At 43.8% G+C, this 133,392-nt stretch overlaps 1 protein-coding gene and 1 long non-coding RNA gene across 6 annotated transcripts; one reads left to right on the top strand and one right to left on the bottom strand.

The window, feature by feature from the left end:
• Positions 1–36,376: 36,376 nt before the first annotated feature.
• On the bottom strand, positions 36,377–76,380 carry SLC16A1 (solute carrier family 16 member 1). Of its 3 annotated transcripts, XM_082227664.1 has the most exons (6): positions 76,252–76,317; positions 75,145–75,263; positions 51,980–52,237; positions 43,042–43,185; positions 41,079–41,945; positions 36,377–40,390 (listed from the first exon to the last, which is right to left on the bottom strand). In XM_082227664.1, exons 3-6 carry the CDS (start codon positions 52,194–52,196, stop codon positions 40,113–40,115), a joined length of 1,506 nt encoding a protein of 501 aa, XP_082083790.1. In that variant the 5' UTR covers positions 52,197–52,237; positions 75,145–75,263; positions 76,252–76,317; the 3' UTR covers positions 36,377–40,112. The 3 variants fall into 3 exon arrangements, with proteins under 3 accessions (XP_082083790.1, XP_082083788.1, XP_082083789.1); XM_082227662.1 differs by lacking the exon at positions 75,145–75,263 and having other exon boundaries at positions 76,252–76,380; XM_082227663.1 differs by lacking the exon at positions 75,145–75,263 and having other exon boundaries at positions 76,229–76,345.
• Positions 76,381–76,418: 38 nt separating this feature from the next.
• Positions 76,419–118,402, top strand: LOC309535024. Of its 3 annotated transcripts, XR_014220976.1 has the most exons (4): positions 76,493–76,621; positions 79,344–79,442; positions 115,307–115,431; positions 117,976–118,402. It is a non-coding gene; the product is annotated as an uncharacterized lncRNA (long non-coding RNA). The 3 variants fall into 3 exon arrangements; XR_014220975.1 differs by lacking the exons at positions 115,307–115,431; positions 117,976–118,402 and adding an exon at positions 83,424–83,585 and having other exon boundaries at positions 76,419–76,530; positions 79,340–79,442; XR_014220977.1 differs by lacking the exons at positions 115,307–115,431; positions 117,976–118,402 and adding an exon at positions 83,424–83,585.
• The last annotated feature ends 14,990 nt before the right edge of the window (positions 118,403–133,392 follow it).

The raw sequence follows: 133,392 nt of genomic DNA on the forward strand, positions 1-133,392 counted from the left end.
GGATCCTCTGTTCGCGGCTGCAGGATCCCAGCACCATCTGTAAGGCACTGGAGGCTGCCGGCAAACCGCTATGTACAGCACATGTGCAGTGTTGCTACATACAGCACATGCGGCGTACGTAGCAACGCCCCGCCCCAGGTGTCATGACGCCTTCGTTCACCCCTGTCTAGTCCAACCCCCTGCAATGCGGGAATCACAAGTAAAGCATCCCTGACAGATGACTATCCAACCTCTGTTTAAATGCCCCCAATGAAGGAAAGTCCACCATCTTCCATGGGAGTCCATTCTACTATTGAACAGCTCTCACTTATGGAGTAATAAGGCTATCAATAGTTACTAGCCGCTGGAGGGAATGGCAGTTTTTCAGGTTACCTGGTCCAGAGTTGCTTGGGGCTCTAAAGTAGCAGGATCTTAAAACTGGTTTGGTGGCAGCCAGTCTCGATCCCTTAGCACTGGTGTGATATGTGCCTGACAAGAAGCACCACTCAAAATCATAATCATAATCATCATCACTGGAACTGATTGCCCCTAAATCTGGCCATGACTGTAGCGTCATAAGAAAAGCAAGTGATGCCTGTGACCTCCCCTGCAAAGCAAAGTCTGCTCAGAGGAAGCTCACCAGCCTAGTTCTTTTTCCCCCTCAAAAGGGAACTTCCACAATTGGCTTCAGCTGCCTGTGACAACGTTAACTACCTTGTCTCAGAGAGTGCAATGTGCACTCACAAATCATTACAAATAATTATTGAGGCTGATATTCCAGTCTGATATCCCATAATTAAGCATAATGATTTCATGGGGCTTTGGCTGACCAAGAACTAGGCATTTGGAGATAATGGCTTTCCTTGCCTTTTATTCAAAGTGTATTAACTTCCTTCACTGCCTGAAAGGCAGTTATTAACACAAGTGCATTTTATAATTGGGTTTGTTCTGACTTGCATGCTATTCATTAAATACTTACAGTCAAACCTGATAAGATCCCATTTCTTGGACAGAGAAGAACTATGTTCTTCACTAATGGGCAATCTTATCCCTTTTGACATGACCTTTTGTCACTGAACCATCACCACCATTTTAACATCTAGATAACGTTCGTAATTGGGTTACGAAATAGATATGCCACACCAAAAGAGGTCACCAATGAAGCAAGTGCATATAAAGGATAGGAGGGAAAAAAGAGATAACGATTTAAGGCAGGGCCCCTGGGTCAACTTGGGCCCACTAAGAGTTCTAATTTGACCTGCCAGGCCATTCCTGGCAAACCACATCCATCTGTCCCACACCTGATGTCATATGTGACATCAGGTGTGGGAAAGGGGCAGGTGTGGCTTTAAAGGAGCAATCAGGTGATTTAAGTAAGCTCCTGGATATTTCTTTGCTGGAGCAAGGCATGTTCCCACCACCCTTCAGCTCAGGGGATGGGTGGTAGGACACGCCTTCCTCCAGGATTAGGAAGAGGTTTGCATTAAAACTCCTGCTAAAATGGAAGAAAAATCTGCAGGCCCCCTAGTAATGTTAAGTACAAACCCCATGTTTGACGTATAAATTACTCAGTTTGTGGGGCACAGCAAAACGTGGGGTTTTCCCTGCAAAACGCTGCAAAAAGATCAGCAAAACTGTGGGACAGGTTTGCAGAGGATCCCAAATTTTGGGGTTCGTAGTTAATGGGCCCCTGAGGAGAGTCCTAGGGTATAAATAAGGAGGCTTGGAAGGCTGTATTTAGCCTGTGAAGCTGAGGTCTCCCACCGCTGCTCTACAGGGAATGGGACCACTCCTTCCTTGAGAGCAAGCTTGCAAGCACAAGAGTACAAATAGAAAACTGCAGGTGGGAAAAGGCTACCAACATTTCTGCAAATGATGCTGGGATTTTTTGAGCAACGTTGCTGGCATTCAAGTGTAAAAACAAAATCAGTTTTAAGGTGCAGCAGGAGTGGTTTGTCCTATGGGCTGGGGCTGCAGGAACAGCCTCTTGGCCGGAGCATCACTGCCACTTCCTGTGAGGTGGAGGGGCAAGGGGTTGGCAAAATGGGAGTTGTGTGGGTGCACTAGTGGGAGTGCCAGATACAGTCTGTACAGTCCCCCCCTCACCCCCCCTGAGTAGCAGTGCCATCACTCCTGGAAGATTATTGCTGAGGCTCTGCTTTGCTGGGTAAGCAGCAGAGGCCGCAAGTTTTATCTGCATTAGTCTTCATTGAAAGGGACATGAGAACATGAGAAATGCCTGCTGGAGCATCTTAGTGGCTCCTTTAGTCCAGCATCCTAGTCTCACAGTGGCCAACCAGATTCCCGCAGGAAGCCTGAAAGCAGGACTTGAGCTCAAGAACCCTACGCCCAGCAACTTCCGTCCTACAGCAGACGCAAATCTTTGCAGTGACATCAAGTGTCATAAAAGCTGCTGGGGCAGAAAACGGCAGCAGCTAAATCTCATAGATGACAAGCTTCCTCATGTTGACTTTGGCTCAGAAATAAGCCAAACAACTAGATGCTCTGCTTATTTTCAAGGCAAAGCCAATTTCTATACAAACCCTACAAATCCAATACATTATCCCATCCAGCAATACTGCAATGTCAATAGTCCTTGGGAAACTACATTTCCCAAGAGCCACTGCAGTATTTTGACCTGGCATGCCGAAACTTAGCATGCTAGGGACTAGAGAGGGAAGGGAACAGATTGCATGAATTGTTCAGTTGCTTCTGATCTAGCAATTTTTATTTTTAAAAATGTCTATTGCAAGGGTAGCAAACAAGATGGTGTCCTGCAGGGGGCATTAGACTCCTGTCAGCCCCAGCCAGCAGGATCCATGGTTAGGGAAAGTGTGAGTTATACTCCAAAAATACCTTGAGGGCACCACATTGGCCACTGGTGGTTTTGTTGCCTCGTTTCTTTCTCAGAATATCTCACACTCTGAGCATCTTTCCTCTGCCTTTTTTCAAATGAGCAGTCGCAGAAATATTGTTGACTTTTCAACTCAACTAAGCAGTGTGGGGAGGGAATAGTGCTGTACCACCTTGTAGGTCATATCTAAGTAAAATGGAATTATTCGGGAAGGCCGTGTTCATTTCACAGTAATACCAGCTTTATTAGCTTTCTGAATTATTTAGCATAAGCCCCCCTTTTAAAATATTGAACCATTAAAAATGCTCATTGTTAAGTTCCTAGAGATATAAGAAACCAGCAATCCTGTGACCTCTTACACCCGTTATGTTCTTTCCAACCCTGTGTGACGTATCTTCCGAAACATAATCTTGGGCCGGTATGGTTCGGGGACTTTCTTCATCCATTTTTAAAGTTGATTTCAAAGGCCCATTTGCAGAGCGACGGCAACCGAGTTAAGTCTGTGCTGCAGCTTCTCATCACAGGATGTCTCTGAGAAATTGCACCACTTACTGACCTTTGTGCAGCGTGCCTTTGCTTTGAGCTGCAACAAGCTCAATAAAGAACTTCCTAAATATTTTATAAAGCCTTGCAATTGTTTCATTAGATCCTGTGTACAATTTGGCCGGGACATAATGTTCAAAAGGATATGCTGCTGCCTGCTGGGAAACTCCGCGGAGATTTTTATTTTATTTTTTAACTTCTTGTTTGATGCTTTGCAATTGTCTCTGGTGCATTAATGCTCAACAACAGAACAAAATCCTGTTTGCTTAAGCAGCCCATTCTAGTGCTGATCTACCTGCGTTAATTGCCTGTCTTCGGAGTTGTGGGGCGGGCATGACTTGCCAATACTTTTTCAAACAAAGATGCTGTACCTTCAACAGGTGTGTGGCAAGCCAAAACAACTGCTGTAGATTTTCTTGAAATGGAAATGCAATGTTGAAGAAGCTACTGAATTGATTTATGACATCATTGAGTTGTTAAAGATGCATACCTTCTTGGGTGGGAGCAGAGGCGCTGACTTGAGCCTCAACCCATCGGTGCCAACAGTGCATGTGAAATGTGACGTCATGGCCATATACACCACCTTGAGCTACTTGCCTCAGGTGTCAAAATGCTCTTGGACCAGCTTTGGGTATGAGTAAACACAGGTGATTGGCAGCGCAGTCTCGTACATGTGTACTCAGAAGGAAGTCCCAGTGCTTTCAACTTTCACTCCCTGGTTTGTAATTGTTATTTAACAAGGAGATAGAGAGAGCCAGTGTGGTGTAGTGGTTAAGAGTGGCAGACTCTTAATCTGGTGAACCGGGTTCGCGTCTCCGCTCCTCCACATGCAGCTGCTGGGTGACCTTGGGCCAGTCACACTTCTCTGAAGTCTCTCATCCTCACTCACCTTACAGAGTGTTTGTTGTGGGGGAGGAAGGGAAAGGAGAATGTTAGCTGCTTTGAGTAGTGATAAAGCGGGATATCAAATCCAAACTCTTCTCTACTCTTCTTAGTCCATACAGGATTGTAGCCCGAGTCTTGGATTCTTTAGGCAGACCACAGAATCAGGGCAGAGTCTCATCAAGCACCTAGTGTGCTCCAACACATGGCTGTCATATTTCATACAGCCTGGGGCCACCCTTTGTACAGGCCTCCCAAACGCAGGTCGATTTCAAAAGTGTGGTTTGTTATTTTGACATGAATTGAGCATTAATGAACTCTCAGATCAGCTGCACCCATAAATTTTCAGGGAAATCTTTCACATCTTCCACCCAATCCATTTTTCTTTCCCAATCTCATAAATATCAGCACTCAGGGCAGAGAGCATTCATAAACAAGCAAGAAACCCCCTGGGATCATTCTCATCATTCTCACCTCCAACTTCTACACTGTACAATTAGCCGAGATCCAGCCTTTTACTCAAGGCCAGGAGGCAAATGAAAGAATCTGTCCATTGGGACGTTTTTTCCATAGTTGGGTATGGGGAAAGAAATACTACTGGTGAAGAAGGACCTCATGTACTCCATCTGCCCACAATTACCGTATTTTTTGCACCATAACACTCACTTTTTTCCTCCTAAAAAGTAAGGGGAAATGTATGTGCGTGTTATGGAGGGAATGCCTACAGGTGGCATGCCTACAGATTTTCCTCCTCTAAAAACTACATGCGTGTTATGGTCGAGTGCGTGTTATAGAGCGAAAAATACGGTAAATCACTGTCCAAGTTTTTGTTTTACCTTTGATATATGCCTTTTCTAACATTGTCCTAGCATGAGGGGGAGGGACAAGCTAGAGGTGTTTTTAATTCCATCGCTATCAGGCATTCTCCCCCCCCCCAGGGGTGGAGGAAGGGGGGTGCGGTGGGTGCGGACCACCCTGGGTGTCACCACTGGGGGGTGACAAAATGCTGGGCGGCACTCACCGTGGGACCTGCAGCGTGCCCAAGCCACCCACTTCTCCAGCTCCGTGCTGCCCAAACAGTCCGCTTGCTGCCTCCCCCCAGCTGTAGGGCGGCTGAGTGGGAGGAAGCAGGCAGGCATGCAGACTTCGGAGGCCCTGCAGTGCGCCACAGCCCTATGGGTGGCTCGCCCCACCTAAGTGGCTTCCTCCACCACTGCCCCCCCTTTACTTTCAAATGCTGGTGTGTGTGTGTGTACCTACAGGACTGCCTCTCCTGGTATGCCCCACGGAGGACCTTAAGGTCCATAAATAGCAACACTCTAGAGGTCCCGGGCCCTAAGGAAGTCAGATTAGCCTCAACCAGGGCCAGGGCCTTTTCAACACTGGCTCCAGCCTGATGAAACACTCTGTCTTATGGGACCAGGGCCCTGCAGGATCTGATTTCTTTCTGCAGGGCCTGTAAGACAGAGTTGTTCCACCTGGCCTTTGGCTTGGAATCAACTTGATCCCCTTCCCCTCTTTTCTTTCTCCTTCTATGATGGAACTCCTATTTGGGGACTTCCCTGGCTTTTTTCTGGCCCACGTAGGACCAGTCTGGATAGTTGGCCTTGGTGAAGATTTGATGTTTTCATCCCCCAAAAGTTTTTTATTTGAGTTTCTACTGAAATGAGGCTGCATTTTAATGTTGTATTTCAATCTTGTTTTTAAGTTGTATTTTAATCAATTATTGTTTTTATACCTGGTGTTAGTCACCCTGAGCCCAGTCTTGGCTGGCTAGGGTGGGGTATAAATAAAACATTATTATTATTATTATTATTATTATTATTATTATTATTATTATTAAATGCAGAATGCAAGGAGAAGAGGCTTATTCCTGCCTTTCCTAAATGCAGTGCTGATGAAGACTGTCCATTTGCACTGCAATGAGTCTTAGGAAAATAAAACCCCTTGGTGCCTGTGTAGGGAGGCTGCCTAAGGTTAACTAGCTGGGTGGGGCACTTCGTTGGGACTGTGACTAAAGACAGAAGCATTAAATTCCCCCTCTCTAGGTGCTGCCGTTCTGATGCAAATGGAGGGGGCTGTTCTCCACCTGTAATTAAAGAAGACAAAAGAAAAACCATGCTTCCCCGTTGTGCATTTAGCATAACAGTGTCGTTTGACCCTGAGATGCTACAGTTGCCCCTTGATATAGATCTGCCTCCTCCCTGCTCAAGCTGAGAATTAATCCATCCATAGCGGAGGCCTTCCATCTCCTCACAGTGTCTAATGGTGCCATTTCCAGCAGCATTACAGGGCAATTTCTGCAAATCCCTGCGAGAGAATTTGCAGGAATCGGCAAATAACATCTGTCACCGCTCACTGCACAGCATCCAGCAGAATCACAGGTATTTTTTAATATCTCTATCACTCAGGACCCCACGCTTTGCAAATAAAACAAATGAGAGCAAACCCCAGCAGCTGGAATCCCTCCTGCTGCCAGATACACTTTAAATAAAGAGATTTGGAGCCACTTGATCCTGGCTTATCTCCTCCTGAAAGAAGGGATTTAACAGCCAGCTTCCTCGCTGACATCTTCTTCTCCATTTTTCAATTGAAAGCTACTTCTCTACACAAAAGTCTCATCCCAGCAGCAGCCCCCTCCTCCCCTGCTAGGCAGTCAACAGCTGGCCCAGGGTCATCTCCAGCCCTTGTTTATTAAATGTCTACCTCCCGGGTACAAGAAAACTCAGGGCGGCTTATAACAGAGTGGTAAACTATTCCATAATATATAACATAATTCCAAGGCTCTCTGCTATGTAGTTTGCTATGTGAAAAAGCATACAGGACTTCAGCTGAAATCACAACTATTTTAAAATGTATGTATGTATTCATTCGTAAGATTTCTACTCCTTTCTAGGGGTTTAACCTCTGCTCAAGGTGGCTTACATAAAGTAAAAGTCACAACCATAACAAAACATATTAATAAAGTACAATTTAATATAAAAAGACTGCCATGAGTGACAGATAAAAGAGAAGAGAGTTCTCAAACTTTTATCTAATGTGGCATAGCAAAAGCCTGCCAGTATAGAAAAGTCTTCACTGACCAATGAAAAATGGCAAGAGAGAGAGAACCATCTGAGCCTGGAAGGACAAGGTGTTCCATTATCGGCTTTGTGGATTTTTTCCTGTCCAGTATACAGTGGTACCTCAGGTTAAGTACTTACCGTATTTTTTTGCACCATAACACTCACTTTTTTCCTCCTAGAAAGTAAGGGGAAAGTCTGTGCGTGTTATGGAGCGAATGCCTGCGGGTGGGGGGGGGATCTGCTGCAGTCGTGAGCAGAGGATCCATGGTTCCCCTTCCTTCCCTCCTCCGTGGTTACAAAGCATGGATCCACATGGATCCTCAGGATTTTTGCTACTCCAAACTCACTGTCAGATCACATGTCTGTGGCCACAGCATGAACCACAAAAATCATATATCCACTATTTCGTTTAGAATATTTTTTTCTTGTTTTCCTCCTCTAAAAACTATGTGCGTGTTATGGTCTGGTGCGTGTTATAGAGCGAAAAATACGGTAATTCATTCCGGAGGTCCGTACTTAACCTGAAACTGTTCTTAACCTGAAGCACCACTTTAGCTAATGGGGCTTCCTGCTGCCACCGTGCCGCCAGAGCACGATTTCTGTTCTCATCCTGAAGCAAAGTTCTTAACCTGAAGCACTATTTCTGGGTGAGCGGAATCTGTAACCTGAAGCGTATGTAACCCGAGGTACCACTGTACAAGGAAAATGTACAGCCAGAAAACTATCTGGATGAAATGATGGACTTGGGTGTGAATCCTGAAGCTTGGCAAGATTCTGTGGGTGTTTGGTCTGCAGGTCTGGGTCTGGGAAGTCAGTCAGTGTGTGGTGTCTAACGCACCATGATCCAGTGTGAGTATAGTCTCACCCACTTCTCTTGTGGTCATCCAATGAAGCTGGATTCATGACAAGTAAAAGAAAGTACTTCTTCACATAGTTAAACTATGGAACTTGCTCCCACAGGAGGAGTGATGGCCACCAACTTGGGTGGCTTTCAAAGAGGATTAGACAAATCCATGGAGGATAAGGTGACGAGTGGCTTGATACAATATGCTTCTGAATCCCAGTTGCTGAAAACCACAGGAGGGGAGAGTGATGTTGCATTCAGGTCCTGCTCAGGGGCTTCCCATAGGCAACTGATGGCCACTTTGAAAACAGGATGCTGGACTACATGCCAGATCCAGCAGGCTCTTTTTATGTTCTTAGGTGTAATATTTGCCTGTTGAGTTCAGCAAAAGGTTTGTCAATTATAGTTTCCAGCTCAGTTCCTCCCTCCAAAAAAAGTAACTAACACGGACAAGTCCATCAATAATTGAATACATGCAGCACACACACCTACGTGTGTGTGTGTGTGTGTGTGTGTGTGTGCGCGCGCGCGCGTGTGTGTGTGTGTGTGTGTGCGTGTGTGTGTGTGTGTGTAAGCTGCCTCCATATATCACTAGAAACACAAGGCACTTCTAGACCATCCTTATTTTGCAGGTGAGATTTAATTGCATACCAGCAAATTTAGGTCACAGAATTAAAGTGGATTTTGCTCCCTTGAGGAGCATACCTGCTTTCAAAACAAATCACACTTTCAAACAACTCAAAGTCTTTGGAGTAAGAAAAGTGTCAGGAAAATGAGAAGTTGTGAGATAGCAATTGCTTGGCATAACTTTGCGTAACCTCCCTCAGCCTGAGGGCTGGATTCAAACATGGCTGACCGTCCAACGGCCACATTCCAATGCAGTTGGGGCCAAAGATGAAAGGCGACAGGGCCAAAGACTAAAAGGAAATAAGAAATGATTTTTTCCCCAGTAGAATAAATTAAAATAAAGAAAAACAATGCTCTCTAGGGAAACCATACCTTCTCCAATCCCCTCTGAACATTTACCTTTCCCCTCCATTTTGCCTCACTCCCTGCTGCTGTGATTAAAAGCCGATCACTTTTTCCCACACAGCAAGCTCACCTGATTCATCAGTGATCCTCAGCACCTGCTGTGAACTTTGTGCAAGCTAATCGAGATGAAAGCTCGATAAAAAAGGTCATTTGGAAGTGACCAGAATCATTAGCTGAATGATCAGCCACAGTCACTGGTGCATCTGAATGTACTCATCTAGCTGCCAATCCAGAGCTCTGAAGGCTATGCTTCTCTGGGCGCCTCTACCAAGTGCCATGTGACAGGGAAAGGGAATTTCAGCGCTGACATCTGGTTACAGAATGCCCTCTCCTTCTCAGGCTCACCTAGGGCCCAACCTTAAACTTTTAATGTGGACGTGTGTTTTAATCTGCTTTTAGTTTATCACTGATTATATATATATTTATAAATGTTTGTCTTTAACTGGTTTTACTGATAGTATTGCTATGAGGCTTTTTTTGTGGGGGGAGGGAGTAGGCTATATGCAGAAACCTTCCTAACCCCTGGATCCAGCAAATCAAAATGGTTAGGAAAAGGTATGCTGCACATGCCCAGAAGCACTGGAGCATTTAGCCTTTTAATAATACTGTCTCAAATTAAGGTCTACCTGAGCATTAAATGGAGAGATGGAAAACCCATTGCCCCCCATATGTTGCTGTCATTGCTGAGCATGGGCCATCTTGGCTATGGCTGGTGGCAGGCGAATTAACATCTGGAGGACCTCAAGTCCTGTATCCTTGTTTTAATGCATTAAAATGAAGTGAAATATTCATATGCATTCCAGTCACAAATCCACCATCAGTGGTTACACACATACACACACACACACACACACACACACACACACACACAAGGAGAAACTTCTAAAAAGCCAGCTCCAAAAATCTGTGCCCTTTCTCTCCTATCCACTTCTTCAGCATCTCTGGGATGTGGCTTAAGTTCTAAGATTCTTCATTCACCCTTCCCAGAATGCACTGTTGTTCTTGTTAAATAAACAGCATGAGAGTCGCTCATCCATATGCTGCCAGTGCTAATCCTAACTCTCCAAGGAATCACGCTGGATTACATTCAGGGAAGGTCAAGACCTGCACTATTCCTCTGCCTGCAGCAGGAAACCCTGTCCAAGCTGCAGGTCACATTTAGTGCTGGGGAACTGGAAGAGCAATAAACAGGTAAGTGTGGCACACCTTGCCAAATATGTTTCTGCGGTATTGTTTTTGGTTTTTCAACCAACTGCAATCAGCTCGGTTTCAAACCTGATTCAGCAAGAATTATCAGCAACAAAACAAAACATAATATCTAGGTGGCTAGGTGGTTCTCCAAAGGAACTGAAACCAATATGACCATTATTGAGGAAGAAGGAAATGTACCTGGATTGTTTGCAGGGCCTATTACATGATACATTTTAGTAGCAAGCTGGCCACAATGCTGTATTATCTCTCATTATATTCTCAGGTATCTCAATTGCAACATGGTGCAAATGTAGCGTTTGAAATCACATTAAGCTTGCCTGAGATTTTACACACACTTTGCCAAGAGTATACAGGCACCTTCTATACTAGTAGCAAAGTGGTCTTAGGTGGACCAAGGGGTTAGTTCTAGAGCAGAGGTAGACAACCTAAGGGCCGTGGGCCGGATGCGGCCCAGTCGCCTTCTCAATCCAGCCTGCGGGCGGTCCAGGAATCAGCATGTTTTTACATGAGTAGAATGTGTCCTTTTATTTAAAATGCATCTCTGGGTTATTTGTGGAGCATAGGAATTTGTTCATAAATTTTTTTCAAAATATAGCCCGGCCCACCGCATAGTCTGAGGGGTGGTGGACCGGCCCACAGCTGAAAAAGGTTGCGGACCCCTGTTCTAGAGTCTCATTTTACTCTCATGGGTTCCACATTGGGGAAGGCCCACACCTGCTGGCCCTGGCCCTGCCATCACATTCCCACAAGCCCCTCTCACTGAGAGACACTGGGATGGGAGGTCTGAAAGGAGAAGGTTTCTCTATGTGCATATGTCCCTTCTTCCTCCCAGGGGATTCAGAACCCTGATCATGCAGGAGAACCTGTAGGGAGAACCTGTCCTAGATGAATTGAGCAGAATCTCCTCTCCAAACCTTCTCCCAAAGTGTAGATGGGGTCAGGGCGGCACAGTAGTGTTATGGAGCCGGTAGGCATGGCCTCACTCTGCCCTTCATGCAGCTAATTTTGTGAGGGGATAACATTCCAAAAGAAGGGCTGGCACCATTATGAAGCATGCACAGGCAGATGCCAGGGCTCCAGTGCCCTGGGAGGACTCCCCTGCCCCTGGCTGCCCCCTTGCTTATTAAAGAAAAAAATGAAATAATTTTGTATTTTTGAAAAAGAAATCAGCACTCTGGCATCAAGATTTGCCCCCAATGTCCTGGAGGTTGCATTATTTGAAGCTACGGTTGGGTAAAAGATCTCTGCAAGCACAAACACATGACAGCCACCATACTTCTGCAAAGGCAACCTTCTCTCTGCCACTCCTCCCCCCCCCCAAAAAAAAAACCCCACACAAATGCTCCAGAAAAACCATTTCTGTGGCATTGGGAGCAAGGCCAAGCTAGTGGCCAGAGGTCACTTGTTAATGGTGTGGGCAAACATGTTAATTGCACATCTTTCTCTTATCAAACGTTACTTGGGAGATATGTGAGAAGCAAGGGGAAATGAGCAGGGGCACCACATCCCCTGTGATGTATAGTAAAGTTGAAAGCGTTGGATCTGTAACTAACTCCTCTGTTGCCATTCTGCCTAACAGTAGGGCAGGCCCTGCTCCATCCCCATCACAGAGAACACTGTCTCAGGTGGGACTTACGTGGCATCTTCTGCCAGCCATCTTCACATGAGTGAGTTTAACATCCTTAAACCTCCTCCAAATTCCAGCACCAGTGTCAAAATCATTCATATTCCTGGGGGAAGGCATACACATCCCTTTTCTCTCCTCTGAAAGATTAGAGAAATTTCTCTCAGCTAGCAATTGAGGCAGCAACGTTTTTCAGAGTATCTTGTGGGGCTTATTATTAGTGAATTCTGCTCAAATATTAACTAATAACTCTCTTCAGAGAGACAGTAACTTCCCCAAATGCTGCTTGGGGCAATATTCATTTTCCCCGCAGACAAGGAGAAGAAGAGCCACTATCACACCTAGGCAGACGGGCGGTAGGAAAAATCTGGCATTTCAAAGAAATGGATTCATCATACTATAGATATAAAAGAGATGAAAATGTCCATTCTGTTTTGGTCCATTTGGGAGCCGTGTGCATATTTTACAGGAATGGGGTTAATGACATTTAAGGGATGGCAATAATCCAGAAAATGAGCTAGAGAAGAGGCTGTATTATTTAGAAACTTCTTTTTTTTTTTACACTTGATCAGACTGTCTAATTACACCAGGTTTCAACCTCCCCTGCTTGAGACTGTGCATGACAAAGAAACAGATTCTGTACAGGTCTAGGAAATGCAGAGAATATTTACAGGAAGGGTCGATATCAGGGACCCTCCAAATGCGGTTGGACTCTGACTCCTATGGCCAGTGGTCTGGGCTTATGGGAGTTGTACCTGAATAACATATGAAAGACCACAGATTGCCACAGGATTTTATTGCTTTGCCTCTGACAGGATATTCATTGGAAAGTACCCAAAGGAATGCTGTTCCTAAATAGTGCTTTAGAAACCTCACACCAGCCTACGGGCCGGAAGGCATCTGCAGCCGAACCTAAGATTTGATATCTGAGCTGACAAAACTAAGGATGTGCCAATCCATTCCAGTGCTGCCCTGTGTTAGGAGGATGTAAATAGTACCTGGTGTTGTTGAGAATAACACATTCCGCCTCCAGTTTGGCCGTTTTAACATGATGTGCTACAGGCTTTAATGCATTCATCCTCACAACCTCCCTGCCGCTTGGATGTGTTGAGGCAAATAAAGGGCTTAGCCTTTAGGACTCCTGTGGGAAGGGAATAATAAGCAGTCCATTTGCTGTGGCCTCAGCAGCTCCGCTACCTCCTCCTGCCATGCAGATGAAGACAATGAAGACATCAGAAAGGTGACACTCAGTGGTGTGAGACTTGACTCTTCATTACTGACTCATCAAGCTGTGGGATCGATTCCATTTTCCCACAGTTTATTGTAAATTCAAAGCTTGGTTAGCTTTAGCATTTCATTTTCTAAAGGTTCCCTGCACTCCTAAGACAGACATCAAAGAGAGAGGGGTATTAGAGAGGTCAATGAAGCACTCGGAAATGGCAAGAGCACCTGTGGAAGTGGATCGCTCTGTTCATTAAGATGTATCACCATAAGCCTTTGCTCAAAGAAGACTTGCAAAGAAAAACAGCTGAGGAAGAAAGCGCAGGGGGATAGTTTGTGAAATAAGCTGAGAACTGCCGTAATCAGACATACTTATATGGCTGTCTTCTGAGGCCTGGCCTGGAAAGCAAGAGAATGCTATCAACTTCCCTGTACAGTGGTACCTCGGGTTAAGAATTAATTCATTCCGGAGGTCCGTTCTTAACCTGAAACTGTTCTTAACCCGAGGTACCACTTTAGCTAATGGGACCTCCTGCTGCCGCCATGCCACCACCATGTAATTTCTGTTCTCATCCTGAAGCAAAGTTCTTAACCTGAGGTACTTTTTCTGGGTTAGAGGAGTCTGTAACCTGAAGCGTCTGTAACCTGAAGCATCTGTAACCCATGTATATCATGGGTGGGGGACTCCTTTGCAGACTGGTGGGCCAGGGTGAAAGCAGGCAAAGCAACAAATTAAAATTCACCTTAGTACAGGAGACTATTTTCCACAGACTGATGCTCTACCCTCCATCCCAGCAGCCAAGAGGCATTATTAGACAATGACACTTTCCTGCCTGTCAAAACGCTCAAGGAAGCAGGGCTGCTAAGAGTGTGTGGCTGAGGAGGGGCTGTAGCCTTGGAGGAGCCCAGTGGCCAGATAGAGAGCCCTAGTGGCCACATTTGGACCCCAAGCCTGAGGTTACCCACCTCTGCTTTAAACTGCAGTCCAGCAAATGATGGAACTGGAAGCTTCTCCATATGTTATTAATTGTGTATTGCAGAAAGTGGCTTTGGCTATCAGCACAGTACTTTTCAAACTCAACATTTTTCAAACTGTAGAGCCAGTGCAATATAAGCAGTTAGAGCATGAGACTCGGACCTGGGAGACCAGGGTTCAAATCTCCACTTGGCCAAGAAGCTTACTGGGTGATCACATCACAGCATAACCTATCTGACAGGGTCGCTGTGCAGATAAAATTAGAGGTGCCATATGACCGGAATTTCCTGGACATGTCCAGGATTTAACCAGCGGAAATAGCATCCGGGTCTGGGATTTTGAGGTTGATTGCTTAAACAACTTTTGTGTCCTGAGGAGAGGGAGAACCATGTACAGCACTTTGAGCTCCTCAGCGAAACAGGTGATATATAAATTCAATAAATAAATGTAGCTGGGGACCATAGGCAGAGAATGGCCTGAAGAGTCCAGGGGTTGTTGTGTTTCTGAAGCTAAGCAGGCCTGGGCCTGACCAGAACTCACATGCCACTCTGAGCACCAACCACACATTATGTTAAATGCATCGCATGCACTTACATCTGTTTGTTTTAGAACCAATACAAAATTTCTTACTAGCTTAGCCCAAAACAGCTACAACTTGCATCCCTTTCTGAAAGTGAGTAAGGAGGTAGAGCTTTCCACCTCAGAGGTCATCACTGTAAAGGTCTAGATACCAGCAACTACAGTTCTAATTTTCATCAGTACTGGAATGTGAAGCAGTGGGTGTCAATCTCTAGGTGTAAAAATATCTGAGCGGCTTGTGGATCCCACCCTAAGTGACATTGAGAACAACCTACTATGAACTACAGTCCAAATGATGTTAAAGGAACACTGGCAAGGAATGCTGTTGTGCTCATGCCCTGGGCAATAGGTTGTCTACTCTTAGGGGAGAATCTTCTTGTGTTCTTCTAAGTCTGGTATATGTCCATTTTATACACAAACACATACAGTGGTACCTCAGGTTAAGTACTTAATTCGTTCCGGAGGTCCGTACTTAACCTGAAACTGTTCTTAACCTGAAGCACCACTTTAGCTAATGGGGCCTCCTGCTGCTGCCGCGCCGCTGCTGCACGATTTCTGTTCTCATCCTGAAGCAAAGTTCTTAACCCGAGGTACTATTTCTGGGTTAGTGGAGTTTGTAACCTGAAGCGTCTGTAACCTGAAGCGTATGTAACCTGAGGTACCACTGTAGATAATATGTAAAAATCATATCTGCTCCTGCTGATCAATATTGCTGTAAGTGATCATGAATGGCTAAGAAGTTTCACCTTCCCTTGTAACGTGTAGCTTCTATATATCGATTTTGGTTGCTTGCTTCCTTTAGCAGCTACATAGCTGGCAAGGAAAGGTCTTCTGCCACTCTTAAAGGTAAAGGAGCCCAGAGGGGAAGGTAGCAATCTTAGACATTGCTGCATTTTAAATCGTTTTTTGTGGGCTGCCTGTCTGTTCAAAGCCTATCACAACAGGATGCACTGAGAATGATATGGATCACTACTTCCTCATGCATATTCTTTCAGTACTGTGGGACATTAAGCCCATTCCTGCTATCAGTCACTGACTCTTGATTTCACATCTGGAACAAGCCTCATCATCGGCTGAAATCTGCCTCTCTGCTCAACTTCCGTAGGTGCGTCTTCTCAGAACAAGGTGAGCTGTTCCTTGGCTGCAGAATCCCTGTCTAAATGTTCAGCGTCAGGGCACAGCTGGGGGAAATGGCACATTAGCATAGAACTCATTTTATTTCTCTGGCTCCCTGTTGTGCTCTTGTCTGCAGCCATTAAGGATGAAGCAATCTCCTTGTTGCAGAGGCCTGCCACAGGAAAAAGGCTGCTGGTGCAAAGTTAGGCTCAGCATTTGACAGGTACAAGCTTCCAAAACCAGAGTTCTAGTGAAGGAATCACTCTTTGAAATGGGAGCACTGCTTTGGATATCAGTAAGAGACGCAAAGGGATGCAGGTGGCGCTGTGGGTTAAACCACAGAGCCTAGGACTTGCCGATCAGAAGGTTGGCGGTTCGAATCCCCGCGACGGGGTGAGCTCCCGTTGCTCGGTCCCAGCTCCTGCCAACCTAGCAGTTCAAAAGAACATCAAAGTGCAAGTAGATAAATAGGTACCGCTCTGGTGGGAAGGTAAACGGCATTTCTGTGCGCTGCTCTGGTTCGCCAGAAGCAGCTTAGTCATGCTGGCTACATGACCCGGAAACTGTACGCCGGCTCCCTCAGCCAGTAAAGCGAGATGAGCACCACAACCCCAGAGTCGTCCGTGACTGGACCTAATGGTCAGGGGTCCCTTTACCTTTAAGAGACACAAAGCTGTTTACACTGCATTTATTCATTTATTCATGTCCTAATTTGAGGTCCCCCAACTGCAAGGAAAAGTAGGTTTGGGGGTTCAGAAATCAGACAGGGTCGCTGGAGGAGTATATGGATAACCTGTCAGGAGTACAAGGCTAATTTGAGCCAACAACCCCAACCCCATCACACACACAAACAAAACTCACTGCAACCAACCAAATGCAACCAACCATTCCCTCCCCCCCTCTCCCCTCCCAATATCACAATGCCTACGATAGCAGTATCTCACACCAAATGTAACTTACCTGTAGAAAAGACTCTGTGAACTGAGAACAGAGACACTATTTGTACCTTTGTTATCCATGAAAATCTTTCAATAAAAATAAATCATACAAATAAATCAGACAGAGTGTGTGTGGGCAGGTTAGTGGGGAACCACATAATCTCACGTTCCTTTGTTCTCACAAACTCTGCTCTCAACTTTGAAGCTTGCACACCACCCTATTAAGGCAAGCTGACTGGGAGCTGTGATTGCCACCTTCTTCCTAACAAAGCCCCTCTGCCATGAGCACTCAGTAATTCAGCAGGTGCAGCTGCTTCTCGCTAAACATTTCATAGAATCATAGAGTTGGAAGAGACCACAAGGGCCATCGAGTCCAACCGCCATTTGTCACCTTCTTCTGGCATGGTTCCTGTACCTTTAACAGCTGCATGCTAGGAGGAAGTCCAACTGATGAAGCTTTCCCTATCACTGCATCTGAAGCTTCTGTTCTGTTCATACATACATCATTTTGTTTGTATGCCACCTTGCCAGCTTACGTGAAAAATACACAAGTGCAAGCACAACAAAAGCAGACATAAACAATAAATAACACATCAATAAGTACACAGTCAAACTGAAAGAATTTCCACATCAATCATAATAAGATCTAAAATAAAGATAGAAAAAAATAATATCAATACTAGCAGCAAACCCTCCCCTCTCAAAAAAACCCTAAACAATAGCCCAGCCCAAGAGTCTGTTCAGCAGCCTTAGCACCTTACCTTCCAAGGCCATGTAGAAAAACCTAAGGCACAGAAGCCAAGCCAGGACAAAAAATAAACAGACAATACTATTTCATGGTAGAATCTGGGGTATCCAAGGCAGATAAAAAGGAATCTCATTAACATGTGGAATATGTGGGTCATTTCTTGGATTTAACACATGGAACCGATTCCACTTTTTCTGGCAAGGTTTGTGCCAAATTTCATCACATGCAACATTGCATAAGGATGGTGTGCTTTCCCGACTCAATTTTTAACTCGGATGCAGTAGGTAAGGGCTTGGGACTCTAGCCAGGAGGGGGTGGGAAATAGGACCACAGAATGCTTAGGCGGTATTACTAAGGGCACTTCCACATGGCAATTAATTGTGGACTCAGCCAAGTTAACGATGGCCTCATCAAAATGCCATCTCATCTTATTTTCTCATTTAATCCAGATGTTTCCCCTTCAATCCAAATCCATGCTCAGCTTCGTTTGCGAAATATAGTTTTGTTTTCAATCTCATTTTTATCAAGCTTTTAGGAAATTTTATGGAATTGGTTTTATATGAACTACTTAGAGATTTTCCACATTATGTAAGCATTATAAACATTTGATAAATAAATGCACCATTTCCATGGAAAAATCTGATAAGGAAAAAATAAACTCTGGGGGAAATCCGGATTTAAAAATGAGGGGATGGCACAGGCCATGGGGGGAGGGGTGGACTTGCCTGCCTTTGCAGCACAAAGTCCGTAATAAATTGCCTTCTGTCTTGGAATGGTACACACTCTCTGTACATTACCAGGAGAGGAATATGTCGCATTCCAATCCAAAATGCGATGTGCAAAACTCTTAACATGGAAATAACCTGCACCTGCTGAACTTTGCTGTTACTTTGCAGTTTTGGCATGTTTCTGTCCCGCTGCACTAAGCCTTTTTGTGCAATGACATTAAAATCCCAGTAACATTTGTTAAACAGGGCACCTGGGGAGGGTTGGCAGCTTTCCTCTTCACCTGGCTCAGTGGCACGATACCCGCCAAGCTGCACCGTTCGCCAGAAGGTGAATGGATGCACTGAGCCAAGTGGTACTAGAGAAGGGAAATGGCTAATTGCCTGACAGGGACGAGATGAATATGAGATGCTGATCTTTAATTGCAAACAATTACATTTGCAAGAAACAAGCTCGCCCACATGCATGACGTGCAGCTTCTAATTAAACGTTAAACACATTCATTTCCCCCCTTCCTTTCTTCCGTTCCACCCCTCCCTTGATTTTCTGTAGAAAGTAATTAACTATCTTGTCTACAGGTAAACCATTAATTAATACTTTGCTCATTATGATCAAGATCAGATTGTTTTGATTTATTCGGTGCTACTTTTTTTCTTAATGCAATTACTCCCTGATCCTCGGGAAGGTACAGTGGCAGCTGATCTTTTATGCATGGGAAGCATCACCTTGGAAGTGCGCAGTGTTGGAAGCAGCGTTCCAGAGGCTCATCTTTGGACTGAAAATGCATCACTCTACAGCACAGCATTCATATAGTAAACAGTGAGGTGATAAGGGAATGAAATGAAGTTCAGAAAATTACATACATTCGTAATTATGTAATTAATGGGGTAAATCACAAAACAGCTATTGATAACATAAGTGTGTGTGTGTGTGTGTGTGTGTGTGTGTGTGTGTGTGTTTGCCTCTAGCTTTGCATGCAGAAGGTCCCTGGTTCAGTCTGTGGCATCTCCAGGTAGGGCTGTCAGAGACCCCTCCATGAAACGATGGGAAGCCTCTGCCAATGCCATAGCTGTCAACTTACAGATTTGAAAATAAGGGACCAGCAGCCAAAATAAGGGACCTGCAACCTCACCTGTTCCAGGCACTCCAGTCTTCCTGTCCTCCTGCAGTCTGGTCAAACTCATGCTGGGTAGCTTCGAGAACACTGTCCAACCAACTCTGTAACCAGAGGTTCAACTGAATAGAATATGAATCACATGCACCACAAGGCCTATGCAGCCTCAACTTAAGATGGCTCCCCGGCCTGGCTTTGCACTGCAAAGTTTGCAGCAGCACGTGCAACAAAATGGCGTCCAGCATTCAAAAACCGCCTCAGCTTGCATTAACTAGCCACACACAAGGCATGCAAGCTCCACCCCTCAGTCGTTCTTAGACTTCTCATTGGGTGAGCAACACAGCCAAGCAACACAGTTGGAGCCTCCCTCCTCCCTGGCCGGCAGGGAGGGAGGGAGAGGAGCTGTTTCCTTTGAAATTTAAGGGACATCATTTAAGGGACATCCATCAATAAGGGACAGCAGCGGGACATGGCGCTGGAATAAGGGACTGTCCCTTCAAATAAGGGACACTTGACAGCTATGGCCAATGCACTGTCTCAGTATAAAATAGTTTCCTATGCCTCCTCTCTTAGAAAGTCTCCCACTGCCTGACACAAGGAGGTTGAGGGAGTGAAATGGCTCAGGAGCCCAGTACCTCTCCAGGACCCTGCAATCATTATCTGAGGCTCTTCTTCATGAGTCTCCTCCACAAGAGGTCCAGTAGGTGGCAACACGAGAACAGGCCTTTTCTGCAGTGGCTCCCTAGGGAGACTCACCAGGTGCCTTTGTTACATATCTTTAGGCTCCAGGCAAAAGCATTCCTTTTTCATCAGGCCTTAGGCTTTTAATTAGTTATAACCTTGTTGTGTGGGTGCAATGTTTTACTCTAGTTCTTAATAGACTTATCTTTTGGGGTTTTTTTAAATGCTGGTTTTAATGTAAGCATGTGTTTGTTTTTTGCTTACAATATTATAAGGCACTTTGAGTTCCCAAGCAAAAAAAGTGACAAATGCATTATTAATTTTATTATTATCACTACTACTACTACTACTACTACTACTAAACGATTTTTAAAAAGGCATAGGAGCTGGTCCAGTCAAAAGATGACAACCATTTTTGTCTTCCAAACTCCTAAGTGCCTATCTTAGAAATAAACTCTCTTCTGAGATCTACATATTCTCACCGTATTAAAGCACATTGTTTGCAACTCATTTGTGCTGCAGAGAATTGTTCAAGCACCAGCAATAATGTGGTAGTTTGCAGGAAGCATTACAGTACAAGCTAAAGCAGAATAAACACACTACCAAGGCGCTGTTATTGTGTCAAGAGTGTGCTGCGGAATACACCTGCAATAAAACATCAATCTGGAGGGGCCCTATGACCATCTGAACCTTTATTTGACCTTTAGGTTGCTGAGAGATGTAATCAGACAAATTGCCACTAGAGGCTGCCCTAAACTGCAAAATCAAGCCAGGCCTCAGGCGAAACAAAAAGAATACCCTCTTACAACACTTGTCAGAAATATGAGTCTTGCAGTTCCTTCCATCTCAGTTCCTAGAAGTGTGCAGCCCAGGTTCTTTGCTAATGCTGTCTAAACAATGCAAGGCATTCCAGAAATGCATTTCTAGCTATATATATATTCTAGTGGGAGCAAACATTTGTTCCAAGTTAAAAAATGTCTAATTTGCACGTCCTCTCTCTCACACACACCTGGTCAGCACAACCTGCCACTGTTTGTGATATGCAGAGAAAGGGCCTCAAGCCTTTCTCACTTTCCACCCATCATTCCTGGGCAAAGAGGGAGGATATGACAGCCAGATAACTGAAACCTGGATTCTTCACATATTTACTAAGACCTTTCCCTTAGCTTAGAGGCAGAGAAACTCCATTTGTTGATCATCCTGAAAGTTATAGTTGCCCTGTTAGTCTGAATCCATTGAAACTGGATTTTCATCTGTGGCTAATCTTCAAAAGTGGGACTGAGACACCCACTTCTAAATTAGAAGCCTTAATAAATAACCATTTTCTCCCTGTTGCATGAAAGCACAAATATGTAAAAAAGAAAAAACTTTCGAATTATTTGGACTAAAAAAACCCAAGGATTTTAGCATGGAATAAAATATCCTCTATTGGTAATAGGTTGGCATCCTGAATGCCAGCCCTGCATTAAGGGAAGAATGTAAAACACTGGTTGTAGGAATGTCATTTAGGATCCCTCAGGCAAGATGTCCCCCATAGCCCCATCCCTTTCATGGCAATCCCTTCTTCAAGCCATTTAGTTTAGGATTGTTCTTTGAACAATATTCTATCATCATTTGGGGCACAGTGCACCTTGCTTCCTTGTGTTTCATTTGGCACACACTGTAGCCTATATATTATACACAAATTTGGTCAAACAGCTGTTTCTCCATGTAGGTGATTGGATTATATGACTTTCAGTTCTTCTCTAGCCATGCAGCAAAATCCTATGCATTTTCACATAGAAGTAAGCCCCTCTGAGTTCAGTAGGGTTTGCTCCCAGGTAAGTGTGCATGGGGTCACCACCTTAAATATCTGTGATTGAAGTAAAGCCATTAAAACAGCAAAGCTAAACACATATATTAGGAAATAAGCCCCACTGAACTCAGTGAGTGGAAGTCAACATTGCGTGATGTTGAATGTTCCATCTGTGCAAGCATATATGCTTTGCCAGAGAGAACAACCCTCCTCTCCACTTCCCCTGCACACGTGTTCTCTTGATGCCCCCAGAGCTAATTCTAGGAGACATGGGGTGGGGGGGGAGTGAGGGGAAAGCCCCATTGCACAAGTGGAAACCTCTATACAGGGCTTCTGCTGATGAGGAGGTGAATCCCAACCAGTAAGACTTGCTTCTAAGTAAATATGCATCGGATTGTGTAATATACTCCCTGCGTGAATATGGGAGTGGTGCAACATGACTAAGTCTGAGGTGATTTAATCTGAGGTCATTCCCTGTCTATAACAACCGAGAATTCAGGGGTTCTCTTTATGCAGTAGCATATAATATAAACCCACAGCAAAGACTCTTGATATTGGGGGTTGCTGTAACAACTTATTCCCTCCTAGGCTTGCTGATCAGAAGATTGGTAGTTTGAATCCCAGCAACGGGGTGAGCTCCCATTGCTCTGTCCCAGCGTCTGCCAACCTAGCACACCAGTGTGAGTAGATAAATAGGTACCGCTGCGGCAGGAAGGTAAACAGCGTTTCCGTGCCCTCTGGTTTCCATCACAGTGTTCTGATGCACCAGAAGCAGTTTTGTCATGCTGGCCACATGACCCGGAAAGCTGTCTGTGGACAAACGCCGGCTCCCTTGGCCTGAAAGCAAGATGAGCGCCGCAACCCCATAGTTGCCTTTGACTGGACTTAACCGTCCAGGGGTCCTTTACCTTTTTAAACTTTTTATTCCCTGAACTAGGTATCAATTAAAGCTGAGGCAAGATGGAAACAAACACTCAGAGGTATAAAGATTGACAGATTCACTATTAAAGGCACAGTACTTATTTTCTGTCAGAAACGCTGTTTCAGGTTTAACCAAGAACTTAAAAGAAAATAGAACTGTTTCTATTAAAACTGTCTGCTTCTAGGCTGGCTAGCTGCCTTTACTGTTCATGTAATAGCACCTCTAGCCCCTTTCTAGGTCCTTTTCCTCCATCTGAGGCAAGTAAACAGGTTCATCTTGCCTGACAAACCCCTAAGCGCACTTATCTACTTCCATAAAGGTAAAGGTAAAGGTACCCCTGCCCGAACGGGCCAGTCTTGACAGACTCTGGGGTTTGTGCGCCCATCTCACATCTATAGGCCGGGGGCCAGCGCTGTCCGGAGACACTTCCGGGTCACGTGGCCAGCGTGACAAAGCTGCATCTGGCGAGCCAGCGCAGCACACGGAACGCCGTTTACCTTCCCGCTGGTAAGCGGTACCTATTTATCTACTTGCACCCGGGGGTGCTTTCGAACTCTCGGTCTGTGACAGATTGTACTGCATGGCTTTTTTTCCAGGCCTTTGCAGGGATGAGTTATAAACCAGCCCTGTCCTTCAGGTTTTACTCATTCACCTCTTAACACCTCTTTCTTCCTAACTAACTCCTTCAACTAACCATTTTTGACACACAAATTTCAGGTCCAGATTTTTGTTGGAGTTTACAAAGCACCTAACAGCCTATGAGGAAAAAAATGGTGATCTTTCTGCTATTGGGAATAGCAGATCCCAAATGAACTTAAGATATTTTTGCTGAGGGTGAAGAAACCCCTTTTGATATGTAGCTTGCTGAATCCACTCTCTCCTTGTGGTTTGTGTGGATGGGCAAGCAGATATTAACATTTTCTAGACTGTTATGTTTGGGTACTTACCTGCAAGCCAGTAGCCCATTAATGGATACTAGATGTTTTCCACACAAAGATTTGCTCCTATTAGCAAAATGTTGTGTTGTGGTGGGGGGTTGCATGCGCAGAACACCTCCACTGTAACAACACACAAAATCTGGTACAAGATGTGGTGACAGCAGAAACAGGGGGAGCCTCACCAGCTTGGCTGATCCCTGCAATAACTGAGAAAACGCCTGAGCTTTCCAGTGCAAGGGGAATGAATGGTTTGCGATCTGCCACTACCGCAAGCCTCAATGCCTGTCTGTGCCTTAAAAGTCTCAAGATGGAGACAGCCAATATTGCCAAAAGCTCTTCCTTTAAGGAATCACAGAGGCCACATTCATGGGACAAAGCCTGCTGGCATTGGACCAGACCCAGAAACATCAATGAACTGTCTGAAACAGCATTTGTTCTATAATGGGACTGCTCCCAGTGGCAGGGTGGAAAAATAAGAAAATCATGTATCCTTTCACATAACTCAACTATCCAGGCTGATTTAGGTAATTCCTTGCATCTCATATTCCTACTTCATTAGTAGAATATCTGCCAAACTACTCAGCTGTTCCAATGTGTGGCACTGTATACATATCGTCCAAGTGCCCTGGGAAAAAATGGGACATCCATTTTTTTCACGAGAGATCTTGGCAGCCATTTTGGGTGCTGCGATCTCGTGGCCCCCCCCCCAAGTGAGGGTTTTTTCAGGGCCGCAATCTCACATGGCACAACGAAACACACGTTTTGGGGCACTGTGTGAGATCTCACCCCAGGGTGAGGAGGAGACACAGGCCATGTGACCCACCCGGGAACACATCCCAGTTTTGCATCGGATAAAGTTAGACGGTATGCAGCCTACTGTGTATAAAAAGTTTAAAAGATATTGACTACAATCATCAGTCTGCGTATGGCTCAATTGGTGAGGTAATGTTTGTATTATTTCCCTCCACAAGCACTTGTTTTATGTAGGCAACCCCCAGAGCCAGGGATATAGTTTCTTCCCACCCACAAACACATCTGGGGCCAGATGTGTTTCACTTTCAACATGTCACATCGAAGATGGATGGGACAATACTTGAGTAGGCAGAAATATAGGCATGGACGATGTCAAGGCCCACCCCTAACCTGGGGTGCAGGACCTAATCTACTGTAGTTTTTATTTATCCAACCGGTATTAGCATTTTATCCAACCAGTATTAGCATTTTATCCAACCAGTATTAGCATTTTATCCAACCAGTATTAGCATTTTAACATAGCAAGAGAGCTCTCATTAATATAGAGCAATCTGCAGGAAGAATAATGGATGATTAATTTGTTTTAGATTGATTATCTTCACCCTTTTAGTGATGCTTGGTTGATATATTAAGAGAGGGCTTGTTTGTTTTGTCCTTGCTCCGAACCAATTGGAGCAAGCACCCACTCCTTCTACAGCCCTCACCCACTAGCCTGCTTCAGGAACAGAAAGTACACAGTGTATGACTGCTGACTAAACTACGATCCTTGACAGGGAGACTTACAGCCTAAGGGTTGCCTCTACGGGGTTCAGTAAACCTTCTGGAAAGCAGAGGAAGTTGTAAGCCCTGCAGCTCTGATGACACCTGAACTTTCCCCTTGAGCGACAACCTTATGACTGTGTAAACTGGCTACAGAAAGAGGCCGTGCTGCTCCCAGCTTTAGGAAATAGATTTCCTGCTTGTGGAAATAATGGCAATTCAGTTATGTATATAGAATGTAAATCCAGTTCAGTCATAATTATATAGTATGTAAGCAGAACACCGACAAAACAGCCTATGCTGTGTTTAAGGCTGATAACACCACCATTACTTCTGTGCCATTGCTTTAAGATGGCACCACCAACCTGGCTGCCATGGGTGCCATGGTACCTTTAGGGGTTTTGAGGGGTGCCCTTGGGCAAGAGCCCCAGACTCTGATCTTTCACGTTTGTTTTCAAAGTACCATAAGTCACTTTGGGGTGTTGTGGGGGGTAGTACCTCTGGTAGAAGACGTGCTTTTTCTAGGGTAGTTTGTTCACCTTTGGTCCCCACCCTGCACTCAGCTGTCACTTGTGGCTCCTAGAAGCTGTCAGTATGTGACAGCAGCCACACCCGGGAAGCAGCTTCAACTGGCTGGCTAAAGCAGTTGAGGGTAGCCAATGGGTCGGTGAGTTAGGGGCTTCCCCTGCATGTGAAGACAGGTTCCAGTATATTGAGCGCATGAGACCAATAGTAGGTGCAATGGTCAATAAGCCAGTTTCTGCATGTCCTGTAGAGAGAAAGTGAGGGGCAGATGACACTCATCAACTTGGGAAGGTAGCCAACTAGAAGAAGGAAAGCTCTGATCCTAAAACCCAGCTGCCTTGCAGCTATACACATTTGTGAGAAAGGGTTTGGGAGTAAACCCCGAGGAAAAATCCATCCCCACTGCCTTGCGGGACATATTCTGGAGAAGAAATGGCTAAGGAATAAACCTTATACAAATCCAGAGTGTGGTTCCTAAGATGGCATTGGATGGTGTCTTGTATACCTCCCTCCATCAACTCCTTCAATCAAGCTGGTGCCTAATGTATTGCTCTGCTTTCCTTTGAATCACATCAGCAAGGCTGAGGGGTGGGTGGGTCTTGTTGTCTGGGCAGCCCAGGTCCTCCATACACACTGCCCAGGCTTGCATCCCAGAGAGGTCACATTGGCTCTGCTAATGCACCAAAAACAATGCAGGATGCAACAGTCAAGAGTCACTGCTCTCTGCAGCCACAGAAGACGCTTGATTCTCCAGTGGTTTGACTTCAACCCCAGAGGCGCATGCCATTGTCTCTCCAAACAGATGGATGCATGCCAGCAAAAAAGTAAGCCATTAGCTTTCCTAGAAAGACACTGATGGGACAAAATGTGCAAGTACCTTCTAAGCAATTTATGTGAAATGAGAGTGGTATGCCAACCTTGTGTACTGTATTTTTTAGTGGCACTGAGACAGCAAAAGCATTCATGTGTGTTATCTCCATAATCAGGACCAGCAAGACATAGCTGACTTCCCATGGTATACATTAGCTTATCCGAGGTGATTGTCTCTCTAATCTTGTGTTCTAGTATGGCAGACATTTTCCTGTTATTCCATTCCCTGTCCACGGCAGCCATTTTGCAACCAGGACCCACAGCACTCTCAAGGTTCAAAATATGCCCACTAATCCAAAAAGGTTGGTGACTTCTGTTTTAAGAGACAATCTCTCTGCCTCCCTCTATTGCATGCTCAAACTCTGTTCAAAAGCATGCTGATATATACTTATATTAACATTAAAAATAGATTATAGTGTTAACTATTGCTGTGATATCATAGAACCAGTTGTAGAGTTGGAAGGGACATCTAGTCAAACCCCCTGCAATGCAGAACATATTTTTGCATGTTCTGTTGAAGATGGGGAAAATGGGGCCTGAAAAGGCGGCACCTCGAAAGGTAATGCTTACAAAATAGATGAGAATCTCTGGTCTATGGGAACTATAGGATACATACTCCAATCGACACATTTATGGATATATGCCTTTTAAGTTACTTGTCCTTCAGTGACTGTAACCTGAGCGGCCATAACTACCAAGCCTGCTAGTCTGAACCCCTTTGTTGTACTTTTTGTGGTACAAGCACTGGTACACCTCCAATAGTTCCAAAGAACTGAAGCCCTGATGGCCTATTTGAGTGCTTGCTTGCACTAGTGCTAGCTCACAGCCTACTGTTAAAACAGCTATTTGCTCTATGGCTTCTTTCGGGTGTGCAAGATTTGATCCCACTCACAAGCTGCCCTTGCAACTGTTTTTTTCAAACAAACAAACAAACAAAATGCATCATTTGCATTTCCAGAAAATCGTCCCCAAGCCAACATATAATTTAATAATAATAAATACAGAACAAATTAACAATATACTGAAGGAACAGGTGCTCTAAGGCAGGAAAGCATATTAAGCTTGTTGACATGGGAGCTTAGTGACTATTTGTCCTGTGGCTTTCCTGCAGCTCCCTCTAGACCTAATTTTCCCAAGACATAGAGCTTTGGATAAGCGGCTTTCTCATCCTTCATTTTCTCTGGGGTCAGTTGGGTCTCATTCGCCTAAAACCTCGCAACACCTTCGCAAAAAGCAGTTCGGATGCAGAAGGAGCCCCTGACTCAGCAGAGCTCAAATCTTCTGGCAAATCTAAATAAAGGGTCCCTGGGCTCAAGGCGGACATGCAAGAATGCCAATCCCCTTCTCATGGCCATCACATGAATGCGCTCAGCAGAGTTCCTGTCTTGGAAGGGGATTGAAGTGCATTATGGTAATGATTAAGCTGCTTTACCCTTTTTCTTTTCTTTTTTAAATGCCTGCCTGTGTGTGTCAGGGGATTGGGGGAAGATCACAAGGACAGGCCTCTTCCATGCCAGAAAGAGGAGTGAGGGGGAAAGCGATGCCATCTTCAAACCAAGTGTTTGCAGTCAACAGAATGCATGAAAGAAGTTCTTGCAGCAGCAGTTGCTGCTGCTGCAAAACCAACAGGACAGGCTAGCAAGAAGTTGGCGTCTAGAGTCAGATGCCGGGATGGAGATAACAGGCAGTTGTGGTTACAGCCGCTCTAGTAATGTTGGCGTGCTATCGTGTTAAGTGAGAAGGAGTTCAAGCACATGTTACAGGGAGAGCTACAATTTCAATACACAGAAAGGCAGGCCGAGCTGTGTGTGCCTCATGACCCAGCAAGAGGAGGAGGAGGCTCCCATTGCTAAAGTGGTCAGGTTTTCAGTAGAATTGTAGAGTTGGAAGGGACCAATCTCCTGCTTTGCTGCAGGAAAGCAAATTAAGACAAGACAGTGAAATTTAAAAAGCACATCCCACCCAATGTATACGTCACGAAAGATTTAGGGTGTTTCCAACACCACATTCAGCAACTGGACCCCATTAATTGGATTCTGAAGGAAGGAAGCTTCAAACAGCATGAACTCACAGGCTGCTCAGCCGCTTGCTTAGTCTCCATGCAAAAAAGGAAGGGGGGAAGGGGCCCAAAATCTATTGTAAGCTACTTGCAGCAATGTGAAGATACTCCATGCATCTAAAGCTAAACCACAGGGCAAGCTGGTACAAGCCAATGGCTCACTTCAGAGAGCAGAACATGTTCAAATCACTGTTATGTAGCCGTATTATGAAAAGATGTTCAAAGTTTATGGATGTTAACAAGACATAAAGGCAGTGTTGCTATGCCACAAGCAAGACACAGCATAAACTGCTCTACATTTTGCAGCAATTGAAAGTCAGGAGGGACCTTTGATCTCTAACAGTGTGAGAGGTCTGTGTGCGTTAAGAAAATTTTATTACACAAGGAATTCAAAGTGCTGCTTTTGACTGATAGAGTCTTAAATGGTTCAGGACTACAATACTTCAAGAAAATGGATCTCTGCCTGAGATAACTTTGACCTAGGAGCAGATGAGTGGGAGAAGAGGGTTCTCTACAGTCACAAAAGGGTGATGCACATGAGAGTCAGTGGAAAAACATGCCCTTGCTGGTACTCAGATAAGGCTAAATAATGTGCCCAGGCTAAAGTGTGCCCTGGCCATCAGCTGAAGTTCCATGCCACTTTGTGCCTTAGCTCTATATTTAGTTAGGAAGCTATTTTAACGATGCAACATTTCTCGAATGCCTAGAAAAAGAAGGCAATGAAGATAAGTCTTTCTGCAGTAGACCAAAGTTTAGCACAGGGGAAATCATCAGCCTTAATGTAGGCTGGTTTGAAAACTTAGCTACATGTGTCAAGAGAGGGTCCTGTTCTGTTCTGTGGGTATGTCACAGATTGGGGTGTGTGGTTTCCATTAATCTGTTGCATCTTTATGTCTGAAAATCCTCTCCACAAGACCACTGTAGAAAGGGCTGATCACTACTTTCTGTTCAGTCCCAGCAAAGATATCTTTACCTGCTAGACTACACGGACCAGACCAGGATCAATCTAATCTGGAAGCAAAGAAAGACAACTGGAGAAACAGCATGCTCATACTTAAGCCCGCAAACCAGTTTCATGCCAGCCAGGGATTTGTTTGCTTTTTCTAAGTTCCAGCCAAGCAGAGGAAATAGCTGATGTTATTTCCATCAGGGTGGAAGAAAAATAAATCATTGGTTGCCTACGGGGTCTTGACCTAGTGATGGCTGCACCAATCTTTCACTAAGATGCCATTCCCTATCCACACAAGACAGCATGCAAAACTAAGTATTGGAACAAGTGAATTTGCTTTCTTAATCTAGTATGTTCCAATAAAAGATTTGGGGATTTGTAGCTATAAAGGGAGCATGTGTGCACTTGGCTGTTTGAAAATGCTATTTAAAAATAGGTGGGCTTCTGCAATTTGGCAGTAAGACCCCATTTTTTTCCCTGACTCACTTCCCTCCCCAAAAGGCTGCAGGATTCACAGGTCAGTATCTTCGTTCTCCAAATTATAAAAAGCTTGTTCGTGTTCCAATATCAGACCACTGTAAATTGTTTTACGACATCAACATGTTTGGGTTTTAATTTGCTGGAAGCCACCCAGAGTGGTTTGGGTAACCCAATCAAATAGGCAGCATATAAATTTACTGATTCTTTCTTCCAAGTTGGTCTACAACCCCAATTCTACTGGTGCTCACTCACTCAGTATCCAGCCACCACTCCTCAGTGCAGTGCAAATTTTTATCCAAGCAGTTGTGGGAGGATAGGGAAATATTTAACCCTCATACCTCTTTCCGCCTGCTGTCATTGCCTTAAAAAATTAATATAAAAATCCAGAAGGAGATTCAGTCACAGATCTCTTGTGCAACATGCAGGTGTGTGTTGTTCCAAAAACACTAGGAAAAAAGAAACTTGAAACCAGAAAATTCTCTATATTGCATAAGCCTTTCACCTAACCACCTTAAGATGGAACATTCATGACCGACAGTCAGCACTCATAGTGGATACCGACCCAGAACTGGCCGAAAGAACAATCCTGAAAAAAAGAAAATAGCTATTAGTTTCTCTACAAGTAGAGCATAAATATCCTAGGCAACTGAGAAAGATGAGGGGGGAAATGGATGAGGGATAGTGAACTGGCCTCAAGTTTAAGAATAGCCTAGAAATAAACGGGCCAGGCTGGTGAAGAGGAATGTTTATGATAGCTGCCTATGATGGAATTTGGTCGGGAGATGAACGAGAGTCATTTCACATTGCTATTAAAAGACATCCTTGACCTATGCAAGATTCACATTGGAATTCTTCCTTTTAGTAGAAACTTGCCCTAAAGGCATGAACACTTAATCCAGGATGCTCTGCTGTTCTCAGCTATCCTAGTACTAGTTGCAGAGAGCAAGCTCAGCACTCTCCTCTGTCTCCCTCCCTCCCCTTGAATACTTTTTCCTTTTTGTTCTGGTGCTGCAGAATCAAGGAATGCCACAGAACAGTCCCTTGGCATCTCCACAGTGGCAACCTATATGGGAGAGGGGAAGGAAAGAAAATAGCCAGAATCTGGTCCTCACAGTGATCAACCAGATGCCCAAGGAAAGCCTGCAAAAGCAGGACCTAAGCACAATAGCACTCTCCCCATCTGTGATAGCCAGCAATGGGTACCGTATTTTTTGCTGTATAAGACTCACTTTTTCCCTCCTAAAAAGTAAGGGGAAATGTGTGTGCGTCTTATGGAGCGAATGCAGGCTGCGCAGCTATCCCAGAAGCCAGAACAGCAAGAGGGATTGCTGCTTTCACTGTGCAGCGATCCCTCTTGCTGTTCTGGCTTCTGAGATTCAGAATATATTTTTTCTTGTTTTCCTCCTCCAAAAACTAGGTGCGTCTTGTGGTCTGGTGCGTCTTATAGAGCGAAAAATACGGTATATAGAGGCCTGCTGCCCCCAATACTGGAGGGGCTAGCTCAGTTGGTAGAGCACATGACTTCAAATCCCAGGGTTGTGGGTTTGAGCCATATGTTGGGCAGATTCCTATATTTGCAAGGGGTTGGACTAGATAACCCTTGAGGTCCCTTCCAACTCTACAATTCTAGTACACAGCAGTGATGACTAGTAGCCATTGATAGCTCTTATCTTTCATTAATTTGCCTAGCTTCCTTTTACATATTTTTTTTTTTGGGGGGGTGAGAAGCAGCCACATTGGAAACGATTTAACGGAACAAGCTGCAAGTAAATCCTTTTCATTGGTTTCATTTGTGCAGTTGCAGCAGCTACCGAAGGAAGCTTGGCAATATCTCTTTCCCAACCTCCTTGCCTCTGTAAGCAGTAAAGCTATTAAACAAAATTACGGGGAGATTTCTGACCTCTAGATGCTCTGGTTTCCTTTTTAAGACAATTGCTTGAGTTATCTAGCTTACTCTGAGGCACTTATGTTTGGAGCCAAGGCAGCAAACAAGTTGGGATTTAATTTTTATTTTTAACAACCCTGTACATGACCTGGTAGAATGGCGCAGTTTCTTCTTCTCTCCTGCATGCCCACAACCTAGAATTCTATTTTATAAAATCTGATAGATTTATCTGTCCAGTATTTGAAAATTTTTAAAACATATTTTCCCACTTGCTTATTGCTGTTTGATTTTTTAGGCTGGATCTTCTCCCCGCCTTTTTTTCTTTTGCTAAGGAGAGCAATTCTGCTTAACAATGGACTGTTATCAGCACTTCTTAGCTTTGTACCAGTTAGACTATCACTCAGTGGCGAGGCTGTAACCACAGGAATGTGACAAGAAGCAAACCTGTCGCTCAAGAATGGAGATACAAGCATTGCACATTGCTAAATACTAGCAGTACACAAAGGCCCCATATCTGTCTTACTTGTGTTACTTCTAAATCTACAGGTTACAGAGAAGTCAAAATAAGGACTGGTCTTAATCAGAATAACTTTTCCGAATGCTATAAAAAGAAAACATTTCATATATCAATTTCTGTTAGTCAAACAATTTGCTTGCAGTGCATACAATGTAATGGTTCAGATGCCAAGACAGAAAATGTAGTTTGTTTGGCAATAGAGAGGCTGTTGGCTTTTGAATGTTACATTACTCCCTTTCTATGTTTCAGGCTAGATCTGCAGAACTGGATTCCTGCCCAGCAACCTGGCCTACAGAAGCAAAAGAGGACAGATGTACTCAGTTACTAACCTTCCCAGGCGCAACCTATCACAGACATCAAGATAAAGGTGTGCTATTTCCACACCTTGAGCTGCTCACTTCAGTACATTTGTTAGCTGAATCTTATCTGTTGGGCCCGTCTGTCATTAGAGTCAATACAGAAGTGTTTGGGTTTGAAGACTCCTCTCCCTATTACCAGTAGATGATAGATGATAGATAGATAGATAGATAGATAGATAGATAGATAGATAGATAGATAGATATGGTATGTATTTACATATTCCCCAAGCAGGATCCAAGGTCCTAAAAGGAATCCACAAGAGGATTGCCAGTACAGTCATACCTTGGGTTGAAGTAGCTTCGGGATGAATATTTTCAGGTTGCGCTCCGTGCAGACCTGGAAGTAATGGAGCGGGTTATTTCCGGGTTTCGCTGCTCGCGCATGCGCAGAAATGGCAAATCGCAACCCACAGACACGAGTTGCATTTGCTTCAGGATGTGAATGGGGCTCTGGAACGGATCCCGTTCGCATCCAGAGGTACCACTGTACTGAAGAACAATATTCAAAGGCTCTTGTTAATCTAAAGTGCCCACCCACAGAGGATGCTGGCCACTGCAGCTCTGCATGACTAGCTGCTCCAGGAATGCCTCCTTCCAGTCAGGAAGCCCGCCTAGAACAGAAATTTGTGTTCCTAGGGTGCAGATTCCAAGAATGTGTCTTTAAAAGGGGTGTGGGCAGAGTTGTTAGGAGCTTGGGAAACTGATCCAATATGTAATTAACCAGGCAAAATTCAAGTCAGGGTGGTGCTCAAAGCTGGGAGTTTTTCAATCCCCAGTTAGGCAACATTATTGACCAGCTACCTCTTGCAAGTTTAAAACTACACTGTGAAATTAAATGCATTTATTAACGAGCAGGTAGCCACAATGAAAGATTTCTATGCAGTTATATCTGAGACTCTCCCAGTGCCTTAAGTTGTGGTACGATGAGTGAATAGTGCCATCAAGTGATCCAAGCAGGATCCATAGAATCATAGAATCATAGAGTTGGAAGAGACCACAAGGGCCATCGAGTCCAACCCCCTGCCAAGCAGGAAACACCATCAGAGCACTCCTGACATATGGTTGTCAAGCCTCTGCTTAAAGACCTCCAAAGTAGGAGACTCCACCACACTCCTTGGCAGCAAATTCCACTGTCGAACAGCTCTTACTGTCAGGAAGTTCTTCCTAATGTTTAAGTGGAATCTTCTTTCTTGTAGTTTGGATCCATTGCTCCGTGTCCGCTTCTCTGGAGCAGCAGAAAACAACCTTTCTCCCTCCTCTATGTGACATCCTTTTATATATTTGAACATGGCTATCATATCACCCCTTAACCTCCTCTTCTCCAGGCTAAACATGCCCAGCTCCCTTAGCCGTTCCTCATAAGGCATCGTTTCCAGGCCTTTGACCATTTTGGTTGCCCTCCTCTGGACATGTTCCAGTTTGTCAGTGTCCTTCTTGAACTGTGGTGCCCAGATCTGGACACAGTACTCCAGGTGAGGTCTGACCAGAGCAGAATACAGTGGCACTATTACTTCCCTTGATCTAGATGCTATACTCCTATTGATGCAGCCCAGAATTGCATTGGCTTTTTTAGCTGCCGCGTCACACTGTTGGCTCATGTCAAGTTTGTGGTCAACCAAGACTCCTAGATCCTTTTCACATGTACTGCTCTCAAGCCAGGTGTCCCCCATCTTGTATTTGTGCCTCTCATTTTTTTCGCCCAAGTGCAATACTTTACATTTCTCCCTGTTAAAATTCATCTTGTTTGTTTTTGCCTAGTTCTCTAATCTGTCAAGGTCGTTTTGAAGTGTGATCCTGTCCTCTGGAGTGTTAGCCACCCCTCCCAGTTTGGTGTCATCAGCAAATTTGATCAGGATGCCCTTGAGTCCATCATCCAAGTCGTTGATAAAGATGTTGAATAAAACCGGGCCCAAGACAGAACCCTGTGGCACCCCACTAGTCACTCTTCTCTAGGATGAAGAAGAACCATTGATGAAGAAGGATGAAGAAGAACCCTTTGAGTTCGGTCAGTCAGCCAGTTACAAATCCACTGAGTGATAGCATAGTCAAGACCGCATTTTACCAGCTTCTTTACAAGAATATCATGGGGCACCTTGTCAAATGCCTTGCGGAAATCAAGGTAGGCTACATCCACTGCGTTCCCTTCATCCAAGCACAAGAGCACTCGCCTCTCCCTGTGGGTTCCAGCAAGTGGTATTCACAAGCATGAGTGCCTCCACCTGTGGCAGAAGGGGTGTTCCGTGTCACTGAAGGTACCTGGGCTTCTAGTGACAAAGATGGAGACAGGAGCATTGCCAAGCTACATATCTGATGCCTCTGGGGAGGACACCTCCATTCAGAAAAGGTGACTGCCCTATCTTCAAAACCCGGAACCACTCATCTAGATGTCCTCTATATCGGCAAGATTCACCTGTTCTATTCTGTTCTGTTCACCCTGGAGAACACAGGATCAGGCTCTGAGATAGATGTACAATGTGCTTTACAATAATCCTTGCTGATCCTTATATAAGTTTTGCAGTCCAAACCATTCTTAACTCAGTTATTACTAAAACGGGTATTGGTTTGTTCAGGAGGATTGGCAAAATGAATCAACTGCTAAGCTTCCCTCCAAATCATTGCTTAGCTCAAAAACCAGTGTTCCCCACTGGTCTGTTTGCTCTCACAAAGCTGGCCTGGTGCTTTGGTGTTGAATGGCTATATAATTACCTCCAGGATCAGAGGCCTCTTAATAGCATGCATTGGAGAACAACAGGAAGTAGCTTGTGTTCTGCTGAAGGGCTTCCGATAAGCTGTTGTGGGAAAGAGGATGCCTATGGAGTGACCCTGCAGGATTCTTTATGTTCCCAAAGAGCTTCACCTACAAAGTAGACATCCACCTCCACCCTTGCTAAATTAAAATACAGTTTCATGAATGAAGAGTGGAAGCCATTCTAAATGCCAAAAGAAACAGTAGCAACACAAATTAGCTGGGGATGCCAGCGTGTTCCTTACACTAAAACAGAGAATTCATTTTATCTTTTCATTTTATTACAGGCATTTTTACCCCACTCTCCAATCATGCTCCCAGAATGGCTATAGTTGCAATGGTTTGTAGCCACTGGTGCATGTATGTGAGTGCAACAGACATCCACTTGTGCACAGGACTTCCACTTCATAATGCTACTCCCTCCTTCAGCTCAGTGCATGTTCCCACTAAGAATCTGCTGCAGAGTGTTGCAAGACCCTCTGGAGCAGAATTGGGGGTATGTGCACGCCTGCTGGAGAAGAGGAGGAGGAAGAGGGGAAATCATTGCATGGAAGTCCAGTAAACATAATAATTGAGAACAAATACCGTATTTTTTGCTCTATAAGACTCACTTTTTCCCTCCTAAAGGTACATCTATACTGCTGTAGTCATGACTCCTTGTACTAAAAAACACTGATCACACCTGAAATTTTTCATTGTTAGTTTATTGCAATGTGAACCAGTTATTATGAATTCTTGACACATGGAATTTCTGAACATATAACTTGGTTTTATGTCGCAGCTCAGTACAGTACAATAAAATCTGTTTATACAAAATACTCTATTGGCTTTATAAACAAACATATTCTAAAGTATGAAAATACCCTGACCTGTTCCTTTTTGTACAATTTTAGAGCAGAATGCAATTACAAAAAAAAATATTAAAAAATCCAAAACCTAAGCAAACAAGACAACAGAAAAGGATTTCACAGTGCATTGTGTAATACTGGCAAGAGAGTTCCAGAAACCTTTTTTTAAAAAAACAAAAAACCCAACAAGGTTACTTGTCAGAATCTACATATTTGGGGTGAGCAAATGAAAAACACAAAATCAATTTGTTCAGCTTTATTTGCATAAACCAAAAGTGTGGGCCAGTTATTAGAACTACTATTAAGAAAGCAGACTTGAGTTTCCACGAAATGGTAAGAATTCTCTCTTCAGTATGAGCTTTGACAAGGCAAGAGTTTCACAGAGAAGTAATTTACCTTCGATTAAAAAAAATGTAGCATATACAGTGAAGGAGAATCAAAAGTTTAAAACTTGTTAATCTATTTCCTACCCTTTAATGAAAAACGCTGGCATTAGTAAGTGGAGGGAAACTAACAGAAATGGGGTGCTTATTCTATGCCCCCCCCCAGATGTTATTGGACGACAACTCCCATTATCCCTCACCATTCACCATGCTGGGAGATACCGAAGGGAGCTGGAGTCCATCAACATCTGGGGAGCCACTGATTAGCCACCCCTGCCAGAGCATCATGTTATATTTAGCCTCTAAGGATGTGTATGCATGGACTTTCTGTGGGGACTGACAAATTATTGCTAAGTGTTACTAATCATAATTCATTTCACCACTCATATTAACAAACTTTCTGGTGCTGAAAGCTTGCAGTTGCATATTTTCCTACAATCTGCCTACCTGTCAAAGGACAAACTCATGACATCACATATTACACATTACAGGGATAGCTGCTGTTATTAACTCTTCACAAAACAAACCACACAAATGTGTGCTATTCACCCAAAAGGATCTGAAGGGTCCTCCTTGTTACAACTTGAGGCCAATCACAAGATAAAAGCTCTAAGTACAAAGTCTGCAGCTGTAAGTGGAAATGTGGGAAGGAGAAACTGATGTGCCACACAGCAAACCTGCTTTTAGGTCGCACAAAGCAGTCCCTGCAGAGAAACCTCCTGTGCTTATGGCTTATTACGAAACTGCTAAATCAAAGGCACAGGAAGTTCCTGTGCAGATGATCATTAAAATACACTACCCTAGAAGGGAAAAACCCAACAGAATTTCAATTTATCTGGCCAAAAATTTGAGAACACTAAGAACACCCATTAATACTTAAACACCAGCTGTTTGGAATGGAACACTATTTTGCAGGAAAACAAGAAGCAACCACTGCACAAATTCACAGAATCACAGAATTGTAGAGCTGGAATTTGGTTCATATTAAGCTGGGTTCAGATTCCCAGAACACACTTAAAAATCTATCTCTTTTCCATATCCTAAAAAGACAAATGTAGTACCACAATATTATGAACTTTATACACAGGCTAGAACAAGACATTAGAATATTTGCGTCTCCCACCAAAAACAAAGAGCATCTTCTCTTCCTCCCTAATAGTACAAAACATACAACAAGGTCATTATGCTAAGGGCTTCCTGGCCATTGCAAGCAGCAACCAATGAAACTGAGTAGTGTGGGACTAACAAGGAGCCCAATGGCACATACAATGCATTTTGTATTACTAGACATTACCAGAGGAGACATTGCTGTTTTCAGTGTTCCCCACATATCTTTCTGGCCTAAACATCAAGCAATGTTCACTTCGGCAGTCACACACTGAAACACACACTGTTCACACACACAAGCATCAGGTACATTCCAAGAAAATTGTGCTTCTGTTACTTATACTCCTCTACAGGTTTTCACAAGACTGGGTGACTCACAACAGCATGTCTTAGACTGAAATTCTATATATACTCTAATCTGTGAGTGAGTCCCATTGAACTATGTGGGCTCAGTTATTGGAACTTAACTTTACAACCCACAGAGATAATTTGCCTCTATCTTCTAACTAGATGACTCACAAGATATATGTCAATATACTTGTGCACTTTGGAATGTGGCTATGAAAAATTGTTGAAAGTAGCATGAAAAACTACCAGCATTTGATGGGTGAATGAGATGATGCAAGTTTATTTGAAAAAGTAAATGTCTTACAGGATTATTTATTAACTTTTAGTAGGATTTATGACTAGCAAGAGGCTCTGCTATCCTCCCAAGTGTGGTTTTCACTCTCACTAATAAAAATGAATAAATATATACAAAGGATTCTCCCATCTTTTACCAAATAAAGCGTCTTGCAGCTGAGCAGCTACATCTCATTTCGAATTCTTAGCCCATTTGGAGTAAGTTGCCACATCAGAAAGCACAAGGAACTGAGAAAAAGTAATGTCTCTGTTCAGCTTTTCCACCAATCTAACCTTAGGTTAGAAAGAAGTATCTACTCAACAGTTTAGCTAGTGCTGAGACACTGTTCTCTGAGCATTACTCTCCACAAAATGGGGTACCAGATTTCATCGCCACCCAGTCAGATCACTACTTAAAGAGGAACATGAGAATGAAAATGCATCCCTTTGGAAGTGGTGGGGTTAGTAAGCAAGAGCTGTGCTTAGGGTGACACCCTTAGTCTTTCCTATTCCAAAGCTAAGCTGAGACACTGAATGAGTCAAACGGGTATAGAAAAACTGTATAAATGAGGGTTCTCTTGATGCACAAGGCATGCACAAAGTAACCAACTCTACTTGCACAGATACCCGTTTCATTTTGAAATGTTTTCTCAAGGCAGACATTCTAGGCTGATGACAACCAGTAAGTAAAGTAATGGTGACTAGAAAGTAGGCTTGACTCCATAATAAGTCAAGTGAAAGACAGTGGAAATGTCTCGTTGCATATTTTATTAAAATGGCGAGAACTCACATTTAACCAAGAAGGGACTTTAACAAAACAAAACAAAACAACCCACAACAATGAGAAAAGTTTTCAAAAACTGTTAGAAACACAATCAAGCTGGCATGTACCTGAAATCTAGAAACAGCAGGACTGCAATAATATTGATTAAAACTCCACCAACCTTTTCATCACCTATGCTTCAAAGCTATTTATACTTCTACCAAGTCTGGCCGTAACAGAATTTATAAACATGTGAAGTAGTGTTTATTTAACACCCAACCTTGAAACCTACTGCATAAAAAGTAGTCAAGATATCCTTTACAGATATAGCCTAAGCAGACTACAAAATTCTAAGTGAAACAGTTTGTAGAACTAAGGTAAGGCTTTTCCAGCAGAACAGCCTAAATGTGGAAGCTCTAAGGCACATATTAGTACATTCACATTACTGTTAAAAAAGCCAGAGTATAAAAATTTCCCTCCCTCCCCACCCAATACCCAATAAAAAGATGGCACTGCCCATTGAGCTCTGCTACTGTCAAATGCTGATAAAAAGACAATTTGCAGCTTTTTAAAAAAATCACCTGATTTATAAACGTCTCCCCACTGTTCACTACCAACAGTGCTCCCCGCACCCAAGCACAACATATCATATTGATAATCTTTCATCATGCCCTCCTGGATTTAAGATACCAGTCTCTCTCACATGTGGCTATCCTCCTCTTTCACACTATCTTCTGTGCTTTTCTGAGGCAGACTGGCCACATCATTACTGGGTTCTTTTTGTTTTTCAGCCTCATCAATGTTGGTTTCTTCTTCTTTCGCTTCAGCCCTCTGCTTGTCCTCAGCCTTCTGCTCTTTTGCCAGCATCCGGTAATTGATGCCCATTCCAATAAACAGGAAGATCCCAGAGACAATCAAGATGATGCCACACGCCCAGTAGGTGTATTTGTAGTCACCATACACATCATTGAGTTTACCTAATAGGACAAGAAGGGGGGGAAGTACAATAAAAGATCATTAGCATTTTACTTCATGGCTAGACGAGAAAGTCTCTGCCTTAATACCAAGGAGTGTGGGAACGTCCTCCTCTCCCTTTTTAGGTTATTTCCTACACAGGTAAAAAAAAATCCATATGTTGTAAGCTGGATCAGCTCCACCATAAATATGTAATATGGGAACTGTACCACAGGCTGATGAGGTCACTGTTCTGGCATTTGCAAAGTGCCAGAAGCAACATAATTCTGACTCTGGAGGAGAAGGAAATCTTTTTCAGAATGAAGGCCCTATTCCCATCTGGACCACCTTCTGGGTACAACTTGCCTTTGGTAGGTGAGACCAGATACAAAAGTAGGCAAGGCAACAAATGCAAATATTACCTTCATAGCATAGGCTAGTTTCACCACACACCCCTCTATCGAGGCAACCATGAGGACACATTCCAGCCAGGCAAAAACACTCAAGGAGGATATGGAGTAGGGCTGCAGAGGGGTATTGCTTGGGGAGAGTTCAGCAGGCCAGATAGAGGGGTTTGGAGGGCAGCAATTGGCCCCCAGAACTAAGCTTCTTCACCCTTGACTAACCTTCTTGCCCTCTTCTCTCTCACCAAAAGACAAATGCATCCCCATACACAGCCCTCTGCAAGAGAAATACAGAAAATACTCTTACCTAGGAGAGGGGGTCCCAAAAGAACAGGGCAGCATTCCACAATAGTCACCAGACCAACAGCACTGGAGAACCGTTGCGCTCCAACTAGATCCATCAGTGTTTCAAACAAGACAGAGCTGAGCCAGCCAAAGGCAAATCCGAAAAACCCAGCATAGATGCAAAAGCCGGCATAGGTGGTGGATATAGGGGCCAAAAGGTGGCACACTCCATTATAAACAACAGACACAGCAAAGAAGTACTGGATCCTGGGCCTCACCCACTTGGTGTTTGCTACCAAGCCCATGGATGGCCTGGCAACCATATCTACAAAGGCTAGAATGGAGAGCAAAAAGGCAGCCGATTCTTTAGAGAAATGCATACTCTTCCCATAATTACTGAGAAAGACTAACGGAGTAAAGAGTCCAAAAAACATGACCACGTTGCCAAACAGGTAGAGCAAGAAGCCACGGTGCGTGAAGAGAGACAAATCCAAAAACTTGTTAACAGTCCCCAAAACTGTGCTCTTCTGCTTTTTAGACTTCCCAGCAATAAGGTCTGCGCTGACATCTCCTGCACCATCTTCTTTTGCCCCTGCTTTGCCAGCCTCCTGCAACACTTCCTTAACTTCTTTCTTTGGCGGCTCCGGCTTGGGACCTATCGGTCTCATCAGAGACCCAGCAACACAGCAGTTCAGCAAGAGGCCCCCGAGGATTAAGAAGCTTCCTCTCCATCCAAAAATGCTATAGAAATACTGGTTGAGGGGAGCCAGTGTAGACAAGAACACAGGACTGCCTGCCATAGCCAGTCCATTAGCCAACGGGCGCTTCTTGTAGAAGTACTTGCCAATCATGGTCAGGGCTGGGTTTAAATTAAATGCAAGTCCAAGGCCTGGGAACAGAAAAAAAGGTGAATTAAGGGTATCAGAATGGCAGCTCTGCAAATCCAATGCTTTAGAGAACATATTTACTGAAGTAGGCTGAGTGAGAGAAACTGGGTCTATGCACTCTTATTTGCTGTTTTGAGCTACTAGGAAGGTGAGGGTGTGATTTTCTGACTCAGCTTCTACACTGTTGACGTATGTATGAAACGGAGATTCAAAGGATTTATGGTATAGGCGATTGAGGTTATTTAAAACAAACAAAAAAGAAGCACACGCTGAAAGAGCCAAGACACTAAATAGTGTAGGGATAGACTGTGAGTTAGGGGTTCTTACCTAACAAGTGCCCCATTTGTTTCCCAGGAGGAGCACCTGCAAGGTAAGAAGCAGTGCTGCTGTGCTTTGCAGTCAAACTCCAAGGTTGGAAGAGGTGGTTGTTATATGCTGCATCTTCCATGCAGAGCTTCAAAATGAGACGTCAACACAGAAGTCTCTGTGGTGACACTTGGTTTCCCAAAGAGGGGTAATTGCTAGGTTGAGGGCAATGCACCCTCCTTCCCTTTCGGCCCAGTGCCTCTCTTCAAAACACAGTGGACTCTGGGCACCCTCTTGCTTCCTGCCGAGAGAGGTGCATACAAAGAAGAAGCCATGCAACTCTCTCCTGGACCGCTCTGTATCTTTCAGCAAGCTTACTTAATTTTGAGCTATTTATATCACACCTTTCAGGGCACTTAAAGGCAGACAACAATTAAAAACCATAAATTTAAACAGTCTTAAATATTACATTTTAAAAAGAGGAGAACATTAAAAATGAAAGTATTAGAACCACAGAAAACCCAAAGGAGGATTGAAAAACGCAACAGCCAAAAAGCCTGAGCAAATAAAAAGGTCTTCACTTGAAACAAAAGGGAAAACAAAAAATGACATAGGTTTAGCCTTTCTAAAAGCCTGGGCAATTACTTGTTATAATCCTTTGAGTTCTGTTTCATAGGCTACACTAGTTTCTTTGCATCCTTCTCAGGATCCAGTATCATGACTTCAAAGGAAGAGAAGAGTTCCATGGATTGGGCGAGGAAGAAGTAGATGTTTTGTAGCCGTGCCACTCACCTCCTACAACCCCAACACAAAAGTAAAGCTCTTCCACTGTGTTACAGAAAGAGGCAGCAATCAAGCCACACCCTGAAAGGCAGCCGCCTGCCATCATGACTGGCCGACTGCCATACTTGTTCACCAGGATACTGCTGATGGGACCTAGGAGAAAATCGAAAGGACAATAGTTATCTAGATGTGAAAAAGGGTTTTACATTTCTGTTCATTTCCTACACTTTGGAACAGGTGCCTGCCAAGCAAAGCATGAACTTTTGAAGGCTGTGGATATTATACATGAATCACCATGTTAAAGATTAGCTTGCTTGTCCCAGGCTGATCCATATTTGGATCGAAGAACTGCAACTGGAGCTCTGCTTGTGGAAAAGCACATTCCCACTCCAACAGCAAGAGAAGCTGTTCCTACAAGTTGGGTGACTTTTGTAAATGCCCCCCCCCCCGTGTGTGTGTGTGTGTGTGCATGCGCACACACACGCGTGTAGAAATTCCAACTTCCTCCTTCCACTCTATGTACCTTTCAAGGAAGAAAAAGGTAATCATTATCACATCTCATGACCAATGGGGCAGTGAAGGAGGTGGTTAGATGATCCAAGGGCATCAGAAATAGACCACTGCACCCACAGGAGTCATGCTGATGACCCATGGGTTATGGGTGTGTACAGTGGTACCTCTGGTTATGAACTTAATTCATTCCAGAGGTCCATTCTTAACCTGAAACAGTTCTTAACCTGAGGTACCACTTTAGCTAATGGGGCCTCCCACTGCTGCCGCGCCGCAAGCATGTGAATTCTGTTCTCATCCTGAGGTAAAGTTCTTAACCCAAGGTACTACTTCCAGGTTAGTGGAGTCTGTAACCCGAAGTGTTTGTAACCCGAGGTGTGTGTAACCTGAGATACCACTGTATTATGGGCATGTCCACACAGCTGCACACTCTACTTTAGAACTGTCTGAATTAGCATTTCATAAACAACTTACAAAATGAAGAATGGGTAGCAGAGTTGGCATACATAAGAACAATTTGCTACAGGCTAATACAGATGACAGCAGGATTTTTCCTATGACAGCCACACACTGAAATGGTTGTGAGGGTAGGCAGTCTGTAGTAAACTCACTTTTTTACCAAATATGTAAATGTATGATTCAGCTCCAAAGCAACTCCTTGAGTAGTAAAAAGTAGTTTGACGATTGGCATAACAGATGAATTGAACAGTTTCAACCAGATATAAAACAGTGATAACAAAAGAGAGGGTATTTTAGTATAACTCGTGTATCAAATTCCAGGCTAGTCAGTAGCTGAAATCACAGCTGAAATCCTCTCTAGTCAATATCTTTTATGTATATACTATATTCTTTTAATTACCAACCAAAACGTATGAGTCTGATAAAGCTACATGGCAGTATTTAAAGTACTTTCCTAAATCCAAAGCAAACAGTGACTAAGGACCAATAATAAAGCCCATTTAAATAAACCCAAATGTGCACGCCCTGGATGTTAACTGATCTGGTTTCTCCATTAACAGATAACAAGGTACTCAGCCCCATGGTGACCCTGGATAACTAAATAGGAGTTTGCTGGCCTTGATAACAGCATCCTAGTTTTTAGAAAAAACAACAACCAAGGCATTCAGAAATCCCAACAAGTTCCAGCTGGGTCACATCTTGTCCCACTTGGTACTGTTCCAATTGTTTTTAGAGAAGTACACAAAGTACAGCAGTCTCCTTTCTGTGTGTCAGTTATTATTTTCCTAATAAAGCTTTTAAAAAAAATCATGGTAAAGTGATTAGTGCATTTTACAGCTGTGTAGCCAATTCATAAGAAATCTCAAGAATTAAATATGGGGCTCCCAAATTCCAGGCCTGAATACATATGAAGTTGCCCTATCCAGCCAACCAAAATCCAAGGTCTCAGGCATAGGTCTATGCAGTGCTTTTTCCCCCCAGAAGGGTGGGAGAAGCTTGAAGAGCTACAGTTTGATGTTCCTGGGGAGGGTCCCAGTGGATTAGGATGAGCCCCATCTGGTCCCCAGGAGGTCTCAAGAGTCAGCTGGGAAGGAGGTTGTAGGTAGAGTTATCGATTCTGAGGAGGAACCAAGCAGATTGCCAATCCAAAAATGACTCTCACCTTCAGTGCTGAAGTCGTACCTGCTCTACTCTTCACAAGCTTGTTGGATCTTAGTTTGCTTAACCATGCATACAATCTACTGTGCCCTTTAACCAAAATCATACTGATTTTTGCAGAAAGACAATATAGGACTCTTCATATGCACAGCATATGTTCTGCCACTGCACCATGGCAAATGTAAATAAATCACTGAAATTTTCTCCCTTGAAATTTTGCCTGTAGCAGGGGCGGGTAGACATTGTTTCCCTCAAGAAGTACGTTCTATCAAGAAGCTAGAAACAAAAGCCTTATGGATTAACTAATCTGAAAGAAGACTGTTTCAATTTTCACTGTAGCTACCCTTGGATGAGAATGTCCAATCCTATGGAGGTCTACTTAGAACTTAAGACCTGCTGGGTTTGACAGTATCACTCAAATAATTAGGTAAGAAGATTTTTTAGTATAACAAACCAAAATAACTGCTGTTCTGGAAAACAAATAAAATTAATTCCTTTCAGACTTAAATGTGCCACACACACACACACACACAGAGAGAGAGAGAGAGCGCAAATAAGTACAAAAGGGTAATTTAAAACAAACCCCCATTTATTTTCATCAAATAAAATAACATCCTTTCAACTTCTACTGAAACTACATAAAAGTGGGTCACTGTTAAATGCCAGGAAAACTGAGAGGGCATGCAGGAAGGAAGGAATTCTGATCAGATGGAGGAACAGGGCAGCTTTAGGTGGTGTCAGAAGGAGCATAAAATTAGGTTGGAGCTACATGTGGCCCCCAGACCACAGTTCACCCACTTGTTTTATATAGGAATGACACTAGGCATGCAGCATTCTGCAGCTACTGCTTTTGTGCAGCAGTCTTTTCTTATATCACTGCAACATCCAGATGCTTCAGCAGCTGCAGAACACCTACACAAAGCACACAATAGCTTCAGAGTCTCACATGGATATTAAACACTAAAGTTCTGTGTTTGTTAAGAGGACACTACTGAATTGTACCATGTTATAAAAGGGAGAATTGGCAGAATTCAAGTCCAGTTGACAGAGTGAGCACACAGCCAAATTACATTTCACTTCATAGAGTAAAATCTCATCTATCAATGGAGCGGCTTATGTAAAGTTTTGCAGAACATGAACTTTGACATGTGGTTATATGAAACTCCTGAACAGCAGAGCTTCCACCAAATTTTTAGTCACTACCTTGAAAAAGAACACTGTTCTTTTCTGGACAAATAGCAATTTTAATAAAAAAAGATTCATTTTACTGGAAAATGGTTTAAAGGACAACAGAGCAAACAAACATATAGACTAAGTAAGCCACATGCTTAGCAAGGTCAGCCACAAATAAGCAAAATAAAAAATTCACAACACTTATAGACAAGTGAGACCAGAAAATATTGCTCTTTGGAGCCTGGGTATTTTGGAAGTATACCAAAAGCTAATGAAATAATTATGTCCCATCTTAGAAACAAACATCTCATTTTCTCTTATTATTCCAAACAAAGGACAAGCCAATCTTCACCCGCCCACCGCTTACATGCATTTAACTTGTGTGCATTCAGCTTTATGCACAACAACAACAACAACAAAAATTAAAATCAGGAGGAAAGGGGACAGGCATCCAAGGGGAAAAAAAGACTTTGGCAATCAGAGGTTAAACTAGGGGGTTGGCAAAGCTGACCCCTGCTGGGGGCACAGAAATCACCTCAGAAATCTGTGTGTGCTACTTCTCTGTGCCTTAGTTCCCCTTGTGTTTACACAGCCCACCTTCTCTCCCTTACAGGAACGTGTTTGTTTAGCACCTCCTGAGGGAAGGAGCTGCAAGGGATTCCCATTTCCCACCCTCCTCCATTTGCTGTTTGGGCTCCAGAGTTCAGCCCACCCACCCTCCTGCAGCTCTGTTTGCCCTCCCTCAAGCAAACGCATGTGCTGGGCAGGAGCAGCCCCCAGAGAGCTTAGGAAGGCTGGACGGGGAGATCCAGGCTGAGCCCAGAAGACCCTGGGCGCCTCTCCCCTCTGCATCCCCAGCCCATGAAGAGAGAAGAGAAAGGGCTGGAGGAGCACAGATTAGAAACAGGGTGTTTAGAAAATGGATTATCTAAACCTTTAAAGCAAATAATCACAGACGGCTCATTAAGTCAGTTTATGTTCTTGTTGTAACACTGAAGCAGGGAAGTCTGCTGGTTGCCTCACCAACTGAATAAGGACAAAGCAGAGACTGTTCCCTTCCAAGGAAAAGTCTCATGCAACAACGTCACTTGCTTTCTGAGGCAAAATGCAAAACAGAAGTCTGGCCCACCAACACTGTAGCAGCATTGAAGCCACAAATACCCAGCTCTGCTTCCAAAGGAGGAACTTATGCCATGTCAGCCCAAAAGGGAAACATCAGGTTAGAAAGTGAAGAGAATTGGAATTCAGGACACATAGACGTGTGTGTGTGTGTGTATTCAGTATGTCCTGTTTTACAAACTGTTATAGTGCTTTTTTTTTTTACTTGAGTAATATATGACGGGGACATGGGTGGTGCTGTGGGTTAAACCACAGAGCCTAGGACTTGCCGATCAGAAGGTCGGGGGTTCGAATCACTGCAGTGGGGTGAGCTCCCGTTGTTCGGTCCCTGCTCCTGCCAACCTAGCAGTTCGAAAGCACGTCAAAGTGCAAGTAGATAAATAGGTACCGCTCCGGTGGGAAGGTAAACGGCGTTTCTGTGTGCAGCTCTGGTTTGCCAGAAGTGGCTTAGTCATGCTGGCCACGTGACCCGGAAAGCTGTATGCCGGCTCCCTCGGCCAATTAAGCGAGATGAGCACCGCAACCCCAGAGTTGGCTACAACTGGGCCTAATAGTCAGGGGTCCCTTTACCTTCTACCTTTATGTTAGCTTCACCAGTACTTGAAGGTATCTCATTTTGAAATGAACTAAGTTTAAGCCCTGATCCCCAATTAAGACAACTCAGAATGTCCAATTAAGAGAAAGCAAAAGCTTCCAGACTTCTCGCAGCCATGTATAACAGGGGAAGGGGAGCCATTTAGCACATGGGTAGGCAAACTAAGGCCCGGGGGGCAGATCCGGCCCAATCGCCTTCTAAATCGGGCCTGCTGACAGTCCGGGAATCAGCGTGTTTTTACATGAGTAAAATGCATCTCTGGGTTTTTATTTAAAATGTATCTCTGGATTATTTGTAGGGCATAGGAATTCATTTATTATTATTTTTTCAAAATATAGTCCGCCCCCCCCCCACAAGGTCTGAGGGATAGTAGACCAGCCCCCTGCTGAAAAAGTTTGCTGACCCTGATTTAGCATCTCATCCAAATGTAGCCAGTAGGTTGGTTTTAGGGTTTTTAAAGAGATGTTTGCTTAAGTATCAGTAGCAAATGGGATATATATATATTTGTTTTCTATCTGCCCTGAGAAAATCTCCTGACTCAGCATAGCCTGGGCCCCTTTTTCCATGGCATGCATCAGTTTTGCTACAATTGCCATTGCTGAGATTCCTATACGGCAGTAGCTTGGGAGGGGGGTGTCTCTAGCTTCTCCAATTACAGGACAATATCCAAGGTCTGGCAACATACTGCACCAAGACAGCCAAAACTCAGTCTTGTAAGTTAGTAAAGGGTACAGTTTACATAACATTCTGTTTGCACTGTCTGGAGTTTTGTTGGATACAGAGAAATGAGTTGGCATGGATGAGTGAGAGGAATACTGAGAATATGAGCATTGAGAAAGAACACGAGAGTGAGGGAGGAAAGATACAGAGTACTATTCACTAACCAGGACCACTTCCCTGCACAAGAAGGGGGGGAATTGTTTTAAAAAAGAAAACTGGACACTGCACTCCATAATTGCCCCAAGCCTTTCAGATCCTGTGTTTCAAATGCTTATGACAAAATAATGGGATCTTTGTCCTGTAGCTTGAAAGCAGACTGGAAATAATTCAGTTCAAATAAAATTTAAATCAGATGTATCTTGTTAGCTTCTCTATACACAGACCATTCTAATGAAAGATCTCCAGCCACAGCCATTGAAATGCTGATGAACAGGTAATTCTGGTTCAAATGCCATTTTCCCAATCAAATATGATTTGTTGAATGGGGGGGGGGGGACCCAGCCAGCTAATTTCAGCACTCCCTCCTCCTGCCTTCATGTGCCCAGAATCATAGAAAACACCAGAGGGTTTTTGTTGTGTTTTTGCAATCTTCATAGCAGGATGCTTGTGGTTTTAAGTGCACCTTACACACCAGGAAGTGGGGGAAATGCTTGACCTCACTGGTCACTCCCAATCAACAAATCCTACTTTGTTGGAACTAAGCATGTGAAGTTCAAACCAGGCTACCATTGCCTTAATGTTAGTATATAATTCATGTGCTTTCGTGCAAGGTTTATACACCTTGCATGGTAGCACATAAATTATACGCTAACATTAAGGCAATGGTGGCCTGGTTCAGATTTCTTTTGCATAAAAGTATATAAATTCTTTTCACACACTCACATTCTTCATTGTCAAGATCCTGCTTTATCAGGTCAAAAACCCTGAAAATAGTTAACCATGTATCACACATGTTGCACAGTGCAGATGCCAGTAAGAAACATCAATGGCTTCTAACGAGAGATGAACATGAACATTTATACTTAACTATTTGGAAAGTGTAGAGTCATACCTCGTGTTGCGTTCTGCTCTAGTTACAGACTTTCAACTGCTAGGTTGGCAGGAGCAGGGACCGAGCAACGGGAGCTCACCCCATTGCGGGGATTCGAACCGCCGACCTTCTGATCGGCAAATCCTAGGCACTGTGGTTTAACCCACAGCGCCACCTGCATCCCGATATACATATAGTCAATGCTTTATTTGCTCCTACAATGTATCTTCCTGTGACTTGCAGTGCTGAGCATCCACTGTCTTTCCTTAACCAGGCTAACTCAGAAAAGCAGTGCACTTGCCCTGTATGATGGCCTCTGCCAAGAGAAACCCAAGGAAAATATGTCCCTGTTGATTCTCCACAACTTCTCCTTGGATTTCAATACCATTAACCATGGTATTCTTCTGGAGCATCTGTCCAAGTTGGGGGTGGCGGCACTGCTTTGCAGTACTAGTCCTGTGTGAATGGTCATTTTCAGACGGTGATGCTTGGGAAGTGCTCTTTTCTCCATGGAGCTTTCAATGTGGGGTTCCTCTGGGTTCCATTTTATCCCTTATGCTGTTTAAAATCTATATGACACCACTGAGTTATCTGGAGCTTTGGAATGTGTTGTCAGCAATCTGCTGGTTGATGTCACACAGCTCTACTTCTCCTTTACATCTGTGGGTGATGTTGTAGACCAATGTCTTGCCTCAGTAAAGGTTGAGAGCCAACAAACTAAAGCTCTATCCGAATAAGACAGAGGCACTGTTAGCGGCATGGTCCCCTAGACCAGATGGCTTGAAGGTTGCCTGCTCTTGATGGGGTTTCATTCCCTCTGAAGGAGTGAGCATGTAGCTTGAGGGTACTGGTGGATCCTTTGCTATCGCTTGACGCTCAGATGGCCTTGGTGGCATGGAATGCCTTTCATTAGCTTCAGCTGGTGGCCCTATCTGGACAGAGAGCACCTAACTCCAGTTGTCTATGCTCTGGTAACCTCTAGGTTAGATTACTGCAATGTGCACTGCCTCTGAAGATGGTTCGGAAAATTCAGCCGGTACAGAATTCAGCAGCCAGGCTGCTGACCAGGGCAAGATAGTTTGAGTATATTACAATTATACAATTGAGTATATTACAATTATCCTGGCCTGACTGCACTGGCTGCCAATTAGTTTCTGGGCCCAACTCAAAGTGCTGGTTTTGACCTATAAAGCCTTAAAGGTTCAGGACCACAGTGCCTCAGGGAGCATCTCTTCCCATATGAACTGACCCGGACTCTGCAGTTATCATCTAAGGCCCATCTTAGATGCCTCCTCCACAAGAGGTACCAGATGGTGGCAACATGAGAACAGTTGTCAAATGCTCTCCCCTGGGAAGCTCACCTGGTGTCTTCATTAGTATCTTTAGGCACCATGCATTTCTTTATAACCAGGCCGCCTTTGTCTGATTGAGCATTCTATGGTTTTTTTAAATGTATGGAGGGGGCTATTGGTTGGGGGGGGTTGTTTTATTATGCATTTTGTGTTCTCATTTTGTATTTTTATGTTGTGAACCACTTGTGATTTTTGGACAAAGGGTAAAATATAAATATAATAAATAATAATACTTAGCTAACTTAGAGCAGCCTCCTTACAAATGATGTCAGAGAGGCACACCAGAAAGGCTGCCAGGTCAGAAATAGTACCCCGGAAATATTTTATTTTCAGCTTTGTAAAGGAGGATGAAAAGTTAGCTTTTGAGTTGGGTTTTCTCCACCCCACCCCACCCCCATCCCATTTTGGGTTTCAAGAATTCGTTCTACCACATGGGAGACAAAGGGTCACATCCACACCGATATCATTTTAACAGTCACTGCTTCCCCTCCCCCCCAAAAAAATAATAATCCTAGGAACTGTAGTTTAAGGGACCTGAGAACTATAATTCTGTGAGGGATTTCCTAGCAATGCCAGATATCCTTAACCTACAGTTAATTAGTTTCCAGGATTCTTTGAGGAAGCCAGTTAAAGGTGGTATAAGTTAAAGGTGGTATAAGACTGCTTTAAATATACAGTGTGGGTGTAAACAAAATAAGGTCCCCACAACAAATCTATTAATGAATCTTTTGACTCTAATTAAAACATATTAAATTAGGAGTCACAATTATAATTAAGCCTCCACATATGACACAGTAAAGGTATGGAGCTTTATTTTGCTTGCAAACTTACCTCCTGCATACATAACTGCCAGCATAATGGAAGAGATCCAGGACACTTTGCTGCTAGATGCTTCAAAGATGATTTCTATCTCTTTAAAGAATACCGTGATGGATTTTGGGAATGCATAGGAAAAGCCTATAGAGATAAAGGCACCAACAACCACTGCCCAGCCCCACCCTCCTTCTGGTGGCGTGTATCCCACGGGGCCTCCAATTGCTGGTGGCATCTTGATTGAAGTGGTAGCAAATTCAACTAGAAATCAAAGATCTGTGAAGAAAACAGAGTAAGGTCATTAGGGTTGCGGAAGCATTCCGTTTAATTTTTTTCTAAGTCTCTTGAAATGAGCCACATTCTACAAGCTGAAACTTCCCTCTACTCCTACACAGAAGCTTCTGAGAAGAACACTCCATCTGAATGAAATCTAACATTTGAATTTTGACTCACAGGGCTGTTTTTTAAACAGCTGAAGAGTACAAAAACCCATAGAAATTAACACTAGCTTTAGGTTGCATTTGGATGCAATGCTTACACATTGTTTAGTGCTGTAAGAAAAAGCCTTGCCTCCCACTGGACTCTCCCTGCCTCCTCCAGTGCAGTCCTAAAAAGTCTATGGGAGGCTATGGCCTCCAAACCCAGGCAAACTGTGGTTATTTATGATTAATGAAAACAAAGAAATCAGTTTCTTAACTGTGCTTTGAAGCTGGCTTCTTTTTCACTGACCACTGTGATTAACCATAGCTTGTACAGTGGTACCTCGGGTTAAGAACTTAATTCGTTCTGGAGGTCCGTTCTTAACCTGAAACTGTTCTTAACCTGAGGTACCACTTTAGCTAATGGGGCCTCCTGCTGCCACCCTGCCACTGCCACACGATTTCTGTTCTCATCCTGAAGCAAAGTTCTTAACCCGAGGTACTATTTCTGGGTTAGAGGAGTCTGTAACCTGAAGCGTCTGTAACCTGAAGCGTCTGTGACCCGAGGTACCACTGTATGGGTTTGATGCTATGGCAAGCTGTGGTTAATTTAAGACAAAAAACAAAACTCTCCAAACTCCTCTTTGTGGCCACACTGGAGGGAAAGTGTGCGATCCCAGGGGGAAACAAGTTCATTCTCATTATGTAAAACAATGTTACAGCATTAAGTTCAAATCAGCATTTATTCTTTCTGGCAATTAGGTTTCTGAATTCCAGAACCAAATCGTATCAAAAGCTTCTTGTTTATGGGCATTTGCAATGCCAAGGCTGGATTTGAACAGCTCAAGGTTATGCCACCCTGAAACGCATGTCCATTTAAAGGCCAGAGACCACTACTGGCATTTGTTTCTTCTGAAGTTATTTACCTATTATAGGAAAAACTAGTTTATAAAATTTGCAACCTTAAAAATGTAAGGTTCACTTTTTAGGATACATGGTCTGAGCAACTAGAAATAAAACAGAATAGATTAATTGTTGGTAATCTGGGATTTTCAAGTTCAGTGGTACCTCGGGTTACATACGTTTCAGGTTACAGACGCTTCAGGTTACAGACTCCGCTAACCCAGAAATAGTACCTCGGGTTAAGAACTTTACTTCAGCATGAGAACAGAAATTGTGCTCCGGCGGCGCGGCAGCAGCAGGAGGCCCCATTAGCTAAAGTGGTGCTTAAGGTTAAGAAGTTTCAGGTTAAGAACAGACCTACAGAACAAATAAAGTTCTTAACCCGAGGTACCACTGTAAAATGAGTTAGCAATAACTAGAAATCTCTGGTGAGTCTCTTTGTTCAGCATTTTCAGAAATACTCTACCATAAACTATGCTGTGAACCACCTTTTTTTTAGGATATATGGTTTTATTTGCACATATATACAGCCTTAAGAAAGGATGCAGGGGCTCAGAGAACAAACACTGCTGTGAACCACCTTGAGATCTTTGCATGAAGGGCTGAAACAAATTTAAACTTAAAAATATGAAAAATATAGATACTGTTCATGCTGGATAGCTAGGTCCTGAAGTCAGAGATAGTTACACAAAACTTCGGCAATAAAACAGATGCATGAAGTACAAATTACAAGCAATGACAAGGACCTAGAAGTTGCATAATAGTTGCAAAAGTTTCTCCCACAAGACATATCAATTACAAAGCATTTGGCTGCTGAAATGGTTAGGAAATCATTGCATTTCCAGTCAACAGCATTAGTTCCAATGAACATGACTTTCACAGAGGTTTATTTAGGCTACATCTTCTTAAAAGGGTCAACAATCAGCACATACCACCAGTCAAAATTATGGGAACCAAATCTCAAAGAATAGTTGAGTTCAAGAGTGTTGGAGTGCATCCTGAGTTCACTACAAACATAGTGACACACCAGTCCAAACCATGCTGTCCCACTTGACCACCATAACAACTATCAAGTCAGCCTGGTTTATAAGAAACCACCCCAACCTCAACCACAACAAAAGTTTGCATGAATCACACTTTGGACTGGTGGTGTGCAGCAGAGAGAATATCCTCTGGGGCTATTCCAATATAAACAACAACATGTTTTGAATTTTAATGTCTACATGTTCACTATCCCTTAGTATCACAGCAGAAAAAGCCACAAGTCCATATTCCTAAAAGGAGTACAAGGAGGCAGTATGGGAAACTAACCCAGCACTTCAGTATTTTTTATCGCTTCTGCACAGCTATGACCACTTAATAAATAAAATTGTTTTTTAAAAAAGATAGAAGGAAATAGCACACACCTTTTCTTTAACTCTGCCTAAAACATTCCACACCCTATTGTCACTGTGCACCTTCTCCTATGACCCTTTTTCAATTATTTCAACTCCTATTGTACCACATTAGTCCACTTAACATTAGTTCTAGAACCACACTTTTCCATTTGGTGCTTTGAGGGACCCATTCTTAGCCACTTTGCCAGAAGCTTTCAGAATCCCTAATGGTCACTGCTCTCCATGGTAACATTGCCCAAGATTTTCTGAACCGACACCAGATACCCATCTATTGCCAAATGCTCTGCAATGCTGCTGTTGCTCACTATTTCCTGCTACGCCTTTTGGGGTCAGAGGAATCACATTACACTGGGCTCCTGCTGCTCTGTATCTGTATAGAGCTGTATACAGAAAGACTTCTCCAGCTACATTTCAAAAGTGGCAGACTCTCTCAGGGTACTCCTATTCAACCAAGAACTGCTGTTGTGCTTAACAACGATCATTCCTCAAGCTACAGAACTTAACACAATTTAAGTATTTAAATCTAAGACTTTTAACATGTCCGGAGAGCACACTAATTAGCTAAAACATTTTCTGAAAAGGTAAGAAGTCCTGTATTAGTATCAAATGAGTTCTCTTTATCCTTGATGTCAAAGGACTGCTTTCCAAACTAGATGGTAGATGGGTCTTAGAAGGTATCAAGACTCCAGAAAGAAAGGGTCTGAAAGGGCAAACCTGAAAGAAAGAGAGACCAGAAGCTGAGACTGGGGGTGGACAGGATTTTAAAGAACACATTTTCTGGTGTAGAAAGATCCAAGAGCTCTAATACCAAACCCTTTACAGTCACTCTTGAAAAGAGCCCTGAAGGTCAGTAGACAAGTCTAAATTTAGCAGTGGTAGATAACAACAGAAAGTTCTGATAGGTGCTTATGTGCTTTGTATAGGCTTCTTGAGTTCTGAATTCCTGACTGTTTTGGAATGTACTGTAGCTCATGCTGCAGATTTCCCACCATCATAGTGCCATTCTTGCCACTTTGGGGTATGCTGAAGCCTTAATGGGTGATGCAACACACTATTTGTCAACATAACCCAATAACAATATTTGGCATCTTAACAGCATAAAAAATACTCCAAATATTATAAACACTTAGGGATGAGGAGATCCATCAGAAGCACAGCATTTTGACCTCCCCCTCCCATTTTGGAGTCCTTCCAGAGCAATGAATCAAAATGAGTAAGCAACAGTCATTTATTTTAACTGGGGGGGGGATACTAATTCTGTAGCAAACTTTGTACCTCTGGTTTTCTGGATGGAAAGGGGGAGGCATGAGCCGAGAGAGAACAAGAAAATGGTAAACTTTAGCCCCAGGTTCCCAGAATTACTGAGCCTGCACAAACTAACAGGCTTGCACAAACTTCAGTCTCAAGATAGTTATTTGTTTTTTAAATAAATTCTACCGAAAGCTGTATCAAAAATCCTCACCATACTAGTACTCAAGTAGCCAAATCTCATGAGGCAATGCTGCCCTCAAAAGAAAGAAAAGTTTGCCCACCCCTGCTTTATCAGATGGCTGCAGAAAAAGGATCTTTATCTCAGAATTTAATTGCTGCTTAAGATCAGCCACATATATTATTTATTGCACATACTTTTCCTAGCTAGGAAACTATTGCAACACTCAATGAGGTTTGTGAATTTAGTTTTAAGCCTGCTTCATGTTTTTTACATTTTTCATTAGGTTAGTTGAACATTAAACTATAGGCTTTTGTTTTGATGGCTTTATATTAAGATCTGGACCATAAAGAAGGCTGATCGCCGAAGAAATGATGCTTTTGAATTCTGGTGCTGGAGGAGACTCTTGAGAGTCCCATGGACTGAAAGATCAAACCTATCCATTCTTAAGGAAATCAGCCCTGAGTGCTCACTGGAAGGACAGATCATGAAGCTGAGGCTCCAGTACTTTGGCCTCCTCATGAGAAGAGACGACTCCCTGGAAAAGACCCTGATGTTGGGAAAGATTGAGGGCACAAGGAGAAGGGGACAACAGAGGACGAGATGGTTGGACAGTGTTGTCGAAGCTTGAGTTTGACCAAACTGCGGGAGGCAGTGGAAGACAGGAGTGCCTGGCATGCTCTGGTCCATGGGGTCACGAAGAGTCGGACACGACTAAACGACTAAACAACAATATTAAGATCTTTTACTTTAAGGAGGTTAGGGGCATTATTCTAACCACTATCTCCTGATAAAAATGATGCTTTTGTTCTTATATTTAACTTATTTTTGTATCAAAACAATGCAAAACCAGAATTTACAATGAAGGGCCCCCCTTCATATAGCCATATTGGTTTTACTGTTTTTAATCAAGATTACCACAACACACAATGACAATGCATACAGCCAAGTCACATTTGAACCTTAAGAAAGCATTCACAAGATGCACACTAACACAAAACCCTATTAACTTAACTATTCTCTCCAGCCCTCTTCCCATTGTGTATCAGATGATAGCAGTTGTTTTTACCTTCATTCACCAGTTAAGTAATCACTAGCAGAAGTCTTAATGCCAGCTAAGGTCAGTGTTCAAAAATCCCATTGTTCTAGGCACATTTTGCGACTGGGAATTTCATTGAACTCTGGGCGCAGTACTGAGCCTAAGAATTCAGATTAAAACTGCAGAGTGGAAGGAGAAAGGAGGACCTTTTTCTGCCTCCCCACTTCCGGCTACACTCTGAAGACTGGAGAAGAGACCCTCTTAAGAATATTAAGGGGGTGGGCAGGGCAAGGACTAGACCATTTGGAAAATGAACATAATATTTTAGCTGCAGTTCATTCATTTTCAGCTTTGTATTCTTGTTATTAAAAAGTGTGCCTAGACATGCACCCACAACCTAGGTTTAAGGTGCTATTTAGCTCCTAGCTTTCATATCTCGGTTTCTAACACTATCTAAGGGACACAGTAGTCTGGAATACAGCTCAGATTTTTGATACAGATACCCATAAGTATAATATGCAACAGACATCCTTGATCATTCCCAAATTCTATTAAAAAAAAAAACATACATGGCAGTATGATGTACACAAGATGTTTTATGAAGTGATGAGATGCTCTTCATATAGAAGAGATAGCCCTATTTTGCACATAGTTATGTACTGTACACAGTCATGTTCAAAGTGAGCTACTGATCAAAGTCGAGAGCATTTAACACAAGGACTTTCCTGCGCTACAGCTTGCTATAGATATTCTGCTTTACTTTCAATGCCCCTCTATCACTGCCTAATATCAAAAGGGCTGATATGTGAGGCAGTTGCCTCATTTAGGGGGAAACAGCCCAAAGGCAAACTTTGAAAATCTCATTACTATACACATTTGAGGATCACAGCCCTCTTAAGTTGAGCTCACACTGCTTTATACTCATACCAAGACATCCTGAATTCCACTTTCGGTCAGCTCCATATATAGACTCATAGTAAGTGGACATCATTATACGTTCCAGTAGTTGCACAGCTTTCTCTCTCCTTTGGCTGAAACAGACCCTCCCATGAAGAGCTACTCTTTTTCTCCCTATACAGAGATAATTTGTGTATGGGAAGAATGTCTTTCATGAAGTAACTCTCTTTAATAACCACAGTTCTGTCAGCTGTGCCAGTGCATCCATTCTCTGCTTCAGGGTGGGAGATGAATAGTGCAGGCTCTTGGAAACTAACTAATAAACAGTTTTAGCAATGTTGCAGAGAGGTAGGGATATCTTCAACAACAGAGGGAAAATGTTTGCTGACCAAAGGTAACAATTTAGGAGACTTACTTCTATGTTTACAAAAGAAATAAAGAGCTGTTGTGAGTCAGCTCAGCAATGCCCAACCACTTTTTGTACTTCCACTGAATCAGACACATTATTGCAAAATTGCAGTGAAGAAAAAAGTGCTTTATTAGGTGAGGTGCTGACCCACAGTTGTTAATACTTGCTTATGGCTTAATGTGCCAAAGCATTGTCCCAGTAGCACTAAAAGGCAGGGAGCACCCATAAGGAGTACTTTGGTTTTAAACCCTCTTTTGCTGTACAAATACTGACACACTGAATGCATTAGAAGTTTTCCTGAGCTGGTCAGAGTTCCAGTAAATTCAGCTCAAGTAACACTGTGCTAGTTTATTGCTTTTAGCCCCTAAGGCAAATTTGTTGTATACACTGTTTTGCAGGCTTACTTCCATGAGTGTGGGGCTCATTTCCTTCTCCATCCTAATATGAAAGAGAAAAGGCAATAGCCAGTTCAGACAGCAACTTCTACATGCAAAAGTTTCCTCAAAGTTTAAAGCAGAGCTTGTAAAGTCTCCAGCTTTGTTTGGAAAACACTGCTACGTGTCAGGCGTGCTTGGAAGTGGAATTCAGAGATACTAGCCAAGGATAGTTATTTTAAAAGCCACACTTACAGTAAATAAGATGGTCGAGTCAAATGTGATGCTGTAAATGAATAAAAAGCATTTTTCCAGGCTCTATGAATAGGGACAAACCCAGACTAAATGTTGGTACAAAGAGAAGAAAATTGAATTAATTCTTATTTAGGCAAGGAGAAGCATGGGTCATTCACCAAGTTTCTACTTCAATTAGGGTGTTGAAGCAAAACAGAAATTCCCAGGATGTTGCACAACAGGTTTTTAACTGTGCCACTTTATGAAGAAGCAAACTTTATAATTGTAGAATTACACAGCACTTTCAAAGTACTGTAAATTCAGCAACATAATTATCTGACATAGGATTCTCTTTACAATTTTTTATGGAGGACACAGTAACAATTTTCTCATATCTAAGTCCAGGAAGGAACATTCAGCTCCACATCTTGGAAACACGCAGTTGTGTTTCCCACTCGCTAACTTACAGGACAGCGCCACCACAGAATATGGTATTCAAGAAAGCTGCTACCATCCATCCATTTATTTATTTTAGATTAGATTTATATACCACCCTTCGTCATAAGATCTCAGGGCGGGTCACAAGATAAAGTTCTACCTCACAAGGAGGGGGGCACTGGGAAGGAATTTGACCCAAGCCTCCCTGCTCCCTGCAGCTTGCCTCCAGCAACCCCAGAGTCGGTCACGACTGGACCTAATGGTCAGGGGTCCCTTTACCTTTACCTAAAAACACTTTACTACTATTGTCGCTGGTTTCTGAAAACACTTGCCCATTTTCAAGAGTCCATCTACATTTTACAATCATGAATTCCAGAAACTGATCTAACAAACATCACCACACAGATGCAAGGAAGCTAAGGAACACCAAAGCCTGTACCAGATGAACAACTGATGACCAGCATGCATATGACATACCTGTTCGGGCAACTGTAATGTTTTTCCAGCTCCTCTGTGGTGCAGAGGGAAAGAGGTGCAAGTATGAAGTACCTCTCTGTCACCAAATGTTTTAACAAAATCCAGCCAAAATCACTTGCTCCTTCATTAAAATCTTTGCAAATTACTACCGTATTTATTAACAGCTAGTAAACACCTGATCAGTGCAGGTACACAAACACACATGTAAGCAGCCTTCATCAGGGCCCAATAACATATTTAGTTGCATCATTTTCTCTAGAGAGATAGCGTTGTCCTGCATTTGTCAAGTATTTTGCTCCTGAAGCTTAGCTTTGTTTGGACCAAAGTTTCCCAAAGCTCCAGTAGGTGTTAGCTGTATATAAGCCAGCTATTGAACATGGAGCATAACATGCCCATCTCCAGGAGCCCAGCTGTGCATGCCATTCACAGCCTTGATTTGCAGTAATGTTAGCTAGGCACTGCTCATAACATTGCTCCATAACTTAGCTGAGCAAGTGGAACAGTTGGAAATTTTAAGTCTCTGACCAGGCCTATATATTTTAAAAAACAAACGAGCATATAAGCTTGCAAACATTAAACCTGGAGGAAGATATTTCAGTTATAATACCCAGGCCTCTGCTAAAAAAGGGAGAGGGTCTCCATGGAACCTCATACACTGGGAAGTTACAGAACAATGTCTAGCTTCTCCTTTCTAGTCAGAAGTCATTATAATAAGCTATGGCCAAACAGCTTCAGGAACTCATGGATGGAATGGATTTTGGCTGGACTTCAGGGCAGAAAGTGCCTTTGTCTTCCTGGTCAACACTCTGTGTTGGTAGATAGGGGAAACGTGGACCAGTTATAAGCCAATTGTGCAGACGAAGTGCAGGGGTTCTGCAATGCTTCCGCTTCTATTTTTCAAGAAGGCTGATCTTGAAGGTGGTGCTGAGAGACTGATAAGGCTGTTCCTTTTCATGGGAGAGATCCAGCGAAGTTCCACAGGGATCTTTTATGAGACTAACTGTATCTGGGAACTGGAGACAAGTCTATTTGGTATGCTCCCTTCTTGTATTCTCATCAAAGACAGGTGAGTCAGTGGCTTCCCTGAACATCTTTCTAAAGTCTAGTAGCGGACTAGATGAGTGAGATACTCAATCCAGACTTATAACCGTTGGCGCACTGCCTAGAGTGGCAGTATATATGCTGATCCTGTTTGATGTCACAGTTGCTTAAAAATCAGATTCACAAACCAGGAATTCTCTAGGTCCAGGTTTGCTTCTGACATCCAAAGCTGTAAGTGATTTCGTAGGTTTGCTTCCTGGATACTACTTTGGTCCACTAGCTATAATTTTGTTCCCAGCCAAAATTAAAGGTGCAGGCCAACAAATTTAAGTCCAGCTATGCATCTTCATATCACACACAGAGAGAGAGAGAGAAACAGTTGGCACTGAGAGACAAGGCCCTTCTGTAGGTGTCACCAGATTTTGAAGCAGTTACTTCCTACCAGAAACAGGGCTTTTTCCAGTGCCTGCCCCTTGAGAAAGGCCTCTTGAAAAAGCTTAGCCAGATTTGTTCTACTGGCCCATTCAAGAAGGTCATAAAGGTCATAAGCATTTTCAGCTTTTTATATAAATGATTTGGCCACAATGTACATGATGCAAGTTGCTCCATTTGCTTTATTTCAAATTATGGTTATGAAGTCCAGCCTTATTAATTATTGTTGGGTTTGGGAGAGTCAATTTAATTGCAAGCATTAAACTAAAAGACATTGGAATCAATATTTACCAGACACTGGCAGTAGTATCAAAATAATTAAAACACGAAAACATATCTAAAGTTTTACTGGAGTGGGTAAATAACAAACTCTGTTCTATAGGGCAAGCAAGGTCTTTCTCCTATCAGTTCATAAAGCAATTACCCTATACTGCCTCTGCTGCACAAGATTGGTTTACATAGTGCTTCTGAATAGGTTTAAATGCCTTTTATCTGGCTATGTGCACTTTTCAAATGGAGCTGTGTCACCACCCTATCTACAGAGGAAAACCTCTCCCCAGTTAATTGGATAGGTTAAAAAAACTGTAAGGCAGTTAAAAGGGGACAAACTTCTTGCTCAACAGGAAGAAAACGTCTGAACAGAACAAAATCTCAACAGTATTTATCTGAAGAGGCACAAGCTTAAATAAAACTCATCATAGTCACTTTCCCCTCTTGTTTCATCTGACAAAAATAATTTGTTTCAAGTGGAGTTTTGCTCAGTCCCCTTGGCTAGAAGAAAATCTGGCTCTGCCTGGTATACGTGACTATCTGGGGCTTGTAAGGGCTCAGCACCACACAATAGACAATTGAGGGCCTCCTTGGTTGTTGCAAAGCTCACAGGGTGAACTAAGGTCAGCAACAGGCAGACAGAGAACTACTGAGGGTTTTTCAACTAGTGGAAACGATACAACATTCCTTTTCACATCAGCCACAGCATATCCCATAAGCAACCTGAAAAAAGAGATGTTCTTTGTGTGGTCAGTCTCTAAACTTGGGTAAAGGAAAGGCAGAAGATTGATAGACTTCTACAAAAGTGGCAGCAGCGCCTCTCCTTCACAAGAACAATGCAATTTGCCAGCACTTTAGATTCATAGCAGGTAAATATGTTTTTAGGCCATCCAATGTGACACATAACAGTGACCAAGCTTTCCGGTTTTCCTGCTGGACGTTAATCTAAGCAGGAGTGGGGAGGGAAAAGGTGGCTTCGTGTTAAAATTGGTCTGTCTTAAGATGAAGTGTCGGAAGAACAACCTTAATAGATTAGGCCAGTGGTTCTCAAACTTTTTAGTCTGGGCCACACTTTCAGAATAAAAATTTGCTCGTGCCACACTCAATTTTTTTATTGATGAGAAATACCATAGATTGGAAAAGGAAAAGAAGCAACTCCTAGCAGTGCTTGATTTATAACACAGAACACAACTACTTTATAATATGACCATGGGACATCCAGAAAGTATCCCCAGATTCATTGAAAAAAATAGGGTAAACTTATTCTAGAACAGAGATGGGGAACCTGTGACTATACCGCTCAAAATCCCAGAGTACTAGCCAATAACAGCTGGAGCTGTCTATGAGAGATTAATTTGCACATATTTGTGCAGTGCTGGTTGTTGTTAAAATGGCACTACTTTTAAGGAATTGCATATACTTCCTTCAAACAGCATCTGGAACAACCTCAGCCAGTTGAAACCAAAGAATTAGATCACAGTATAAGCCAGATTCTGTTAAAATATCAAACGATTTCTTGAGAAGCAAATAAGGAGCTATTTATTTGTTAGTTGTCTTGGGCATCATCTGTACTGCCAGAACATATAAACCATTGTTTCCCAACCACTGTTCCGCGGCACACTAGTGTGCCGCGAGATGTTGCCTGGTGTGCCGCGGGAAAAATTAAAAAATTCGAAAGATTTTTTTAAAAAAGTCAAATTTTCGATTGGGGCGCCATCACTAGATGACCCCTGGGGTTCCCTCCCTCCCTCCCGCTCCGCGCCTCCCTCCTCCTCCTCCTCCGGGGAGGCCCTTCCTGGCTCTCGGCCAAGGCTTGGCGGCTGCCACTCACTCACTCGCTCGCCCACCCGTCCCTCTATCCCTGCACCCGGCCTCTCCCCCTCCATCCCCGGCGCGGGGGCTGCCAGGATCCGTAGTCCCCTCGCCCTTGGGCTCCGCGCCCGCGCGGGGTGCGCGAACTACGTTTCCCAGCATGGCCTGGCGGGCCGGGCGTTTTGTTTGAAGCGCTCTTCTCCCGGCCATGGAATGAGCGCAGCGGTGGCGGCCGGGCGGGCAGGGGCTCTTCCGCGCAGACCCCGCGCAGCCTGCCTGCGCCCCCGCGGAGATCGGGCGGCAGGATGGAGCCCGGGGATCCCCGCGGAGGCGGAGCGGCGGAGGCGGAGGCTGCCCCCCAGGTAGGGCTGCGTCGGGGGTTTTTTATTTTTGCAATGCTGCATCCGCGCCGGAGGGGACGCATCGGACCGCGGGGAGACCCCTTGGCGGGCGTGCAAGGCAATGCATGCGTGCAGGCGTTGCATGGAGTGCAGTGCAATGCAATGGCAATGCGGCGCCCTGCATGCATGCATGCAACTTCCACCGGCGCTCCGGACTTGGCAGGTGAGGGGGGTCCCCAGTGGGCGGCAGAGAGAGCCGGGAGGGCGAAGGGGAGCCGGGGGGAGCAGCGCTGCTCCTCGAGCCGAGCCCAGGGGGAAACTTCGACGTCGTTGCGCCGGGTGTTGGAAGCGGAGGCTGGCGGGGGCCCCTCACCTGCAAAACCTGGTCGCCTCTCATATATTTTGTGCAGTGCATTCATCGCCCGCTTTCTCCTCCAAGGAGCTCCCGGGGGCATGCGTGGTTCTCCCCGTGTTATCCTCGCAACAACAGCCCTGCGAGGTGGGTCAGGCGAGTGGCCCAAGGGAGCACCCAGGGATTGTCCTGGCCAGATGGGGTGATTTGAACCCTGCTCTCTGCCCGGTCTTCGTCCTCATTTAGCCCCCACATGTGCATGACTGTGCATGACTGAGGTTTTCCCCCCTCGTCTTGGCTATGGTGTGAGTCTGTGCTGTTAATTAATGGGGTTCTGCCTTCGGAGAAGATGAGCCAGCCCTCAAGGAGGTGATTATGTAATTTGCTAGCAATTCATGTCGCTCCCGGCGTGATGCTGCGCACTGACGTCACGGGGCTGTAATGGTGGTGTGCCTCGAGATTTTTTTCATGAAACAAGTGTGCCTTTGCCCAAAAAAGGTTGGGAAACACTGATATAAACTATAACTGGTCCCTCAAAAACTTCTACATAAAAAGAAAAACCAAATTCTTTGAATTCTCCACATTTGTTGCTGGACAGCGTTGAGATACTTTATTTAAACAGTGCTCTAAGAATTCAGAATATATTGATTCTAATGGATTAGAATATTTTTAAAGATTATCTACATAGTATTTTATAAACGTCTTGAATTGTTGTTGTAGGTTTTTTTTTTTTTCCCCCTGGGATAATAAAATTGGATGTTTATGAGGGTGACAAGGAGTTCCTACATCTAGTACATGTAGTGCACTATAAAATGTATATTTTAAGGAGGGTGAGGAACAGGTTCACAAATGCATATTTAAAATGCTCTCCCCTGGCTTAAAAACAAAGAATGCAGAAATGGGGCGGAATGGGCTTACGGATAAACACACAAGTGGCACAGACCAAAAGTTTCATTTAGCAGTCTTCCAAGCAAGGTAAAGGTAAAGGTAAACGTAAACGTAAAGGTACCCCTGACTGTTAGGTCCAGTCGCGGACAACTCTGGGGTTGCGGCGCTCAACTCGCTCTATAGGCTGAGGGAACCGGCATTTGTCCGCAGACAGCTTCCGAGTCATGTGGCCAGCATGACTAAGCCGCTTCTGGCAAACCAGAGCAGCGCACGGAAATGCCGTTTACCTTCCCGCCAGAGCGGTACCTATTTATCTACTTGCACTTTGACGTGCTTTCAAACTGCTAGGTTGGCAGGAGCAGGGACAGAGCAACGGGAGCTCACCCCGATGCGGTGATTCGAACCGCCAACCTTCTGATTGGCAAGCCCTAGGCTCAGTGGTTTAGACTAAAGCACCACACGTGTCCCAGCCTTCCAAGTAGTTTCCTTCCAAAGTTATGCTTAAACATCCCTCTCAGGGACACCTCTAAATTCATACTTGTATGGTAAGTGTACAAATCTTGGGTTGAGAACACTACAGTTTGATGGCAAGCAGCGTTAGAAACTGAGATGTGAAAGCTAGGAGCTGAATGCCACTAGGATATGGGTGCAATAACGGAACGTCTAGGCACACTTTTTAATAACAAGAATACAAGCTGAAAATGAATGAACTGCAGCTAAAATATTATGTTCATTTTTCACACAGTCTAGTCCTTCCCCTGCCCACCGCCTTAATATTCTTAAAAGGGTCTCTTTTCCAGCCTTTAAATAGTAGCTGGAAGAGGGGAGGCAGGAAAAGGTCCTCCTTGCCTTCCACTCTGCAGTTTTAATCTGAAATCTTAGGCACAGTAATGCGTCCGTTGCTCAGAAACTGCTTGCGCTAATGAAATTGCCTATCACAAAATGTGCCTAGAACAATGAGAGTTTCAAACACTGATGCTAGGTGATTTTAATACTAAAATGCACGGGGGCGGGGGGGACTCCACACAACTAAACTCACATCTAGGTGCCCAAGATATGCAAGTTAGTCAAATTTGTTCTATAGCAGCATTTCAGATAGTGGGTGTGGGGCTACTTTCAGGAATGTTACATACGGTGCCACAGCCCTGCCTCCTCATTTGCCTGTTCCCCTGCTCTCCCAGATATGCCTTAGTCCTGTAATGTGGTACCTCTGGTTACAAACTTAATTCGCTCCGGAGGTCCATTCTTAAGCTGAAACCGTTCTTATCCTGAGGCACGCTTTCGCTAATGGGGCCTGCCTCTGGTGCGTGATTTCAGTTCGCATTATGGGGCAAAGTTTGCAACCAGGAGCAACTACTTCCGGGTTAGCGGAGTTTGTAACACGAGGTACCACTGTGTTGGGTCAGCACCTCCTTGCATGCTCTGAGAGGAAAGGGCCAGAGAAAGCGTTCAACTTATAGCGAGTGATAAAAAGTTAATATATAACAGCAGCAAACAGGAACAACAGACAGGGAATGGTTAAGGAGATGTGAGGGGAAAGAAGTTATACAAGAAAGAAGTGAATGTAAAATGACCAGGAAGGAAAGAAGCTGACACTGGGGGAGAGTGGGTTTTAAGGTACAAAATGAATGGGAAGAGAAGCAGCTTCATGCGGTGGGTGAAAATACTTTGAGAATCATGTGGGGGTAGAAAGGGAACAATAGAGCTTCTGGATTAGCAACTCTGCCTAAAATGAGGAGGCTGCCACAAGAACTGCAGAACAAATGACTGCGCTTTTCATGAGTTGAGTAACTCCTTGCCAAAGGGAAAAAATGGAGCAGATATCAGTAGGAAATGATTATTATGCCAAATGCTTTTTCCATCTGCCACCACTGGCTGCCCCACTGACAGCGGCTTGATGCACCCCATCTCTATTCCCTCCCATTTAATCCATGCAGTGGAGGTGACTCTGATTCGTCTCCTCCCCCAACCCCCATCTGATCTGCACTCTCCCCACCTGCAGGATCTCTGCAGCTGCTGCTTCCTACATCCCCAAGCCTGATCTACACACACCCCACCCGTCTGATCTCTTGTGTTTGCTCCTTCACTCATCCCCATGCCTGAGCTCCAATTTCAGACATTGTGATATATTGTGATACTTAGCTGCTGATATATCACAATGTTGAAAACCAGATATCGCTCAGCCCTAATGTGTTATTATTTTGTATACCTAAGATTGTTGCTCATTATCCTTTGCTTATTATCCACTGTTTTTTGTTCAAAAAATTGCTCTGCAGAGGTAACTACCAGAGAGTTATCAAAATTTTCAAAAGTAGGGGGTCTGTGGCTTGGCTTTTGAAAAACAGAGGTCCTCAGTAATTAGCTAATTGGGAACCATTGACCTAGATAATAATGAGGTCCTAGAAGAGGAAGACTGTCACAAAAGCTAACCAAAGGAATGAGAGCAAGAGAAGGCAAACTGGAAAAACGGAATAATCAGAGGAAAGGTGCACACAGGTAGGAGCTGCAGGTGAGAGAGGCTGAGGCTCAGGTGATAAAAGCATGTGACAGAGGCTATCATTAGCTACTAGCCATGATGACTGTGCTCTTTCTTATTGGAGGCAATATGCTTCTAAATACCACTTGTTGGAAACTGCAGAGGAGGATAGTGCTCTCCTCTGCTCAGGCCCTGCTCGAGGGGTTCCCACAGGCATCTGAGTGACCACCGTGAGAATAGGATGCTGAACTAAGTGGGTCTGATCCAGCAGGCGCTTCTTATACTCGGCTATATTACCAATCCAGCACAATTGCTGGAAATAAAGTATGAAGTAACATTACTGTCTACCTCCTTCAAGCTGAAATCAAGTTTTAAGAATTTTCTGAAAAATATTCCAAATCAGAAAATAAATCTCCATTGTATTAATGGGAAATCTCTCAGGTAGCAGTTTAAAGCACACTACTTGGAAGTAAATCACTGAGATCTTCCATTCTGACACACTACTCATAAATGTTCAGCCCCAACATGCCCTCCAGAGTTCACAAGTTCTTATCAAGACATACATGAATATTGTCCCCTCCCCAGTTCACCAGGCAGAAAGCCTATCTGTTTTGAAGTAACATAGGACTTAAACCTCAGATCTGAGAAAGCCAGTGTTTCATCAGTTTACAAAAGTGATTCCTTCCCCTGGAAGTTCACAATGATTCCCAGTCACCCTCTCTCACATTTCTTCCCAACCGTTTTCTTCCTAATTGTTGCTCCAGTCTTTGAACTATGGAGCATCTGCAGTCTGTCATGGAAATATGGACCAGCAAGGTCAGTGTTAAATCACTTATATGTGACAATGCTCAAGCTCAGCCCAAAATGAAATATCATAGAGAAAAATAAAATTGCAACCTCTCAGTTTCAAAATTGTCTTTTTCAGATACTAATCATGTTAACAATTATGACAAAAAGCACCCCATTACTTACTTACCAACACTAAAACAAAGTCAGATTGCAATGTCTTGTATCTTACAATGGGACTCATTAGATTGCATGCATACAAAGTTAGAGGACATTAAAACACAGTCTTGCCATATTAACTTTACCTGCTCTGAGATGTCAGCACAAGATCAAAGTACAACAAAGTGTGCAAACAAATATATTTTTATCTCAAACACTAGGAACTGGCTCCAGATCAAGTGAATAAGGCTATGAATGTTAAAAAGATATTACTAGATTTCCCCCCAGTATTATATTATTGTTTAGTTAGGGTCCTATCCATATGTTAATTCTCACAATGATTACATCTAGTGCGCACCAGGCTAACAGTATCCAAAATGACCCAGAGAGAGACTCATTCAATACAAGCATAAGTCTAAATTACTCATGATTGTGACTAGGAACCGATGCAGTTTTGCAAGCTATATGCTGCGGCACAGCACAGCATAGCTAGCCAAAAACAGAGCCAGCTTGAATTGAAGTCCCTTATCCTGCTGGTTTATAGCAGAAACAAGAGTGTAATTAGTATGAATAGTGCAATTTGTTTTTATAACTCAGTGTGTTCAAAGTTACAGGGAATGAAATAAGAGATTCAGATTTTCACTAAAGAAAAACTGACTTAGAATCAAGATACCCATAAGCAAAATTGTATTTTTTCCCATCAGTTGTGAAGCATCTCAAGACAAGCGTTCAGGACTAGAAATCATCACCAAGATGGAAGCATTCACCCTGTTTCCAAGGTTATGGTACAATTCCAAAGTACACTCAGAATTCAAATGTATTAATAAAGATAATCTCAACACGGGATGCATTTATGTTCATGTTATCCCACAAATCTCAAGATGAGCGTAGGACAATAAGTGGCAAACACACAGCTGGTAACAAATGAGGAAAGATGGCTGATGCCCTAGTATTTCATTCCCATGTAATGCCTGAAGAGGACTGTGGTATGTTAAGATGGAATCCTTTCCCATGTAAGTAATGTTTCGTTGGCTAGGGCTGAAAAGATCTGTAGTACAGACTATCTAGAAGGCACCAAGATGGCAAAGCCTGCCATAGGCTGTACATGGGACAGTCTATCAGGTGCAGGAGAGAGAATGAGCTCTGTGCTCTGTCACTAATGTATAGAACTTTCATACTGCAGTTCTATTTAATGAGATGTTCAATGCATCTCTTGTTTAAATTACTATAGATTTTTATTTGATCTTCCATGGTTCTCATTTCTAGATTTATTAGAGATTATGAGCCAATAGATTCATTTTTATGTGGATATACTGCAGTGTAGCTCAACGCCCTGACAAAATGTTTTTATCTCGTAGAGCCACTCAGTACAATTGTTCCCATCGGCAGCACTTGATTGAACAGGTTGGTTTTAATTAATATTGGCACATCTTAAATATTAGAAGTAAATGGAGTTAGCACAGATTAACAAAAAGCTAACCCATTCAGGCACCAGCTAGATAGATCTCCCATTCACAGAACAGCATCTCTGTAACCAGGCCTTTATTCCACACAAAAATTTGAAGTTTCTCTGCCTTATTAGGACTGACTTCTAGAACAGTGTTTTACACCAGTTCAGTTTACTCTGTGATCTTTACAATTCAGTTCAGTCTATTCCGATAGCTTAAAATGGGAAAACGTAGGTAACAGTTACCAATACCTTATATAACCCAGTTGCATCATGCAAAACATGCTGTCAGTTCAGGAATTTATTTGTGCTAGGACTCACTAGACTTTCCAAATTACTCATCTAAACAAACCCTGTTCATTTAAATAAAAGACTTGAAATGCTTAGGCCTCCAGCTCCAGGAAAATTAAAAACAGTTTTGTAGATCCATTCCCCTACAACAGAGGAATACTTTTATGCAATGTTGAATAAAGTCAGTAAATTAACGGATACTGAGGTTTATCCTTAAATATTTTGCGTAGAAAATGATGCAAATCAGTATAAAAACACTATATATCCAACAGTAAAAAGGTAAAGGGACCCCTGACCGTTAGGTCTAGTCGTGGACGACTCTGGGGTTGCAGCGCTCATCTCACTTTACTGGCCGAGGGAGCCCACGTAGAGCTTCCGCATCATGTGGCCAGCATGACTAAGCCACTTCTGGCGAACCAGAGCAGCGCACGGAAACGCCGTTTACCTTCCCGCCGGAGCGGTACCTATTTATCTACTTGCACTTTGACATGCTTTTGAACTGCTAGGTGGGTAGGAGCAGGGACCAAACAATTGGAGCTCACCCCATCGCGGGGATTCAAACTGCCGACCTTCTGATCGGCAAGCCCTAGGCTCAGTGGTTTAGACCACAGCGCCACCTGCGTCCCTCCAACAGTAAAAATCTTTAAAAAATGAAAAGAATGGGCATTAGGAGAACCTGCTATTCTGAATGCCAAAACATGGGTCAAGCAACAAATCCAACCACCGGAAATAAATAAATAAACCAAAGCAGGTGCCTGGCCACCCAAAGTCTTGAAATCTTTTCCCTGCTTTACAGTGTGTGCTCCAAGGTTAGAAAGCAGCATGAATAATTTCCCACAGGGACGCTTTCTTACAGTATATTCTGGTGGACAAGTTATCTTGTTTGAACTGTCTTCCTGGTCCTAGTCAAAACAGGCCTGCTTCAAATTCCTTCTGCAACACTATGCTTTGAACACAGATAGTTAAGGGTACAGGCAGGTATTGCGGTGGGGGGCACTCTTTATCTGTTATGACCCTACTCCTTTTATTTAATGTATGACGCCACTATACTGTGGTTTCTGCCACAGTTATGCGCAGGAGAACTATAGGATCGGGCTGCCAAAGTGTTATATAAACCCTCACTGCTGTGGGTTAGTATTCAGTTAAGTAGCTAAGATCAAAACAGCTCTGTTAAAGAAGTTAATCCACTGGCAGCTCTAGATTGCATGAGAAGCACAAGATTCATGGATAATGCTCCATAAGGAGCAGGAAGCTTTGCTTGGACAGTTCTCACTGTACAGCAAATCAGAGTTTCGTTTGAATTACATTTCAAGTTGATCTACTGTAAAATTGTGAGAGTGGGAAGAAGTGAACTTATCTATTGGCTGTTCATGTTAATCATTGTGAAAAATGCTTAACTGCTTTTAAAACAATGCCAAATTATCCAAAGAATTGTTCCTACTGAAGTCAAGGTATTTCAAAATGTTGAATGTGGCAGGATTTGGAGGGGCTTTTATTATGTTTGAATGTAATCATACAAAGAAATAATGTGGTCTATATCTCCATGATCTTTCACTGAGAGCAAAAACGAGTGGATTGCATCTCTGCTTTCAATTAAACTTTCCAAAGGGTTGTTGAGAGGTCTGCATTTGGATCATAGCATAGGGGAGAGGCTTAAACCTTTCCCCTTGCATCAAACTCCTAATGAAAAATGGCAAAAGCTATTATTTTCCATATTACCCCAAAAAATATATAGCCATGGATTATTATTTTGTCAAGAAAATCTCATCAGTTATTTGCAAAAGTTTAAAAGGAGTAAAGATGTATGAACACCTCAGACCAAAGGTCCCCAAACTAAGACCTGAGGGACTCATTTATGCGGCCCGCAGCAACCCCCACTGCCCACTCTTACCGGCACTGCGCTGCACAGCCGCCCACTTTCAGGTCGGAGGAGCACCGGAAATAGCTTGTGCGCATGTGCATGCGTTATTTCCAGTGCACATTGGGGTCGGAGGACGCCCGTGCACATGCGCACAAGCTATTTCCGGTGCTCCTCCGACCAGGAAGTGCGCCGGAAATAGTGTGTGCACACGCGGATGGGCACGCGCTCCCCCGCCCTCCGGCACTGACCCCTGCCTCAGACCATATCTAGCTTTACTCTCATTGTCCACAGTTCACCTTCTATTGAAAGAGTTGATATCATCCCATGATCAGCCAGCTCTAACTATTTCATGGTATCTTTCCCAGCCACTGCCCTTTCCCTCATTATGGAAACTTTCTACATAACAATTTTGCCAAAACATGCCTATTCACGATACACCTCACTAATGTTTTTTACTATTCACTAGGAGATGAAGACTGGTTTAAGGTATAATTAATATGATTAGAAGCTATAGAGTAGGAAAGAGATACTTGTTCTAGCCTTGCACAGACACATCCATTTCATCATAAAGTTTCCCCTATCTTCCATTATTATGCTATTAACATGCATCCAATTATGGAAATGCAGCTTTACTTTAGGAAATGTTTTCTAAAAGAAAAAAGATGAAGCCACCAGTCTTAAAAGGAGGAAATACATATATAAAAGATAATGCGAAAAGATTAGTACCAGGGCAATGTCGGGGGGAAACTAGAATGAAAAGATAAGTTGCAAAGTACACAGGTGCCAACACACCCTTATTTGTTCAGAACTCAACCAGCAACCCCAAGGAAGGCAAGGAACTCAGAATGTCAGGATGCAAAAAGCTATATGGTACTATGGGCTACAAGGAAAATGAAACAGAAATAGGGAAAGTGTTTGGTAAACTGAAATAACAAGGTTGGTGGAAAAATATAGGTGATGCTGACCAGGTATGCATGCCTAGAGCCAAGGTGGTAGACTCAAGGACACACAAAACATACTACACACTCAATGCTACCTTGATTGACACTTGGCCAGCTTATGATTGCAACATGATGCAACCAGAATGTATTTTAGAGAGTTATCTGCAACTATGAGAAACGAAATGCCTCTTGGCACAGGCATATCCACAGCCAAGCTGTTACAACAGGACTGGAAATATGGGCCAGAAGTTATAAAGAATGTCTGCCTAAACCAAGGCTGTTCCCTCTCCCTTCACTGGCTTGGCATGCATTCATCCCCAAAAGGTTGTCCCTGAAATGGCAAAGTGCAAAGGAGTTGTTTTGTTCCTTCTTTAACAACAGCCAGCTGCAAAACCAGAAGGTGAGCAGCACTACTATATTCTACTGGGCAGTTCTTCTTAAAGCGACTGCAACATTTCTGAAATGTGCAGAAATAGGTGCTTAACCACCATCAACGTGGCTTAATCAAATGCATGCAGAACTCAGACAGACACACATGCTGAGGCAAAGATACACTGAACAGATCACACAGCAAAACATTGAGCAATCATCCCATTGCCTTAAACATAAAAATGAAATGGGTCTCCAGTACTGCATGTACATTACAGGCCATTTGTTTTCTGTGGTATTATCATAGATATCATTTGTTGTTGTTGTTGTTTAGTCGTTTAGTTGTGTCCGACACTTCGTGACCCCATGGACCACTTCTGTCTTCCACTGCCTCCCGCAGCTTGGTCAAACTCATGTTCATAGCTTTGAGAACACTGTCCAACCATCTCGTCCTCTGTCCTCTTCTCCTTGTGCCCTCAATCTTTCCCAACATCAGGGTCTTTTCTTCTCATGAGGTGGCCCAAGTATTGGAGCCTCAGCTTCAGGATCTGTCCTTCCAGTGAGCACTCAGGTCTGATTTCCTTCAGAATGGAGAAGTTTGATCTTCTTGCAGTCCATGGGACTCTCAAGAGTCTCCTCCAGCACCAGAATTCAAAAGCATCAATTCTTCGGCGATAGCCTTCTTGATCATAGATGCAGCCATGTCTCTCCAGCTTTCTAACTGCAGTCATGTTCCCATGATTGGCTGCTGTGTAATTAGAAGGTTCTCATCATCAAATTTGTAGGAAAGCAGTTACAAGCAGAGGTGACAGAATATGATAAATGTATTTAAGGTCACCCAATCACATTTGCTAGTATAAAATTTTAATAAAGTTTAATAAGTACTGAAGTTGTGAAGAAGCAAAAATGTTTGGAAACACCTTTCTGTATCTGGAAATACAGTGTGCTGCATAGCAACCAATTAATATTTTACTTAAAACTGAAGACATTAACAGCTTGAAAATGAAAAATGCAAAAGGATATATCATAATCATAACCTGATCAGCTTTCTCAGACGGCAGGAACAATGATTCAGTCCTATTGATAACTGTGCCTCCAGCTATGTAACTGTCTGTAGTACTTTTCAAAAGATATAGAGACCTGAACAACTCCGTAACATAGTTTCCTGACATAGAACTGAGATTCCATATGACAATAGGTCCATACAACAAAACTCAGGTCATGCAAGAAATTGTTACCAAGGAAGGTGGTCAACAAATGCAAGAAATAACTAAAGTATTAAATAGGTGGGTAACTTTCTTTATTAAAAATTGTAAACAGAGAGGGATACAGAATTACTAGTTCCTTATTGGGAAGGTTTAACCGCTGAGCCTGAAGAAAACAACAGACAGTATGCCAGTTCAGCACAATTGCTTCTGTACCCAAGAATGCTTTAAGCTAACCTGATGTGTCAGCAGTCTTTAAGGTTCAAAATGTCACCAAAAGAAGGCACAGTAAACTAGGCAAATCACATTGTGAGAAAGTTGTCCTCCCCCAGTCCAAAGAGTGCCTATTTTGAAATGCTGATGAGCTCACACAAGAAACAGGCAAGGCTTTATTCCTAAAGGTTTGCCTCCTTTTTAAAAGATACAAGAGGTGATACACTCAAGGAACAATGTTTGTTCATTTGCCACAACCAGAACTGCAAGCAGTCCCACATACCTGTTAGCATCATCTCACAAGGCAAGCTCACATCCTTGTATTTCACTGTAAGTAACCCACTGGTTCTAGACTTAAGAGTCGATTCACACATGGTTGCCATCACTTGGAGGTTGCAACATCTAGTGAAGACATCAGTGTGTGAAAGCCATCAAAGATAGAACTTTTAATTTACCACCTCACATTAAGTCCAACAAAAGTATTTGAAGTGGAGGCAGAGTACACATTGAACTACAACCAAGCGGTGAGAAATCGAGGATTGTCAAGTATAATAGGACATTTAAAGGAATATGGTAAGCCCTCTCGCACTTCTGCTGCAAATCATTTTGAGGTGAGTTGCTAGGGCTACCCAGTGTGGGCTAGATAGGCTTATCTATATTCAAAACCTGCATCTCAGCGCTGAGAGATGCACGCCTGTGCAACAGGGAAGTCAGATATCCTCTGATCTCTCAAGACGAATGCAGGCATGCAAAGCAAGCAAGCCATGCGCGCAACTACTTATACCCAACTCGAACCCTTGTAAGATACATAGCAGAAACATTAACGAATCCTTCTTCGCCATGCACCCCCAAACCACCACATGCTGAATTCAAACAAAGCAGCTAGCCAACCAGTCCCCTCTCCTCCCCGCCAGCCCAGCAAATCCCCAGGAATCAGGAAACAGACGAATGCAATGGCCCCTGACCCAAGCAGTCCTCACTTAAAGATCAAGCGATAAACGATCAGTAACGGGACCCCCATCCCCATGGCCAACGTGGCAGGATGGCCGGCCACCTTGGGCCTCGGACCGCCTCGCTTTAGTGCATCCCCCGGGGCTTAAAACCCTCCCCACAGCTCTGTGCCAGCACCACCCCACCGTCGCCACGCGCCCCTTCCACCTCGTGCCCGGCTCCCCAGGCTCGTGTCCCCCTCCATTTCCCCGCGCTGGTGCTACTCCGGGGCTGGCGGGCAGACCGAAAAGCTGCCCCCAAGACGGCCGGCGGCCACCCCTTTCTGCCGCGCCACGTGGAGCGCCGCGGGCTCCAGGAGCCCCGAGAGAGGACTTTGCCTCCCGCCTCCCCAGCCGGGCAGCCGAGGCCCTCCCTACCCGTTGCACGCAGCGGCACTCACACGACGCGCTCCTGCCCTTTCCCCACGCCGCCTCTCTCGCGCGCGTCTCTCCTTCCAGACAGTCTCCCGAGCGCTACTCGCAGGCGCTCCCGCCCCCTCACGCACTATAACGGGCCGGGCGGGGAGCCTGCCTGCGGCGAGGAGGAGGAGCCGAGAGGCAAAGGGCGGGCTTTTGCGCCGGCGGGTCAGAGGGAGAGAGAGAAAGAGCGGCTTGACCAGCTGGCCTCCCCCACCGGCCAGCGGCTTCTCCTTATAGGAGAGAGAGAGAGGCGCCTTTGTGTGAGAGAGGTTGCCTGAGGGGGGAGCCTTTGGAGCGGGGGCGCCTCTCGCGGGGAGAGGCGGGGAAATATCCACCAGGGGCAAACGGAAAGTGGCGTTTCTGCACGTAGAAGCTGGCGGCGGCGTTGCCAGAAAGGAGCGGGGCTGCCTCGGGTTCTCCCTGTGGCTGACAGTGGGCGCCTCAGTCTCGCTCAGTAAGGGGTCGACACAAGGGCCCCTTATTAACTAGTACTGTATTTTATATATATGTGGTTCTGGGCTTCAGCAGCCCACCTAAATGTAACCTCTGTCTCCCTCCCGGGGTACTTTGTGTATGCTCAGAGGCAATTCCCACACACGCCCTGCCCACTTCATATTTTGCAGGGAGTGAGCAAAATTGGAAACGGTGCTTTTGATACGGTAAGCCGTGACTTCAATGAACACCCCCCCCCCACTCCTTCTTGGCAACTGAAACTCAGCCAGGAGGTTCTCCTCAGCCAATGTGCTCCTTAGAAGTTAGCACACTGTTCCGTTTGCTGCAGGGGGCAGGTGGATCCCTGCCCCGAGGGTGACTGAGCCTAGCACTCCAAATTGCACAGAAATTGTGACACCCTCCAGACCCGTGCCGGATTTACTTACAAGCTATAACTCAGGGCCCCGCTCTCTTGGGGGCCCCCCAAAAGTATACTTCTTCTTAATTGAATTTCACTATTAATATACTTATTAATTGTATTTCAGTTCAACAATTACTTTGATAAAATCCATATTCTGTTATGTGCAAATGGCTTTAGATACCTGTTAGGCCCATAAATTACCATGTAGCATATATTCAACACAAAAAACAGCAGCAATTTGTTGTTGACAAAGGGCCCCATTACCTTCAGTAGCTTAGGGCCTCGTCAAACCTAAATCCGGCCCTGCGCACACCCTCCAGAGATCTGTGTTCCCTGCAATCGATGAACCTGCAGTCCTGAACTAGGGTCCCATTCAGGGCAGTGGGAGTTGCTTCTTGAGCAAGCATGTTTATGGTTGGTTTTAGTCACTTACATTAAGGACGTAAAATCAGATCAAAGTCCACAGTGCCAAAGCTGGGGAAACCAGGTAAAGAATATCTACGAAAGGTGGCCTGAGAGCAGAAACAATCTCTCTGAGTGCTATTATTCCCTGTTTAGGGAAGCTTTTAATGTCTGATGTTTTATCGCTTTATTATTATTATTATTATAATCATCATTAATTCTGTTGTGAGCCAGCCAGAGTGGCTGGGAAAACCCAGCCAGATGGGCAGGGTATAAATAATAAATTATTATTATCTCTGAGGGAATGAAATGTTTGGAAATGATCTGTACAAGAGCAACAGCGTCTTTATTTATTTACACATTCATACCCTGCTCTTTAGCTAAAAAGTCTGCCAGGTAAACTTACAAAAATCAGTAGTGAGAGAGCCCCTGCCCTCAGTCTCATAATCTAAAGGACATGATGTGAGGAAAGAGGGATGGGGAGGGTAGAAGAAGAAAGCAACCCCAGACATCAATTATTAGAGTTATTACAATGCAGTTATATAATTCTGTATTGGAGATTATCCCCTCTCCAAGAAAATTCTTCACCCACCCCAGGCAGATCTGGGAGCAAAGCAGGTCCAGGCAGAAAGAGCAGAACTGCTCCTGCCGCATAGGAGCGGGCACTAGACTTGATGGCGGTTGGAATCCTTACAGGAAGGAAATGGATGGAGTTGTCCTCTTCCCTCACCAATGACAGTATTGGTTCTCTAAATGATACAGTACACAACACCATAGGGGAAAGGGTAGGAACTCATATAATACATTAACATTTCATATAACATAACATTTGTGAGAAATCAAAAACGCTCCCTTTTTTCAAGCAGCCATGATGACTTAATTTGCATGCATTTTGCAGAACTGGCAAAGCTGACGGGGGAAATCCAAAACCGACGAGTAAATTTATACAATATTTGAAAGATTATTGTAAGCAATTAACAACACTAGTAGGGTTATCTGAAGATTTCTAATGAGATTTTTTGTACCTTTATTTATTTAAATTTTGAGGGATTTTGTGATAGTCTTATTAGAATTGGAAAATATATAAAATGCTGTGATATAAAGATTAACTTTGAAAGCCAAGAGGTAGGATGGAAGGAAGTTGATAGGCTCTAAAGAGCCAAAGAGGTAAAGTGGACAATAATGATGTGATTATATATGTTTAAATGGGAAATTAATAAAAATTATTTAAAAAACAATTTACATGCATTTTTATAAAACATTTGCAAGGTCCATATGTCACTTAAGAGAAAACATGCAGTTAAATGAGCCATCATAGGCACTTACCAGTACAGTGTATAAAGCCTGGAAAATCAGGTATTTGTAAACGTGACCTGCTATCAAAACTTAAGAGTAGCAAGATACTGTCACTATGTAAAGACCACTTGAAATACTAAACTTTTCCTGAGTAGTAAGCACACACACTGGCAATCAGGGTGGAATGTTGTTTGCCAGTACGTGATTTCCATGTGTGCACACACTGATCAAACAATTGTCCGTACAATTGCCATATAGTGATTGTGCTTTCTCCTAACCAAAAGGGTTTTCTGTCTATGAAACCTAGACAATTAAACAGCTAAAGTATTGTGTACCAAGAAACCAAGGGTAAAACTTATTTTTGAGATGCATTACAATTCTTGTCAAAGTGCTGTTTGCCATGAGCTCTCTTAATTTGTGATTCACCTGCCATTGTGCCCTGAAATTGACTAAGGCAGACCAATTTTGCCTTTCCCAAAGGATAAATGTTTAATATCTTGTCATTTGCTCCATATTAGAAAGAAATGGGGAACAAATCCAGTGACACTAAACAGATGGGAAACGGTTCTTCTGCCACATCAAAGGGGAAAGTCATCCTTCTACCAGGCATGATCACTCAAGGTACGCTTCATAAATGTTAAGGCACTTAATGATGCTGAGAAGTAGAAACAGAACCTTGTACATTGGACAATAACACAATTATTCTTATCCAGGGATTATAACCATTCCACTCATCCACTTTTAAAATCATATTACATATAGACATAAAAACTGGTGGGTTGACCAAGGTTCTTTTAAACATTTATTTGAATTTTAAGTGTTTTACTCCTTAGTACTGCATCTTGTGCAGAATTTTTAAAAGATATTAATCCCAAGGCTTTACTACACTTTCCCCCCAGATCTGAGAGACTGTACTGTACTTGAAAGAAAAGTTAATTGCCATTATGTGCTGGCACAACCATTAGACATCTTTGAAAACTGTTGAGGCTGCTGCATCTTTGAGGAGGGGCAAGTAACACTCATCCCCATTTCATCTCAGCATTTTGCCCATACACTTTGGCCATTTTGCCTGCTCTAGAAAAGCTGTTTCAATTGCTTGGTAATCATAATGGTGAACTTTGGACAGACCTAAAAATGCTGAGGACTGAAGCATGGTGGTGCCTCCTGGCCTGTGGGAAAGGAAGCTTGAGATCACTCTCATAGTTTCTATGTGTCATCAGGTGGCCAAACTCACTGCCTCAGGGTTCTTTCATTCTAGAAGGCCAGCACATGCAGTCAAGTATGCTGATAGAGTCTCAGTGTGAGTCAGATACAGCTTGGCCAATTTTCATCAAAGGGATTCTTTACAAGGAAATACTCCATTTTTATTGTATTATTATTGGGTGACATTCAACTAGGTTTTACTCAAAATAAACCTAATGGGAGGAGTTAACACTGAGCTCCTCTGATTGTTGCATCAGCACAAGCATTTCTGCTTGCCAGACAGAATTATCGCCCTTCCCCTTCTAGGCATGTGAACTAAATGGTTAGGCACCTGCTATTCACATTTTACTTGTATTAATATACTGGTGCAGCCATGGTAAACACAATGTTAAACACAAGCACATGCATCTTCAGATGGAAAGGTACATTGAAAAGCTTTGGATGGAAAAGTGTTGTATAATTTCAAAAATGTAAATAACTATAAATAACTATGTTTTTATTGCAGCTATTTATATACTACTTAATCACCAAAGTTGCCAAGCAAAGTTTCTCAGCTACTTCACACTTGTGAGAATAATATGGTGGAGTTGGGGGTTGGAGAACCATGTAAGCTGCTCTGAGTTTGTTAGAGGAAAGATGGGATTAAAATATTGTCATTAATAAAATATAAAGCAAGTATGAAGGAGACTAAAAACAGGGATTATGTTCCTCTGAAATTATCAGCCCTTTCTTTATGCCTAGAAAGTATTGAAGAAGTTAGTTAATAACAATTTCAAACTTTTAATGTCTCACCCCTTCATGGAAATGCTGCATCTCCTTTGTTTAAAAGTGTTAGCATTAAGAAGTTGTAGACTAATAATTCCTTTGCCTGGAGACAGAACTTCCTTCTTGCTTTTCACTCAGTGTCAGGGAGCCAAAGGAGACAGTGAAGACATGTAGGCCTTCATTACAGCTTTAATTTGGCAGCGGCATCTCTTCACTCCACTCCAAAAGTTTGCCCTCTTTCAAACTCAGGTCATTTTGTTTAGGGGAAAATTTGTTTATTTGTTTTTAAATTTATAAACTTACAAATTGCCCTACTAATGCTTTTGCAGCAGGAGCTGAGAAATAAACTACAGTGGTGCCTCGCAAGACGAAATTAATTCGTTCCGCAAGTCTCTTCGTCTTGTGAGTTTTTCGTCTTGCGATGCACGGTTTCCCATAGGAATGCATTGAAAATCAATTAATGCGTTCCTAGGGAAACCGCCTTCAGACCAGGTCCGGGGACAGTCTGTCCCCGACCTCTTCTGAAGGCTGGGGGGGGGGACAAGGGCTTTTCTTCCCACCCCCAGCATTTTAAAAAACCCCGGGACAACGGAGGACTTCTCCGCTGTCCGGGGCGATCTTAAAATGCTGGCGGGTGGCATTTTAAAATCGCCCCGGGACAGCGGAGGACTTCTCCGCTGTCTGGGGCGATTTAAAAGCCCCTGGGAAGGCAGGCGGGGGGGACAAAGACTTTTGCCCCCCGCCGGCCTTCAGAAGAGGTCCAGGACCTCTTCTGAAGGCGGGCGGGGGGGGCGAAAGTCTCCCCCCCCCCCCCGCCTGCCTTCAAAAGCCGTCCGCGATAGCGGAGAAAGGTGCTGCCTTTCTTCGCTCTCCCGGGAAGGCAGGCAGGGGGGCGAAAGTCTCCCCCGCCTGCCTTCAAAAGCTGTCGGCGACAGCGGAGAAAGGCGCTGCCTTTCTTCGCTCTCCCGGGAAGGCAGGCGGGGGGGGAGACTTTTGCCCCCCGCCAGCCTTCAGAAGAGGTCCTGGACCTCTTCTGAAGGCCGGCGGGGTGCAAAAGTCTTCCCCCCCGCCTGCCTTCAAAAGCCGTCCGTGATAGCGGGAAGCGCTTCCCTGCTATGCCGGACTGCTTTTAAAATGCTGGCGGTGGGGAGCAAAGCCTTTCGGCCCCCGCCGGCCTTCCTGGACCTCTTCTGAAGACCAGAGGGGGGGAAAGGCTTTGCTCCCCACCACCAGCATTTAAAACAGGTCCCCGAAGCAAGCCCATAGGGAAATTCGTCTTGCGAAGCGCCTCCAAAACAGAAAACCCTTTCGTCTTGCGGGTTTTCCGTCTTGCGAGGCATTCGTCTTGCGGGGTACCACTGTATACAATATTGCTTCAAACTCATTTCCATTGGAGATGGGGATTAGGGTGAGATTGAGATATTTTTTCATAGTGTGAGGGTTGGAGGGAAGTGGTTTGAAATTAAGAGACACTAGTTGTCAACAACCTTGTTGTACAGACTGGATTTATCTCCATATTGGCGATTGATGGGTGTAATGTAAACTCTGCATTATAATCTTCATATTTTGTATGGGAACTGTGGTTCATAATGGCTTGCAATTATTTTCTAGTAAAGACTTGAAGAACTACCACCTGCTTTATATTTTTTGGCAAGTTGTGCTATAGTACACCCCAGTTTTCTAATGCACAATCATGTTATTAAGATACAATTATATCTGTATCTTATAAAACTTATCTAATTTCTCCTATCTGCAGCATGTGCCTAAATCCTCTGATACCATCACAGTCATGTAGAGAACAAATAATGCATCCAAAGCTGGCCTATCGCTCACATAAAAATACCTCAGCTTTCAATAAAGCTTAAACTAATTAAATTACCTTCCACAACCCTAGCAATAATTAAATGCAGGTGCCTTGTGTCCTATTTGCATGCAAAGACATTGTGCTTTTCTGCCCAGTGTTATCAGATGCAGATCCTAAACAAAACAGGATCCCAAGAGCACTTGTTACTCCTGGCTTTCCATCTCCACATTTGAAACTATATTACTATATGATTTAATTAGGCAGTTCTGGTGATACTTTGAGCTGATGTGTTTGTTTACTCACCAGATGATAAAGAGATGCTATTGTAAGATGCTAATTGCAGGGTAATAAACTTCCTTGATTGTTCAGAGAACTACCAACGGAAGAAAATCATCATTGCTGATTCAAAATATACAAACTTTTTGTTGGCCGTTTGTTTGATGTTTTTATACCCTGCCCTCGTAAAATCATTACATGAAAATCATTCATTACCTAAAAGGACCACACATCTAATGTTGCCTCTCCCGAGTATTTCCTTAATTAAGCCAGATTATAGCAAAGGCTTCAGGTTCTTTTTTCTATTGTGTTTTCTACCTACTATCAGCTTCACAAACATTTCCTCACTGAAGAGTAAGCCAATCCTTGCTCAGATCTTATCACAGAATTGCCCTTAAGTCTCTGTATTCACATACTGAGATGTCTCTGGTTTTTATTTATGCCACTGCCTGTCAGGTGGATGCAAAGCAGGCTCCCCCCACCATCCCTTCATGCTGATAAGATTTAATATCTGTTGAGCATTTACTTCATAATTCAAATTTTTTGCCACGTAGGTGCGGCAACTAAAATATAGAATGGAAAAGAAAATATCTATGTGAGAAACAGCAAGTTCATCCAGTTCTAATAAAATCTTCTCTCAGGTGGTCCTAATATCTGTGTTCCTGAGTAAAGAAAATCAATCAATAAAAATATTGCAAGTATTGAGCTGAAACAAACATGTTTTGTGCATATTTTTTACCCCTTGCAAAAGGATGCATGACTGGTGGAAAGGAAACGCCAAGACAATTTGACCAGTGCATAGAGGTAGAACTCAGCTGAATGGTCCAGGTTTCAAGTCAAAAGCCAGACAAAAGCTACTTTCTGTTTTAAAAAGAAGCTTCCACAGAGAATTAATCCCCACACAATCACCATCCATTCCTCACGTAATCACCACTCCTTATCTACTCCCCTGATAAGATTAAAAAATCTGGACTGATTGGTGGAAGTTTATAACTGGGTACCTCAGCCTGGAAGAAAGGACCACATTTTTAGGATGTACCTGTATCACAGTATTGTATTTAACCGACGGCAACAAGAAATTTTACACAGACAGTGCACAGAACATAGGAAGCTTCATTATCCCAAGCCTTATCCCAAGTCAAACTATAGGTCCAACTAGCTCAGTACAGTGGTACCTCGGGTTCAGTACTTAATTCCGGAGGTCCATACTTAACCTGAAACTGTTCTTAACCTGAAGCACCACTTTAGTTAATGGGGCCTGCCGCTGCTGCCGCACCACAATTTCTGTTCTCATCCTGAAACAAAGTTCTTAACCTGAAGCACTATTTCTGGGTTAGTGGAGTCTGTAACCTGAAGCGTATGTAACCTGAAGCGTATGTAACCCGAGGTACCACTGTATACCCCACACTGACAGGCAGTGCCTCTCCAGGAGATTCAGGCAGGGGATTCAAGGACTGAACCTGATACATTCTGAACATCAACTACCCAGTGGCATAGATTGGGTTGTCAGCACCCGGGGCAAGGCAAGTAATTTGCGCCCCCTAACCCGTGGATTTGCGCACCCTAACCCTAACCCCCAGATGTTGCACCCGGTGCGCCCGGCCCCCCTGCACCCCCCCATGCTACGCCACTGCAACTACCTACGTCATGGAATGCAATGCAGTCAAGTGTGTGGATTGGCAAAAGAGGGACGCATCATTCTGCAGGCCTGCTATTTACTCGTTAGATGGCCTGCTTTATGAGTAAATAGCAAAGTTAAAGAATAAAAATCTAGATCAGTATCTTTAGGGGGCTTACTGTATCATACATACTAAAATAATAATAATAATAATAATTATTATTATTATTATTATTATTATTTATTTATTTATTTATACCCCACCCATATGGCTGAGTTACCCCAGCCACTCTGGGCGGCTCCCAATCAATGTTAAAAACAGTACAGCGTTACATATTAAAAACTTCCCTGAACAGGGCTGCCTTAAGATGTCTTCTGAATGTCAGGTAATTATTTATCTCTTAGACATCTGATGGGAGGGCGCCACTACCAAGAAGGCCCTCTGTCTGGTTCCCTGTAGCCTCACTTCTCGCAATGAGGGAACCGCCAGAAGGCCCTCGGCACTGGATCTCAGTCTCCGGGCTGAACGATGGAGGTGGAGACGCTCCTTCAGGTATACAGGACCGAGGCCGTTTAGGGCTTTAAAGGTCAGCACCAACACTTTGAATCATGCTCGGAAACGTACTGGGAGCCAATGCAGATCTCTCAGAACCGGTGTTATGTGGTCCCGGCGGCCACTCCCAGTCACCAGTCTAGCTGCCGCATTCTGGATTAATTGCAGTTTCCGGGTCACCTTCAAAGGTAGCCCCACATAGAGCGTGTTGCAGTAGTCCAAGCGTGAGATAACTAGAGCATGCACCACTCTGGTGAGACAGTTCGCGGGCAGGTAGGGTCTTAGCCTGCGTACCAGGTGGAGCTGGTAGACAGCTGCCCTGGGCACAGGGTTAACCTGCGCCTCCATGGACAGCTGTGAGTCCAAAATGACTCCCAGGCTGCGCACCTGGTCCTTCAGGGGCACAGTTACCCCATTCAAGACCAGGGAATCCCCCACACCAACCCGCTCCCTGTCCCCCAGAAACAGTACTTCTGTCTTGTCAGGATTCAACCTCAATCTGTTAGCCGCCATCCATCCTCCAACCGCCTCCAGGCACTCACACAGGACCTTCACCACCTTCACTGGTTCTGATTTAAAGGAGAAGTAGAGCTGGGTGTCATCTGCATACTGATGAACACCCAGTCCAAACCCCCTGATGATCTCTCCCAGCGGCTTCATATAGATATTAAAAAGCATGGGGGAGAGGGCAGAACCCTGAGGCACCCCACAAGTGAGAGCCCAGGGGTCTGAACACTCATCCCCCACCACCACTTTCTGGACACGGCCCAGGAGGAAGGAGCGGAACCACTGTATGACAGTGCTCCCAGCCCCTCTAGACGGTCCAGAAGGATGTTATGGTCAATGGTGTCAAAGGCCGCTGAGAGATCCAGCAGAACTAGGAAACAGCTCTCACCTTTGTCCCTAGCCCGCCGGAGATCATCAACCAGCGCGACCAAGGCAGTTTCAGTCCCATGGTGAGGCCTGAATCCCGATTGGAAGGGATCCAAATGGTCCGTTTCCTCCAGGCGTGCTTGGAGTTGTTCAGCAACCACCCGCTCAATCACCTTGCCCAAGAATGGCAGATTTGAGACTGGGCGATAGGTGGCCAAATTGGCCGGGTCTAAAGATGTTTTTTTAAGAAGCGGTTTAATGACCGCCTCTTTCAGCGGGTCTGGGAAGGCTCCCTCACAGAGGGAAGCATTCACCACCCCGCAGAGCCCATCGCCCAGCCCTTCCCGGCTCGCTTTTATCAGCCAGGATGGGCAAGGATCGAGACAGGTGGTCGGTTTCACTTGTCCAAGCAGCCTGTCCACATCCTCGGAGGCAACAGATTGGAATTGATCCCATGTAACAGGACCAGACAGAACTCTAGCACACTCCCGCCCTGGCCCTGCTCCCACGGTGGAGTCTACCTCCTTCTGAATCTGAGCGATTTTATCTGAAAAAAGCTTTGCAAAAGCATTGCAGGAGATCTTGGGGTCCCTACCAGGCCCCGGTGGTACAGGTAGTTCCAATAGATTGCGAAGCACCTGAAAAAGTCTCCTGCTGCTGTTTTCTGCAGATGCAATGGAGGCGGCGAAGAAGGCCCTCTTCGCCGTCGCCATTGCCACTTGGTAGGCTCGACGTTGAGCTCTAGCCCGTGTCCGGTCTGATTCAGAATGAGTTTTCTGCCACCGGCGCTCTAGCCGTCTCAACGGTTGTTTCATCACCCTCAGCTCCAGGGAAAACCACGGGGCTGTCCGGGCTCCATGCAATCGGAGAGGGCACTTCGAAGCCAGACAGTCAATAGCCCTGGTTAACTCCGCATTCCAGTGTGCCACCAGGGAATCAGGAAAATGTGCAGTGCTTACAGACACAAATTTAAAACAGCAGCTAACACTCAGCTTAGATACCTCATACAGGCACCCAAGCACCCTGCAACAGGCCAACAAAAAAATAAAATAAATGAGTACACATGGCAGTGGCTTGATAAATCAGTCAATTCATTAGGATAAAGGCTGCGTGTCCTTTATGAGTGGGATACTGGTGGCCACATCCAGTTTTGATCACACCTTCTACTTGCATGTGGTCCTAGAGCCAAAAAAAGTTCTCTCTGCTTTAGGGAATATAAAGTTGGATGCAGCTTCCTGAAGCAAGTGTCCTCAAGAGAAGATGTGTCTTTTGAACCAAATTATGGGAAGAGATGGATAGTGTCTTGTCAAAGTCTACCCAGTCAAAGCTGACTCTTGAATTTCTATCTCTTGAACACAGCTTTTTCTGTTTCCCAGCTTTTAATATTCTGTATATAGGATGGGAAGTCATATTATTGCTGCATGTACTAAGAATGATTTCAAATACACTGGTGTTGTTCCTTGTGAAACTAAGCAAGTCTGGTCCTGGCCAGCAATACCAGGAGTCAACTCTTACCAGCCAAGGTCCCTTCGCTCCACCCAATAAAATATTTGAGGGGGTTGCCCCCCAAAAGTTGATGGGCATTGCCATTCAAATGGTGTATGTTTGCCTCATCTTGTGGGGTGGGACTTATCTGCCTCCCAAATATTTTATTCAAGATGACACCCCTGCCAGAATGGGAAAGTAGTTGGCAATTCTTTAACAGCACTTTCTCTATGGAAAGATAGTTAATGGTAGTTGTCACCATTGTAATAATGTCTTTCTCTGAATATCGACAAAACACTAAATATCTGCAGATCTTCCATCTATTGAACTCATGATCTTCAGTGTTCCATGAGGGATCAGGCACTGTTTGAGCATCAAAGTATTATAAGCTGATCATTATAAGCTGGCCATTATAAACAGCTTCTGTTGTTTCCAATGGGCAAATTTCCCTTAAAAATCAGAGTAAGTAAATGACAATTCACCCCATATGCGCCAATGGTGCAATTACTTTTTCCACCTCCTTTCCTGATGGCTTGCAAAGGAACTGGCACCCAGACTAAGACACAGTGATCTTGCCAGCTCCATCTTTCCCCCCACAAAAATATATTGCTTGTATTCTTTTGCCTCATTTAAATGGTGGGCAGCACGTTTTGCTAGAATCTCTAATGCTGGCAGAGCTGCTATGATAATTTCCTCCATAGGGAAGCTACTGACAGTGTTCCCAAGAAGAAATACATGTGGAAAACGTGTCAGAACTGAAAATCAGTGTCCATGTTACAGCTTAAAGATGGCAGGCAGAAGCCAGTTGCAGGTATATGGTACCCCACTCCTGGACCTTTCCTGGGAAGCCATGGATTTTTATTTCTGTCACAACGGTTTCCACAAGTATTCCTCCATGGGATTCATTCCAAGAGCACTCTATAGAGCAGAACATTACACTGGAATTGGGTCTCAGTGTAAACTCTGGCACAGGAGTTTTGTGACTGGCTTATAGCACTGGCAGTTGGGCATTGTGCCACATATATAGCTATTCCAGCCAAGGGGCATTCCAACTTTGTCTGTGAGTAGCGGCCATGCATGAGAACAAGCAGAGGATTTTCAACTGGGAAAATCAGATCTAGCAGCTGGGAGCATGCATGATTGACAGCCAGTAACTAGCTAAGCAAATAACCAATTACTATGTGTGAGTAAGAATCATGGCTTCACTTTGGGACATTATCAGCCAGGAGATGCATCACTGATGGGAATCACCAAGGCATAGATTTTAAGCAGGCTATTGGCGTGTTTTGTCAAAACGTAATTCTCTTTAGTGCTTCCGAGAAGAGAGCCAGATTACCTGTTTATTGAGCATTCACCCCGATTTACTTGCACAAAGTTTATGCTAACTAAGTTTGTTATTGGTATGAGCTTTCATGTGCATGCACACTTCACAGATCTGAAGAAGTGTGCATGCACACGAAAGCTCATACCAATAACAAACTTAGTTGGTCTCTAAGGTGCTAATGGAAGGATTTTTTTTATATTGTTTCGACTACGGCAGACCAACACGGCAACTTACCTGTAACTAGTTTATGCTGTGGTTGTACTGTACCACTGGCCATCAGGACTGGCCCACCCATGAGGCAAGCTGAGGCAACTGCATCAGGTGGCAGAATTCACTGGGGCAGCAGAGTCTGATACCAATCTTTCTTTCCTTCTTGTTCCTGATGTAGATCTTCCCTCACCAGTTCTTTCCTGGTGGGGAGGGAAGTACCATTTTGCCAAATGTATAGGACTGGCCCTACCCATCCTTCGTTGAACATTTGCTCTGAGATATTTCCAAGGAGGTTATGTGACAAAGAGCATTAATTCTGCATTCATTATTGTGTGCTGTTTATACATCTTTCCATACTTTTCAGTGCTTTTCCCTGTTCCTTTCCTAACCTCAAAGGTCCCTTAGAAATGGATTTCTTGCAACTAAAGCAATAGAGTGCTTTAATCCACTATAATTGTGCAGACTTGAATTCCCCAGTATGCGCTGGAACCTTTCCTGCAAAATGCTGACAGTCTGCAGTCACTCTGAAAGTCTGGTTGGAGATGATAGATGTAAAATTGCATTATAACTTACCTGCCTGTAAGTTGGTATCAGGTGAGAGTGTTGCCTCTTGTGGAAAGTTAAGTGCTGTGCGGAAGAGTCCTCACACATCCTTACTGTAGTTCACTTCTTCTCAAGGAGAAAAGAACTTAGCATCTCAGTTTCTGAGGGAACTATTTCAGGCAAAGGAAATCAAACAGTAGCTGTACAAGACGGTGTGTGGGTATTAATTGCACAGATCTCAAATTGCAGTTATCTAAGGTGGGGGCTCATCTTTCTTTGACTATGCTGCGTAAACCAACTCAATCATATTTCAATTGGAATTTGAACAGTTCTTTAACAGAGCATGATAAGCCCATATAACGCAACAGTGTTAGTCTAGCACTGGGGAGACCTGGGTTCAAATCCCCAGGCAAACATTAACTTCACTGGGTACCTTGGAGCAATCACTCTCTCTCAGCCTAACCTACTTCACAGGTCATTGTGAGAAGAAACTGTGTCAGAGGTGAGCCACATATGCTGTGTATACAATACAGCACTTCTACAGGGAAAGGGGAAATCAAAAGCCTGCTGAATGCTTTCCTTGCTCCTCCTTTCCACTGCAGTTAGGCTGCGGGGTGAGGGGCAGCCTTCTACTGTAGGCAGTAGAAAGCTTTTTTCAAGCCTAATTGTTGTACAGAGGTACTTTGTGGGGAGGATTTCCAGCTGGGGAGCAAATGGTTAATTCTTGAATCTAATTAAAATACAGTAGTGTGTCTCTGTTCTTTACTCTGTCCCTTCTGTCGCTGGCCTCTCTTGCCAGATATCAGTGTATTTCATATTCTTTATCTGCTACTCTTCCTAAACAGCAGTAATGCATATCCCAAACTGGCTGTTACAGGGGCAGGGTGTGTGTGTGTGTCCTGTCTCCAAGGTCGTTGCCACTGAGCAAAGATGGGAGACCTCAGTCTCAGGGGCCACATGGGGCCCTCCAGTCCCCTTTATCTGTTAGGGACCAGGAGTCAGATTCCTCTTCATCAGCTAATAGAGGCAAGGACTCCAAACCAAAGTGCATGTAGGGTCAGCCTCAGAGACGCAGCTACCAGAAGAAACAATAGCTACAGATGTGAGTTAGTTAGTACATGCAACACTACATGTTTGGATTTACTTGCCCTTTACTATCAATGGTGAGTTTATATGCTTGGACGTGAAGATTTCAAGCAACCTTACTCTCTCTTACAGGAGAGACATGGATTTTTGGTCAACAGACAAAAAGCCACCAAAGAGGCAGATGCACCAATCAGAATGATGTATTGATGACCAGAATTCCAGATTCAGTTTAGGTTCTGATGATCCACCTAAGAAGCAATAAGGTAGTTTAAGTAGAAGAAATTATGACAGTGTTGTGGTAGCTAGGCGGGTGGCAAGATGAGGGCCTGAAGGTATTCTTATGCCAAAACAAAATGTCAAAAACCCATTGCTTTGCTCAAATAATCATATTCTGAGGATTATCACTTTTCTGATACCTCTAATACATCAGTCTTAAAGCACCAATACATCAACCAGATGGAAGGTAGATGGTGAAATAGAAAAATCCTGATGCTGTAGACTCTAAAGTAGACAATATTTCACAAATCTCCCAGTCTCCTGGCTTTGAGCCCAATGCAATTATAAGCAATTATTTCTAACTGTTTTTGAAGCTCAGCATGAGATACCTTGGGCCTGCTTTTCCACTAGTCACAATAGGGCATTCCATTGATTTCAGCAGTAGGTAGCGAGGTATGTGATTTTCCACCCAAATCCGTAGTTATATTCATTGGCCTAAAAGGACCAATTGTACTACTATAGGTAAACTGTAGATTGCAGAGGAATGCCACTGAGCTTGACAGCTATCTTGTAAAGCAGAGGTTTTCAACATTTTCTGGGTCCACAGCTTCCTTGACCAACTACATTCTTTCTGCGGCACCCCTGTGGGGCTCAGGAGCCCAGTTATGTCACCCCTTGCCTGCAGAGCCAGCAACCCCTCACCCCTTTTCGAACACTCTCCCTTGTGGAGTGTTCCCTTAGCCTCCTCTCTTCTCCCCTCTCCTTGGGAGTTTTCAGAGCAGCTGCAGATGCTGCCCTTGGTCTCTGAGCTGCCCCCCCTACTCCAAAGAGAGGTGCCTCCTCACACTGCCCCACAGGAGGCAGAGAGGAGGGAGACAGAAAGCTGGAACCATTGGTGGGCTGGATGTGGGCTTGTCAACTGAAGCTGAATCCTGATAAGGCAGGTGTTATGTGTTCCATGTTCTTGACTCAAAAGGTTGGGGAGACAGGCCTGTTCTGTGTAGGGTTGCAGTCCCCAAGAAGGAGCAGATCCATAGCATTGGCAACAGAGGAGGAGGGAGGATGCTTCTCCCTTAATTCCAACCACCAAGTTTACTGTCTCCAAACAGATTGAAACAAACCCAGTTGATATTTTGGTCTAAAATAGGCACATTTCTTTATTTGACTGGAGGGAGTAGGACAGCTTTTTCAAAACACAAATATAGCTGCTATCTTGTGCAAGAGGGACTTGGGATTTCCTGAAATGAGTTAAGTGGCCCGCAGAAGCCAGGAGAAAGCTGCACTTTCTTGCTCATTTTGGGAAATCCTGACTCCCAGAGCCACTGCATGAATAAAGATGACATGTGTGGTGGGAATAGAGCCATCAGCTCAGCATCCTGCTCCAGCAGTCCTTAGAGAGACCATGATCTTGGCAGGGCTGATGTTGCATAAAAACAGCAGAAAGAGACTTGTGAGGCTTTCTGCATCTCTGGGACACTTTCTACATGCAATATGAGAACCAATTAGCAATCCATCCATCCGGATGAATAGTGAACCAAATCAGTTAGCAACTGCAGAACAGCAGAAGGAATACAGTACATTTCCAGTTTTCAACAAGTTTGTAGAAGCCACTTCTTCCCTATAGCAATCTACACAATATACAAAAGTTCTCTTTTTACAAGACAGGCTAATTTTAAAAATACCCTTTCAAATCAGCAAGCGTTAGTGGCAGGTCAAGCAACTTCTGTGCTGTCAAAATAAGGAAATATGAAATTCCTCAGTTGGCTATTTGGAAGGTAATTTTAGAATGTTTTGATGGATACTAATCCTGTGTGTCACTCTAGCATCACCCAGTGTCTCCTAACCTGATCACAAGACACTCAGAAGTGTAGCCTTTGTCCTCTTCATGCTGTCAAGAACTGACAATCCAAAACTTCTAGAGGCATGAGGTTGCCAGATACTGTTGGTTCTGTTTGTCAGCTCTCTGGGGCATAAGCACAGTCTTTGATCAATGCTCTTTGATCAGACATCTTAACATTGATAAATGCTTTCTCTCCTGTTGCCCACTGCTTTAGCTTCTCATATGCTGTTTATATATCCTTCAGGGAGAAAGCTGTGTAGAGAGCCCAAATGTGTCAGTATAATTCCTAAGGCAAGGGTGGTTTAACAGAACCAGATAGAGCTTCCAGGAAACGGGTGTTAGCATGCCAGTGGCAAGTACCTTCCAAAGATATAACATCACAGAGATGGAAGGCACTTCAAAGGCCATATAGTCTGCTCCCCTATCAATGCAGGAAATCCACTGCCCGGTGACTCTTCAGCCTCTACATATGACACTGACATGCTACCACAGTGCATGGTGGAGTATAGTTCAAACATTAGTAACATAAGCTGCATAACACCCAAGTCTCAACATTCCTCCATCTTGCTAAGCACTGTCTCTGCACTGATGGGGAATGGGTTTCAAACTGGGGTATCTCCCAGCCATATTTGAAGATGCAGGGGATCCAGCCTGGTACCTTCTGTATGGCAAGCATGTTTTCTACTTCTGAGCTGCAACCTTTCCCTATTATATAGCAAACTGCCTTATACCAAGTCAGACCATATTTTCTACATTTACTTTAAGTGGCTACCCAGGAATTCGGTCAGGCATTTTTCCCAGCCCTATCTGGAGAAATCAGGGATTCAGTCTAGGATCTTCTACATGCAAAGTGTGTGCTTGACCACTGAGCTATGGCCCTTGTCTATTATTCCTTGTGTTCTGTTCTGGTTTATTGATATACCATGTTTTGGCTAAAAGCCACCCCAAGCAGCAGATAGAGAGGGATAATGGATACCTGGGTGCTAAAGATGACACACACATGACCAAAGATGGACACAAGTGGTTCCTAAACCTGATATTTGGTAAAGGTGCAGAGGACATTAGCGATTTAGCATCCCAAAGGTGGCTTGTCATATAGTTCTTTTTTCTTTAAAAAAATATTTTTATTGAAAGATTTTCATGGATAACAACAGTACATACAATGTCTCTGTTTTCAATTCATAGAGTCCTTTCTACAGGTTGATTACCTTCAGTGTGAGACATTGCTGTCATAAACATTGTGAGGTTACAGAGGCGAGAATGGAGGAGTAGGAGGAAGAAAGAAGGGTGAGTAATGATCTTTCAGACTTTTGCTTAGTGTATGTGTAGGGTTTTTGCATCAGCATCACCAGGATAGGTTCTTTATTTGTCTATTTGTTTGCTTTTGTTGGCGATGCAAGAGATTGGAAAGCGAAAGCCCAGAGCATGGTTGGTTGCATCCAGTTGTTTGCCATGAGTTTTCTTTGTCTGAGAGAGGGGGTGGGGGTTGTTGGATCCAATTAGCTATATTGATTTGTATGCTGCTGGGGGGTTTATGTTGTTGCATTGTTGGGCTTTATACCTTGTCATATAGTTGTGAGCATGATCCTGAGAGTACAATCCTATGCACACTTAACTGTGGTCATGATCCATTAAACACAAAGGGGCTGGCATCTTCAAAGCTTTAATTATCTCTTACTACCACCTTTATAAGACACCCCGCCCCCGCCATTTTCATTCTTGTGATATAATTTTTTAAAAAAATATTTTTTATTGCATTTTTTTCAGATAGATTTAAACAGCACAGAAAAACAAAGAAAACAAGAAAAGAAAAGAAAAAAGACAGTTTACCACCAAAGCTTGTTTCAATCCATCATCGGACTTCCCCACATCTCCCGCACAATGCATTCTCAAATAATATATTTGTCAGCAAATTATAACCTTGTTTCATATGTTTCTTTTGTACTTTCAGTTGCATGTTAAGTTTAAATTACTTATTATCCAAATTATTCAATAAAAACATATATTATCCTTTTTTAAACATTTATACATTGGTTCTTTCATTATTATTATCTAATTTCATATATGTTCCACTCTCATTGCTGGGGCTATCCTTCCAAATCGTACGAAACCTATAGTTCATATAACTTATAAAGTTTTTGCAAATAGTTTTTAAATTTCTTCCAGTCCTCCTCCATTGCTTCTTCTCCCAGATCTTGGCCAACTCCATATAGTCAATCAGTTGCGTTTGCCACTCTTCCAGTGTGGGCAAATCTTGAGTCTTCCAATATTTGGCGATAAGAATTCTTGCTGCTGTGGTTGCATACATAAAAAACGTTCTGTCCTTCTTTAACACCTTTTGGCCCATGATGCCCAAGAGGAAGGCCTCCGGTTTCTTAGGAAAGGTGTACTTAAACACCTTTTTTAACTCGTTGTAAATCATTTCCCAGAAGGCCTTCACCCTCGGGCATGTCCACCAAAGGTGAAAGAATGTTCCTTCAGCCTCCTTGCACTTCCAACATTTGTTATCAGACAAATGGTATATCTTAGCAAGCTTGACTGGGGTCATGTACCACCTGTATATCATTTTCATAATGTTTTCTTTCAAGGCATTACATGCCGTAAATTTCATACCGGTGGTCCATAACCTTTCCCAGTCTTCAAACATGATATTGTACCCAATGTCTTGAGCCCACTTTATCATGGCTGATTTAACTGTCTCATCCTGTGTATTCCATTTAAGCAGCAAGTTATACATTCTCGATAATACCTTGGTCTTTGCATTCTTGTGATATAATTTATCCACACTGCTATTTCATCTACTCACATCACACAGATTTAATAGGGCTAATTCATGGACGATTATGACTTTCTTGCAGCTCCAGGATTTAATCCAGTAACAAATTTATTAAATGTGTAGCATCATAGCTAATCTATTACTCGTTTATCAAGGTCACAAGATGAGTTCACAGCAGAGATCAGACTAAAAAGAAAAGATTCATTATTGCACCACCCACCCAACCATTAGCGTTCCAACGTGTTACACAACATTTTAAATCCAGATAGGGAATCTAGATTAAACCTTCTAATCTCTGTGACATGCCAAAATTCTGTTTTTCTTCCAATATCCAGCAAATACAGATATCAAGCAAATTCCACTAACAAAAAAGTATGCCAGCATCTGTCATCAGTCAACCACATTATGAATACTATGTTTCAGAAGGAACACTGGCTTCTGCCTCAAAACTAGCCAAAGAGAGACATTCTTCTGGCAGCGCTCTGGATCTGCACTGGCAGGATTGTCACCAGGCAGTTGGCAACTTATTTTACAGGCCCTGCCTGATTCTAGTGCTCTCCCTCCTCCCCACTACCCATGCGAAAACAAGCAGCCAGCCCAAGGCATTTTGCTGCCTGAGACAAAGAACAAGATGGTGACACACACAAACCAAATTCCAGGTACAGAAACTGGCAGCTGAATTTTCTTTCCATCCCGGGAACACCTATGAGCAACAGGTTAGTTTCTGCCACTTGAGCCTACTGCCTCACTTTGCCTAATGGTTGGGCTGGTCTCAGTAAGATGACAGTAAAGTGAGAGGAATCTGCCGGAACGTACTTTTCTTCCAGTAGGAGGCACTGTACTATATAAATTATACTACTCTGTAGAGCCAGCCCCATCAGTGTCTCACTGATATTCCACTTTAATTTGTTGTTCTGGACATCAAACTAAGTATTAAACTTAAATTAATCCACTGCAACATAATAACCTGCATACAAACAGTGCAAACACATCTTAATCCACATAATACTTCAATGCTTCTTGCAAACAATTCCTAAAGCAGCTTACTGTTGCCCACACCCTGAGCACCTTTCTATTTAACAGGCTCCACACACCAAGCAGCTTTCTATTACACCATATGGTGCTAAATGGCTGATGACCTTCAGCAGCTGTCGAGAGAAAGCCACCTCTAGTTTCAACCTTAGTTTTACTGTCTGCTGTAAAGGAGAAGGAAACAAACACAACAGGAATTCAGTTCATCAGACTCTTGCAATCTGCCTGCCTTTACCTTCAACCTTGGTTTTCTAGAATCTTGCAAAGTTCCATCTTTCTCCCTTCAGGTGAAGAATGCAAGTAAATTAGGTACTCCATCTACGGCTTTCTTGCAGTTGCATCAGTGGGAAATCTGAGCCTGATCCAATGGCCACCAGAACACTATGAGGATGTTTCTTTGCATCAAATGAGAAAGAGAAGGTACACTGGAAAGACCCCCACCAAGCGTGTCACCATTTCCCTCTTTACATCCCTCCATTAACTGAAGGATGATTGTCTGCAGCAGGGAGCTTCCTCTACTTGTGAAAGCTCCCTGCATTGGTTCTTGATCATATACAGAGGCTCCCTGCAGAAGGCAGCCCTGTAACACCTGGAGGAGTGCAAACAAGAGGTAAGTGGCACATGGAGGCAGGCAGGGTTTGGCAGTGCACTCTTGGTCTCCCTAACAATTGCCTGAGAAGCAAAAGCATCCACATAGTGTTTAAATCTAATAGGATTCTTGCTTTTGGGACTGAAATCAACTTCTCAGGCTGTGTGCCACACTGAATGGTAGAGGTGAGGTGAGGAGCCCAACCAGAATTTCAAGACATATAATATATTATAGAATCTTAGAGTTGGAAGGGACCCCAAGGGTCATCTAGTCCAAGCCCCTGCAACGCAGGAATCTCAACTAAAGCATCCATGACAGATGGCCATCCAGCCTCTGTTTAAAAACCTCCAAGGAAGGAGACTCCACCACCTCTCATGGGAGTCTGTTCCACTGCTGAACAGCTCTTACAGTCAGAAAGTTTTTCCAAATGTTTAGTTGGAATCTCCCTTCTTGCAACTTGAAGCCATTGGTTTGAGTCCTACCCTCCGGAGCAGGAGAAAACAAGCATGCTTCCTAGTCCATGTGACACCCCTTAAGATATTTGAAGATGGATATAATATCTCCTCATAGTCTCTTCTTTTCCGGGCTAAACATACCCAGCTCCTTCAAGTGATCCTCATAAGGCTTAGTTTCCAGACCCTTGATCGTTTTGATTGCCCTCCTCTGCACAAGTTCCAGCTTGTCAACATCCTTCTTAAATTGTAGTACCCAGAATTGGACCAAGTGTGGTCTGACTAAGGCAGAATAGAGTGATACTATTACTTCCCTTGATCTGGACACTAGACTTCTGTTGGTGCAGCCTAGAATAGTATTAGCTTTCCCCCCCTTTTTTCTTTTTTTGCTGCTGCATCATACTGTTGACTCATGTTACGCTTGTGGTCCACCAAGACCCCTAGGTCCTTTTCACATGTACTGCTAGTAAGCCAGGTGTTGTGTCCCCCATCCTATATTTCTGCATTTGGTTCTTCCTGCCTAAGTGCAGAACCTTATATTTGTTCCTACTGAAATTCATTTTGTTAGCTTGCGTTAACAGTTCTCCATCTGTTAAGGTCATTTTGAATTCTGATTCTGTCTTCTGTGCCATTAGCTACCCCTTCCAGTTTGGTGTCATCTGCAAATTTGATGAGCATCCCTCAATTCCTTCATCCAAGTCATTAAACAACACTGGGCTCAGGACAGAACCCTGCGGCACCCCACTTGTCACTTTTTCCCCAGGAAAATGAGAAACCATTAATGAGTACTCTTTGGATTCAGTTAATCAACCAGCTACAAATCCACCTAACAGTTACCTTGTTCAATCCACATTTTACCAGCTTCCTCGTGAGAATATCATGGGGGACTTTGTCAAAAGCTTTACTGAAATCAAGATACACTATATCCACAGAATTTCCCCGATCCACCAAGTTTGTAATTCCATTTTTTAAAAAATCAGATTGGTCTGGCATGTCTTATTTTTGAGAAACCCATGCTGGGTCTTAGTAATCACAGCATTCTTTTCTAAATGCTCAAAGACCGACTGTTGAATTATTTGTTCTAGGACCTTCCCTGGTTTCAATGTCAAGCTCACCAGTTGGTAGTCACCTGGGTCTTCCTTTCCCCCTTTTTAAATATGGGGACAACATTTGCCTGCCTCCAGTCTTTAAGAGACCTCAGGTGTTCACCAATAATTTTCAAAGATAATAGACAAAGGCTCCTTTAGTACCCTTGGATGCAGCTCACCAGGCCCTGAAGATCTGAATTCATTTAAAGTAGCTAGGTGTTCCTTACTATATCTTTTCCTAGCTTGGACTGTAGCTCCCTCCTTACATCATTTTGAGTAGTATGCCTTTTCTCTGTCACCCAAGAGCATTTCTCTGTGTTCCCCACGCAAAGGACTTACCACTTGCTTTTTCTTCCTCTTACTTCAAGCATAGCCAAATAAACCTTTTTTATTATTTTTAACCTCTCTTGCAAGCCTGAGCTTCAGCCATCCTGACTTCCCCCCTGCATCTGTTCGCTACTCGTGTATACTCCTCCTTTGTTATTTCCCTTTCTTCCATTTCTTATACATGCCCTTATTGACTCTCAGCTCATCTGTAAGCTCCTTATGCAGCCACACCAGTTTCCTTAGACGCCTCCCACTTTTCTTTCTTGTTGGTATTGCCTGCATTTGGGCCGTCAGTATTTCTCCTTTTAGAAACTCCCATCCTTCTTGAACTCCCTTCTCATTGAATATTTTTGACCATGGGATCACACCCAGTAGCTCCTTCACCTTTTCAAAATATGTGATTGTGTCTTTAAGACACGATTGGTTAACCTCCTCTATCCATGGCATAGGTTTGGAGGGTTTGCCAAATTTTGGGGTTTGTAGTTAATTATCATCTGATCGATCAATTGATTGGTCAATTGATGAATGTTGGGGGCTGATTGCAACCCCATCAGGGTGCTGGGCTGCTTTATTTATTTTAGTTCTTTTTGACAGGAAACTCAATGGGGTCTTGCTGAGAGGCTAGAAAAATTTGCTTGGGGGTCTGATCAGGTCCCCTGGGACAAACTTTAGCTATCCCTGTTTTAAATTCTCACTAATCACCATGAGAAAGCGGAAAAGTCAATTGTAAGCCACATTATCTGCCATAAACAGCATGGTGTTTTATAGCACCACAACAATAAGAGAAACACTAAAGAATCTTGAAGCAACCATAAAACATGAATAAGTAGCCAGAAAGCAAATACAAGTTACTTGCCAAAGGAAGGTTAAAATCATCCAGTCAGCTTTCCAAAAAAGCTTTTTAAAAATGCCACATTTTGCCCTGATGATGAGCATTCATTAGACTATGGACAACAAAGAAAAAATCTTTGATCATGTCTGTGCTTCAAAATGGATAGATTGCACAACAGTTTAACTGCAATGACAGCAGAGAAGCCCGATTTCATCTTTGCAAATTTTAGTCAAGAAAGGTCCATGCTCTGGCCTTGTTCCCAACAGACTTTGCTCAGGCCAGAGCCTATATAAGGTGTGACCATGCTCCTTGCAGTTTTTCCTGTGAAATGGAAACATCACACATTTTTTTATCTCAGCCTTTGTTTTCCTTTGAGTTAAGTGTTCTCAAAATTCCCTTAATAGCTGGGCAACTCTGCCTATTTCCTCCTGATAGCCCAACCCTCAAAGCAGACATCCTGTATCCCAGAGGTGTGATGGAAACTCTTTAAACTCAGATAATCCAAATTACCTACCCTCTCCCCCACAACAAATGGAAGGTAGAGTTGCTTAGTTTATCAGAGTTCTGAAGAGGAAATTCACCTTTCATAGAATTCACTTTGTTCCTGGGGGGGGGGGGGAGGTGGCAGGAGACAAAGGACTCTGGGGACAACAAAGACCCCTTTGTTTGCTAAAGAAAAAAGACGTGACCAGCATGCAGTTAAAAATGGCTTAAGAATTTGGAACCTTTGAAAGAATTTGAAACACCCAAAAGTCATAGTAGATAGCAATACCTAGTGTTTTTCTGCATTCCCCATCTTTCATGCCTGCAAAATTACTTATTTACTTAATAAATACACATATGCAGAGTTTTAAAGGGCTTAGGTCTACTCTCCAACCTACCTAGCCTCACACAATCAGAGAATTTGGACTTTTCCCTAGAAACAGGATGGGTGGGTTCTGTGGATGCCCACCTGTGTTGGGATCCACTCTTGATTCTTTTTGTAGCTGTTGCTGTCTTTTTGTGATGGTTACTATTCAGTGGTGACAGCTGGTCAATTAGTCTTTGGATTTAATGACCAATACACCCAGCATGTCTCCTTGATGAGTTCTTCAGCGACTGTGAACTATAGTTTGCTGAAGGAGCTGAAAATTCTGTTAGACAGCTTCTCTCTCTCTCTCTCTCTCTCTCTCTCTCTCTCTCTCTCTCTCTCTGTCACACACACACACATGCATTCAAACTACAATTATCATCACAAAGGGAATATCTATTAACCACCCACTGTAACTATGTCTCATAGCTATGCTCAGATTTCACTAAGGAGTAGTTAGGCTTGCTAGAGTTCCTAAGGAAAGTCATCAAAACTCAGCTGCTTCCCCAGATTTCAAAGAGGTTGTCATGCAGCCAGGGAACTCCAGAGAACAAACAGCTAAGACACAATCAAACCAGCTGGCATCACACTCACCAATAAATATTTATTTGGAAGATACTTTGTTTTTATTTTATTCCAAGGCTATGGCCTACGATTTGGACCCTCTTCCTAAACTGTTCTAAAGTAAAGCAAAACATTTGCTGCTGAGTTTAAAGACGCCCTGGTTATAGATACAGATAATTCAGTGGGACTGTCTGTATGAGTATAAAATACTGTAGGAGAGTATTATTACCCTTTCCCCATCCCCTGCCAAGGCTGCAACATTATACCCCTAGTTCAAAAGCGCAAGGTCTTGGATCTGGAACTTTTTCTGCTATTGAGGACAGAAGCTGATCCAGCACTTCTTTAGAGAGCTCTTATGCTAGTACCTCAATGAAGTCTTTTGTAAGTTGCTCTTTGATCACAGCAAAGAATTTTGAAAAGTTGCAAGTTTTGCTGAGATCTGTTTTCCACAAAGGTACTCTGTTTTTCTACCAGAATGTAGGCGAGCAAAAGAACGGATGTCACGCGAGTGGCTAAGAATGTGTGCTGTGAATGACAACAGTCCCAGTTCTAAACCTAATCTCAGTCAGGAATTGACTTAGATGATGTGAGGTTCCCTACCTTGCAGGGATGTTGTGCGGATTACACCTGAAATGAGTTAGATTAGAGCCGAATGCGATCATTGTGTGTGAACTAGAATGCAGGGCACTCTGTCAAAAGACACACACGCAAAAGGATACCCAAATTCTACAGGTTCCTATCCATGCATTAAAAGTCCTGAAGTTGCCCATTGCACACAGATAGCAAACCTGGCTGGGATGCTGAGAAATCAAACAAAGCTTGGCTTAAGCTAACTGTAGCCTTAAGATGGATCATGTGCAGGATTTCACAATTAATACATTTACAGTGGTGCCCCGCAAGACGAATGCCTCGCAAGACAGAAAACCCGCTAGACGAAAGGGTTTTCCATTTTTGAGCTGCTTCGCAAGACGATTTTCCTATGGGCTTGCTTCGCAAGACGACAATATCTTGCGAGTTCCTGCCAGGTTTTTTTCCTCCCCCCCCCTTTTTCTAAGACGCTTATCAGCTGATCCGATCAGCAGATAAGCCGCTAATAGCGCTAATCCGCTAATCCGTCAATGGGCTTGCTTCGCAAGACGAAAAAACCGCTAGACAGAACGGATTCTTTTCGTCTTGCAAGGCACCACTGTATCTGAGAATGTCCAGTTTAGGATGTATCTGCTCTGCAAAATAAATTCAAAACATGTCGTGGATGCACCACTCATAAGTGGCTGGGACAGACTAATTCCAGTCCAGTGTTGTCTAAGCACCAGTTTCCCACCAATTTAAGCTGAGGAAAAGAGTGAGAACTAAATTAGCATATGCACATTTTATGCAAACTGGCATTCTCTTTTGTATTTTTTATTTTTTTGGTGATGGATAAACAGGGAAATGTATGGATTAGAAGAAACAAAAGAGTGATATGGAAATTGGCTTTTGGAAATGGAATGAGTGAAATACAGATCAGTCTTGCTGTGTCCCAGCATGAGTTGGTTAGAATTAGATTGTAGATGAGAGGACTGAGGTTGGATCTTAAGAAGAGCTTGTCATTCACAGTGGGTGCTTTGTTCATTTTTTATTTGCCAGGAAATGACTGGCATCTGTGTCAGAGGCAACAAGTATGAGGCTCATGAGATGGGGAACTTGTGGCCCTCCAGATGTTGCAGGACTCCAGCTCCCATCAACCCTGACCTTTGACCCTGCTGTCTAGGGTTCTTGGGAGCTGGAATCCAACAATATCTGGAAGTTTCCCCACCCCGATATAGAATCACTAAGATCTGATTAGAATTAAGAATTAATATAAGCATTGTTCCAGACTTTGTTTCTTTGTCTGAGCAACTGTTTCCTAGGAAAAGTTCCTGAACCGATCCTCCTTGCCTCATCTGCTCCGGAACCAAGATTCCCAGCTACCCCAGGCCTCAGCAGTCTGTTGGTGAGCTTGCCCACCAAGACTAAGGCAAAGCAGAAAACATGACAGACTTAGTCAAGCACGGCTAAGCAAAGGATAAACAGCACTCATACTGGAACAAGGCAAGAACATGTCAGGAGGGCAACAGGTTTTTATTTTGCTGTTTTGAGATTTCCGTCTCATACCAGCTACTCCACAGGAGACTCTCAATGCGTTAATACCACTGAGATGGTTGATATTGCGGGAGGCAATCTTTCAGTACTTGGGCGCCAGGCCATTTAGGAATTTGGGCCCAGTAACTCACTGGCAGCTAGTGTAGTGTTTTCAAGACTACTGTTCCCATAAAGCTGTTCCACTCACCAAGCTGGTAGCTGTGTTCTACACTAGCTGCAATTTCCAGACCAACTTCAAGGACTGCCCCACGTACAGCACACTGCAGGTGTCTAGATGGGAGATCACTAGAGCAATGGCTAATGAGACCAGCTGCCCCAGTGCAGGAATGGTTGTAGATGGTGAACTAGCCTAAGCTTGGACATAAACAGAATCGACTTGGCATGCCAGTGACATAATGGAATCGAGGGTCTCTGCCAGACTACGAACCTGTTTCTCAACAGGGAGTGCAATGCCTTACAGAGGTCATCCACCTAATGAGAACCACTTGGGGAGAAGCACCTCTGCCTTATCAGGATTCAGCCTCTGTTTATTGGCTCCCATCTCATGTATGTTCAGAAACCCAAACCTTTGTCAGCTAAAATCCAGCTTAAATCCCCCTTCTATCTATCAGAACATTCCTTTACTATTTGGTCAGCCAAATAGCAGAAAAGCAATAAGATAAATATGGTTAAGAAGCCAAAGAGGCTTGAGGCTAGTCTGATGCTCTTTGAATCTAACTTCTCATCCACCATGTGTTCCAAGGATTTACTATCTTAAGAATTTTGTGCTGCACAGTGTTAGAGAATTAGAGCTGTTCTCAAACTTTCCATAAGAACAGACACTGCAACTTACTAATGGATCGCAGTGGTTTATTTTACTATAAAACACCACTTATCACTAACGCAAAGAATTACAGGGGTCCTTCTCAGGCTGCCTCTGGAAGGCAGATGGCCATGCCCATAATTATTAATTCTTCACTCTCCCCAGTACTCCTTTTACCATATTTTGGACAATCAAATTTATGGTTGTTTTTAAGACAACAAGAATTTATTCTTGCTCAGAACAATAGCCCCAGAGAATAGCCCCAATTTGTCAAAACTGGCAAAGAAACATTTTATCAGGGTTTTTTCTCTGGTTTCAAAAAATAATCTTTGTATATATCACATCAGTCATGTTTCATTAATGATTATCTACTATGAGTCAATATGGTTAAGAAATTTCCTCTCCATGTATGTGCCAAATGCTGGTGGCAAGTCTGAAAAAACAAGACCCTCTTTTCCCGTGGCTCTAGCTAGGTGGAAGCAATTTAGCTGCAGCTCCTGATCCAAAAGACCAAAGACCAGGACACAATAAAATCCAAATACTCTCCAAACAAAATTAAAGGCACGTGAGGTAAAAAAACATCTTTAGACCCGGCCAATTTGGCCAACTATCGCCCAGTCTCAAATCTGCCATTCTTGGGCAAGGTGATTGAGTGGGTGGTTGCTGAACAACTCCAAGCACGCCTGGAGGAAACGGACCATTTGGATCCCTTCCAATCGGGATTCAGGCCTCACCATGGGACTGAAACTGCCTTGGTCGCGCTGGTTGATGATCTCCGGCAGGCTAGGGACAAAGGTGAGAGCTGTTTCCTAGTTCTGCTGGATCTCTCAGCGGCCTTTGACACCATCGACGATAACATCCTTCTGGACCGTCTAGAGGGGCTGGGAGCTGGGGGCACTGTCATACAGTGGTTCCGCTCCTTCCTCCTGGGCCATGTCCAGAAAGTGGTGGGGGGGGATGAGTGTTCAGACCCCTGGGCTCTCACTTGTGGGGTGCCTCAGGGTTCTGTCCTCTCCCCCATGCTTTTTAATATCTATATGAAGCTGCTGGGAGAGATCATCAGGGGGTTTGGACTGGGTGTTCATCAGTATGCACATGACACCCAGCTCTACCTCTCCTTTAAATCAGAACCAGTGAAGGCGGTGACGGTCCTGTGTGAGTGCCTGGAGGCGGTTGGAGGATGGATGGCGGCTAATGGATTGAAGTTGAATCCTGACAAGACAGAAGTACTGTTTTTGGGGGATAGGGAGTGGGTTGGTGTGGGGGATTCCCTAGTCTTGAATGGGGTAACTGTGCCCCCAGGTGCACAGCCTGGGAGTCATTTTGGACTCACAGCTGTCCATGGAGGCGCAGGTTAACTCTGTGTCCAGGGCAGCTGTCTACCAGCTCCACCTGGTACGCAGGCTAAGACCCTACCTGCCCACGAACTGTCTCTCCAGAGTGGTGCATGCTCTAGTTATCTCACGCTTGGACTACTGCAACGCGCTCTACGTGGGGCTACCTTTGAAGGTGACCCGGAAACAGCAATTAATCCAGAATGCGGCAGCTAGACTGGTGACTGGGAGTGGACGCCGAGACCACATAACACCGGTTCTGAGAGATCTGCATTGGCTCCCAGTACGTTTCCGAGCATGATTCAAAGTGTTGGTGCTGACCTTTAAAGCCCTAAACGGCCTCGGTCCTGTATACCTGAAGGAGCGTCTCCACCCCCATTGTTCAGCCCGGATACTGAGATCCAGCTCCGAGGGCCTTCTGGCGGTTCCCTCATTGCGAGAAGTGAGGCTACAGGGAACCAGACAGAGGGCCTTCTCGGTAGTGGCGCCCGCCCTGTGGAACACCCTCCCTTCAGATGTCAAAGAGATAAATAATTACCTGACATTCAGAAGACATCTTAAGGCAGCCCTGTTCAGGGAAGTTTTTAATATGTAACGCTGTACTGTTTTTAACACTGATTGGGAGCCGCCCAGAGTGGCTGGGGAAACTCAGCCAGATGGGCGGGATATAAATAATAAATTAATATTATTATATTATTATTATATATTTTACTAAGACGCTTTGTTAAAATGAAGAGGGTGTTCTGAGGTGTTGCCACAGCATGCTGCTGCTGACACAGGAAACTTCTTTAAAAGCAGGCATGTCCAACAGGTAGGTGGTGATCTACCAGTAGATCACTGGATGTCTGTGGTAGATCACCAGTAGATCAGTGGCTCCCCCCAAAGAAGCTAAAAAACTTTGGCTCCCCTAAAAAAAGCTCAACATCTTTGCCCTGCACCCCTAAAAAGGGAGTAGATCACTGCCAGTTTTTAACTCTGTGAGTAGATCGTAGTCTATTGGAAGCTGGCCACCCCTGTTTAAAAGCAGAGTAAAGTCTTTACAAAACTTTCATGCTGAGTCTGTACTGCTGTTACTCTCTGACACTGTCTCTAAGAGGTACAGATCTTCTTGCAGACTCTCTATCTGCAGTTGCAACCCTGATTTCTTTTATGCAGGCTCCCAGCACAGGTCCAGACCCCCCCAGCTTAATTCTCACCCTTCTTGCATTCCACTTCCCCATGCTTACTCTTTCACACAAACCTGGCTTGATGGTGTTCAGCATCTCATGCCCCCTCCTTTTCCACTGCCCTTTGTCTCCCACCATCCTCCCAGAACAATTTTTGCAGGAGCGGTCCATATACTCTTCTGCTGCCATGGCAAGTCCTCTTAGGAAACTCTAGATAGCACCTCGAGCTCCAATCTGAAAAGCGTATTGTTCATCTGACCAGAACACAGATAATATATTTTCAGGGTGGCTCCAATACTCATTCTTAATAATTTATTTATTGGATGCCCTGCCCTTCCTCTGCAAGTAAACCAGGGCAGCATATAGATATAAAATTTAAAGACCAAAAACATTCTAAAACAGATTAAAATGTTATAAAAACAATTATAAATAAAAACATCTAAACACAGTTATAGTAAAATACAATCTAAAAGCAATTACAAGTAAACATACTTTCATCCAATGATCCGTATTCTTCAGCCACCAAGTACATGAGTAGGCAGGAATGTTTTTAAGTTCCTCCTGATGGAGACAGGCAAGCCACACTAGGGAGGGCATTCCACAATCAGCAAACCACCACTGAAAAGATCCTGTCATCGGAAAGCAACATGGGAATTTGTATCTCTCCTTCTTCTAGCCAGGCTTCAGGCTTTAAGGAAGGGACTAGCATGATAAGGAAGTGTAATCATTTTCAACGTTTTCTTTAATAACATATTTTGTGGTCCAGTCTACTTTCCAATTTACACACATCTCTCTTGAATTTGTTAAAAACCCAGCTATTTCCTACACCAAGGCCAGAGATGGAAGGCTTCCACGTCATTCCAACCTGCTGTAACGTACATCTACTTTAAGAATTGTCCCATTAAGAATATAACTTCTCTGGGGAAGGGTCTTTCCCCCAGAGTCACCTCCTGGTCCTCAATTTAGTGTGGCAGGCAGCTTAGCTAGTAGCTTGGCAACAGGGTGACCTTGTACTCTGTTGGGTTTCAAACGTTTTATTAGCCACACTGGACTCTCTCCATCTTTCTCTGCCCTGCTTCTTATTGCTGAGCCCCTCATTAGTGCAATTAATAAGCCGCTTCTGTCAGGGCAATCAAATGCAGGGCTCTACAGCAGCCAAAGGCTTTGGCAGATCAAGTAGGGGGGATTCCGGGTCGCACAGTGGAATTATAGGGAAGGCTTTCATCTCTCCCCACAGGCCCAAACAGGACTGGAATTGTAGGGCTGGGATTCTCTCAGGTCACGTTTATTTAATGCCACTTTTTTGGTAGAATAAATCAGGTCCCCCCCTCCGTCATTTTGGATAAAGTCACAGGTTCGTTGGAGAACTTGGCAGAACACCCTGATGTTATTAGTGATGGGTTGCACAAAGCCCTATGCAAGATAAAGTCTTGGACTCAGCTTCCCTTTGAGATCTCTCTCTCACACACACATGCTCACATACACACTGAATGTGTGCACAACAGGCCTGCTTTCTTGTGGTTCATACCAGGGCAGGGACTGTAAGGTGTCATCAACTCACAGTGCCACACAAGCACATGGGGGTGGGCGGAGCACTGAGGAATGATGCACTCAGATGCTGACCTCAGATGCCTCTAGGCCAATAACCCAAATGTGTCCAACTAACTAACCTACCCCTGGGGAACTATGGGCATGCTCAACATCCTACCAGATCCTGGGAGCGTTGTGGCCTGAACTCATTGAGGTTATTTGTTATCTCTTAATTCCAGTGATTCCCCAGAGGAATCAAAAAATAATACAAACTGAACACACAAACACACACACACAGAGAGAGAGAGAGAGAGAGAGAGAGAGAGAGAGAGAGAGAGCTAATAAAACGTTTGGGCTGTTCCGGGTTTGTTCTTTTCCAGAGGCCTTGCAAACACCATTCAGATGTTGTCTCCGTGTGTTAATCGGGTAGCCAACAAATGTTGAACTCTGACTGCCACCATCCCTGACCATTGACCATACTGGCAGGGGCTAATGGAATTGTAGTCCAACATAATTTGGATGACACCATGTTGACTACTCTTGCATTAACTAAATGGAATAGGATGGAGCAGAGCTGAGCCCAGTTGGCCCTGCTTCTGTGCATTAGGTAAGGAGGTGGGGTCAGCAGGATGCAGTGACATCAGGGGTGGGGATAGCAGACATGCCGCCCTCCCTAGCCTAGCTTAGTTTAGCATAGAGCAGAAATTACTCAAGTAGCTACAGTCAAACCCGTACAGTGGTACCTCTGGTTATGTCCTTAATTAGTTCCGGAGGTCTGTTCTTAACCTGAAACTCTTCTTAATCTGAGGTACCACTTTAGCTACTGAGGGCTGCCTCCACACGATTTCTGTTCTCATCCTGAAACAAAGTTCTTAACCCGAGGTACTATTTCTGGGTAAGCGGAGTCTGTAACCTGAAGCGTATGTAACCTGAAGCATATGTAACCCACTGTATTTGAAAGGTATCCTAACCCCATTCCACCCAAATCAGCAAAAGTGCTGATCTCCCCATTCAAGTTGGGGACAATATCTATTTTAAATTGATCCACAAGGATCTATGTATTAAAGAGCATGATGACACAAATTGTACCTCAAATTTTTTGGATGTCACCACACTGGCTGCCTTAAGCAATTTGGCGAAAATCAGGGAGCAATACCTTTCTCCGCCCACCCTTTAGAAAAGAGACTCAAGCAACAGTAACTGCCTTTGTGGTAGGCTGTTTACAGCATTCATTACTGTGTGATCATGCGAGGGGTAAGGGGGTCACCAACATTTTAGTTCCGTGGGCATATTTGGATTTTTGAGCAAGTGCCATAGGAAAACCCCTCTGGTTTCTACTCACTCCAACCCCCGCAAGAGACAGAAAGAGAGAAAGTACATGCACGTATACAGATTTCGCTTTTTCAATGGACTATGTAAAAATCAAACCCAGTTGAATAGATCTTAGCCCTGAAAAGCACAGTGAGCTGAAAGTGGAAGTGGGAAAGAGCATCAGTCTTGAACTCCTTCCTTCTACTCAAGGGAGAAAAAAGTAATACCTTTACCTTATGCAGGGGGGGGTGTAGTGGACCAGTGGGGGGCGGGGCTCAAAGCCTTCATGGGCACCAGGAGAAGACCTCAAGGATGGCAGGATTAAATAGCTCAGACATAGAAACAAAAGGAGAGATGGAGCAAAACCAGCAGAGATTAAACTAATGTAACAGCAGCATAACCAACTGCTGTGCCTCAGTAACATCTAAAGCAGGTGGTAGGAGTGCAATTTAAAGTATCTATTTAAAGGGGTGCATAGATAGGAGCTGAAGCTTCTTCATACCATTGATGCACCTATTTTTTCTCCTGAGTGAAGATGGAAAGTGGCCCACATGCCACTTTAAATTGCAGTGCAGGTGATTAGGAAGATGCTCATTTGAAAACACAGCTCTCCCTTCATTGTGTGTAAGTTGGTCCCAAGTCAACTAGAAAAGAGAAGGCAACAGGGAAATGTGCCTCTCATTCTGCTGAAAGCTCAGGGTCTCCTGTCACAAGTTATCACAAGTTAACTCCTCCCTACGATTGATGCACAACAGACTCTTTAAGACCCCATGCTGATTTAAACAGCCTTGTGCATTTCAAAGACTGGTATAGTTTTAACTAGATTTTTTTTCTGATGGAAATAGAGCAATAAAGCATGTGAAGATGTCAAAGACAGGTCTTGGGATAAAGAATAAGGGCACAACAAGAATTGCATTTAAATGCTCCCTAAGAAAACAGTCAACAATCTGTGCTGAGATCCCCAAATACAACTAAAAGATTTTCAGGAAGTAATTTACCCTTATTTCTGGATCCAAGTGCTTTTAAAAAAATGACAACTGAAAATATGAAGCCACAATGCTTCATGGAAGATTGTGTTTTTATATTGTAAACTGTCCTGTGATCCTCAAATGAAGGATGGTGTAATGGTTAGAGTGTTGGACTGTGACCTGCAAGACCAGGGTTCGAATCCCAACTGGGTGACCTTGGACCAATCACCATCTCTTAGCCTAGCCTACTTCACAGGGCTGTTGTGAGGATGAAATGGGGGGGAGGAGAACCTTGTACACCACCTTGAGATCCTTGGAAGATAAAGGTAGCATATACATGTAATAAATGCAGTGCTTTATTCTTTAAAAAATGTTTAGGGGCACTCTCGTTTTGACTCAAGAAAATCACCATTTTATAGTTCAAATCAGGAAAAATAAATACAGCAAATGGGGAAAAAGTACAAAGATTCACAAAATGTTTAGGGGTATGTGTACCCCTAGGAAAAAAAATGCTCTGAATAAATGTAATAAATAAAATAAACTAATAAAAGTTGAGATTGGCCAGTTGTGTAATTTGGGAATTTGAACCAGTACATCATGAAAGTTGAGTTTGAAAATATTGTATCAATACCCTAATCCGTGTCTCAAGGCAACTGACCACAAAGTTTTAAACAGAACTTCAAATTATTATTATTTTTTAAATAGCAACTGTATCAAGTTACACACAAACACCCATAAAAACAAAGCAGTGAGTTTATATTATACAAATACACAAGTGCACATTATCTTATTCCTCTCTCTCTCTCTCTCTCTCTCTCTCTCTCTCTCTCTCACACACACACACACACACACACACCCTTTACATTCACAAAGGGTAACTAGTCTAGAAAGAGACTAGATGGAATTTACCACATTTTGAGGTTCCCTGTTTTTAGATTAATGCATGATCTTCCAGCCTTACTGTTAATACTTTTGTGAAAGAAATGTAAAGTTGTAAGCAGTGCACCTTGCAAACTGGTCTGAACTTGCTGATGTCCAGGAGGGAAAAAGTTAAAGCCCAAAGGCCAACTAGCTACAGCAACTTGTATAATGTTTAGCATTTGGGCAATGAGGAGCAAAGTTTGATCACACTTGGGTGCAGAGGGGAAAGGAGCATCCAGCAAAGGCAGAGAAAATGGAAGATGAGGCAACCCACTTCTCTTGGGGTCAGTGCTGAGTACTTTGTAATGTTGCTGTCAGATGGTCGTCATCGGTACGAACAGATTCACAGCTTTTGCGTCCAGCTTGTGCCAAGTGTGTGTATCCTATGTTTGGCTGAACTTTGCTCTGGCTTTCAAGTTTGTAAAATAAAATGGCCTTTGAATCCTGTTGCAGCTTTAGGACATTTTTAAACCAAAGGGCCTGACCTTAGCTTAGTACATCCCTGCTGGCTTCCACAGGGATACCCTGTGCCCCAGTTGGAGTACAGCCTGTTACTCAGAGGCCTATGCGGTTCATGTATGCAAAGAAACAACATATCCTTTGACTTTCTGGCATAGAACTTCCCAAACTAGAGTTAGTTTTTTGGCATGTCCTGACAATGTATCTGTTGATCTGTTATCCTGATCTGTTTTCAGAAAGATTAAAAGATGTCAGCTATTTAATGAGCATTCACTCAGATTTGTTCATGTGGAGGCTACACAACATCGCATCAAAGCGGGTGCTATCCTAAGCTTTCCACTGCATTTTTCTATCACTTCCTTATCGCAAAAATCTGATTTCTGGGGAGGTGGGTTTGTTGTGCAAGAGCTCTAAATCAGCTTTAATTGCGCAGTCTAAATTTGTTAGTAGGCCACTGAATCCCATTGAATCTGAAGGCATTTTTGACTGAGTACATATTACCCTTTATTCCAGCTCCAGTTCCTTCCTACCTTTTACAGTACAGTCGTACCTTGGATTCCAAATGCCTTGCCAGTCAAAGGTTGTGATTCCCAAACGCCGCAAACCCGGAAGTGAGTGTTGCAGTTTGCAAATGTTCTTTGGAACCCAAATGTCCAACGCAACTTCCACAGTTTCCAATTGGCTGCAGGAGCACGGGAGGCCATTGGGGAGAGAAGTAGCAGAAATCCTGTTGCACAGGCAAAAGGCTTTGCACTAATAGGATGATGTTGTTGTATATAACCCATGAATTCTGCTGGTTTTTAGAGGGGGAAAATGGTGGTGGTACATATGTTTAAATATGATAAAATGTGTGTGTGTGTGTGTGTGTGTGTGTGTGTTATGACCCTTGGTCAATCCTTTGGTTGTTATATGTGTCTAAGAGGTGTTATTTGGCATTGTTAGTTCAATTATATATTTATGTATTGTTTCAAAGAGTGATGCACGATTTTTGAATTATTTCACCTTTACCTGTAGATTTTGAGACTGCAGTTCTCATTTTCATTCAGTCAGGATTGTGGGTTATATTTGTTTACACAAAGTAGATACACTGAAATTTATGGCCATGACTACCTTAGGTCCATTAATTTCAATGGGTCTACTCTGCGTAAAGGTTAGCTGCTTGTGTTTCTGTTTTGTGGTTCCTTGAGGGGAGCCTTTTGATCTTGGTTTTCTGAAATTTACTTCAGCACTTGACCTGCACACTGGGCTAAATGTTAAATTGTACCTAATTTCTTGTAAAATCCAATATGGGAAGATCATTATTTTTTCTTTATTTCATACTCCCTGAGAGGCATATTTCCCAAAAAAGATAACTACATTGCTCAAATTATTCTTTTTGCCAACCACTATTAATCTCTTTCACCAAACAACTCTTATTTAAGTTTGAAGAGCTGGAAGCATACTAAATCTCTTGTTGTAATTAATAACAGCACAAGCACAACTTATGCAAGTTTTATACATGTAGCCAATTTCATTTTAGAAGATATTCTTCTAAAGATGCTCATCCTTTCTCACAGCTTCAGGGCACACAGCTGTGCTAGAATGACTCAGAGATTAAGATCTAGAAGTCACTGGATACACTGCACACAATCCCATCAATTTGATAATAGTTTCTTCCTGAGCAATACTTGGCTACTTACACAACACTTGCCCTCTCTGTGCATTGTAGGTCACTTTTCCCATGGGGCCTCCACAAACTGTACACCCTATACATTTTGTGATGTACAGATCTCATGGTTGAAGCCCATACAAATTTGCAATGTATATTTGGGGCTCTATGTAAATGTGATGTTTTAACATGTGGACATTGTGGGGTGGAGTGGCTATCCCAGCAGAGAGCTGCCACAGAAGTTCTCCCTCCCTTCCCGCCGGAGCGGTACCTATTTATCTACTTGGACTCCCTCCCTTCCCGCCGGAGCGGTACCTATTTATCTACTTGCACTTTGATGTGCTTTTGAACTGCTAGGTGGGCAGGAGCAGTGACCGAGCAACGGGAGCTCACCCTGTCATGGGGATTCGAACCGCCGACCTTCTGATCGGCAAGTCCTAGGCTCTGTGGCTTAACCCACAGCGCCATCCGCGTCCCAAGTTGTTTTGTCCCTAGGGTTTGACAAATATGCCTAGATGCCAGACCACAAGAGGTGTAGCCTGTTAGAAAATGGTCTGGGCTGAAGACTGCCCCAGACTGCAACTTGCTTTGGTCTGATTCATAGCAGGATATGGGTTAGTGGAGCCAGAAATTTTAAGTGGGCAAAGTGAAGCTCTGCAAAGCACGCTCAGAAGGCTTCTAATTTGGAGCTGCCAGAGCATGAGGTTGGCTGGTTTGCTTTTTTGTGTACCTCTTGGTTCAGCTCAGAATTGAGAAAAGCATTTTAAATCCTTTGCCCTAGAGGAGGTGACTTACCAAGGTGTGCTGGCTTGGTTACTGCATTTTTATGTAAATCCTCCTGCAGGCAGCTGCTTCTGCTGTCCTGGGGTCTGCTGGGACATAACAAGAACCAAAGAAGAGCCCTGTTGAATCAGACTAGAGGACTATCCAGTGCAGCATCCTTTCTCCCACCATGGCTCAACAGGTGCCTATGGGAACCCACAAGCAGGACATAAGCAAAGTAGCACCTCTGGCTGTTGTTTTCCGTGTGTGGCAAGAAACAATAGTGACTTATCTCAAAGAGCTTAGATTTTGGCTATCTCCAGGATCAGAGGCAGCTTGTCTCCGAATACCAGCTGATGAAGGAGATCTCAAATGAGTTGTGCCACTCAGGGGCAGGAAGATAAGACTTACAGCAAGGTTTAAATGTGTGTTCTATTGTAAACACACACATAAACACACACCACAAAAACTGTGCCTTTTAAAAGCATGTGCTGTGCCTACTTATTATTTCGCTTATAGCAACAGAATCAATACAAGTCAAAGCAGTTCAACAGAAAATACACACTGAAAGGGAGTGGAGAAAAATCTACCCCTCTTACCACCTTGATTGTGAATTTGACTGGGTGTTCAATGAAGTTGTGAGATAATTAAGCTATGTTAAGCGGTCTTGAACGTGCACACTAGTGTTTCTTTACTTATTTATTACATTTATATCTCACCTTTCCTTCAAGGCTGCTCAAGGTGGCATACACAGTTCTCCCCCTGCACATGTTATCCTCATAGCAACCCTGTAAAGTAGTTTAGGCTGAGAGACGGTGCCTGGTCCAAAGTGAGCTTCATGGCTGAGTAGGAATTTGAACCCTGGTTTCCCCAGTTCTAGCCCAATGCTCTTAACAACTGCACTGCCACCGGCTGAATCAAAACATGCTTGATAAAAGTTGTTCTAGTTTTTTGCAGCAAGTAACCACTATTTTACAGAGAGGTTGCTGTGTGGCAGTTTTCCAGATTCACTTTGTGTGTGGTGTTTCCTACAGGTGTTGGGGGTCGATTTTATCGGGGGGGGGGAGACAGCAGTCCCCTCCCTGTCAAGCAAGAGAAGCTTTGCAGGCATTTCAAATGAGCTGACATTCTTCTACCAATTCACTTTGACTTGTTAGCAGGTGCAACAGTGAGGAATGGACAAATCACTTTGCTGAAGTGGGAAATGGAACAGCAGTACACCATTTAATCCCAGCTGTGGTGAAGGCAAGCTTTGTCAGCATCTCCTGCATAAAGCTCTAAGGTGGGAATCAAATCCCAGACCAAGTGGCAACTTTCTCTCTCATGAGCAAGAACCTAGGTAAAGGTAAAGGGACCCCTGACCATTAGGTCCAGTCGTGGACGACTCTGGGGTTGTGACGCTCATCTCGCTTTATTGGCCAAGGGAGCCAGCGTACATCTTTCCGGGTCATGTGGCCAGCATGACTAAGCCACTTCTGGCGAACCAGAGCAGTGCACGGAAACACCGTTTACCTTCCCGCTGGAGCGGTACCTATTTATCTACTTGCACTTTGACATGATTTCGAACTGCTAGGTTGGCAGGAGCAGGGACCAAGCAATGGGAGCTCACCCCGTCGCGGGGATTCAAACCGCCAACCTTCTGATCCGCAAGTCCTAGGCTCTGTGGTTTAACCCACAGCGCCACCCGCGTCCCAAGACCTAGCAAGAACCTAGGTGCACTGAATGAGCCCTGGCAGAGCAGCGGTGGGCTTTGGTGTCTCAAATTTCAACGGTGCCCTGTGCAACACCAAAATTTGGTGCCCCCACCTCTCGCCTTCCCTTTTACATTACAGTTCTGAGGCCCCGTGCGCAGTGCAGCTGAACTGGTCACGCTCCCCTAAATCTGCCTATGGACCGAGGATCCTCAATGATCCGTAGCAGATTGTGGATGGCGGCAGTTTCAGTGCCCTATCATGCCAACATGATTTGAGAAGAAGGTGGTTCAGAAAGAGCTGCTGCTTTGCCTTTAGGCTTTCTGAAGCGTTAAGAAGCATCTATGCCTTTTCTAATTCCAGGGCTGAGATTAATGTCCTCATCCTCAGGCCCTTGCACACAGCGGTAGGCTGTCTGCACAGAAGGGCATGCAAAGATCTCTGGGTTCTCACGCGTGGAACAAATTCATGCTGGGTTGGGTAGGCCCAGGAGGTACAGCCCATTTTGAAAGTTCAAAAAGTCTCAGAAACCTGATTGTTTTCAGAACCTCTCCAGGTCATCAAGACCGCCAGGTTAAACCCTATTGCTTAGCCTTCTAGTGCCATCTACTGGTGGTGCCTACAGAAATCAAAGAAGTTCATGTCAGCAACTGCCATACACTCTCGAGGCCACTTTGCATGCTGTATTTTTATGACTAATACCACATTGCAAAATATTGCAATGGAAGGTTTTATACACACTGCTACTCAACAACAACATTATGGGAGGTGGTTCAGCTGTGGCCATGTCTGTCTCACAGAGTACAACACACTTTTTTTGTTTATTTCATTCATATACCGCACTTGAGTCTGACCAAACTGCAGGAGGCAGTGGAAGACAGGAGTGCCTGGCGTGCTCTGGTCCATGGGGTCACGAAGAGTCGGACACGACTAAACGACTAAACAACAACAATACCACACTTACCTTCCAATGAATGTAAGTACCCGTAATCACAATAGTCCTATATCAGGAAAACGTGTTGTTGGGAGGAACATTCAAGTAAATGTTTCAGGAGCAAAGCTTGCTGTTATCCAGAATGTGTGTAATTCTGAAATGTCCCATGAACTGTAAGGGTTGGTTCACATAACACATTTTCCAGATACAGTACAGGCTTTCCCCTAGAAAAATAACCTTCCTTATGCATCCAGTGAGAAACTGCTGGTACATGTTGAGGTCTGTTGTTCTGAGTTCAAGATTCCAGCCATTCTGTTCTTTTAGGCTTACCATACGTCAGGAAAATTCCTGACGTCCTGGTTTTTGGGTGTAAAAATGGCGTCGGGGGAATTTTGCCGAATTTTTGTCAGGAATTTTATTTTTGAAATATGGCAACCCTAGAATCTTCCCTTGTAACAGGCTGCATTGGGTATAATCAGTACTCAACTATTTTAGAAGGCCCATCTTCCAAAGAGGATTTTTTAAATAAATGCTTTTTGTACTTCTGCAAAACCTTCGGTTTTCCCCAAGCCTGTTGATACTTCAACCTTGTTTATAGGTCATGCTGTTTGAGCTACATACTCAATGGCAATCACAGCCTAAAGGAAATGCAAATCTCCATTTCCGATTTTGCAAGCCATGAGTTGGTTGGGAAGTGATTCATGTGCCCTTGTCTCAATAAAATCTAGGGAGATGTCATTGGAGTGAGTACATGTGCATTCTGTGCTTGACCTCCTTTGTAATGTTTTGCTTTAAAATCTTTAAGATAATATTTTAGTTTCCTGTTAGTTATGCTGCTTTGAATATATCCTTTATATTTGACTTTCTTCTTTAATGTTTTATTATAGATTGCTTTAGAATAATATTTGAAAGGACCCCAAGGGTCATCCAGTCCAACTCCCAGAAATACAAGAATTCTGCCCTCTGTTTAATGTTGTAATGTAGCTTAGAAACTGCTTTGAGATTTTTTTCTTAAAAATATAAAGCAGTATAGAAATTCAATAAACAAACAAACAATTTATCAGAAAAGCTGGTATACTAGTAAGACACAAGGCGTTAATCAATATGAAGCATCTCTTTTGAATCTTTAGTATCTTATGACTTCGTCGCCATATGAACCCAGACTATAAATGACAAGGCATTCTTCCCCCTCTCATCTTAGATCTAAGGAAAAAAATATTTCATAACACCAGCTATTCCAAGTGTTCTGTTCTGCAGAATGGACCAAAACAAGGAAGACAGACAACAGGATCGTACAAACAACTGTGACTTCAAGGTTCCAGGGCTAAAGAGCACAGGTGCAGACAGCATGCAAATCTGAATGATGTTATCAGCTTCCTGTCAGTCAGAAAGTAACTCATTTACCAGAGAAGAACATGTCCAGAGTCACAGGAAAAAGATCTTCTAGCAGGTATAGATGATACACTGTTAAGACCTGCCGATATATGACTGGGTTTGTATTCATATTAGCAAACAGCTTTGCTGGGGCTGGACTATGATGCTTCATTTTCTCTCGTGCCTTGCTACGGTGATGGTACACAACATCAAAAGACAGGCCTTCCAAATAATCCAAGTCATTATTGCCTTAATATCATGAAAGGCTTCATGTTTTCTTTAATGGTAAAAGTGTTTGAGGCTTTCAGGATAGGAGGTATATGGATATACAGGGAATCAAACAAGCTGAAATCCTAATAGGCACACTTAATTGGAAGCTAAATATGCAGAAGACCAAGTTTTGCATGGTTTTAAGTAACAGAGGCAGTTGAGTTCAGCAGCAATATAGGTGCACTTGCTCAAGTAACTGGCTGGCTGACCGAACCCAAAGGGTGCTCATCAATGGTTCCTCTTCATCCTGGAGAAGAGTGACTAGTGGGGTGCCACAGGGTTCTGTCTTGGGCCCAGTCTTATTCAACATCTTTATCAACGACTTGGATGATGGACTCAAGGGCATCTTGATCAAATTTGCAGATGACACCAAATTGGGAGGGGTGGCTAACACCCCAGAGGACAGGATCACACTTCAAAACGACCTTGACAGATTAGAGAACTGGGCAAAAACAAACAAGATGAATTTTAACAGGGAGAAATGTAAAGTATTGCACTTGGGCAAAAAAAATGAGAGGCACAAATACAAGATGGGAGACACCTGGCTTGAGAGCAGTACATGTGAAAAGGATCTAGGAGTCTTGGTTGACCACAAACTTGACATGAGCCAACAGTGTGACGCGGCAGCTAAAAAAGCTAATGCAATTCTGGGCTGCATCTAGTATAGCATCTAGATCAAGGGAAGTAATAGTGCCACTGTATTCTGCTCTGGTCAGACCTCACCTGGAGTACTGTGTCCAGTTCTGGGCACCACAGTTCAAGAAGGACACTGACAAACTGGAACGTGTCCAGAGGAGGGCAACCAAAATGGTCAAAGGCCTGGAAACGATGCCTTATGAGGAACGGCTAAGGGAGCTGGGCATGTTTAGCCTGGAGAAGAGGAGGTTAAGGGGTGATATGATAGCCATGTTCAAATATATAAAAGGATGTCACATGGAGGAGGGAGAAAGGTTGTTTTCTGCTGCTCTAGAGAAGCGGACACGGAGCAATGGATCCAAACTACAAGAAAGAAGATTCCACCTAAACATTAGGAAGAACTTCCTGACAGTAAGAGCTGTTCGACAGTGGAATTTGCTGCCAAGGAGTGTGGTGGAGTCTCCTACTTTGGAGGTCTTTAAGCAGAGGCTTGACAACCATATGTCAGGAGTGCTCTGATGGTGTTTCCTGCTTGGCAGGGGGTTGGACTCGATGGCCCTTGTGGTCTCTTCCAACTCTATGATCCTATGATTCTATGATTCTATGATTCAAGTCCTGTGGCTCTTGGGTAGTAGCCAGTTATTGGCACAAGGAATAAAACCAGGCTCCACCAGGCCTTGAAATAGCCATGGTCTGTACCACAGCCTACAATGCTCACCCAGTTATTTGAGGACAGTAGATATATTTCTCATCATTACAATTCCCCACCATCAATAAAACATTACAATGAAAACTAAACATCAATTTCCTCCCCCCCCCCTTCCATGGTTTCCTTGTCTCGGGTTCATCCTCCAGCATCTCCCAAAATGGGATTGAAGCTGCTCTGTAGGCATGTATGTGTATATAGATAGCTTGATGATCCAGGTTTTAAAAAAGCAGCTGCGAGGGGGATCAGAATCAGTACCAGTACAGTGGTACCTCGGGTTACATACGCTTCAGGTTACAGACTCCGCTAACCCAGAAATAGTACCTCGGGTTAAGAACTTTGCTTCAGGATGAGAACAGAAATCGTCCAGCGGCGGCACAGAGGCGACAGGAGGCCCCATTAGCTAAAGTCGTGCTTCAGGTTAAGAACAGTTTCAGGTTAAGAGCGGACCTCCGGAATGAATTAAGTACTTAATCCGAGGTACCACTGTATGCAGAAGGTTAACCCTTTGCTCTCATACTGTAGTCCTAATGAACCTGCACCTCCCCCAGCTGCTTTTTATCCAGGAAGAAAGATTCCCATTGGATCAATCTGGGGGCAAATAACAGGTGGGGGCAGGACATCAGCATGGGAGGAAATAGTTTTAAAACCCTCTCCATAGAGCACAGTCACAATCCTGAACACTACAACCAGCCCACAAATAGTTGCTATTAAACAACAACAACAGCCAAAAAACATATGAAATGCATTGTATACCTGTATTGTCTTTTAATGTAAACCACCTTGGCACAGCTATAGTTTTCAAAGGCAACTTAGAAAGATGCATAAATAAAACCTGCCAACTGAGGATAAAACTTTGTACACCTGATGAGGCAAGCTCTAGTCCACAAATGCTTATTCTGCAACAAGTCTGCTGGCTTTTAAGGGACCACAAGGCTCTTTTGCCATCATTTCTGGAACGTCCAGAAAGTTATACAGCATGTTGTTTGCCCCAGAGCTGGAGCAAAAAATGGAATGCTCATGCCATCTAGTGGAAATCTAACTAAAGAATTCCAAAAAGAAAGCGTGCTTCCATAAAACGATGGAAGCATATGCTGAGTTGTTCACTCATTGTGCATTAGTAATACTGGGTAGAATGGATTAACATTAAAAGCACAACAAGATTCCAGGACGAACTAGGCAGCTCAAAGCCTAATACTGGAGTGGGTAAGATCGACCATTTTGGTAGTTAGCATTAAACTGAGAAAAATAAACCCCAAATCAGTATGGCACAGAAAGAGGGAAACTGTATTCTGGTGTAATGTGTATGGGTTGCTCGTGCGTAAGTTGCCGCCTCTCCAGGCTTTGTTGCCTTGCTAAACCTTTCAGTCTGGGCAGCCCTTCACTTTGTGGCTGCCTCAGTCGCTAGCAGAATCCGCCAGTTTCTTAAATCTTTTCCAACATAAAAGTTGTTTGACACCCAGTCTCCTCCTACTCTCTCTGTGCGGAAGTCTTCTGCGCAGGGTGGGCGTGGGTAGCGGAGGACCCGTGCTCTCCCCGCTGGTGTCCAGTGAAGAGTTCTGAAGCTCTCTCGCCGATTCCCCCATCAGCCCCTCTATATCCCTGGTGTTGCGCTGATTTGCTTCCCCATCTGCGGAGCTACCTCTCTCCCTGCTAGGCCCTTCTCCAGCATCATTTGAGAGCCTTCCCTCCGCCTCTAGCTCCGATGTCAGTTCCCTGACATCTGGGTATGGTAATTCTCTGTTTTTGCAACAAGGGACTGCCATGCTGCCTGGGGCTGATGAAGCCAAACAGCTTTTGGAGGGACAAAGGTTCCTTTTTCCTGATTTAAGTGAATAAATAGGTTGCCAGGAACTTGCCTCTTGTCTTTCAATGCTCTGGGGTACTGAGACAGGATATAACCATTGTGCCCCTCACTCCACCCTTTCACGAGTCCTTATGTTCATTCTCTTCTCTGCTGCCTCTGGGCATGGCCTGATGCCAGCTGTGAGGGGGACGCTCAGCAAAATGTCTTCTGGTGGCATCCCTGGCATCAGTGAGACCCTCATGATGCAGCTACCGGTGATGGTGGCAGGCAGCAGCATTGCTATGATCTGTAGCAGGTAGCTGTGAATTGTCTGCCCTGGGTTGAGGGCAACCCAGGGCATTTTAAGACATAGGCGCCGACTCCATGGGGCCTGAGGGGGCCCGAGCCCCCTCAAAAATTCGTTTGGGGGGCTCTGCCCCCCCAATAATCTCGGGCGCCCCTCCAGCAGAGCACCACCGCCGCCCCTCCCCCAGCCCAAAATGCACAGGGTCGGGCTGCATGCCTCCTGCCCTCCCTCCCGAGCAAAAGCTCCACCCAATTTCATTCGGAGCTGATTAATAGGCGCAGCACGCTCTCCCCTATTCGCTCACGAGGAGGCGGCGCCACTTTATCTGCATATTCACGAGCTTATTTATTATTCATGAGCTTTCGCGGGCTCCCCCGATATTTTTTATAAGTCGGCGCCCCTGTTTGAAGTCTGATTTTCAAATGTGTTTGCCAACACCATTTGGGACAGAGCTCAGAAAAACATCAGGTATCTGTGAGTTTTCATGCTGACACTTGGTGGCAGTATAGGTACAGGCATCTGTCAGTGGTAAAAGGTAAAGGTAAAGGTACCCCTGCCCGAACGGGCCAGTCTTGACAGACTCTGGGGTTTGTGCGCCCATCTCACATCTATTGGCCGGGGGCCAGCGCTGTCCGCAGACACTTCCGGGTCACGTGGCCAGCGTGACAACGCTGCTCTGGCGAGCCAGAGCCGCACACGGAACGCCGTTTACCTTCCCGCTGGTAAGCGGTACCTATTTATCTACTTGCCCCCGGGGGTGCTTTCGAACTGCTAGGTGGGCAGGCGCTGGGACCGAGCAGTGGGAGCGCACCCCGCCGCGGGGATTCGAACCGCCGACCTTTCGATCGGCAAGCCCTAGGCGCTGAGGCTTTAGCCCACAGCGCCACCCGCGTCCCTCTGTCAGTGGTAGGCAACACCTAATTCTAATGGAATATTTCTCCATACAAAAACCCTCCCTATAGAAAACTAGATGATAAGGAAAATAACTTGGTCTCAGTCTTCTCCAAGACATAAGAACTTGCTTTTTGCCCCTTTGAAGAAATCAGGTTTTATTTCTGGGGTAAAATATATATAATAATGGACTTTAGAAAATGGAAGAGTTGACTGGCTATAAAATGTCTCAGTTCTCTGTTAAGAGCTGTGATGTATGCAAAATATCAGAGGGGAGATTGCTGGTGGCTGTTCAATTAACTGCCACTTTGTGTCAAAACAAAAATTGTTCTGAGATTGAGGTTTCAGTCTTTAGACACAGTGGATTGAAAACCAGTGAGTTCTAATTGATTAAGGCAGTGAACATACAGCTTGATCCCATCAGTTTTGGCCTGATTGGGGAGAGCGGGGTCTGAATTCCATTCAAATTTAAAACATTTGGCTGGAGAGACCCTGTTCCGGCATAAAAGGCAGGTCTCAGACCTCAGTGAATGTTGATCTGTGTGTGCTTTGACCAGTGCTTTGTTACGAGAAAAAATGATGCCTATACTCTGGGTGGTTGCCCTGGATGCAAAAATTCATCGGGGCCAGGAAAAACAATTACATGTAAAACAATTACATGCTTTACTGGAACTTCATTAAGATATTGGTATATAGTTATTACATGAGGCATGATAATTAAATGACTTGCTGCAACACCATACCTTTTTCTGTAGTCTCAGTACCTGACTGTGTGTGCCTATTTTCACTACAGGGTCACACCAGTGCCAGATTTACATATAAGCTAAACGAGCTATAGCTTAGGGCCCCACTCTCTTGGGGCCCCCAAATTTTTTAAAAGGAAATAAAAAACTGGATGTACATTTCCAAAATATAAGATAAAAAGCAAATAAAATAAAATCTACATGCAGCAACAGTGTTTTGTGTTGTGTAGGCTCCTATTTGTTATATGCAAATGGCTTTAGATATCTATTAGGTCCGTAAATTACCATATAGCATATATTCAACACAAAAAACAGCAACAATTTGTTGTTGACAAAGGACAGCTGGACATATAAAGGGCCCCATTACCTTCAGTAGCTTAGGGCCTCATCAAACCTAAATCTGGCCCTGGTCATACCGTCAGACATTCTGCTGGGACACAAACTCACGCCTCCTTCTCCAAACCCAGGAAGCATTTGCCTTGCTTAGGGAAGGAGTGTGATGCTCTGAAGGGGTTCAGGAACCCTCCTGCTACCTCTTCCCCCCTGCCCCCAGTGATGGTACTGTGTACCATTGCAGACTGCCAGAAAAAAGCACCGCTTGAGGGTATGTGAGGAAGAGGATGGAAAATTCAACTGAAGAAAACATCTAGGCCTAGAGGCTTCAAACACCTGAGGGAAGACAAGAGCTGAAACCACTAGCTGGATTTGAGGAAGTCTGCACAGAAAAGTGTCTAAGAGACAGCCTTTGAGAGAGTTCTAAAGCCAAGAGGCAGCAGCCTTGCTGAATACCTGAGCAACGAATGCTCAACCTAGAATGCAGCAGAAGTACTGAGAGATGCCTGAGAGACCTCAGAAGAAAGATGCCATGGACCTGAGTGAAGACTGCAAGTATAGTCCCCAGTGCCTGATTAATGAGAGAAAACTGAGTTGGAGTGATTTAGGGAAATTGGCAATAGGTTTAAATGGGGGGAGGGGGCTGGATCATTCAGAGCTATCTTCTTAAGGAAACATTTACCTTATAGTGCAGTGATGGCGAACCTTTTAGAGACCAAGTGCTCAAACTGCAATCCAAAACCCACTTATTTATCGCAAAGTGCCAACATGGCAATTTAACCTGTATATCTATTTTTTTCTGTGTGTTTCACATTTCTTCTTTAAGACTTCTATTGTAATAAATATCCTTCATAAAAATTATTGCATTACATTCTTCATTAAATTATCTTTCCATTGATATATAATTTTATGGTATAACTCAGTGCTTTCTTCTAAAAAATGTTTAGGAGTACTCTCATTTTGACTCAAGAAAATCACCACGGAGGGGGGGGGATAAATACAGTTCAAATCGGGAAAAATAAATACAGTTCAAACCGAGAAAAATAAATACAGTTCAAGTCGAGAAAAATAAACACAGTTCAAATCGGGGGAAATAAATACAGTGGTACCTCAGTTTTTGAACAGCTTAGTTCTCAAACTACTTGGAACCCAAACACTTCAAACCTGGAAATGAGTGTTCGGTTTTGGAACTTTTTTCGGAAGCTGAACGTGCGCTGTTCTGAGTATAGCTTCCATTTTGAGTGCCACACTTCTGTTTTCAGAGTGAGGGAAGGTGGGCTGGGAGGCAAGTGAGCAGACACCTGCTGTCCTCCAGTGCTGGGTCCCTCCACTGCTGCTGCTGCCGCCGCCGCTGCAGCCACAACAGCAACCACCCCCTCCTCCAGCTCTGGAGGCGCTGAGTGAGGGAAGGCTGGGCTGGGCTGGCAAGAGAGGAGGCAACGGATGTCGCACACACCCACCCAGCCTGCTCCTGCTTGCAGGCAAGTAGGAGAGGGATTGGACTGCTCTGCTAGGCAGCGTTGCTGCTTGCATGGGAACAGGAGCTGGATTGGGGCTGCTCAGATGGGGTTGGGGAAGATGGAGGCAGCCCGGAAGCTGCATCTGAGAACCCCTGCATCACCTGAAGGCAGCCGGGTGCTCCTCAGCTGAGCTGCCCAATCCCGCTCCTTGCGTGCAAGCAGGAGTGGAGACAGGGATCTCTCAGGAGTGGAGACTTTGTGCTGAGATTTTATAGCTCGGAAACACAGATGCCGCTGGAAATACAGTTAGTCTATGTTGAGTTCAATCTGGTAGCACATTCTCAGAGGGAGGTTGTATGACTGCTGCTAGCACAAGCTGAGCTCAGCAGGCACTGAGCAGGTTGTGTGACTGAAGTGTTAAATAAACGTTTTGCTTTGTCCTCAGTGGAAAGATAGTTTCTAACTAGAAGATGATAAATGTTTGTTCAAATAATTTATGAACCACCAACCATTCAAAAATATTGTGGTGATATAAAAACAAAAGCCAAAACCAAGCCCAGTAACATGGAAACATGAAAAATACATTTAATTTATATGTAAAACCAACAGGAACCATATCCAACAATGCTACTCTGAAAATGCCTTTATTTGACAAGAAAATCTTAAGGAGGCACCTAAAAGAACAAATTGTTGGTGCCATCCTAATTTCCAAGGGGAGTGTGTTCCAAAGTGTGGGTGTCATTAAATGCAGGAGACAGGAGTATGAACAGATAGAGGAAGCTCCTGTCCTCCTCCTCCATCTCCCCTTCATTTATGATGACTTTCAGAGAAACAAGGGTTACTTCTAAATGACCTGTTCATGAGCAATCATCCTGATTTTATTGAGAGGAGGCAATGGTGCTTTCAAATGCACAAAATGATAGTTGCCTATACAGCAAAAATGAATTTTTCACCAACACAGACACTATGGATTCAGTACCTAGCCACCTTTATCCGTTCAACTCCTTCCCATCTTGCTTAACATCTGCCTGATTATGAGTTCTAGGAAACTCAAAAGCTTGACATTTTGGTTGGACTTTGGAATTTTTCAAAATACTAGTAGCCTTGCATGTTAGTGTAACAAACCTCTTCTGCTGCTTAGCTTATTTGGAAGAGCTTATTTACTGGGCATGTGGAAGATTGGCAAATAGCACCCACAGAGATAACATAATTGCCCCTGCTTTGAAATAAGAGGTGCTACTTCATCCCTGCTGTGATAAGACAAAAAGTACAAGCTTATCAAAGTCAGTAAACACACCAAGTCCATACATACAACCCTCAAATCAACTTTCCACTTCATAATAGCCACTCAAACTGATGGAGCATCAGTTTTTTTCTGAGGGGGGTGGGAATTGCTGAAGTCCCCATGATTCAGCAGACACACTGAATACTCAGAAGCTCCTTGAACCAGGAGACATAAACTGTCCATTTTCAGAAAGAAATACAGCAGGAATTCATATTTTTCTTTGGTAATTCAGGAAATACAAGGTTTTTGTAGACGTCTTTATCTTCAAAAGCTTGGAAGATGCCTCACTAGGAGAGAGGAGCGGTAATGATGGAAAAGTGAGCTTGACCCAGAAAAGAGAGAGAGAAATCAGCTAGCCGAAATGAATCTGTACTGTACAGAAAGGCAAGCATGATCACAATAATACTGGAAGCAGGGGATCAAACAGAGGGTGTTGTCACTTCCTGGGTGGCTTTCCCCCACACCTGGCAAGCACCCGAGGCGGGGGGGGGGTATGTTTTTCTTGCATTTTGGCAACACCTGTCTAACTGGTCCTGCCAATAAACACTTGTAGAGAACTGAATGGAATGTTGCCTGGGAGGTTCTCAGCAGGGCTTGCACAACAGGAAGTAGGCTGTAATGACTAACTCTTCCATCCTACCTGTGGGTAGTAGGGAGTACACACCAACGAATCTCATTCATAGAGGATACTTAATAAGAACAGAGTTTCATTTTGGGTTTGGTTTTCTGTCTTGCAAACCCTAAGAAAAAGCCCTCCATACCTTAAAAGATAAAGGTACCCCTGACCATTGGGTCCAGTCACAGACGACTCTGGGGTTGCGGCGCTCATCTCGCTTTATAGGCCGAGGGAGCTGGCGTTTGTCCGCAGACAGCTTCCGGGTCATGTGGCCAGCATGACTAAGCCGCTTCTGGCAAACCAGAGCAGTGCACGGAAATGCTGTTTACCTTCCCACCAGAGTGGTACCTATTTATCTACTTGCACTTGAAAGTGCTTTTGAAATGCTAGGTGGGCAGGAGCAGGGACCGAACAATGGGAGCTCACCCCATCATGGGGATTCGAACTGCTGACCTACTGATTGGCAAGCCCTAGGCTCCGTGGTTTAGACCACAGCGCCACCTGTGTCCCATACCATACCTTAGCATGCCCCTAAACATTCACTTTCATCAGACTGCCACTGGCTCCTGTCACAAATCAGCATAGCAAACAGTGTGGCTAGGTACTTCCTTTACAGCTATTCTTCTAACATCAGAGGACGTGAAGGTCTACATAAGTGATTAATTTTTTTAAAAAAGGAAGAGTTATACTGCATATGAAAGAATCTTAACACCTGGAAAAGAAGTGTTGTAGCAAGCTCAGTCTTTGACATCACATTTCCAAGTATTATTATTTTTTTGTTAAAAAAAATAAGTATAGGATTATATTTGGAAATGTGATAACTCCTTTTTGCTATCTACTATGGGTAGGCAAACTATGGCCCGGGGGCCGGATCCGGCCCAATTGCCTTCTAAATCCAATTGCCTTGGATAGTCCAGGAATCGGAGTGTTTTTATATGAGTAGAATGTGTCATTTTATTTAAAATGCATCTCTGGGTTATTTGTGGGGCATAGGAATTTGTTCATTTTTTTTTAATATAGTCTGGCCCCCCACAAGGTCTGAGGGACAATGGACTGGCCCCCTGCTGAAAAAGTTTGCTGACCACTATTACACTAACTTGTCAAGTAGTTGGGTAGTATTGAACCCAAGTTGCAAATGCATGGCTGAGACCAAGAGACAGGGATTTGAGGTCTCCAAGTAAATTCATGCCAAGGCAAGATTTGAACTAAGGGTTTTGTAGCTAACAACTTATAATTTCATGCACAACAGTTTCTTAGTTGGTGGCATAAACCTGTCCAAAAAGTGGCTTATACACTTTTGTGTTTTCTCATTCCTTGAGCAAATGTTCAGCTTTCACAGTCTGGCCTCTCTGTAGCCTTACACAGAAGTGACTCCCAGTGAGTTCAATGGGATTTACTCCCTAAGGTGAGAATAGGGCTGCAACCCCAAGCAACTAAATTTCAGTGGGATACTCTCCCACATCATAGACTCACAATCAGGTCAGTTGTTCCTGTAGCTTTAGTAAGAAAGCACTTAAAAATAAATGATTTCAGTTGAGTTTTAAGAGGACCACTTTCCATATTATATTTTAATCATATGTGGTAGCTCACATTAAGTTGTTCCTCTGTATATAATGGAAAGAAGGAACATAGGTAATTGTGTCAGTGATTTACAGGAAACAGGTACTTAAACAGTGCCACCACAGTGTCTTTCTCTACCTAGTTATATGCATTCATTCTAGGGAGGGGCCTTAGCTCAGTAGTCTGGCTGTATCCCTTCTCTTCATTTTGCTTTTTCAGATCTAGGGATTTGAAAAAGTGCTATGAGATGAATAAGGAAATGGTTGCAAAAGGTAATACCACAAATATCTATGCTCAATTGTTTTTGCAGGTTGTTTGTTTTGACAGTGAGGTTCAATACAGTAAGGTTCAATACAGACATGGTGTTTTCCAAACCATGGCAACCTCACGTGCGCATTCTCCTCTCTGTCCACATTGTTCCATGATTTGTTATAGATATACAGTGAAAAATATTTTCTCTTTAATGTAAATTGACAGCAAACACTCAGATTCAGGGCAAACAGAAGACTTCCTTTAAAAAAAAAGCTACAGTGTCTATTATAATCCTTTGTTAGTAAGCAAACCTCTTGCATATTTAGCACAAGAAATCACAATAGGCCCACTTTGTAATTAACCTCTAATACAGTTAAGGGGGAGAGAGAGAGAAACAGAAACTTGACAAATTTGTCATATGAGGTGGGAAAGAGCTGATATAGTTACAATGTAAGTGTGACTGGGTTGAACCTGCTAGAAAAGACTTCCTCTCATAGAATCATAGAATCATAGAGTTGGAATAGACCACAAGGGCCATCGAGTCCAACCCCCTGCCAAGCAGGAAACACCATCAGAGCACTCCTGACATATGGTTGTCAAGCCTCTGCTTAAAGACCTCCAAAGTAGGAGACTCCACCACACTTCTTGGCAGCAAATTCCACTGTCGAACAGCTCTTACTGTCAGGAAGTTCTTCCTAATGTTTAGGTGGAATCTTCTTTCTTGTAGTTTGGATCCATTGCTCCGTGTCCGCTTCTCCGGAGCAGCAGAAAACAACCTTTCTCCCTCCTCTATGTGACATCCTTTTATATATTTGAACATGGCTATCATATCACCCCTTAACCTCCTCTTCTCCAGGCTAAACATGCCCAGCTCCCTTAGCCGTTCCTCATAAGGCATCGTTTCCAGGCCTTTGACCATTTTGGTTGCCCTCCTCTGGACACGTTCCAGTTTGTCAGTGTCCTTCTTGAATTGTGGTGCCCAGAACTGGACACAGTACTCCAGGTGTGGTCTGACCAGAGCAGAATACAGTGGCACTATTACTTCCCTTGATCTAGATGCTATACTCCTATTGATGCAGCCCAGAATTGCATTGGCTTTTTTAGCTGCCGCGTCACACTGTTGGCTCATGTCAAGTTTGTGGTCAACCAAGACTCCTAGATCCTTTTCACATGTACTGCTCTCAAGCCAGGTGTCCCCCATCTTGTATTTGTGCCTCTCATTTTTTTTGCCCAAGTGCAATACTTTACATTTCTCCCTGTTAAAATTCATCTTGTTTGTTTTGGCCCAGTTCTCTAATCTGTCAAGGTCGTTTTGAAGTGTGATCCTGTCCTCTGGGGTGTTAGCCACCCCTCCCAGTTTGGTGTCATCTGCAAATTTGATCAGGATGCCCTTGAGTCCATCATCCAAGTCGTTGATAAAGATGTTGAATAAGACCGGGCCCAAGACAGAACCCTGTGGCACCCCACTAGTCACTCTTCTCCAGGATGAAGAGGAACCATTGATGAGCACCCTTTGGGTTCAGTCAGTCAAAATTAACAGATGTGTACCAACTAACAACAATTACAATACAGGAGTACAATGGAATGTGCTGCTACTTAATGGAAATTTCAAACTAAGAGCAGCTTCTGCTAAGAAGAAACAGAAATGTGAATACAGTATAGGAAGAATTTGTATTATTGCAAAAAGAGCACAGTTTGAAACTAGACCACTGATGAAATGACAGTGACCAAAGAGTTTTGAAGATTCACCTAGAGTTCTTTCTATATTAAGTACATAGGGCATGATCTAACCAAAGTTGAACACTTTCATATTTCGGTTTTGAGTGAGAAGAATGTGTTTAATTTTCTCCCATTCAATATGATCTAGAAGTACTCAATATTGAATGGATTATTATTTGGTGCTGCTCTGTTTTGCCTGACCAGAGGCACAGTACACATTATCTTCTCTGACAGGTATTCTGTGCCTTCAACAAGTGCACATCAGACATAAATTCAACAGGCAAAGTCTTTTCAAGGAGCATGGAGATGCTGTGATGGGAACAGAATGTTAGATTTGTGGTTGCGTTGCAAATACTAAAAGGTACATGAGTCCTAAGAGTAACCCGAATAAGCACTGGTTTATTTGTTTTCTGCTTTTGGAAAATCGAAAGACGGTAACCTTATTATACCGATATCATTGAGACTTCAACCATGTTGAACTTAAAACAGTGCTCCCAACGCTTTATCAGCATGTGAAATGTCCCACAAGAGGGGACAAGACACTGGATAAAGTTTATTCGAATGTAAATCACGGCTATAGGGCTTTACAGCTGCCACACTTGGGCCAGTCCGACCATATGTCTCTGTTCCTGGTACCAGCATATATCCCACTCAGGAAACGGGCTCCCACAATATTAAAATCTGTTAAAATCTGGCCTGAAGGTGCTATTCACCAGCTGCAGGACTGTTTTGAGAGAACCAATTGGGATATTTTCGATAGTTCAGACCTGGAGGAGCACACGGCGGCAGTTCTGTGCTATATCAATCACTGCACAGACACTGTCACAGTAAATAAATCCATCCGGTTTTACCCCAATCAGAAACCCTGGATGAATAGAGAGGTCCAGTGCCTATTGCGGGAAAGGAACAGGGCTTTCAGGTCGTGCGAGGTGCAGCTTTACAGTGTAGCAAGAGCAAACTTGAGGAGGGGTATTCGACGGGCAAAATTGGACTATAGGCTGAGGATTGAGGATAATTTAAGGAGCAACAACACAAGACAGATGTGGCAGGGGATTCAGCATATTACCAACTACAAACCTAACCTTGGTGCTGTCGACGGTGACCCCTTGCTGGCAGAGGAGCTTAACCTCTTCTTTGCTCGCTTCGAGAAGGAGCCACCTTAGACGCCGGTATTACAGCCACCAGCCCATAGGGGCCCCTCATTCACGGTAGAGGAACATGAGGTGAGACAGGTTTTGAGGATGGCGAATCCGAGGAAGGCGGCTGGACCTGATGGCATCACTGGAAAGGTGTTGAAGGGCTGTGCGGATCAGCTGGCGAGGGTCTTTACTAAGATCTTCAATAAGTCCTTACACCAGTCTATTGTCCCACCCTGCCTGAAGTCGTCAACTATTGTCCCTCTGCCTAAAAAATCCACAATCAGTAGTTTGAATGACTATAGACCAGTTGCACTGACTCCAATCATCATGAAGTGTTTTGAGAAACTGGTGCGCCGTCACATTATCTCCTGTCTTCCATCAACTTTTGACAACTACCAGTTTGCATACAGAGCAAATAGATCCACAGAAGACGCCATCAATACCACTCTCCATGCTGCTCTGTCCCATCTGGAGCAGCCGGGGAGTTATGTGAGGCTGCTGTTTGTGGATTTTAGCTCTGCTTTTAACACTATCCTCCCCCATAGACTGGTGTCCAAGCTAGAGGCAATTGGACTCTCCAACTCCACCTGTCTCTGGGTTTTGGATTTTTTGTCAGAACGTTCCCAGAGGGTTAGAGTAGGGTCACACATGTCCACAGCCCTTAGCCTTAACACCGGCTCACCACAGGGTTGTGTGTTGAGTCCCCTGCTCTACACTATCTATACGTATGACTGTACAGCCATCTATTCCAGCAACAAAATCATCAAGTTTGCTGATGACACTACGGTGGTAGGGCTCATTTCAGGAGGGGATGAGTCCGCCTATCGGGACGAGGTGGAGCGGCTCTGTGTTTGGTGTGGAGAGAACAATCTGGCTCTTAATACGGCTAAGACCAAGGAATTGGTGGTGGATTACAGGAAAAAAAAGGCGGACATTCAGCCCTTGTATATCAACGGGGAACGGGTGGAGAGGGTGGCGGAATTCAGGTTTTTGGGAGTAGCTATCGATCAGGGCATGACTTGGAGCGCACATACCACTGCTCTGGTGAAGAAGGCCCAGCAGAGAATTTATTTCCTCAGACTTTTAAAGAAGAACAATCTGAGTGAGAGACTGCTGGTGTCCTTCTACCGAGGCTCCATAGAGAGCATTCTTGCATACTGTATTTGTGCTTGGTTCTCCAGTTGTACAGCTAGGGAGAGGAAGGTGCTCCAGAAGGTCATAACCACAGCCCAAAGGATTATTGGTCATCCTCTCCCATCTTTGGAAGAACTGTACGGTTCCCGTTGTCTTAGGAAAGCAAATAACATCCTGCAGGATTCATCTCACCCGGGACACTGTCTGTTTGCACTACTGCCTTCTGGCAGAAGATATAGAAACATCAAGTCAAAGACAAATAGACTGAAAAACAGTTTCTATCCAAGAGCTGTGGGCCTTTTGAATGCTGTAACTCGTTAGTGTGACCTGGGAGTTTGATGGGTGTGGTGTGGGTGTGGCTGGAATGTGGTTTGTTTGGTTGTTGTTGTTGTCTTGCTTTTGTTGTT

Source organism: Podarcis vaucheri (assembly GCF_965113315.1).
Source record: "Podarcis vaucheri genome assembly, chromosome: 6".
Taxonomy (NCBI): domain Eukaryota; kingdom Metazoa; phylum Chordata; class Lepidosauria; order Squamata; family Lacertidae; genus Podarcis; species Podarcis vaucheri.

Bases quoted from the DNA above. Each gene is read 5' to 3' on its own strand.
- SLC16A1 (XM_082227662.1), bottom strand. From the start codon at position 52,196: ATGCCACCAGCAATTGGAGGCCCCGTGGGATACACGCCACCAGAAGGA. The intron at 43,186-51,979 runs GTAAGTTTGCAA...ATTTTCTCCTAG, and splicing joins GGCAGTTATGTATGCAGGAG to GTCCCATCAGCAGTATCCTG. The intron at 41,946-43,041 runs GTGAGTGGCACG...TTCTGTTCCCAG, and splicing joins TTGTGTTGGGGTTGTAGGAG to GCCTTGGACTTGCATTTAAT.